The sequence below is a fragment of the Ptychodera flava genome, assembly GCF_041260155.1.
Source record: "Ptychodera flava strain L36383 chromosome 23 unlocalized genomic scaffold, AS_Pfla_20210202 Scaffold_24__1_contigs__length_23054250_pilon, whole genome shotgun sequence".
Taxonomy (NCBI): Eukaryota; Metazoa; Hemichordata; class Enteropneusta; family Ptychoderidae; genus Ptychodera; species Ptychodera flava.
The window spans coordinates 13,229,302-13,350,987 of NW_027248278.1; the positions used below are offsets into that span (position 1 = coordinate 13,229,302).

Genomic DNA, 121,686 nt, shown 5'->3' on the forward strand with positions numbered 1-121,686 from the left:
CTCAGTCTCTCACATTTAGCAACGCACCTATGTCACTTCGATAATGCATTTCTGTGATTGAAGATGTACACGTATCTGGTCTAGCTGCAATGCAGATGTTAACAAGCCATGCCGTTGATTTTTTTTCGGGTGCAGATATATATTCTCTAAACTTTGTGATGGGTATATCTTGGAGCTGGAGTGCATGTTCGGGAACGATTCACCAAGCTATGCGGAAAACAGGCAGAGTCAAGAGCTGTGAAGTAGTGTTACATCTTGTCATTCAATGATGCTAGTGAGAGTTGGCCTTCTCAAAGACTCCTAAATGACCTTACATATTAAGCTACAATGAGCCTTGGGGACAGATATTCGGACTCTCAAACTTTTACAAATCTTTTCTGATCTACAACTTACCGGGGCTTGATTCAAAGCACTTGGTGTTATAAATATTTTACGTAGTTCTCCGAAAATTGATTTTTCTCTAAAGAGATTACATATTGTGAATTTCAAATATCGGTTAATCTTGCATAAATTGTTTCTCTAGTACCAAAATTTACACTGTATCGCCAAAGTTTATCAATGTTTAATCTTTATGTCAAAAGAGAATTTCGGAGACATAAAACAAAAAATATAATGACTTCTGCCTAACTGAATACTTTGATAGTGTGAAATATTATAGTTCCTGTGGATTGAGTTGACTGTCACAGTCTAAGTTAAAACATAGATCATATAAACGGATTAGGAAATATTAAGGTCTATTATCGAAATTAGACGATATAATCTACTTTATCCGATGTTGTCCGATATGTAAACAACTCAGACGTTAGAAGAGATTATCATTGTTATCAGATAGTATCCAATAAAACTGCATGTCGGGCAAAAGCCGCTTCCATAGCTTCTAATATTAGACTCCAACTTAGAAGTTCGACGATGTTAGCGATTTTTGCCAATGATATCCGATAAAACAGTGTGTTGGGCATCGGGCACTACCCTGCCCTTCTAATATTAGACTCCAAATTCGAAGATAGACGATATCATCGATTTTATCCTGTAAAACCCGATAAAACAATGTGTCGGGCATCGGTGATTTTCCATCCTTCTAATGTTACAGCCTTACTTAGAAGTTAAGACAATTAAGCTAAGACATACTATTCATTGTTATTCGACAATATCCATTGAAACAGCATGTCAGGCATTGGCCAATCCCCAAACTTCTTAATAATAGAATCTAACTTGGAGAAGTTAGAGAATATTATCCGATAATGCTTCAAGTGCAAATGTCGCGGTAAAATCCAAGTTTCTCCAAGGCTTCGCAGCAACTAAGCGGCTCTGCTTTTGCGGTAGTGTTGTTTCCTGTATGATCGGATGGCCAACGACGCACTTCATCTGCCAATCGTTTCGTCTATGCATGCGTTATTTTACAGCAGAGTTTTTTCCCGTGTTGTCTGTGAGGGCGCAGCGACTTATAACAGTCCGTCCTGTTTCGGCACTTTCGGTACATTTCGTGCTGCGCATGCGACCCCTCCCTACCCCCGTATGTGCCAGATACCATAAAAATAGAAAAAGGCTATAAAGGACTGTCGACAGTCTCATATAAGGCGAGAGTGCATATTTCAGATTTGTTTTTCAAAAATAATTATTTCGGCAATTCAATGATTTTGCAAAATAGAAACTTTGTCGATCCGGAACCCATATTTCAAACTCAAAAGGATGAGGGTTTTTTAACCAATATCGAATAATCACCATCACATCGTAATGTTTACTGGCACTTGTTACAGGCACTGTGGCTTCCTTATCAACTTTGTTACAAAGGAACAATTCATTGGTTTGAGCAGTAAAGTGTGACGTTATAATTGGGTCTATTTCCGAGGCGCGTTTTTACACAAACGCTCGCCTTCTTGAAAAATAATTCTTTCGGCTATTCAATGACTTGGAGAGATATATACTCTCTTCGTCTGGAAACCCTATGCTAAAATTAAATGGTGAGAGTTCCTTTATCCTTCATGGAACTATTGACTTCACCTCTGTAATGTTTTAATACTGACACTTGTTACAGGTGCCTGTTTTTTGGCGTTTTTTGTTTTTTTTTTTGCAGAGGAACAAACAGTTCATTGGTTTTAGCGGAAAGGCATGACGTGGGTATTTTAGTCAATTTTAAAGGCGCGTTTTTACACAAAGGCTCGCCTTACTTTTTGCATCCAGTCAAATACTGTACCGTCTTTATCCAATGTTAAAATATAAGCGACAGGTAACATACCAAACAGACAGTCACCACAAGCCGTAATCACCCTTGAGCTAAAAATTTTAGTTTTCTGTTTATTCCTCACCACTTGCACTGGCATCTCCTGTAAAAATGTCTATGATAGGGATGTTGACTGGTTAGAAAGGTCATAAAATAGTTTTTGTCCTCTAGCTGTGACTCTGTATATCGCCATAGGCAGAATACGTTTATTTGCCAGCTAATGCCTACTAGCCTCAGTAGTGCCTCGAAACGCAATTTCAGTTGACATGAGCGACGCTTGCTGACCTATTTCTTACACTTTAATGTTGATGTGATAGTAAGGTCGAGTGCATTTGATAGCTGTTATATATGTACTTCAGCCCACTAATCATATGTTAATGATCATGTCAAAAAGTGCAGAGTAAGCTGTACAATATTCAAACTCACACTGACATGGAGATCATAGATATGTGTCGGATACTTCATGATAGGGCTGAAATTAGTACGATTTCTCATCGACACAGCATTACGGATGGCTCCGACTCAATTTGTCTCCGCCAAGGGCATACAACATGGTCGATTTGATGGCTTAGCCTTTGTAATCATCGATTTTGGAATAGAGATCAAGCTAATTAGATAGTAAGAATGAGTAAAACCAAAGGTTTACACAGATCAGACATGTGGAGAGATTGGGCTATAGAAGTTCACTCTCTACCTGAAATGTACGAATATACAACGTATGACAATTCACAAGAAAACGGTTGTGTCAAGTGTAATATGATTCGCACGGATTCAGTGAATTTCCAAGTATTGCAGAGGGGAATTTCGAAACTCAATCATTGATGAATTTGACTGGTTTTCTTGCTTATATTCATATTCCATATTTATAAGGGGAAAAAAAAAGATATTATCAGTAGTGATTCACAAAATATACTTAATATATTTTTCTGGACTAATATGCCTTATATCCCTATGATCGGAACGCTGGCTAAGCCCTGCTAGGTTGCCAGTGAAAATTGTCTCTGTCTGCTAATTTACTAGTTGACCTGAATAACTTAGAGCAATGTCTTCATTACTGAGCTATTTCTCACGTCAGGATGGGTCGCCCACGCTTAAAGGGGAAGTTCACCAAGGATGATTTTTACATATGTGCTAGCTTTGTGGTCACTTACCCGGAAAAGCTATTTTCGCCATTATAACTTGCACGATTTTTACAAAAACCGATAGAAATAGTACAAGAAGTTGCCCATGTAATTTGAATCATGGAAAAAGCGCCAAGCTTGGAGCTTGCATAATGTGATATGGAAGGCACCATTTTCCCATGGGTATGGCATTGTCCACTCACCCACGCTCAAACCAGGCTGTGCATATTTACATAACTTTTGTTTATACTTAGTATCCTTGCATAAACGATGAATCACTTATAATAAATTGTCCAATGTCAGATTTTGTGTTGCTGTTTACTACTGTGTTACTGTGAGTGGACAATGTGGGGGTCATAGCCGCCCGAAGATGGCACCTTCCATATCACATGATGCAAGCTACGAGTTTTTTTCCCATGATTCAAATTACATGGGCAACTTCCTGTACTATTTTTATCGGTTTCTGTAAAAAATCACGCGAGTTATTAATGATGAAAATAGCTTTTCTTGGGTAAATGACCACAAAGCTAGCAAATATGTGAAATTCATCCTTGGTGAACTTCACCTTTAATATGTGACAGTAATTCTCCTGCCTGACTTTCACGTCAATTGTTTTGGCCCGTACCTAGGGCCCTTGCATGAAGACATCTTCTCTATGAATATAACAGTCAATAACGTTAGTTGTCTCTGAATTTTTTTTTTGCAGCGCAATACTCCTAGTTCCTCCAAGACTTCGTAGCAATCAAGCTGCTTGGATTTTGCCATGTTGCGCATTGGTGTTGTTTCCAGCACGACTGGCTGACCTACCTAACCCGTCAATCATTTCTCTGCGTTAATTACCACTGAGTTTCCTCTTATGTTGTATATGAGGACGCAGCATCCTTCGTACCTTAGCACTCCTGGTCGTACCTTCGGCATTCCAAACTCGCACCTTCAGCACTAGTGCTTGCAACCCCCAACTCCAATGTTTAAGAGACGTCATAGCAATCATAGAAAAGAAAAGGCACAAGGGACTGTCGACAATGAGTATGAGGCGAAAGTGCTTATTTCTGATTTCTTTGAAAAATAAATCTCTTTTTGCAATTCAATGATTTTGTAAGATAGAATCTTTGTCGGTCAGGAACACTCATGTCAAACTTGGAGGATGAGGTATTTCAATTCAATTCAATTCAATTCAATTCAATTACTTTATTATCAACAATAAATGTAGAAATTTGCCTTCAGGCTCATCATATACAAATTAAAATAGTACAACTAGCAAGAGCATTCTGTAAAAAGGGGCGCTATCCACATTGAAATGCTAAAAAAAAACACACAAGGTAGCGACATAGATACAAAAATTGAAACACAGACGGAAACAACAAAGGACCAACCGGAGGTTTAAAATAACTACATCGAGTTGGAGTTTAAAATTGAACTGCTGATGGAAGAAATTACCTTTTGAAGAGGTTTTACTTTGCACGAGGAACCCGAAAACGTCTCCCCGATGGGAGCTTCTGGAAGTAACCATGAAGAGAGTGATCAGAATCATTGACAATGTTGTATGCTTTCCTTTTCACTGCCTGCTGGTTAGGTTTACAAGGGAATTTTGACGACAGCCAATATTTTCTAACTTATACACCAAAAGAATACAACAAAAACCGGAGACGACTTGATGAGCCGGAGTCAGCCACTGCATAGCGCCCCCAATACTTAATATATATTTTTCTGGACTAATATGCCTTATATCCCTATGATCGGAATGCTGGCTACGTCCTGCTAGGTTGCCAGTGAAATTGTCTCTGTTTGCTAATTTACGAGTTGCCCTGAGTAACTTAGAGCAATGTCTTCATTACTGAGCTATTTCTCACGTCAGGATGGGTCACCCAGGCTTACTATGTGACAGTAATTCTCCTGCCTGACTTTGATATCAACTGTATCGGCCCGTACCTAGGGCACTTGTATGAAGACATCTTTTCCATCAATATAATTGTCAATAACGTTAGTTGTCTCTGAAAATGTTTTTGCGGCGCGAAACTCCTAGTTCCTCCAAGACCTTGTAGCAATCAAGCTGCTTGGAGTTTGCCATGTTGCATTGGTGTTGTTTCCAGCGCGACTGGCTGACCTACCTAACCTGTAAATCATTTCTCTGCGTTAGATTACAACAGAGTTTCCTCTTATGTTGTATGTGAGGACGCAGTATCCTTCGTATCTTAGCACTCCTGGTCGTACCTTCGGCATTCCAAACTCGCACCTTCAGCACTATGCTTGCAACCCCCAACTCCAATGTTTAAGAGACGTCATAGCAATCATAGAAAAGAAAAGGCACAAGGGACTGTCGACAATGAACTATGAGGCGAAAGTGCTTATTTCTGATTTCTTTGGAAAAATAAATCTCTTTTTGCAATTCAATGATTTTGTAAGATAGAATCTTTGTCGGTCAGGAACACTCATGTCAAACTTGGAGGATGAGGTATTTCAATTCAATTCAGTTCAATTCAATTACTTTATTATCAACAATAAATGTAGAAATTTGCCTTCAGGCTCATCATATACAAATCAAAATAGTACAACTAGCAAGAGCATTCTGTAAAAAGGGGCGCTATTCAACATTGAAATGCTAAAAAACACACACAAGGTAGCGACATAGATACAAAAATTGAAACACAGACGGAAACAACAAAGGACCAACTGGAGGTTTAAAATAACTACATCGAGTTGGAGTTTAAAATTGAACTGCTGATGGAAGAAATTACCTTTTGAAGAGGTTTTACTTTGCACGAGGAACCCGAAAACGTCTCCCCGATGGGAGCTTCTGGAAGTAACCATGAATAGAGTGATCAGAATCATTGACAATGTTGTATGCTTTCCTTTTCACTGCCTGCTGGTTAAGGTTTACAAGGGAATTTTGACGACAGCCAATAATTTTCTAACTTATACACCAAAAGAATACAACAAAAACCGGAGACGAATTGATGAGCCGGAGTCAGCCAATGCATAGCGCCCCCAATACTTAATATATATTTTTCTGGACTAATATGCCTATATATCCCTATGATCGGAACGCTGGCTACGTCCTGCTAGGTTGCCAGTGAAAATTGTCTCTGTTTGCTAATTTACGAGTTGACCTGAATAACTTAGAGCAATTTCTTCATTACTGAGCTATTTCTCACGTCAGGATGGGTCGCCCACGCTTACTATGTGACAGTAATTCTCCTGCCTGACTTTGATGTCAATTGTTTTGGCCCGTACCTAGGGCCTTTTGTATGAAGACATCTTTTCCATCAATATAACCGTCAATAACGTTACTTGTCTCTGAAAATGTTTTTGCGGTGCGAAACTCCTAGTTCCTGCAAGACTTCGCAGCAATCACGCTGCTTGGAGTTTGCCATGTTGCATTGGTGTTGTTTCCAGCGCGACTGGCTGACCTACCTAACCCGTCAATCATTTCTCTGCGTTAAATTACCACTGAGTTTCCTCTTATGTTGTATGTGAGGACGCAGCATCCTTCGTATCTTAGCACTCCTGGTCGTACCTTCCGCATTCCAAACTCGCACCTTCAGCACTATGCTTGCAACCCCCAACTCCGATGTTTAAGAGACGTCATAGCAATTCTAGAAAAGAAAAGGCACAAGGGACTGTCGACAATGAAGTATGAGGCGAAAGTGCTTATTTCTGATTTCTTTGGAAAAATAAATCTCTTTTTGCAATTCAATGATTTTGTAAGATAGAATCTTTGTCGGTCAGGAACCCTCATGTCAAACATGGAGGATGAGGTATTTCAATTCAATTCAATTCAATTCAATTTCTTTATTATCCACAATAAATGAAGAAATTTGTCTTCAGGCTCATCATATACAAATTAAAATAGTACAACTAGCAAGAGCATTCTATAAAAAGGGACGCTATTCCACATTGAAATGCTTAAAAACACGCACAAGGTAGCGACATAGATACAAAAATTGAAACACAGACGGAAACAAAAAAGGACCAACTGGAGGTTTAAAATAACTACATCGAGTTGGAGTTTAAAATTGAACTGCTGATGGAAGAAATTACCTTTTGAAGAGGTTTTACTTTGCACGAGGAACCCGAAAACGTCTCCCCGATGGGAGCTTCTGGAAGTAACCATGAATAGAGTGATCAGAATCATTGACAATGTTGTATGCTTTCCTTTTCACTGCCTGCTGGTTAAGGTTTACAAGGGAATTTGGACGACAGCCAATAATTTTCTAACTTATACACCAAAAGAATACAACAAAAACCGGAGACGAATTGATGAGCCGGATTCAGCCACTGCATAGCGCCCCCAATAACCAATATCGATAAATCAACATCGTCCTGTAGCGTTTACCGACACTTGTCACAGGCGATGTGGCTGCGTTATCTACTTTGCCACAAAGAAATAATTCATTGGTTCTAGCAGTAAGGCGTGGCGTAGTATTTGGGTCGATTTCCAAGGCGCGCCTTTACACAAACGCTCACCGCGCCTTCTTAAAAAAAAATTCTGGGCAATTCAATGACTTTCAGACATACAAACATTTTGGTCTTGAACCCAAATATCAAACATAAAGTAATTAAGGGTTTCTTTATCCTTCATACAACTATTGACTTCACCTCTGTAATGTTTTTATACTGACTCTTGTTGCAGGCGCTGTGCCTGTTTTTTTGTATTTTTTTGCCGAGAAACAGTTCATTGATTTTGAGCAGTCATGCATGACGTTGGTATTTTAGTTGATTTTATAGCCACGTTTTACACAAAGGCCCGTCTTGTTTTTGCATTTTGTCAAATACTGTACCGTCATGCTTGAACGCTAATATAAAAGCGACAAATAAAACACCAAACGGATAGTGAACACCAGCAGGATTAATGCTGAATCTTAAAATTTTAGTTTTCTGTTTATTCCTCAGTACGTTCATTGACATCTCCTGTAAAGATAACGGTGGAATGCGTGTAGACTAGTAAGAAAGGTCCTAGAGTGACATCATTTTCTTTTCTTCTGGTTTTTATCATCCCACCTTTTACTCTGCTTTTGAGTTGCATATCGCCTTAGGCTGTTTGTGTTTATTTGCCTGCTAATGCCAAGCCTTCTGTAAATTCTACTTAGTAGTGCCTCCAAACGAATTTCAGATGGCATGAGCGACGCTCACTAACACATGTTCACCTTTCTTATTTATGTAATAGTAGGGACAAGTACATTTGATAGCTGCCACACATGAACGTCAACATAATTTGTATATGTTAATGATCATGTCAAAAGGTGCACGAGTTAGTTGTACAATATTTGGACCTCTCACCGACATTGAGATCTTACATGAGTGTTGGGCACTTGATGTTCTGTCTGAAATTGGTATGATTTCTTATCGACACAGCATTATTGATGGCTCCAAATCAACGTGTCGCTGTCAAGGACATAAAACATGGTCGATTTAATGGTCGTCTAATCATCGGTCTTTGAATTGAGAAAGCTAATTAGATCGTTAGAACGAGTAAAACCCAAAGGTTTACACAGGCATGAAGGCAGTTCTTGCTCGAGTTCACTTTCTTCCTGAAATATGCAAATATACAATGTAGGGCACCTCATACGGAAACGGTTGCGTCAAGTGTAATATGATTCGCACGGGTTCAGTGCATTTCCAAGTATTGCAGAGGGGAATTTTGAATCTGAAACCTGATGAATTCGACTGATTTTCTTTATTATGTTCGTATTTCATATTTATGAGAAACAATACACATATTATCAGTAGTGAATCACAAATTTTACTCAATACATTTCTCTGGACTAATATGCCTTATATCCCTATGATCGGAACGCTGGCTAAGCCCTTCTAGGTCGCTAGTGAAAATTGTCTCTTTTTGCTAATTTAAGAGTTGGCCTGAATAGTTTAGAGCAATGTCTTCATTTATGAGCTCATTTTCGCGTCAGGGGATTGGTCGCCCATGCTTACTAAGTCACAGTAATTCCGCTGTTTGACTTCGATGTCATTTGTTTTGGCCCGTGCCTAGGGCCCTTGTATGAAAACATCTTTTCAAGCAACATAAACGTCGAACTTGTTAACTTGTCTATGAAACTTTTCTTCCAAGTTCCTCCAAGGATTCGCAGCAATCAAGCTGCTTGGATTTTGCTAAATTGCATCGGTGTTGTTTCCAGCAAGACTGGCTGACCTACCTAACCCGTCAATCATTTCCTCTCCGTTAGATTACAACAGAGTTTCCTCTATGGGGATGCAGCATCTGTCGTGCCTTAGCACTCGTGGTCGTACCTTCGGCGTTCCAAACTCACACCTTCAGCGCTATGCTAGCAACCCCCAACCTCATGTTTACAAAACACCATAGCAATAACAGAAAAAAATGGCACAAGGGACTGTCGACAATGAAGTATGAGATGAAAGTGCTTGTTTCTGATTTTTTTGGAAAAATAAGTCTCTTGGCAATTCAATGATTTTGTAAGATAGAATCTTTGTCGGTCAGGAACCTTCATGTCAAACTTGGATGAAGAGGTATTTTTAACCAATATCGATAAATCAACATCGTCCTGTAGTGTTTACTGACACTTGTTACAGGCGATGTGACTACGTTGTCTACTTAGATACAAAGGGACAATGCATTGCTTTGAGCAGTAAGGCGTGGCGTAGTATTTGGGTTGATTCCCTAGGCGCGCCTTTACACAAACGCTCGCCTTCTTGAAAAACAATTCTTCGGCAATTCAATGACTTGGAGACATAGAAACATTTTGGTCTTGAACCCAAATATCTTTATAGTTTCTTTATCATTCATACAACTATTGACTTCACCTCTGTATTGTTTTTATACTGACACTTGTTACAGGCGATGTGACAACGTTGTCTACTTAGATACAAAGAGACAATGTATTGCTTTGAGCAGTAAGGCGTGGCGTAGTATTTTGGTTGATTCCCTAGGCGCGCCTTTACACAAACGCTCGCCTTCTTGAAAAACAATTCTTGGGCAATTCAATGACTTGGAGACATAGAAACATTTTGGTCTTGAACCCAAATATCTTTATAGTTTCTATATCCTTCATACAACTATTGACTTCACCTCTGTATTGTTTTTATACTGAATCTTGTTACAGGCGCTGTGCCTGTTTTTTTGTGTTTTATTTTTTGTCAAGGAACAGTGCATTGGTTTTGAGCAGTAATGCATGACGATGGTATTTTGAACGATTTTATAGTCATGTTTTTACACAAAGGCTCGCCTTGTTTTTGCATTCGGTCAAATACTGTACCGTCATGCTCGAACGTTAATATAAAAGCGACAAATAAAACACCACACAGATAGTGAAGACCAGCTGGATTAATGCTGAATCTTAAAATTTTAGTTTTCTGTTTATTGCTCAGTACTTCCATAGGCATCTCCTGTAAAGATGACGATTGAATGCATGTAGACTAGTAAGAAAGTTCCTAGAGTGACTTCATTTTCTCTTCATTTTATCCTCCCACCTTTTACTCTGCTTTTGAGTTGCATATCGCCTTAGGCTGTTTGTGTTTATTTGCCTGCTAATGCCAAGCCTTTCTATAAATTCTACTTGGTAGTGCCTAAAATCGAATTTCAGATGGCGTGAGCGACGCTCACTAACACATGTTCACCTTTCTCATTGATGTAATAGTAGGGACAATTACATTTGATAGCTGCCGCACATGAACGTCAACATAATTTGTATACGTTAATGGCCATGTCAAAAGGTTCACGAGTTAGCTGTACAACATTTGCACCTCTCATCGACATGGAGATCATACATAAGTGTTGGACACTTGATGATTGGTCTGAAATTGGTATAATTTATGATCGGCACAGCATTACGGATGGCTACAAATCAATGTATCTCTGTCAAGGACATAGAACATGCTCAATTTAATGGTCGTCTAATCGTCGGTCTTTGAATTGAGAAAGCTAATTAAATAGTGAGATTGAGTAAAACCAAGTTAACACCGGAATGTAGAGAGTTTTGGATCGAGTTCACTTTCTTCAATAAATGTGCGAATATACGATGAAGGGCACTTCATAAGCAAACGGTTGCGTCAAGGCTAATATGATCTTCACTGGTTCGAGGGACTTTCCAAGTATTGCAGAGGGGAGTTCTGAATCGCAATCCTCGATAAATTCGCCTGATTTCTTTTTTATGTTCATATTTATAAGAAGCAATCCTAATATTATCAGTAGTGATTCACAAAATATACTAAATATGTTTTTTGGACTAATTTGCCTTTTCCCCCTATAATTGGAATGTTAGCTACGCCCCACTATGTAAACAGTGAACATTGTCCCTGTTTACTAATTTACGAGTTGACCCGAATAGCTTCGAGTAACGTCTTCAATACTGTGCTTTTTCTCACGTCAGCATGGGTCACCCACGCTTACTAAGTGAGAGTAATTCCGTTGTCTGACTTCGATTGAAATTTTTTCGGCCCGTACCTAGGGCCCTTGTATGAAGACATCTTTTCCATCAATATAACCCTCAATAACGTTCACCTGTCTCTGAATATCTTCTTACAGCGAGAAACTCCAAGTTCCTCCAATACTTCGTAGCAATGAAGCTGCTTGGATTTTGCTATGTTGCATCGGTGTTGTTTCCAGCACGACTGGCTGACCTACCTAACCCGTCAATCATTTCTCTCCGTTAGATTACAACAGAGTTTCCTCTTATGTTGTCTGTGAGGACGCAGCATCAGTCGTTCCTTCAGCACTCGTGGTCGTATCTTCAGCATTCCAAACTCACGCCTTCAGCGCTATGCTTGCAACCCCAACCCCTTTGTGTACGAAACACCATACCAATACTAGAAAACAAAGGGCACAAGTGACTGTCGACGATTTAATATGAGGCGAAAGTGCATTTTTCTGATATCTTTTTGAAATAAATCTCTTGGCAATTCAATGATTTTGTAAGATAGAATCTTTGTCGATCTGGAACCCTCATGTCAAACTTAGAGGATGAGGTATTTTTAACCAACAACGATAAATCAACATCTCACTGTATTGTTAACTGGCACTTGTTACAGGCGATGTGGCATGCGTTATCTACTTTGCCACAAAGGAACAATTCATTGCTTTGAGTAGTAAAGCGTGGTGTAGTATTCGGGTCGATTCTCTGGGCGCGCCTATGCATAAACGTTCACCTTCTTGAAAAATAATTCTAAGGCAATTCAGTGACTTTGAGAGATAGAAACGTCTTTGGTCTTGAACCCAAACATCAAACTGAAAGGATGAGGGTTTCTTTATCCTTCATACAACTATGGACTTTACTTTTGCTATGTTTTGATACTGACTCTTGTTCCAGGCGCTATGCCTGTTTTTTTGCCAAGAAACAGTTCATTGGTTTGGGCAGTTAGGCATGACGTTGGTATTTTAGTCGATATTTAGGCGCGTTTTTACACAAAGGCTCGCCTCGTTTTTGCATTCGGTCAAATACTACACCATATTGCTCGAACGTTAGAGATAACCGACAGATAAAACCAAACAGACAGAACGGTACACCTGCCGGAATCATGCTTGAGTTTAAAGTTTTAGTTTTATGTTTACTTCTCATAACGTGCACTGGCATCTCCTGTGAAGATGACCATGGCTCGGATGTAGGTCCAAACCTGACTTCATTTTCACTTTTTCTAGTTTTCATACTCCCGCCCTTTACTCTGTTTTCGAGTTGCATATCGCCTTAGGCTGTTTGCGTTTATTTCCTGCTAATGCCAAGCCTTTCTGTAAATTCAACTTGGCAGTGCCTCCAAATGCAATTACAGATGACATTAGCGACTCTCATTGACACATATGTTCACCTTTAATATTTATGTAATGGTAGTGACAAGTAGATTTCAAGCTGCCACACATGAACGTCAATATACTTTGAATATGTTAATGATCATGTCAAAAGGTGCACGAGTTAGCTGTACAATATTCGAACCTATCACCGACATGCAAATCATACATATGTGTTTGGCACTTGATGATTGGTCTGAAATTGGTATGATTTCGGAGCGACACAGCATTACGCTTGGCTCCATCAAGAACATAAAGCATGGTCGATTTAATGACCGTCTAATCAGCAACCATGGAATGGAGATCTGGCTAATTAGATCGTGAGAATGAGAAAAGTCTAAAGATTTACACAGGCATGAATGGGGTTTTGGCTCGACTTCACTTTCTTCCTTAAGTATGCGAATATACAATGTAGGGCACTTCATATGGAAACGGTTGCATCAAGGCTAAAAAGATCTACATCAGTTCAAGTGACGTTCCTAGTATTGCAGAGAGGAATTTAGAATCGCAACCCTCGATGAATTCGCCGGATTATCTTTATTATGTTGATATTTATGAGAAACAATACTAATATTATCAGAAGTGATTTACAAACTGTACTAAATATATTTTTCTGGACAAATATTTAGCTTTTTTCCCTATGATCGAAACGTTGGCAACGCCCTACTAGGTCAACAGGAAAAATGTCTCTGTTTGCTAATTTACGAGTTGACCCGAAGAGCTTTGAGTAATGTTTTCAATACTGAGCTTTTTCTCACATCAGGATTGGTCACCAACGCTTACTACGTTACAGTCATTATGTTGTTTGACTTCTACGTCAATTGTTTTGGCCCGTACCTAGGGCCCTTGTAAAATTAAGGCATCTTTTCCATCATAACCGTCAATAATTTAACTTTTCTCTGAAAATCTTCTTGCAGCGCAACAATCAAAGTTCCTTCAAGGATTCGCAGCAATCAAGCTGCTTGGATTTTGCCATATTGCATCAATGTTGTTTCCAGCACGACTGGCTGACCTACCTAACCCGTCAATCATTTCTCTGCGTTAGATTACAACTGAGTTTCCTCTTATGTTGTCTGTGAGGACGCAGCATCAGTCGTTCCTTCAGCACTCGTGGTCGTACCTTCGGCATTCCCAACTCACGCCTTCAGCGCTATGCTTGCAACCCCAACGTGTACGAGACACCATACCAATAATAGAGAACAAATGGCTCAAGGGACTGTCAACAATCTAATACGAAGCGCAAGTAAATATTTCTGATTTATTTTGAAAACTAAGTCTCTTGGCAATTCAATGATTTTGTCAGATAGAATCTTTGTCGATCTGGAACCCCTTGTCGAACTTGGAGGATGACGGTATTTTTAACCAACATAGATCAATCAATATCGCCCTGTTGTGTATTCTTACACTTGTTACAGGCGATGTGGCTGCGTTATCTAATTTGTCATAAAGGATCAATTCATTGGTTTTAGCAGTAAGGCATGGCGTAGTATTTGGGTCGACTCTCTCGCGCGCCTTTACACAAACGCCCGCCTTCTTGAAATAGTTCTCCGGAAATTCAGTTACTTGGCAGTGATAAAAACTTTTGCTCTTCACATGCTTGAAACCCAATATCAAACTTAAAAGATGAGGGTCTCTTTATCCTTCATACAATTATTGACTTCACCTCTGTAATATCTTAATACTGACTCTTGTTACAGGCGCTGTGCCTGTTTGTTTGTTTGTTTGTTTGTTTTTTGCCAAGAAACATTTCATTGGTTTGGGCAGTGAGGCATGACGTTTGGTATTTTAGTCGATTTTTTGTGCGCGTTTTTACACAAAGGCTCGCCTCGTTTTGCATTCGGTCAAATACTACACCATCTTGCTCGAACGTTAGAGATAACCGACAGATAACATACTGAACGGACAGTGAACACCTGCTGGAATCATGCTGGAGCTTAAAGTTTTAGTTTTATGTTTACTTCTCAAATCGTGCACCGGCATCTCCTGTAAAGATGACAATGGGATGGATGTAGACTGGTAAGAAAGATCCTAAAGTGATTTTATTTTTTACTTTTTCTAGTTTTTTATCCTCCCATCCTTTACATTGCGTTTGAGTTGCATATCGCCTAAGGCTGTTTGTTTTTTTTTGCCTGCTAATGCCCAGCCTTTCTGTAAATTCAACTCGGTAGTGCCTCAAAACTCAATTTCATACGACCTTAGCGACGCTCATTGACACATATGTTCGCCTTTAATATTAATGTAATAGTAGGGACAAGTACATTTGATAGATGCCACACAAGAAACATCAAAATAATTTGTATATGTTAATGATCATGTCAAAAGGTACGGGAGTTAGCTGTACAATATTTGGACCTCCCACTGACATGGAGATCGTACATAAGTGTCGGGCACTTGATGTTCGGCCTGAAATTGACATGATTTCTGATCGACACAGCATTATGGATGGCTCCAACTCAATGTGTCTCTGTCAAGGACAAAAAATATGGTCGATTTAATCGTCATCTCATAATCGGTCTTGTAATGGACATCTGGCTGATTAGATCATTAGAATGAGTAAAACCATAGGTTTACACATGCATGGAGAGAGTTCTGGCTCCAGTTTACTTTCTTCCTAAAATGTGCGAATATAGTGTAGGGCACTTCATATGGAAACGGTAGCGTCAAAGCTCATATGATCTACACCGGTTCAAGTGACATTCCAAATATTGTAGAGGGGAGGTATTAATCTCAACCGTCGATGAATTCGCCTGATTTTCTTGATTAAGTTCATATTAATAAGAAACAATAATTATATTAGTAGAAGTGATTCACAAAATGTACCAAATACATTCTTCTGGACAAATTTTTAGCCTTTTTCCCCCTATGATCGGAACGTTGGCTACGCCCTACTAGGCAACAGCGATGTCTCTGTTTACTAATTTACGAGTTGACCCGGATAGCTTTATGTAACGTCTTCAATACTGAGCTTTTTCTCACGTCAGGATGGGTCACCCACGCTTACTAGGTGACAGTAATATTGCTGTCTGACTTCTACGTCAGTTATTTAGGCCCATACGTAGGGCCATTGTAAAATTAAAACATATTTTCCATCAACATAACCCTCAACAATTTCACTCGTCTCTGAAAATCATCTTGCAGCGTGAAAATCCAAGTTCCTTCAAGGATTCGCAGCAATTAAGCTGCTTGAATTTTGCCATATTGCATCAACGTTCGTTTCAGCACGACTGGCTGATCTACCTAACCCGTCAATCATTTCTCTGCGTTAGATTACAACTGAGTTTCCTCTTATGTTGTCTGAGGGGACGCAGCATCAGTCATGCCTTCAGCACTCGTGGTCGTACCTTTGGCATTCCAAACTCACGCCTTCAGTGCTGTGCTTGCAAACCCAACCCCCACATTTCAAATACCAATAACAGAAAAGCAATGGCACAAGGGACTGTCGACAATCAAATATAAGGTGAAAGTGCTTATTTCTAATTTCTTTTGAAAAATAAGTCTCTCGGCAATTCAAGGATTTTGTAAGATAGAATCTTTGTCGGTCTGGAACCCTCATATAAAACTTGGAGGATGAGTGATTTTTAAGAAACATGGATAAATCAACATCGCCCTTTAGTGTTTACTGACACTTGTTACAGGCGATGTGACTGCGTTATCTACTTCGCCACAAAGGAACAATTCATAGGTTTGAGCAGCAAGGTGTGGCGTAGTATTTTGGTCGATTTTCCAGGCGCACCTTTGCATTAACGCTTGCCTTCTTGAAAAATAATTCTCTGGCAATTTAATGACTTGAAGAAATAAAAAGTTGGGTCTTGAATCCAAATATCAAACTTAAAGGATGAGGTTTTTTATCCTTCACACAACTATTGACTTCACCTCTGTAATGTATTTACACTGACTCTTGTTATAGGCGCTGTGCCTTGGTTTTTTTGTATTTTTGCCAAGCAACAGTTCTTTTTTTTGAGTTGTAACGCATGATGTTGGTATTTTAGTTGATTTTATAGTCACACTTTTACACAAAGGCTAGCCTATTTTTGCATTCGGTCAAATACTGTACCGTCATGCTCCAACGTTAATTTAAAGCGACAAATAAAACACCAAACGGATAGTGAAGACCAGTAGGATTAATGCTGAATCTTAAAATTTTAGTTTTCTGTTTATTCCTCAGTACTTCCATTGGCATCTCCAGTAAAGTTGACGGTGGAATGCATGTAGACTAGTAGGAAAGGTCCTAGAGTGACTTCATTTTCACTTTTTCTGGTTTTTATCCTCCCACCTTTTACTCTGCTTTTGAGTTGCATATCGCCTTAGGCTGTTTGTGTTTATTTGCCTGCTAATGCCAAGCCTTTCTGTAAATTCAACTAAGAAGTGCTTCAACGAATTTCAGATGGCATGAGCGACGCTCACTAAGACATGTTCGCCTTTTTTATAAGTAATAGTAGGGACAAGTCCATTTAAGAGCTGCCAAATATGTACCTTAACATACTTTGTATATGTTAATGATTATGTCAAAAGTATTTAAGTCGATTTTTAGGCGCGTTTTTACACAAAGGCTCGCCTCGTTTTTGCATCCGGTCAAATGCCACACCATGTTATTCGAACGTTAAATAAACCGACATATAACATACTAAACGGACAATGAACAGCTGCTGGAATCATGCTGGAGCTTTAAGTTTTAGTTTTATGTTTACTTCTCAAAATGTGCACTGTCATCTCCTGTAAAGATGACAATGGGATGGATGTAGACTGGTAAGAAAGATCCTAAAGTGACTTTATTTTTTTACTTTTTGTAGTTTTTATCCTCCCCATCCTTTACTCTCCTTTAGAGTTGCATATCGCCTTAGGCTATTTGTGTTTATTTACCTGCTTATGTGAAGCCTTTCTGTAAATTCAATTTAGTTGTGCCTCAAACGCGATGTCATACGACATTAGCGACGCTCATTGACACATATGTTTGGCTTTAATAATATAGCAATATAGTAATAGTTGCGACAAGAACATTGGTATGTGCCACATATGAACATCAACATACTTTGTATATGTAATGATTATGTCAAAAGGTGCGCGAGTTAGCTATACAATATTTAAAAAATATCATTTTCCTATGGAGACAGTAATGACAGTGTGGACATATATTAAGAAATACTGCACAAAATTTCATGAAACTTTTCACACATGACAGTTTCAGAACATTATGATGGTACTGTGAGTGTCACGTCAATTATCTGGCCATTTACATATTCAATGAACTTTTGTATTTAATGACGTAACTCCGGCATGCCTGCTCCAAATTTCATGATACATGCAACAAATATTGATCTGATATCTCATTGGCATTTTTTATGAAGTTTTATAATATATCATACAACTCCGAAATATCTGCACCAAATTTGATGAAATCTGCTGCAGACACTGATCTGACAGATATCTAACTGAGGTGTAAAGCATTTAGTAGTTAATTAAGGGTTCATTTGCACATGTAATGAACTTTATAATTAGGTATATAACTCTGAAATTACGGCACCAAATTTGGTGAAACCCGCTACAGATTGTGATTTGATAAATATCTAATTGTACTGAGAAGCATTTTGCAGTGTCAAATTAATAAATTACTCATTTGCATGTTTTATGAGGTTTTGTTATTAGTCATAGAACTTCTAAAATAAATGCACCAAATTTGATGAAAGCAGCTGCAGACACTGATCCGACAGATATCTGACTGTGTTGTAAGGCATTTAGTGGTGTGAAGTTAATTAAGGGTCCATTTACACATTTAATAAAATTTGTAATTAGGTAATATATAACTCTAAAATTACGGCACCAAATTTGGTTAAACCTGCTACAGACATTGATAAATATTTAATTGTGCTATGAAGCATTGAGGAGTGTCATTTGCATATTTAATTAACTTTGTAATTAGTGATATTACTCCAAAATTACAGCATTAATTTGATGAAACGTGCTACAAATGTTGATCTGATAGCTATCTAATTGTCCCATGAAGCATTGTGTCAAGTTAATTACGGGTGCATTTGAATATTTAATGGACTTTGTAATTAGTGATATTACTCCAAAATTACAGCATTAATTTGATGAAATGTACTGCGTATGTTTATGCGATAGATATCATTTTGTCCCATGAAGCATTGAACAGTGTCAAGTTAATAAACAGCTCATTTGCATATCAAATAAAGTTTTGTAATTAGTTATCTAACTCTGAGAGTACTGTGCGCAAGTAGATGAAACCTGCTACATATAATGATTTTACAGATATCTGATTGTTCTGTGAAGCGTACTACTAGTAATGAACCTGTTGTAAAACACGTGAGCACGTTCAGTTCAAATCTGATTTGTCTTATTTTGCTTAGTGTTATATCCCAAGTTTAGTGTTATTACATATTGGGTTAGTATTACATATTGCGGTAATTATTACATTTTGGGGTGATACATGCGGAACATGAGATTAAAAACTACAAGTTCAAATGCATTTTATGTTATTCTGTACGTTTTCAGGTTCATAATGTATAAACTACCGAAGATTACTGACAGTAATAATGAGTTGGTGAAAGCTGGTGTTGCGTACTACTACTTTGATCCATCTGTCCAGACAGGCAGACTATCAACCGTTGGGATAGACTCACCAAAACAGGCAGTGGCGAAGACATTGAACCAAATTTACAGCAATCACAAATCTAAGGTAGGTGTACGTTTCGGTTAATTGATTGGTGTCCCATAGAGGTGATTGAGGTAAGCAGCAGTTCGAAGGCGTGTTATCTGCGCTAAAATAACCACTGTTTATCATGACATTCAAAACCCTCTTTGCTGTGAACAGCCATTTTTTTCGAAATACTTTTCGATATAGCACATCAAAGATTATTTGTTTATGTCAAAGCAAAACTTTCACACACAGTTAACCGAAACGTTTTAGGTCAAAGGTCTCTGTCCTCATTCGTGCCCACCTATTGTGCATGTTCTTGTGTAACGTCGTGCTAATTTCATTACAGCAAGCTTTTTTCGATGGCAAGTGTATTATATGGATGAGTAACGCATTTAATGTGAGAATCGTTATTTTTTCATGGTTAGCTATTTGTGACGAATGTTTAATATGCTGACTGGGGCCCTTTCTAAAAACCTCCTAGCTGTCTCAAAGGGATTTTAATAGCAGTATTCCAACATCACAAGGTATCATGTCCGAGTCACACGACGACACCAAAGGAACTTTATTTATTTCAACATTCTAGAGGGATTACTAACAATAAGTTTAGCATATGACTGGTACAATCATAATTTGCCAGATATTAGTATATATTTAATTTTACGCCGAATGATTACTTTAAACCTCTGATAAGTTAAAGGTCAGCATATGAACCACAAGGTAGTGTATGACTGATTATAGTGTCTGTGGTCAGATAATTAATGATTGTACTAACTAAATTGTTCCGTAAATAGTCCATGATAGGTTCGTGTTGATTACGTTGTTAAGTGAAAAATCATAAATTGAAGATGGAAAATTTATTCTTCAGGGTCGTTCTTACAATCACCTGTGGTGTTTACTGCGTTTACTACGTTCACAGACCTAGGGCAAACTTGGTCCGACATAGCGCTAACCTAAGGCCTAAATTCAGTTTCGTTCAGACATAGCGTTTTTGGTAACATGTGCGTCTCACAGTTGTACCATGGATGTATATAAGGGACTGGTCAGTTTCTTCAGCCTGGGGGGGCCGTGGATTCATGGGGGGGGTCACCCTGTTTTTGACTTTGGTGATAGGGGGGGTCACCATGTTTTTGAAATGCCCAATAGGGGGGTCAGTGTGTTTTTGAATTTTGACACCGGCTCATCATTGCCTAAAATGCTAGTGTCAGCCACAAATTTCATCATTCAGTTGTATTTTTCGTCGCGCCCTTCGGGCGCGTAACTTTTATTAATCAGTCATATTTTTCAGCACGCCTAACTTTAACATATCAAGCAAACATACATCAGAGATATCTGTATGTTCAATATTTTTCAGCGTGCTCTTCAAGCTCAATACTTTAATATATCAGACATTTTTCAGCATGCCCTTCAGGTGCATGACTTTAATATACAAGGCATATATATCAGAGATATCAGGATGTTTCGTATTTTTCGGCGCACCTTTGGGGCGCCATACTTTAATAAATCAGAGATATCTTTATGTTTGCTAAGTGAAAGTACCATTATGAAATCTGCATTTCATATGAAAAGGATGACAAATTCCTGATACTTTTCTGTTCTCTCTATGAGAATTCAGTATGAGAAAGCAACATGCACAAATATTTCATAATATATATTTGATACAGTGACTTATTTTAGAGATAGAAAAATGACAAGATATCTTTCCTTCTCATTGATGCAATTATTTTCCTTTGTTTCACAGGTTTTCTGTAGAAAGATGCTTTTTATGAACAAATAACAGTCAAAAAAAGCAGTTTTTGTCATTATTAGCTGTGCTTTTATGGTTTCAATGTTACAAGAAAAGGTCCTCTCAGACACTGTACACATCAAATTTGGCTAAAAAAGCTCTCTATGGCTCCTCAGGAGATTTAATTGGATGGTTGGCAAGTTTTAACACCCATCAAAGTTTTTGATTCACTGCTTTTTCCTCTTTGATATTAATGATTGACATCCATTTCTGTACAACAGTTCAGGACATCTGGTTAAGCATAGAAAGTGTGATATATTCACAGCTCATTCAAAATACAGCTCATTCAAAATGTACTGTATTCAGACTTTAAGATTGACACTTTGAAATTCCTATCTTACAACTGACATGTCAACAATGTCATTAAAACATAGAATGACTATATAAAATATAAATATATGTAAAATGTAAAATATAATATATATATATATATATATATATATTATATATATATATATATATATATATATATATATATATATATATATATATATATATATGTAGATGAAAGTCCGGAGCTGGACCTATAGCTCTAGTTCAACTATTGAGCACTCTGCCAGTCCGATGAAGACATCAATCTACGTCCTGCTCGTATATATATATATATATATATATATATATATATATATATATATATATATATATATATATATATATATATATATATATGTCCACCTTTTGTTTTACCTATGTCGCGCGCCGGGGGGGGGGGTCACCCTGTTTTCGAAATTTGGAATAGGGGGGTCACCCTGTTTTCAAATTTGGAATAGGGGGGGTCAGCCACTTTTTGACGTCAGCAAAAAATAATCCACCGGCCCCCCCCCAGGCCGAAGAAACTGACCAGTCCCTAAGCACTGTGTGAACTGGAAAAGATGGTCTCGTTTGTTGGGTTAAACTTGGACTACGAGTTTTAAATCCAATTATTTGTAAACGTGTTTTTAAGTAAAGTACCATTGATGCATTCACGTATCAAGTGAAAGCGGGTAAACGTCCACATTGTCGCCTAAATTTAAATAATCATGGTTACAAGTGCCAAATGGACATGTGATTTTCACCTTCTATAGATTGATTGCAAAGTCAACTTTGAGTATTCATAAGATTCAATCCGCAACTTTTCCTAGGATTTCACATTTATTACGGATTAAAAGGTAGAGCGTTCATCGTTTGTTCTTTTTCCCATACAGTTACAGCTTGCTGCAAACTATTTATTGGATAACCCATGCTTTCATTTCCCAACTCATTCGTCGTACATGCCCTTTATGGTTCTTGACATCGTCAAACAACTATTCCCTCAATTATTCCAAAAAATATTCTCACATATTCATAATATCTGACACCCGAAATATCGTTACTGTCAACAGAATGTAGCCTACTTGATGTACAGCGACCAGTGGCCTAATACAAAAGACTCAAAGGGAAATCGTGGCCATACTAAAGGTAAGGTGACGTAATTATGCTGATTATGCTGGGAAAGTAAGACATGGAACTAGTAAAAATGCAGGGTTTGTCGTACCAACAAGATAGTGGAAGTGTCCAAAACTGTCCGACTTAAAGAAGTGTATAAATTAAAGTGAAAGACTTAGAGTTTTGCTCAAACTTTGCTCAATGAAGCTTTAAGCAAATTTACCATTATTTGACATTCAAAATGGCCGCCATCCCTCTGTAAACTCTACAGGAGAAAAACAAATTTTTCGAATTAAAAAATTAAGACTATTAAAATGTTTTTCAATCGAAGAACTTTTAAATGAGCCAAAGAAGTGGTACACCAGACTTGTAAAAGTTTGAGAGTCCGAATATCTGTCCCCGAAGCGCATTGCAGTGAAGCCGACCGTCGCGCTGAGTTCTGAGAATACTTGTGTTTAAACTCATATTGGTGTTCCTATCAGACCATCAATAATGTTCAGAATAATCTCCTTTTTTGAATTCCTGCAATTAATGTACTTCTTTTTTCGTTTGCTAGGTGACGTCTGCCTAGACACTTCTGGCGGGTTTGGCTGGTACATAGTGCTCCTCGTTTTCCGGGGTCCTCAAATGGAAGTTATTCTTGGCCTAATAATGCCAAAAGTACGGACAGTCGTTGCTGTGTATCTCTGCGCAGGTTGAAGACGGCAGCTTTCAAAAAATAGGTATTTGAGAATAAATTGATAAATATGAAGAATGGATGGCCAAATTTATAGAGGACATGAAAGTATTGAGCACATGAAATCATTGACAGTCTGAGAATGCTTTAGAAGACGATTGTGAAGCTCGACGACGGCTTTCTGTAATGTTTGATTACTTTTATAATTTTTAACGCAAAAACGTGCAATTTATGTATTGTATTTGTTTGCAATACACATATCTCACACATGTACTTCAAAAGTCTATACTACTTAACTTGATATTTTCATGATTATTTTCAGTGACAGCGTTGAAGTACAACTGTCCTGCCATATACGATTCTAACGTACCTAGTGTTATCAACAAAGTTGTCAAAGGGTTAGGTGATGTTGCGAATGGCAAATGTCACGTGAAGATACACATTACCACGCAGACATTAAACAGTGGATGGGGTAACTCTTGACATATTTGCCAAAAGTGCGAAATTTAACGAAGGTATGAGATTTATTTTTTTTAATTTTATCAATAACACCAGACTATAAATCTGTATAACAAAGGAAACAACGCTATGAAAGATGTGTGACGCAACTTCAATGAGGATAGCCAATGCAACTGAAAAGGTGGCTATGTCATTTAGCCTAATTATGCGAAATATTTAAGCAATAAACCATACCCAGCGACGGTACACCTCGAGATTTTGATCAGTTCACGCCATATCTGCATTGGTCAAAATCGACTGGTATATGCTGAGGTTTATTGCTACAGGTCTTTTAGCTTGACTGTGAACAATTACATGTTCATCTCACGTTTTGATAAGTCAAACATAAATATTGCCGACCTATTCCATCGTTGGTTCTACACGAAATTTTGGGACGAAAGCCTCTCTAGTCTAATGAAGACAGCAGTCAATTGCTTTTCTGTTTACTTGGAAGAGGGCATTAAATATCACCCTGTGTTTTGGCAATAGTGATCGGTCTCTACCAGGACCATAACCCCTCGGTATGGTTTTCTTACAAATTGGGAATATGTCTTTCCCAAGACCCAAGAGACTTGCGTGTTTTCTAATCAGTGATTAAATGAGTCGTTGATGTATTGCTTATCAACGCATTCTGTGTGTACTCTAGAAGAAAACGTGTGTGATGAACATGCAATGGTTCAAAGTAAACTGAAAGACCTGTATTGTATCATAACAGCATGTTTAAATTTTGGCATGTAACATCAAACAAGGATTTTGTCTCACGATTATTGTCACCTCCTGACCAATCAGATCGCTGTAATTACGCGATCAATATAGTGGTGCAATATTTTATAATTATTGTGTAAGCTTCCTATTTTTTCTTCCCCTGTATACTGTAGAAACCTAAAGACTATCCAAGAATACCATATCCACAAAATATTGATGATGTTATACAAGTCTTCTAGAATACTGTTTTGACTTCTGTCCATGTGTGCATACCATATGTATACTATATAATGCCGTAGAGATCTATCGACAGCAATGTTTAGAAATAACTTTACATAAACCTATTTTGAAGTCTTTCTTAAAATTATGCACACTACATGCATTTAATATTATCAAAATAACATATACATGTATTTTGCAGAGAGGGCTGTACATTCAAATTTTCACCCCTTTTCAAATTTCTCGACACTTGTTGAATAGGTCCTCAATAAAAACTGCAACTGTTTTCTTTATAACAGCACCGCAAGATACATTCTTCACTCAATGTTGTAAACAGGTCTGAAAAAATCTTTTTATACAACTTATTTTACTTTCAAACTAAATTTGCGAAAATATTTTATAAGTTGCAACACACGGTCATTTTAACAATTAAACATATAAATTGCTGTCGTTTGTGACTTTTTTCTCACTTAGATCGTATGCGTTTCTTATATTTATCTACAGATATATACAGCGAATTTCTGGCTCCTTATTACAAGACTGACATTTATGTTCAGACATGGCAGCAGGGAAATAGCGCTAACAATTTCGACCCGTTCTGCGAAGATTATAGAGTTGAAACCATCACGTCACTCATCTTTCCTGATGATGTAGAATTCCTCGCCCTTAACGACCACTCAAAGTGGGCAATCCCAACAACAGATTCAGAATCTAGAATCTGTATCGGGGATATCAACAGACAGGTATGTGTGCACTACTTTGCAAGTCTTGCTTTTTTCAGTTCGTCAACAGAAAATTAAAGGCTATGCAATAGTTGTCTGCCCTATTTTGCATCATTATTTTGAGCTTATTAAAGGAGGGAGAAAGTCCAGCTATTGCCTGTCTATATAGCAGAATATGCAAACTTAGTGAAATCGAATGATGTGATAAACGGTCTGCTTGATGAGCAAATAGAAAATACTTCGATGTTTCGCTTGTGTACATTTTCTCATAGTTTCATCTTTCGGCAAACAATACTTAAAGTATTTTTATTTCATCTTTTGAGTCATGCTCAGATATTATTGTTAGCTAGAATTCTTCTAGAACTCTTCAAATGTTCGAATTTCATTTACATATAATTGGCAAGCCTTGTTCGGTTTACAAATTGTGTTTTTCTATAACATTTCTTAACCTGAACTTAAACTCTGAACTGCTAAGTCCTAAGATTCAAAGGTGAACTACGCTACTGAGTTTTGATATTACAATATTCTTTTGTTCGACAGCTAAGCCAGAAGAAGCGTGGTGGTGGCATGGTATGTGCGAAGCTCCCAAAAGTGAGGAATACTTATGATTCCTTTATCAATGAAATCGACGCTTGTGACGACGAACATGATGAACTGTGTTACGACATATATGGGGATTTAACCGAGCGGTCTTGACAGTAATGTCTTTGCTAGGTGACTTGGTGCCGTTGGTTGTGAGTTCCAATCCGATCGAGAAATTACCGAATACATAACACTGTTGCAACATAGTTCTTAAAATACAAAAAGGTGAAAATTATTGTAGGTCGAGCAAACATTTATAGGTAAATGGCAAGCCTTGTTCAGTTTAAAAGTTGTGTTTTCTTATGACATCTCTTAAGCTGAACTTAAACTTTAAGGTAGAATGCGCCTTGGGGACAGATATTCATACTCACATTTTTTACCGTTCTTTTCTGATACACCATTTTTGAGGGCTCATTGTAAAGCTCTTGGAGTAAGAAAATCTTAAGTATTATTTTTCTCTATAGAGTTAATACAGAGATGGCGGCTATTTTTAATTCCACTTATCGGTAAATGCTCTCTAGTACCAAACTTGGCCCCGTGGTTAATTCAAAAAATCTTAGATTTCAAGTTGGTAAGAGGATTGCTGGATGTTTAGTCGAGGAACGTTTGAGCAAAAGATTAAGTATTTCACCTTTGAGGCGCGTACTACTTAAAGTTTGTTCTTTTCTGTCTTGAGAATATTGAAATTGTTCTCTTAAAGACATGTGCTGCACTTCTGTGGAAAGCGATCTGCATCGTAAAAACCGAGTCAAACTTAATTTCAAAATATTGAACTCTGACCTACTATATTGGTTTATTGTGTACTTGCGACAGCTGTCTAGTACGTAGTGTTACTTATATAAACGAGCTGTTTTTACTGTTAATGTTCGATACTTTATGTTTAGGAACACTTTGATTATTGTGCATTCGTAAGAACCAGTAGCTCTCGTTTTGATGATTTTTTTCACTATTTTTTTATTTTATATCACCCGGCAACAGCTTTTTGTCTTACTCCCCAAAGTAAGCTAAGATACACAGTACTCGGCTTTTCAACTTAGCCTTTACATGTGTAAATTGTATTGTTCTTATGGACAAGTAATCCTGGTCCACACTACGCTTCAAATGTAAACTGCGCATTTTACACGCTGAGACGCTCTGTCGACAAAGCTAAATAGTTGGTGTTTCAACATTCTTTTGGGAGTAAAACAAGAGGGTAATTGACCTACAAAACAAAAAAGGTGGGAAAAATCATGAAATTTAACAGCTACTGACCGGCCCGTTACAATAGTATAAGAACTTTATCACAGAGGACGTGGTGAATATTTTTTTCGATTATGCGTTTATTTGAATTCATAAATGGTATTTTAGGCGTCAAAAACTGCAACAGTTTCTTCAACTCCTTCTTATATCTAAAACTATAAATATATAAATCACCAACGCTGTTAGTTATTTTAAATAAAACAGTTGTTTTAAGGGCAATTTTCGAAAAGTTATGAATTATCCAATTAAAATTTTCAGATCGTATTACAAATTCTGTCGAGAAAGCCTGACTCACTTTTTAACTAGAGATATTTAATCTCGTCTATTATGTCTATTACGTATGAATGTTTTGTAGATCCGAACTTTTTGCTCAATTGATGGTATCTTTTTAGTTTATTGCACAAAAAAATAGCAGACAAAATAATTCTGTTATCAGACTTTGCATTTTGTATTTTTGGCTGATTTTATTATACTGAACTACATTTAATTAATAGGGTAAGTAAAATAATGTAACATGTTAACACTGAATTTTTTGCTTTATTGCGGTAGTACAAGAAAAATTACAAGTCAGTCAGTGACTGAAAGTCAATTTTCAAATTGAGAAAATGTTAAAAACGACTAACGTTGTTAATATTTTCAAATAAATTTACTGATTTTTTTATACTGTACGGTGTTGGTGTATGTTAAGAGAAATAAAAACAACTGATACGCTTATTATGTTTTCAAACCACGTGAGTGGAGGGACTGTGATTCAGTGTGAACAAAGTAATTCTGTTTTTGATGAATTTCCCTAACTGTACTGTTTAGGTAGAGCCGTGTTGACCTTGACCACTCTATGATCAACTGTATTACTGTAGCATGAGTTTCCGAAGACAACAGTCTCTTTCATCAGATGTACTTGCAGAATGGACAAAGAAGCACAAAGCCAAATGTTTTGTGGGTAATGAACAATACCAAAGGAAGGTGTTAAAGTACGTAAAACAGTGGGTTAGAGCAAAGTTGTGAAAACATTGTTTGGTGAGGATAATGGTTGGGACAACTGGAGGAATCACAGCCAACGTTGTAATTTGTAATGTGTCAAGATCCGTAATCTCATTCAATCCCATGGAACACGACCCTGTACTAAACTCTTCCCTCTCATCAATACTTCTTAAACGTTTTGTTTGATCTTATGACTGTGACTCCACCAACATTATCAATGCTATCGCCTGTACAAAATGTCCATCTGCTGTGGACATCGGCCAAATGGTACAGCCACTACGGAACCGTATCAACAACCACAAGTTCGACATACGGAGCAGCAAACATATAAACCTGTTGTCGAACACTTTAACCTACCTGAATATTCTAAAAATGATTTCCGTGTAGCTGTACAGAGAAAGATCCATAGTAAAAGCACCATCCGAAGAGACACTGAAGAACTAAAAAACCAAAGAAGGACTGAACTGAAATTACGGATTTTTAACCTTGCAAATAACTATGTTGGCTGTGATCCCCCCCCCCCAGTTGTTCCAACCATTGTCCTCACCAAGAGTGTTTTCACATCTTTTTTAAACTCTCTGTTTTCTTTTGACACCTTCATTTGTCCATTACCAACAGTTCATTTGGCTTTGCGCTTCTTTGTCCCCTCCGTAAATGCATCTGCTGAAGGAGACTGTTCTCTTCGGAAGCTCATGCTACAGTTAAAGTTGATCAATATTAGTACCTTGCTATTCTGTCATTAGTGTAACGCACACGAACAATTTTTTCCTAATATAGTAATTTGTTTCTGTAGTACCAAAACATGCACAGATTTAGATGATATTACAAGAGGTATTAGAATCAGATTTAGATCTCTGTTTGTTGCGTTTGCGATTCCTTGTTTAATAACAGAACACCGCCATGTTGGTTTCTATTGATTCTTTCGTTTCATTCCCTATACGCATGTCAATTCATACATATTGCTTTTAATGTGTTCATTTTGATTTCGACCAATGCATCCTTTAGCTTAATGTGTCTCAAGTGTTATTGTGGTTTTTTTGTGGAAACTTGGCGGAGAGAACAGTGTTTGTCTAACAGTGAAAGACAGCCGACAATGAAAGATTGAATTGGTCTAAAGTTATCTTACTTGTGCAATTGGTTTATAAATGTGTTTCAAGTTTACTACAGGACCAGTTAAGTTGCAGCAAATAACAGACAGATGATAGTGTTGTTTCACAGTATGATTCCATTGTAATTGTTTAGATATAGTAATACAATCAGTCTGCCATTAACTGATTAGTGAGTGTGTGTTGGTTTCTGGCGGTAAACGAAACTAAATGGTTTAAAATATTTGGCCGTTGGTGAAATAATTAGGTCTATTCTCAACTTTTTTGGGAAACAACTTGAAGAAATGCCAAGGCAGAGAGAACAGCTTGATTCTGACTGAGGTGTTTTATACAATGCGATATAGGGTGGTTTGCAATGATATGCAATTGCCTGTATCTAAAGTGTACCAGAAGTATTGCTCCCCGGTGTGTGTTTTATCGTGGGTCAATATACGCAGTCTTTTGATCAGTGCCACTGCTGTGGCAAATTCAGGATCGAGTTGACAAGCAATGACACAGGTGTGTTAACATGTAGATCAATTTCATCGTTCATTTTCAGCTGGCTTTCACTGTCATTTGTATCGGACTAACGCTTTAGTGGATATTAAGACATCTTCAATCAGAGCTCTCTGTATGATTTGACAAAAACCTGGAATAAGTTGTGCAGAAAGTACTACATGCATAGACGGTACCACAATCACCTCCTGCAGCACTCAAACACGCCCACTGATCTGCTCTGTCAGCTATCCATCTACATCCATACTCCAAATCAAGCACAATCTAGGGTAAAATTTTCGCTTCATGGTGTTTTAATTGTAACAAAAATGAAAACCGAAAACTAAATTACAATATTCTCGCCGTATCCTGGTAAAAACAAGCAAATAATTAAAACTAAGGGGTAGACCATTTCATATCCGGAGGGGTCTGAAAGATTTTCGAAAAAACCAATTCTAAACAAATGTCGATAAAAAATCAACTACAAAAGGGTTGACAAAAAATGTTGGAGAATGGGAAAAAAAATCCTGTAAAATTGATCAGATATTAAAAATAATTCTACCTCAACCATTTCCAGAGGTCCCCAATATCAAATGGTCCGCCCCTAAGCCGGTTCATGACGCCAATGCAAAGCCAGTACAAGTACTTGACGGTTTTCAAATCGCAGATTTTTCAAATATAGCATGCATATTTTCATAGGGTAATTTCATTCAAGGACTCTACCACAGGTTAAGCAAATATTGAAGCTGGCTTTACACATCCTATATTGTGCACACTGCGCAGGTCAATTTGCGCCCCTCCAAGTAAGGACCACAGGGTAAAGTACCCTTATCACATCTTGATTCAACGGCATACAGCAAAGCGCCACCTCTGTTTCTTCCACTGTTGGGCCTTGACTCTGGGTGGCGATCCACGCACACGTACTCCGTACGTTTGTGGCTGTGGTGTGAAGACATGAGGTAACCGTAGTACTCGCGTGTCCATTCGTCGGCTGGGCATTGGTTGCGACCCGGGACCATCAGCACAGTGCTGCGGGACTTCACACGGCATACAGAGCACACTGGATTCGTCTCATCTACATGTGCCAGTGGCGAGAAGTGATTCGTCTTGTATTTAGCGCCGTACATGCGAGCTCGACTCTGGTTCCCGGGGACGTACGTGTCGTATATAGGATTCAAAGGCAGACACTGATAGTTCGCACCACTTCCACCACTTCTGCGAAGACTGCCACCTATAACACCTGCAATACAGAGTCGCAAAATCCTCCAGTTAAAGCATTTTTTTTTCGTTTTTTTGACAATTGAATTTGTTAAATAACCTGTAAATATTTATCATCCATTTTTATATGGGAAGAGTTTTATAAACTGAGGAACTCCATAGTTTTTGTATTTTGTATATATAGCTTTCGTGCATAGATTAACAGCCATTAGACATTCAGTTAATATGTAATTCTATAGCTCTGATGAATATTCATGTACATGCACGTATATATGACTTTGTTTCTTTTCCCTAGGTACATATAACAATGTATTTGTCACGCTTTACCTTATGTAATGCAGCTTGTACGCAATAAACTGAACTTGAACCTTAGAAATTTATCAAGGGACTATTCCACTAAGGTGGTATGCGCCTCGAAAGTGAAAGACTTTAAATTTTCCTCAAGCTTACCTCGGTGAAACTTTAACCCTTCTCTTACCAAATAAAGAAAAAATTTGCGGTCACCGTGCAAAGTTTTGGTACCAGAGGAAAAAAATTCCAATGTTTGAAATTCAAATTGGCCGCCATCGGTCAACTCTATGGAGTTCAAATTTTCGAAAAAGTAGGACGGTGAAACATTTTCTTTCCGCGAGAGCTTTTAAACGAGCACCCATAAGTGGTAGATCAGTAAAGAATTGTAAAAATTTGAGAGTCTGAATATCTGTCCCCATGGCGTATTCTACTCTTACTGTTTGTCTGTCTATACGTCTGTTAAGTCGTATGCGTGTGAGTGTTTATAGCAAGCGTTTTTGTATGACCTGTTACGCAACTTAAAGTTTATATAAAAACATGTCATGTAATTTGGTGTGGTACGTTCATGGAATAAGCGCGTGATGATTGGTTCCTCTTGGCATGGCTTTCGCCATCAGCGTTAAATCGAATATTGATGATTCAGATATGCGTCATTTTCTCACAGTTTCATCTCGGAAACAGATGGAAATAGGTCAAATAAATGTCCATTATGTAAATTGAACGGTATGTGTGCCAGATATTAGGTCATGAGACGTTATAAGATATATTTTTATAGTTTGTGAATTAAATAGAGTTCTGATATTTAGGTTTTGTGATCTCAAAAAAGCACACAGTCAACCGAAGTTCATAGAGCGAGTAAACTAATATGATTGTATGAGTCTCTCTGGTTGCCATACTGGAGTAGACTATGGATGTACCCGGCATAGCTTACCTTCATAAACCAACTCTGCAGTTGATGGACACGTTTTTTTTACCCCATCGGACATAGACTGCACCGATAGCATTTCGGATTGCCTCAGAAACCAGGCCTGCAGGAAATAAATGGATGGCCAGTGGCTGTAAGTTTTGGTGAATTTTTGACAGTGCAAGGTATCGCTCTACTCGCCAAAGAACAAGTGGAAGCGTGTTAAAACGCTTAGTAAGTAGCTCGCCAAAATGTCTAAATTGCACAGTTGTTGATAATATTTGAACTCAAGTCCGGACAAGAATTAACTTGTCATCTATGACAATAGAGTTTACACAATATACAGGCTGTTGAAACACCAACTTGCTTGTCAACACAGCGTCTATATGTGTAACATTGAACTATTATTGTCTACAAATTCTAGTCTGAACCACAATTTGCCTGTCAATAATAAAAATGTAGTCTCCACATGTAGAGACTAAGTTGGACAAGGTGATGTGTATCACAAAATATTTTGGAGAGTAGGAAAAAGCTGTTTTAACTTTAAAACAAAAACAGTAAAGGGAATCATCAAAAGTTACCTCTACTGGCCCTTTAAAGAAAACTTTGTGCATGATACAAATTCTGATCCTACAAATCTTAAGATGATTATAAGCTAATGAAAAGGAATGCGTACGTCTGGTATCTGTGCCGCGGACATCAAGCTTCGCTGAGTTGATTACGCAGTCCTTGATGCAATACGTATCATGTTTGCGCTCCTCCTAGAAATCAAGGGAAATGTATCATTTAGTACCAAAGGCATTCAATCGCTTCAAATTGCTGATCATGAACTTTTCTAACCCGGTTTGTATGACGTAATCCAAAGTGATTAAAAGCAGTGCATTTGTATACAAGTTGACCTGCAACCGATATTTAGAGTGAGGGGTGTGAAAATTTCTACAAAGAACTGCTACAAAGAATTTTACAAATGTAAATGATACAGACGAAAATGTTGTTTAAATAGTCCGGCCTACATTAACGTTAACGAGGCAGTCATTTTTATCTTATACGAAGGTCCCGTCTCGTGAAAGAGCGAAATCAAGGGAAAAACAAAATACTTTCAATTTTAATGCTCCTTTGCTCCTCCCCTGCAGCGTGTGGGGATGGGGGCTGCAGCTTCCGCTCTTCTTACTGCATTAAAATTAAAACAAAACAAACAAACCCAGCAGACTGGGAGAATGTGCAATCATTAATCGCTGGATCATTGTAACATATACTGATTGCAGACTGTTTCTCGTAACTTGAGTTCCCGGCGTGAACTTCCATCGTTTTGTACAGTCACAGTACGAAATCATTTATCTATTTCGACTTGATCCGTGGTTGAAGAGGTGTTCGATAAAAATACTAATCTAAAGGCTTGTGTGGGTGCCCGATTTTCTCATCAGAAAGTTTACCAACGAGATTACAATTACAATGGAAAACAAAATGTTATCCCATGTCCATAATCCTGTTACAGACTAGAACAAAGGCAGACCCAGGGATCGCTAAAAAGGCCTTTCAAGCCAAAATATAAACTAAAACGTGTACTTGGTGTAACAAGACTGGAGTTAACGACGGAAAGCACTTTTCACAGACAGGAATAAACTTCGCGTCTTAGTGATTCTATTTGGTCAACGTGAAAACGGACACAAATGTTAGTAGATAACTGGCATTTGAAAATGCGGGTACTTTGAGGAACGTTCATTGAAATGTCGTCTGACGGCGCTGCTTACCGTTTTCTCCATCCTATGCTTACAATGACTAACACACTCCACCAATGTATAGATTTTCATCCCGTACAGCCAGGCAAGTGTAAAGATTGCGCAAGCCAAAAGGCAGAAAGCAAATACAAGTGCAGCCCATTTCAGGTATCTTCCCATGGCATCTGTGTTCTTCTGTATCTCGCCCATGACGTTCAGGGTATAGCTTACAGATGAGCCAACGGATCAGAATGGGTAAAGACTGCAGGAACTTGTCTTATTTCTGTGCCCTATATGAGGAAGTTTGCTGTCACAAATAGATGCAGGCATTTCATACGAGAACGATTCAAAGATATGCCTGACCAGGATATCCTGGATCTTTATGATGTCTCTGCGATGCCAAAAAAGCCACATTGCCCGCAAAATGTATAGGACATGACTTCCCTTTCGAAACGTATACGAAAATGACAGACTGTCATTAGTTTTACAGTGTTCTGTCATAAACAGATAGAATTACTCCGGTATGTGTGAGATGAAGTTATTTCGTACACTTAAAGGTGGAATGCATCTCGGGCACAAATATTCGGATTCTCAAACTTTTACAATTCTTTTCTGTTCTATCTCTTGTGGTGGTTCATTTTTAAGCCGTTGGTTTAAGAAAACGTTTCACGGTCTTTGTTTTTCGAAAAATCGAAAATTCCATTTTGTCCATAGAGTTAACGTAGGGATGGTTGCTATTTGAATGTCAAATGTCAGTAAATCTTGGGTAATTTATTCCTCTAGTAACAAACTTCGCACGGTGAACCCCGATGTTTATTCTTGTTGTTGAAAAAGAATGGTTGAAATATTCCTTGAGGAAAAGTTGAGCAAAAGTTTAAGTCTTTCACTTTCGAGGTGCATACTACCTTAAGGTAGAATGCGCCTCGGTGACAGATATTCGGATTCGTACTTTTATATTGTCTTTTTAGTCAACCACTTGCAGAGGCCTTTTTAAACGCTCATGGAGTAACTAAAAATTTCTCCTGCTGACTTTTGAGAAAACCGAAAAATTGATTTTTATTTTCCCCCAGAGGTTTCATATGGCGGCCATTTTGAATTAGAAGTAGCGGTAAATATTTACGTTCTTATCTATACTATTATTGTCAAGGTGGATCCCTTTGTTTCTGTAATATATTAACAAACCAAAGAAAATCTCACATTTGCGACTCAAAAGAATGCAAGGGACAGCATTAAGTACCAGTTTAAAGCCAACGCTACAACGCCACGACAAAAACATACTGCCATACTCTGAATTCCATTTTGGTATGAATACGACATTAGTTAGTGAGTATGCAGGCTCGTTTTACACAGTGTACATCAACTACAGCAAAAGTCGGTCACAAATATAGGGAGCTGTACAACTCTGTATTTAATACACATTTACTGTCATTGACAAAATTTGGATCTGAACAGATTTGTATTAGAACTATTTATCCTGAGAAAGATAAACTACATCTGCCTATTACATCATTGCTCTATGGCCATTCACTATTTCGGGTGTCGATAACATACAGGGGCAATTAACCTTTGGTATAATCTAAATCGAATGGGGACATTCTCGTTTTAGGGTAGCCCATTCGATATCCTAGGGTGGGGGTCTGGAATATTTCTGACAAAAAGATTTCCAGCAAATGTCAATAAACATATCAGCAAGAGAAGGCTTGTCGAAAAGCTTTGGGAGAGCGGAAAAAGTACAATGGACCAGGTAAGAAAAATTATGTTCCTCATCAATCTTCAAAACCCCTCCCCAGGATATCAATTGGTCCATCCCTTACTAGGCTTGTTTACTCGTTTGCTAACGGAGAAGAGCTCAATCTTGATTGAAGACGCTGAAGTTCGTTTCAAAGAAGAGGTATTTATTCTCGAGTAGACAAGCTTACAGACGCCGTTGCTCAAAGTACAACTTCCCCCATATCTATAAGTGTCTTGGTACAAAGAGACGAAACGCTAGCTACAATCGGGGATATTATTGGCTTTATACAATACCTAAAACGCATGGCTTCAACCACGCAATAGATATGAATTAAAGATAAAAACATTCATCCTATCTTCAAAATCAATACAACTGTTTAGGTGCAATTTTAAGTCATGATTAATATTTATAATTGACCTCGTTACATGACCATCACGTAGAATTCTCATGTTCGTTCATTGAGTGAAGACAAACAGAGTCGTAAAACAAAGTTAGCCACTAAACAAAGTCACTCAATATCCGACGCATACATGCTACTAAGACGCCAGCTGTCTTTCTGGGTAAAGTCAGCTTTGTATGTAAATTAACTTACAATTCAGATCCTGGTGTTTTATTTAACAGTATCGGTGTGTCAACAAGCGCTATATGTATGAAACTTTGGGTGAGTATTGAGAAAAGACTGCAGAAACGAGTTACCCACGTAACATCTTAAATTAGTATGCCCATTGAAACAGAAATACTTAATTAATACACGTTTTCTCCAATTTTCCTCTAGTTTTAACAGATTTCACAGAAAGCTTATAACATTTGCAAATTATAATAATTGGAACACAAATTTCAATGTATTTCCCATCATAAAGTAAGTAGCCTATGTAGGAAAATTTCAACCATTATATAATTCAGAATAATAATCGCGGGTCCTCGTGCAAATTTTGGTGCAAGCGAAACAAACTACCTGACATTTACCGACACTTAAAATTTAAAATGGCCGCCATCAGTTCGGTAACTTTACGGCGAAAATATAAATTTTCAAATTTCACACAAAAAATACAATGAATTGTTCATTGACTTCAAGAACTTCAAAATTAGCCCAAACAATCGCTAGATCAGAAAAATATCGTAAACTTGAGAGTCCAAATTATCTCTTCTAGAAGAAAATTCAACCGTAAATGGTCATTTTATAAATCCATGCTCTTGACAAGGAAGCATGGGAAAACACGAACTGGGTGGATGAAATTAAGAAAGGTCAGTCCAGGATGTCCGGCATCTCTATGATACTCAATGATGTAGCCAAAGCATCATTTTCAACGAGATGTATAGAATATGACTTCCCCTACAAAACATAGATGAAATTAAATACAGTTTAAAAGTACACTAATCGTATGGAACTTTTTCACAATGCTAAATCCGCGAAAACTTTGCTTACTCCAAGAGATTCAAATGAGCCTAAAAAGCAGTGGAAGGTTTAGTGTAGATCTGGAATTTCGAATAAACGACCCGAGGAGCATCCTATCTTAAGGTAGAGCTGCATGTTGACAACACAGATTTTTTCAAAGCAATATGGCGAAACAAAATATTCGTTTTGTTATATAGTATTTAAAGAACATCATGTGAAAATTTCAGAAAATTTGACCCGGCCAGAATGGAGTTACATTCTTTTGAAGTTTTGAGCCTGGGAGTAAAAGAAATTAAAAATGGAGAGATGTGCATTCATTTGCATAAATTGACATTTCTTTATCACGCAACTTACGACTGTTTGACAAGCTAAAAGGAAAACTCAACCAATATGTTTTTCTTTTGTTAACAAATTAATTAAAATTGCATAAATATTTGCAAAAAAGTGATTTTTGAGTAAAATACGCTGTGTTAGGTGGAGCGACCCATTAAGCCCATGGGGGTATTAAGGGGCTTATAGATTGTTTTATTCCAAAGGTTCAGACGGCGATTATTTATTGAGCGCATAAATATCAAGGCATGTAGTTTATCCGCTCTCGTAGCTATAGTGTTGGTGATTTTTACACTTAGTTGTTGGTGATTTGTATGTCATTTGCAAGTTATAATTCAATTTCTCAAGGCCCTTTGAAACACTACATATTTCGCTTGCCAACAGCGTGTATACATGTAAAACACAGTTTACTTTTGAATTTATTTAGGACTAGGATTCAATAGTCAACAACAACAATGCAGTCTACAGACAAAATCTATGGGTTTTCATATCCCTCCACTGAATTTGAAGCGCATTTGACATTTTGAAGAGAAGGAAAAGAGCAAAATAAAGCACAAAAGATGCTAAAAATCTCGCTTCATGGTGTTTTAATTAGAAGTTGACTCAACAAAAATGAAATGAAAACTAAATTAACAATATTTTCGTAGTATGCTGGTAAAAAAGAGCAATTAATGAAACTAAGGGGCAAACCATTTGAAATCGGGGGTCCTGTGAGATTTTCGGAGGAAAACGTTCCCAACAAATGTCAATGAAAACAATCCGCCAGAGAACGGTTGACAAAAGGTAGGAGAGTGGAAAATAATGTTAATTGGATCAGTAAAAAATAAATGCTACCTCATCCACCTTCCAGAGGCCCCCAATATCAAATGGCCACCCCTAACCTCCTTTCATAATACTAACGCAAAGCCAATACAAGTACTTGACGGTTTTCAAATTGCAGATTTTACAAATACAACATGTATATTTTCATAGGATTATTTCATTCCAGGACCCTACCAGAGGTTAAGCAAAATATTGTAACGGGCTTTACAGATCTTACATTGTGCACACAGCGCAAGTCAACTCGCGCCCATCCAAGTAAGGACCACAGGGTAAAGTACCCTTATCACATCTTGATTCAACGGCATACAGCAAAGTGCCACCTCTGTTTCTTTCACTGTTTGGCCTTGACTCTGGGTGGCGATCCACGCACACGTACTCCGTACGTTTGTGGCTGTGGTGTGAAGACATGAGGTAACCATAGTACTCGCGTGTCCATTCGTCGGCAGGGCATTGGTTGCGACCCGGAACCATCAGCACAGTGCTGCGGGACTTCACACGGCATACAGAGCACACTGGATTCGTCTCATCTACATGTGCCAGTGGCGAGAAGTGATTCGTCTGGTATTTAGCGCCGTACATGCGAGCTCGACTCTGGTTCCCGGGGACGTACGTGTCGTATATAGGATTCAAAGGCAGGCACTGATAGTTCGCACCACTTCCACCGCTGCTGCGAAGACTGCCACCTATAACACCTGCAATACAGAGTCGCAAAATCCTCCAGTTAAAGCATTTTTTTTTCGTTTTTTTGACAATTGAATTTGTTAAATAACCTGTAAATATTTATCATCCATTTTTATATGGGAAGAGTTTTATAAACTGAGGAACTCCATAGTTTTTGTATTTTGTATATATAGCTTTCGTGCATAGATTAACAGCCATTAGACATTCAGTTAATATGTAATTCTATAGCTCTGATGAATATTCATGTACATGCACGTATATACGACTTTGTTTCTTTTCCCTAGGTATATATGTTTGTTTTCTAAAACAATGTATTTGTCACGCTTTACCTTATGTAATGCAGCTTGTACGCAATAAACTGAACTTGAACCTTAGAAATTTATCAAGGGACTATTCCACTAAGGTGGTATGCGCCTCGAAAGTGAAAGACTTAAAATTTCCTCAAGCTTACCTCGGTGAAACTTTAAACCCTTCTCTTACCATATAAAGAAGAAAAATTTGCGGTCACCGTGCAAAGTTTTGGTACCAGAGAAAAAAAATACCATGTTTGAAATTCAAATTGGCCGCCATTTGTCAACTCTATGGAGTTCAATTTTCGAAAAACTACGGCGGTGAAACATTTTCTTTCCGCAAGAGCTTTTAAACGAGCACCCATAAGTGGTATATCAGTAAAGAATTGTAAAAATTTGAGAGTCTGAATATCTGTCCCCATGGTGTATTCTACAATTATTATAACTGTTTGTCTGTCTATACGTCTGTTAAGTCGTATGCGTGTGAGTGTTTATAGCAAGAGTTTTTGTATGACCTGTTACGCAACTTAAAGTTTATATAAAAACATGTCATGTAATTTGGTGTGGTACGTTCATGGAATAAGCGCGTGATGATTGGTTTCTCTTGGCATGGCTTTCGCCATCAGCGTTAAATCGAATATTGATGATTCAAATATACGTCATTTTCTCACAGTTTCATCTCGGAAACAGTTGGAAATAGGTCAAATAATGTTCATTATGTAAATTGAACGGTATATGTGCCAGACATTAGGTCATGAGACTTTACAAGACAATGTTTAATAGTTCGAGAATTAAATAGAGGTCTGATATTTAGGCTTTGTGACCTCAAAAAAGCACATAGTCAACCGAATGGCGTAGAGCGAGTAAACTAATATGATTGTATGAGTCTCTCTGGTTGCCATACTGGAGTAGACTATGGATCTACCCGGCATAGCTTACCTTCATAAACCAACTCTGCAGTTGATGGACACGTTTTTTTACCCCATCGGACGTAGACTGCACCGATAGCATTTAGGATTGCCTCAGAAACCAGGCCTGCATGAAATAAATATGGACGGCCAGTGGTTGTAAATTTTGGTGACTTTTTGACAGTGCAAGGTATCGCTCTACTCGCCGAAGAACAAGTGGAAGCATGTTAAAACGCTTAGTAAAAATGTCTAAATTGCGCAGTTGTTGATAATATTTGAACTCAAGTCCGGACAAGAATTAACTTGTCATCTATGACAATAGAGTTTACACAATATACAGGCTGTTGAAACACCAAGTTGCTTGTCAACACAGCGTCTATATGTGTAAAATTGAACTATTACTGTTTACAAATTCTACTCTGGACCAGAATTCGCTTGTCAATAATAAAAATGTAGTCTATGCATGTAGAGGCTGAGTTGACATGCTAATGTGTATCTTTAAAATTTTTGGGGAGTAGAAAAAAGCTGTAGGCCTATTTAACTTTTAAAAACAAAATCAATAAAAAGAATCATTAAAAGTTATATCTACTCGCCCTTTGAAGAAAACTTTGTGCGTGATTCCTGCAGACACACAACTGACAAATTTTGATCATAATATTTCTTGAAATGATTATAAGCAAATGAAAAGGAATGCGTACCTCCGGTATCTGTGCCGCGGACATCACGCTTCGCCACGTGGACAACTCAGTCTTTGATGTAACTTGCATCATGTTTAAACCCATTGCGCTTCTCCTAGAAATCAAGGGCAATGTATCATTTAGTACCAAAGGCTTTCAAAGGTTTCAAATTGCTGATCATGAACTTTTCCAACCCGGTTTATATGACGTAATCCAAAGTGATTAAAAGCGATGCATTTGTATACAGGTTGACCCAAAACCAATATTTAGAGAGGGGGGTGTGAAAATTTCTACAAAGAACTGCTTCAAAGAATTTTACAAATGTGAACGTAAATAGTCCGGCATATATTAATGTTAACGAGGCTGTCATTTTCATCTTATACGAAGATCCCGTCTCGTGAAAGAGCGAAATCAAGGGAAAAATAAAATACTTTCAATTTTAATGAGCCTTTGTCCCTCCCCCCCTGCAAAGTGGGGGTGGGGACTGCAGCTTCCGCTATTCTTTCTGCATTAAAATGAAAACAAAAACAAAAACAAAACAACCCTGCAGACTTGGAGAATGTGTAATCATTAATCGCAGGATCATTGAAACAGATACTGATTGCAGAATGTTTCTCGTGACTTGAGTTCCCGGTGTAAACGTCCACCGTTTTGTACAGTCACTGTACGAAATCATATGTCTATTTCGGCTTGATCTGTGGTTGAAGAGGTGTTCAATAAAAATAATAATCTAAACGCCTGTGTTGGTGCCCGATTGTCTCATCAGAAATTTTACCCACAAGATTACAATTACAATGGAAAACAAAAGGTTATCCCATGTCCATAATCCTGTTACAGACTAAAAGAAAGGCAGACCCAGGGATCGCTATAAAGGCCTGTAAAGCCAAAATATAAAATAAAACGTGTAGTTGGTGTGAAAAGACCGGAGTTAACGACGGAAAGCACTTTTCAAAGACAGGAATAAATTTTCCGACTTAGTGATTCTATTTGGTCAATGTGAAAACGGACACAAATGTTAGTAGATAACTGGCATTTGAAAATGCGGGTACTGTGAGGAACGTTCATTGAAATGTCGTCTGACAGCGCTGCTTACCGTTTTCTCCATCCTATGCTTACAATGACTAACACAATCCACCAATGTATAGATTTTCACCCCGTACAGCCAGACAAGTGTAAAGATAGTGCAAGCCAACAGGCAGATAGCAAATACAAGTGTAGCCCCTTTCAGGCAACTTGGACTTCCCATGGCATCTGTGTTCTTCTGTATCTCGCCCATGACGTTCAGGGTATAGCTTACAGATGAGCCACCAGATCAGAATGGGTAAAGAATGCAGAGAATTGTCTTATTTCTGTGCCCTTGATGAGGAAGCTTGCTGTCACAAATAGATACACCCAGTTAATACGAGAACGATTCAAAGACATGCCTGACCAGGATATCCTGGACCTTTATGATGTCTCTGCGATGCCAAAAAAAAGCGAAATTGCCCGCGAAATGTACAGGACCTGACTTCCCTTTCGAAACGTAGAAGAAAATGACAGACTGTCGTTAAGTCCAAGTTTCACAGTGTTCTGTCATAAACAGATGGAATTACTCCGGTATGACTGAGATGAAAAAAAAATAATCGCAATCATACCAATCCATAATCCAATAACACTAGGTCAAAATTTGTAAGACAATAGTTGTAAACATAGACACAAAACAGCACATAACAGACAGTAAAGAGACGGTACACAAACAAAGTCAAATTCATGAAAGAAAGATATATGGACCTCTGGCCAAAAGACCAAGAAGTGATGTCAGTGTGAAGTTATTTCGTACACTTAAAGGTAGAATGCGCCTCGGGGACAGATATTCGGACTCTCAAACTTTTACAATTCTTTCCTGTTCTATCACTTGTGGTGGTTCATTTTTAAGCTGTTGGTGTAAGAAAACGTTTCACGGTCTTTATTTTTCGAAAAATCGAAAATTCCATTATCTCTATAGAGTTAACATAGGGCTGGTTGCCACTTGAGTGTCAAATGTCAGTAAATCTTGGGTAATTTTTTCTTCTAGTACCGAAATTTGCACGGTGAGCCCCGATGTTTATTCTTGTTGTTGAAAAAAGAATGGTTGAAATATTCCTTGAGGAAAAGTTGAGCAAAAGTTTAAGTCTTTCAATTTCGAGGTGCATACTACCGTAAGGTAAAATGCGCCTCGGGGACAGATAGACGGACTCTTAAACTTTTAAATCTTTTTAGTCTACCACTTGCAGGGGCCTTTTTAAAAGCTCAAGGAGTAACTAAAAAATTCTCCGGCTGACTTTTGAGAAAATCGAAAAATTGATTTGTATTAGATAATAACTATACTGTTATTATCTAGGTGGATCCCTTTGTTTTTGTAATATATTAACAAACCAAAGAAAATCTCACAATTACTTGCGACTCAAAAGAATGCAAGGGACAGCATTAAGTACCTGTTTAAAGCCAGCGCTACAACGCCAGGACAAAAACATACTGGCATACTCTGAATTCCAGTTTGGTATGAATACGACATTAGTTAGCGAGTGTGCAGGCTGTCTTTACACAGTGTATATCAACTACAGCAAAAGTTGGTCACAAATAGAGGGAGCTGTTCAACTCTGTATTTAATACATATATATTGTCATTGACAAAATTTGGAGCTGAACAGATTTGTATGAGAACTATTTATCCCGAGAAAGAAAAACTACATCTGCCTATTACATTATTGCTCTATGGCCATTCACCATTTCGGGTGTCGATAACGTACAGGGGCAATTAACCCTTGATATAATCTAAATCGAATGGGGACATTCTGGTTTTAGAGTAGACCATTCGATATCCTAGGGTGGGGGGTCTGGAAGATTTTCTGACAAAAAGATTTCCAGCAAATGTCAATAAAAATATCAGCAAGAGAAGGCTTATCGAAAAGGATTGGGAGAGCAGAAAAAGTACAATAGACCAGGTAAGAAAAATTATGTTTTTCATCAAACTTCCAAACCCCTCCCCAGGATATCAAATGGTCCACCCCTTACTAGGCTTGTTTACTTGTTTGCTTACGGACAGGAGCTCAACCTTGATTGAAGACGCTGAAGTTCGTTTCAAAGAAGAGGTATTTATTCTCGAGTAGATAAGCTTACAGACGCCGTTGCTCAAAGTACAGCTTTCCCCATATCTATAAGTGTCTTGGAACAAAGAGACGAAACGCTAGCTACAATCGGCGATATTATTGGCTTTATACAATACCTAAAAGGCGCGGCTTCAACCACGCAATAGATATGAATTAAAGATAAAAACATTCATCCTATCTTCAAAATCAATACAACTGTTTAGGTGCAATTTTAAGTCATGATTAATATTTATAATTGACCTCGTTACATGGTCATCACGTGGAATTCTCATGTTCGTTCATTGAGTGAAGACAAACAGAGTCGTAAAACAAAGTTAGCCACTAAACAAAGTCACTCAATATCTGACGCATACATGCTGGTAAACGCCAGCTGTCTTTCTGGGTAAAGTCAGCTTTGTATGTAAATTAACTTACAATTCAGATCCTGGTGTTTTATTTAACAGTATCGGTGTGTCAACAACCGCAATATGTATGAAACTTTGGGTGAGTATTGAGAAAAGCCTGCAGAAAAGAGTTACCCACGTAACATCTTAAATTAGTATGCCCATTGAAACTAAAATACTTCTCCAATTTTCCTCTAGTTTTAACATATTTTACAGAAAGCTTATAACATTTGCAAATTATAATAATTGGAACACAAATTTCAATGTATTTCCCATCATAAAGTAAGTAGCCTAAGTAGGAAAATTTCAACCATAATGTAATTCAGAATAACAATCGCGGGTCCCCGTGCAAATTTTGGTGCAAGCGAAACAAACTACTTAACATTTAGCGACACTTGAAATTCAAAATGGCCGCCATCGGTTCGGTAACTGTACGGCGAAAATATAAATTTTCAAATTTCACCAAAAAAATACGATGAATTGTTCATTGCAAGAACTTCAAAATAAGCCCAAACAATCGCTAGATCAGAAAAATATCATAAAACTTATCTTCTAGAAGAAAATTCTACCGTAAAATGGTCATTTCATATATCCATGCTCTTGACAAGGAAGCATGGGAAAACACGAACTGGGTGGATGAAATTAAGAAAGGTCAGTCCAGAATATCCGGCATCTCTATTATACTCAATGATGTAGCCATAGCATCATTTTCAACGAGATGTATAGAATATGACTTCCCCTACAAAACATAGATGAAATTACATACAGTTTAAAAGTATTCTAATCGTATGGAACTTTTTCACACAGCTAAATCCGCGAAAACTTTGCTTACTCCAAGAGATTCAAATAAGCCTAAAAAGCGGTGGAAGGTTTAGTATAGATCTGGAATTTCGAATAACCGACCCCGAGGAGCATTGTATCTTCAGTTGGAGCTGCATGTTGACAACACAGATTTTTTCAAAGGAAGATTTTCTTCCAAGATGACAAGGAAACCCCTCATACTATATATTTTCAAAACTCAGAGATTCTAAAGTTTAGTATTGTAGCAGTAGTTTGCTCGAAGGATGAAGTGATTGCATATTTGGGGCAAAAAATCTCAATTTTGGTATTAATATTCAAAATTAATTTAAGTTATCTCTTAAATGTAATATTTCATTTGAAAGAAGTGTACCTGTAGAAAAAAACGACTATTTTGTTTTGCATTATCTATCCTCATTCTAAAATGGCAGGGGTTGAAAGACTGACACTCCTAAAAGTGGTTAAAAGCATAATTAGCAAAATTAAAATACCTCTTATTCAAAATTTAAGAGTTTTATGGCGAACAAAATAGTCGTTTTGTTATATAGTATTTGGAGAACATCATGTGAAATTTCAGAAAATTTGACCAGGCCAGAGTGGAGTTACATTCTTTTGAAGTTTTGAACCTGGGAGGAAAAGAAATCAAGAAATGGAGAGACTTGCATACATTTGCATAAATTGACACTTCTTCATCACGCAACTTACGACTGCTTGACAAGCTAAAAGGTAATTTCAACCAATATTTTTTTCTGTGGTTAACAAATTAATTAAAATTGAATAAATATTTGCAAAAAGTGATTTTTGAGTAAAATACGCTGTGTAAGGTGGAGCGCCCCATTAAGCCAATTTGGTTCTTAAGGGGAATTGACAAACAGGTGACACTTTTAGCGCACCTGTTCACACATTTGAGCTGTTGTCGTACAGATAACTGTCTGTTTGTCTGTATGCCTGTCGGTGTCTGTTTATATGTGCGTAATATCGAAAATTGACTGACCGGATCGGAACCAAAACTGACACGCTACATATAGATTCTGCTTGGAAAAGACAAAAAATCGCTTAGATATGGTTGGTGGCTTGCATGCTATTATAGTAATTTTTAGAATCATGTATTTTGAAATCTGATATTCTCAGGACGACGGCATAACATCTTATGAATCTTATAGTACTTATACCAATCAAGGAAATATATGGCAGATTTCAGGATCGTGTAGAAGTTTTATGAAAATTGTACTCTCACAATGTACATTTAACGTAATGAATTGCCTGTATTAAGGAAGTACATTTAGCTTACGTAACCAAAGTTAAGATGCAAACTTGCAGTGCACTTCAACATATAACATTATTGAATGTCATTTAGCATTTTACATCAGCTTATTACTAATTTGTATATTTATTTACCTTTTCAAATTAGCATAGCATTGTTACCTCCGTGCAATCAGGGACAGAAAAGGGGAAGACATGACCATAATAGTCGGTGAACTTTGCTAAGTATATTACATTGACTGTATAATAGTACAATAGTTGTGCAAGCGTTAAGCATATTTATGTCAATTAATTAGTTTTTGCATATTTAATGTACATTTTTGGAAGGCCAAGCCATATTTAATATTTGATAAATATATATAAAATAGCAATCAAAGACATAATGCTTTTTCATGACAGCTAATTGGTAAATTGCATATTGATTGGAATGATTGACCCGCCCAAAGTTAACAAGACTTGCTATGCACATTAGAAATACTGTGATATAACAACACATGAAGGTCATTTAATATTGGCACGCCTTGTCCCCTCATTGCTATCTTAAGATTTATGTCCCATTGCTAATTTACATTTTTATTTAATAATTCAAGGATTTCTATACGATTTTGACCGAAAGCTACTCTATAAAGCCGATACAACTGACAAACTATACATTGCACACCCCGGAGGTACTCCGATAGAAAAGGCTACAAAGTATGTGGCACCAAAATGGATCACGTTTTTCCGAAAATAACTAACAAACAAACAACCAAACAAACAAAAAAAACCCAAAAACTCACCTATAAACCTGAACATCGTTCGGGTGGCACTTTCATCTAAAAATGTTAAACATGGGTGGATGACATAGGAATGTATCAATGCTTCAGGAAAACTTTCACATTGAGTAACGATATTAAATATATTACCTTACTTTGTTTAGACCCCGGCAAACATTGATATGCATGACGACAGTCAAATCTTCACAACTTGCGAGGTAGATGACCCCGGCTGAATACCCGGTCATCACCCTTCTTTCAGTTTTGGTTGCACATGGCCCGGGCACATGGCATATGGTTGAAGTCTTTAACTGTTTAAGTATGATTTATGGCGACAAAGCCTTTACAATGTGCACTTTTTTGAAGATTGTATGGAAAAATGTTTAAACCTTGGCGACACAGCCAAGTACTAATGAAAATATTTGTGTACCCTATTAGCGTGTACGAACCCCGTGTAAGGGACCGTCTCAGATTGTTGCATAAGTTCAAAAGGCGAAATTCATTCGTTTACAGGGCGAGGGGCTTTGATCTCCATTCAATTAGTGAACCTTACTTTCGCACTTTGATTTTGTCATTTCAAGTTGTCTTACATTGGGTGTAAAAGTAAACAAACACAGCACTCTCTTGCAAACAAATTTTGTTGTAACTATTTCCAACTCGTATGTGTCATGCTATGGTTTGTACTCAAATTTGATCGATACCGTTTTTTGACCATATAACGTGGTCAGGGGATACAATTTTTTCATAAGTGATATCAAAATGCTACATTATACTCTAAGGCAGACATCAACATTTCGCACCTTTGAACTTTCGTTTAGGGGGAGGGGGTTTGACGTAAACGAAGGAATTTCGTTTCTTGAACTTATTCGACAATCTGAGACGGTCCCCAACTCGCCTCACTGCAAGGGAAAGTCACGCGCGTGCGCAGTTTGCAGTACCTGAAATGTGTCACATTATCATTTCCGGGTTCAACACAGGTCAAAAGTCAGTGTTTCACTTTCAACGCAACTCTGGGGAAGACGAAAGACAGTCGCCACATGCGTGTTTTACATCAACAAACCTTTAGTCAGTTGATAGACAGCGATATTACACCTTTCTGATTTATTTTTGAAAGTAATTCTTCCTCCAATTCAATGATTTTGTCGGATGAAAACTTTGTTGGTCTGAACCCCATGTCACCCTTGGGATTGGTTTTTTATTCGACATCGACCTATTGACATCACCTCTGTAATGTTGACTGATAAATTTAAACACATGTTACAGGTGCCGTGGCTGCGATTGTTGTCAAAGAACCCTTCATTGGTTTGAACCGCCGAGGAGTGAGGTGTGGCTATTCGGGTCGTTTTCATCGGCGTGCTCTTACACATGTACAAACGCTCGCCTTGTGTCGGCCTTCAGTCAAATGCCATACCCGTCTTGCGAACAGTAGCCTACAAGAAAAGCGGAAGTTAACAAAGCAAACGGATAGTGATCACCAGCCGGAATCATGCTGGCGCTAGAAGTTTTAGTTTTCTGTTTATTATTCTCTACGTGCACTGGCATCTCGTGTCAAGATGACCAAGGAATGAATGTAGACTGGTAAGAAAGGTCAAAGAATGACCTCACTTTACTCAACTAGTTTACTCCTGCCATTTTCTCTGCTTTCAGTTTGCATATCACCTGATACTGTTTTCGTTTGATTTGCTTGCTTATCTCAGACTTCTGGTAATTGCAACTAAAGTGCCTCAACCCGTCATTTCAGATGACATAAGTGACGATCACCGACAAACATATTCGCCTTATTTTTATTTGATGGTAGTAGGGTCGAGTACATTTGCTGGCCGTTCTGGACGTGCGTACGTATGTAGATCAGCGTACTTTAATATGTTAATGACCACTGTACCCCTTCAGCACGTCAAAAAAGGTGCACGAGTTAATCGTACAAGATTCAAATCTTCGAGACGACATGCAGATCATATAAATGACTCGGACACTTTACCATAGCTCTCAAATTGGTACGATATCTGATCGAAGCAGCATTTCGCGCTTGCTCCGGCCAAATATCTCTCGGTAATGAAACAAGGTCGATTGTTGGTCATCTGATCATCGTTCTTGCAGTGAAGATCTGGCTAATGAGATCATGAGAGTGAATAAAAGCAAAGGTTTTCACAGACATGTGGCTAGGTCCGATTGTAGGAGTTCACGTACACTCCTTAAATGTGCAAATATACTATGTAGGACACTTTATAACTGGAACGGCTGCACCAAGTAGGCCTATATGATCTTCTTACTTAGTTCAGTGACTTTCCTAGTATTGTGGAGAGGAATGCACGATACTTTGTGGAATCACGTCGCCATACCTGTAACCTTTAAATTGTACGATGTACATCATGACAAACATGCTTTAAGGCAGAACGCACCTCGGGGACAGACATTCGGACTCTCAAACTTTTACTGTTCTCTTCTGATATACCACATGTGGAGGTTCATTTTAAAGCTCTCGATGAAGAAAACTTTTCACCGACTTAGTTTTCGAAATTCGAAAATTTGTATTTTTCTCCATAGAGTTAACACAGGGATGGCGGCCATTTTGAATTTCTAATATCGGTAAATCTTGGGAAATTTGTTTCTCTAGTTCCAAATTTGCACGGTGACCCCCTATTTTTATTCTTGATTTTGAAAGAGAATGATTGAAAGATTCCTTGAGGAAAGTTAGAGCAAAAGTTAAGTCTTTCACTTTCGAGGTGCATATATACTATCTTAACTTCTATCGAGCGCCAACGGTACATTAGATAAAGAGTTTACACTTGTCGTACAGGTCTTATATGACCTTTGAGTGCTCTTCCAATAGCATCTCCCTCTACGGAGGAACTAGCGCACATATTATTCAATGAGTGCTGCTAATAGTCTCCCTATGTGCTTATGGAGTGAACGTCATTTGTGTGGAACTTTGATGTTTAAGTAAATGTACTTCTGGTCTGCAGGAGATGACATCAAAAACCGAGAGTCCCAATGCAGTTCATTTTATTCTGTATTTTTTCAGGTTCATAATTTATAACATACCTGAGATTCCTGACAGTGATAATGAGTTGGTGAAAGCTGGTGTTGCGTACTACTACTTTGACCCATCTGTCCAGACAGGCAGACTATCAACCGTTGGGATAGACTCACCAAACCAGGCACTGGCGAAGACGTTGGACCAAATTTACAGCAATCACAAATCTGAGGTAGTGTGTGCGTTTCGGTTCATTGATAGATGTCCCACAGAGGTGGTTTAGGTCAATAGTAGTAGATGGCGTGTTATCTGCGACAAAGTCAACACTTTTCCTGATGCCCTGCCAAAACCACACATTTTATTTTTCTTGGATACACGTCAAATACTTTTCGACATGAAACATCAAAAGATTGTGTTTGTGTTACAGCAAAACTCTTAAACAAAATTAACCAAAATTCATTACGTCACAGGTATCTGTTCTGAATTCTTTTGCGCCGATTGTTTATGTGTATGTAAAGTCGTATTCATTTATCACAGCAGATTTTCTTCATGACAAGTGTATTATTAGGGGAATAACACATTTTGTGTAAAAAGGATCGTCATGTTTTCATGTATACCTTTTTTAGTGTGACGAATGTCCTACACTCTGACCAGGCCACTTCTTATTGCAACTGATTTTGATCGAAGTATTCCAAGGTCACAAGGCATCATGTCCCAGTCAAAAGACGTCACCGATTAGGAACTTTTATTTATTTCAATATTCTAGGGGGTCAACAGACAATAACGTACGCCTACGAGTGGTACCATGATGATTTGTCAGATATTATTATATAATTTTATTCCGCAGAGCATGAATAAGAAAACATTTTGGTGAATAATGTAGAAGATGTTTTGACAAGGCACCAAAACAGGTGTTAGTTTTGGACTGGATTACGAGCTGTAATCCTAACCATGCTTTCAAGTCACTCTCACCATTAATGCATTCAGGTATTAAGTAAAAGCGGGTCGACAACGTCCAAATTATCATCAAATTTAAATAATAATGGCTACATGTGTAAAATGGGCAGGCGATCTTGACCTGCCACAAATTGATTGTCATAAGTAAACTTTTACAATTGATAAGATTCGGTTCCGCCATTTTTTTCCCTTGGATTTAAGTTTCGAAATGATACGCCATTCATCATGTATTTTTTCTATACCGTTACAGCGTACTTCAAACTAACTATTTGTAAGCCATGCTTTCATTAATTAACGAACACCTTCGTCGTACATGCCCTCCGTAGTTCTTGACATCATGAAGCAAACAATTCTTCAAAATTATGCTCTCAGATTCAAAATTTCTGATATCCGAAATTATCATTGTTGTCAATAGAATGTAGCCTACTTGATGTACAACGACGAGTGGCCAGATACAAAAACGGAACATTGGGATCGAGGCCATACGAAAGGTAAGGTGACGTAATTATGTTGATTGTGAAATTAAAGTAAGGGGCCGAACAAGTAACAGTGGCAGGGTTTGTTGTAGTTTCACGGAACGGTACGACACGGCTTGGTACGACAAGTTGTTTCTCAGGTGATTCCAAGTGATGTTCAACGTGACAATGTATTAAGGTGAAAATAAAAATTCGATAATGGCTGTAAGTTTGCAGAATCAACAAATCATGAAGAGTCAGCAATTTGTTTTATCACGTGATGGTATGTCATTAGAATACAATGTGTATTGCCTTTAGAGTAAAAGTAGGTTACGAAAAAAAGTAAACTTCAATTGTAATAAATGAGGTATGAAATTCATTCAGAGAGACGATTATCCGAAAGCTTAAGTTGTAACTCGGGCTGAGTTCCTGTGCTGTAAAAAAGAGCCATCAATCTCAATTCTGCAAGCGTATTACGGTCCCGTGGTACCTTCGATATCTGGTAGGACGATCAGAAAAGTATTGTAAAAGTTTGAGCGTCCGAATATCTGTCCCTGAGGCGCATTGCTGTGAAGCAGGCTGTGTCTATGCGTGAGTTTACAAATAATTCTCAGCTGAGCGCGAAGTGACATTTATGTTTGAACTAGTTTAATATTAGCGTTCCTGCCGGACCTTCACTAACTTTAAGAATTGTCTCCTTTTTTGAATTCCTGGACCGAATGTACTTCTTCTTTCGATTGCTAGGTGACGTCTGTTTAGACACAACTGGAGGATTTTGGCTGGTACAAAGCGCTCCTCGTTTTCCAGAACCCTCAAATGGAAGTTATTCCTGGCCTCACAATGCCAAAAAATACGGACAGTCGTTGCTGTGTATCTCTGCGCAGGTTGAAGATGGCAGCTTTCAAAAAATAGGTATATGAGAATCAATTGATTGACATTATAAGTCGGAATAACGGATGGCCAAAGTTAAAAAGTATATGAAAGACACGGACGTTTTGAGTACAGATCATGGAAAAGGACAAGTGAAAAGCGAATGGAGTATAATAATGCCTGTCTGTAACTTCTATTGTTTTGTCAAAATTACAGGTATTCCAATTTATATTTTTTGATGCAAAGAACTTTTAATTTATGTATTGTTTTGTTTGAAGACCACGTATTTCACTAGTGTACTTTATTACTCTCTACCACTTAACCTGAAATCTTATAATTATCATTTAGTGACAGCATTGAAGTACAACTGTCCCGCCATATTCGATTCTAACATACCTCTAGTCATCAAAAATGTTGTCAAAGGGTTAGATGATGTGGTGAATGGAAACTGTAAAGACAGAGATGAAGATACACACTACCACGCTGAAATTAAAACACTGGAAGGGGTAGCCTTAGATATATTTGCCAAAAGTGCGAAATTTAACGAAGGTATGATTGTTATTATTAGTTTTATTAATAGCTGCACAAAAGTGAGTAATCTGTTTGACAAAGATAAAACTCTATGAACGATGTGTGCCGCAACTTCAATGGGGATAACCAAAGCAATTGAACATGTTGCACGGTTCTTTATGCGAAGTATTTATATTCCTTCTGCATTTCTTTCTTTCACATAGTATACTACAGTGTGAACTGTAGAAACTTAGGGACTATCTATGGATACCATATGTATAAGACATTGATAATGTTACACAAGTCTTCTAGAATGATGTTTTGACTATTATCCATGCGATAATGTATGCACAAAATATTAGTCAATGCCTGAGAGATCTATTGATGGCATAATATTGAAATGTCCTGAAATTTGTTTCGAAGTTCTTCTTTAAATTGTACACATAACATCCATATGTATTTTGCACAGAAGGCAAGTGCATCACAATTTTCACTTTTTTGAACTTTCCCGTTGACTGTTAAATGAAGTCTCCAATAAAGACTACAATTTTCCTTTACAATGCCACTGCAAGGTACTATCTCCACCTCACGATGTAAAAGAAGAAAAAATAAGAGTTTACATTCATTTTAGGACTCTAGTGCAATGTGTCCACTGTTTTGTTTTACTTGTAAAATTTGTACATGGAGTTCAATTCGTTTTGAATAAACTTGTGGCTACTATTTTTATTCAATACATTTGTATTAACTTACTTTAAAATCATAAAAACATTCAAAAACTTTGCAACACACGAACGTTGAACATCTATACATATAAATTGCTGTCATTTGTAATTTTTATTTGCCTCTTATGATTACATTTATCAACAGATATATACAGCAAATTTCTGGCTCCTTATTACAAGGCTGACATGTATGCTGAGACTTGGCAGCGGGGGAAAACCTGAAGATAATTTCAAGTCGTTCTGCGGAGATTATAAAGTGGAAAACATCAGGTCACTCATCTTATCTGATGATGTAAAATTCCCTTCCCTTGATGACCACTCAAAGTGGGCAATCACAACAACAAAGTCAGAAGCTCAAATTTGTATCGGAGATGTTAATAGACAGGTATGTGTGCGCTAGTCTGTAAGTCTTTGCTTGTTTCAGTTCGTCAAAAGAAGATCAAATGAATATCTTAGTTGTTTGCACTATTTAACACCAGTATTTTGATGCTATTACGAGAAAGAATGTCCAGCTTTTGTTTTCAATTTAGTAGAATATGTAAACTTCATAAAATTTAATGATGTGATAAACAGTTTGCTAGATGCGCAAAGAGATGAAATTTCAATGTTTTGCTTGCGTACATTTTGTCATCATTTAATCTTTCAGCAAAACGTATACAACAGCTGCTTTTATTATATCTTTGGGTTAGTCGTGTACAGATAATAGTAATGTCACCCAGAACTGCAACTTGACCAGACCTGAGTTTGAAAGTAAACCACGTCATTGAGCTTTGATATTACCAGAATTTATTCATCTGCAGGTTGACCAGAAGAAGCGTGGTGGTGGCATGGTATGTGCGGAGCTCCCAGAAGTGAGGAAAACTTTTGAATCCTTTGTCAGTGAAATCGAGGAATGTGAAGACGAACATAATGAACTGTGATATGATATATATGGGGATTTAACTGAGCGGTTTTGACTGTGATGTCTTGGCTAGGTGACTTGGTACCATTGGTTGTGAGTTCCAATTCAATCAAGAAATAGCGGAATAGATACCACTATCACAAGGGAGTTGTTAGAATACCGAAGCTGACAACCATTTTAAATCGATCAAAGATTTATAGCTAAAATGGCAAGCCTAAGTTTCGTGGGGACAGATACTCAGACTCTCACATTCCATTGGTTTTTCAGATCTACAATTTATGGGCTCATTTTAAAGCTCTTTGATAAGCAAATTGTTTACCTTCTTCATTTTTCAGAAACTGAAACTTTTACTGTTCGTTTCAGAGTTATCACAAGGATGGCGATGGTTTTGAATTTTAAAATACCAGTAAATATTTTCATTTTGTTTTTGCAGTACAAAACTATGCAAAGAGACCCATGATTTTTATTTTTGATTTGGTAAGAGGATGGTTTGAGGTTTAATTAAGGCAAGTGTAAGCAAAATTTAAGGCTTTCACTTTCCAGCAGATGGAAAGCTATCTGCAATACAAAGAAAATTCAAAAGCATAGATACTGAGGCTTTAATACACAAACAAAGACACTCACACTTTAATAATAAAGCATATTGCTTTTGATGTTACTACAAGAGAAGCCTTCTAACAGAAGAAAAATAAAAGACAATATTTTGTCTTTCAAACATCATTTACTGCAGAAGAACATCACATAAAATTTATATAAAGTCAAAAATCTTATTCAATAATTCACAGGTTACGTTTTTAGGTTACGTTTCTTCAGTTTCTTGTACAGGTTCATCAATGATGCCTGACATTTTCATTTTTTCTAAGTATTCTAAATATCGTTTTTTCCGTTTTATTACGTAGTTTTTAACAATCAACTTGACATCAACTGTCTCTATACCATTCACCTGGAAAAAAACAAAAACATGCAGGTAAATTTCATTTGGGTGTAACTTATTGAAGTTCAAATATTTTGCATCACATTTGGCAGATAAAAAGCTGCAATGGTTCAATGGCTTGGAAAATGGATGTTGTGAATGAAATTGTTACAAACCAGGTAATTTTTTTTACACTGAAACCTTTTTCATTATTAGAATACATGTAGATCAATAACGTACATTACCACACAATGTTGTTTCTGGATAATGGCATCAATGTGTAATTTGTAACAGGAAACCATTATGATGGACTAATACAAAATTGTACAATGTTGAAGTGCCCGGTACTTGTAAAACATTTGGTCACATTTTCATGGAAACAATTAAAATTGGCAAAAGTATAATCAGTGCTTTTGGTAGACTGAAAGATACATCGGTCTAGGATGCTCTCCATGCTCCCCCCTCTTACGCAAGGGGGTGAAGCAAGTGCCCTCAAACAACAGATTTTTCAGTTTATAGTTTTGGAAGGTTAAAGCTTTCACCCTTTCACTACCTTGGTTTATCCCAAAGAACTGTTATTAATGGTGACAGTGGACCTGTCTACACGTGACAGGGGTGAAAAGGTTCAAGATGTGTTGTACATTCTGTAGAGTCTTCATAGGTTGTTGAAAATCAAGTATATAGTGAAGCTTTGCTTACCAACTCCTGTCCTAATTGAGCAAATTACTGATTGCGCTTGTCGCTCATTAAATGTGTCTTTCTTACTCTTCCTAAGATACTCATGATTAGTCATATTATAATGAATATGTAGACTTGTGGTGTTAATAAAGATCGGGGTTAATTTGGTCATTCATACATATATTTTGTGTAATTAGTTTCTCTAGTGTCAGATTTTGAATTGTGAACCCTGATTTTTATTGTTGATTTTGAAGATTTACAGCTGTCTTGTGGATATTTTGAGCAAAAGTTTGAGTCTTTTTGGAGGTGGGAACTACCTGCACAAGAAAAAACCATTCACCAAATGGCATTGCTCTTGAAAATTAGCATGGCTGCCAGACCAGATACATGTACATCTTCAATCACAATAAAACATCATGAAACGGGTACAGGTTCCTTGCTAAATGTGAGAAATTGAGCTAGACTGCAGTACACTGGACCCATGCTATGAAACACAACCGTTCAACACTATTCTAGGGATGTGTTTGTATTTATTCACCAAGAAAAGCACCCTTAGCTAAGAACATTAACATAATGGAGACTGGCCCAGTCATCTTTAAGTGTCCCAGATATGTTTTTCAAATGTGCATGCATGTACAAGTTTCAATTTTCCATGAGATTTGCAGCATGTTCGCTGAGGTTAGACAGGAGTTAAACTGTTTTGGAACACTACTGACATTTCACTAGTCACCTGGTATGAGTTTTTTTCATCTCCTGACGGAAATCTTGGCAAAATGACTGTGCGGGAATCAGTATACATTTGCTAGTATAAAATATTATTGCAAAGGTAGCCGGTATGATGACAGTATTACTGATTACTCACCGTGACTTGTATCGTATATTCTCCAAATTTTGTGATGGGTGTATCTGGGAGCTGAAGCGCATGTTCCGGAACGATTACACCAAGCTACACAGACAGAAATGAAATGCAGGAAAACAGGCAGAATTAAGAGCTATGAAGTAGTGTTACATTCCTTCATTAAATTATGCCACTGTATTTCGGCCATCACTGGAACTCCTACACCACCTTACATATTATGCCAGATTGCACCTTGGGGACAGATATTCGGCCTCTCAAACTTTTACAATTCTTGTTTTTTCTCTATGAAGATAAATAAAATTTTCGATTTTCTAAAAACTAAAATGGTTAACATTTTCCCCACATCAACAGCTTTAAAATGAGCCCCCACAAGTGGTAGATCAGAAGTGGTAGATTGGAAAAGAATTGTAAAAGTGTGAGAGTCTGAATATGTGTCCCTGAGGCGTGTTCTACGTCAATGTTCAATACCGGTATTTGATCTAAAGGAACAACAGCTATAATTTTGGATACTTGATCTATTGTTGTTCCAGAAAACAAGTCCATGTCCCCTTCTACTCCTGCATAACATATTGAAATATTAGGTATTACCCTTGAATAAACAAACACAAAAATGAAACCAAAAAAACAACAAAAACAAATACAAACCAACAAAAATTGTGCGCAGAGTGCAGTGTGATAATTAACAAGTGTGGACTGAAATTTTAGTGTCAACAATCACATTGGGAAATACAAACGTAGAGGTTGCACTGACAAGTTGAACTGGGGCATCTCAACATCATATTAAGAGAAGAACAATGACTGTGCATTGGAGATAGCAAAAAAAAAAACCCTGTGGAAAAAATCATGAAAAATCACAGCTGATGGAATGGTGCATACCTTGTGCTCATAGTAGTCAATAACGTGATGTTTTTCTATTTGAAATTTTATGCTGTTTCTCATTGCTATGACAACATCATTTTTCTTCAAATATTCAATCGTCTGAAACAGAAATGAACAGGAATGATCATATCTAAATAGACATTCTTGCCATGAAAGAGAAACAAAACTAAAGGTAGGAATGAAAGTCAATTGAAATAGAGCAACATACAAGGATATTCACAAAGAGGTACAGTGCTAATTCCCAACTGCACATTACACAGTTTTAGCAACCTCTCTATTATACAAATCTTCCCCATGACAATCTTTTCGGGGGATGCTGGAAAGTGGAAAATCATATTTAAACACATAAATTTAGTTACACAAGAAAATTACCAAAAATGGCAATTATGTTCTGTCCACTCGAAAGTTTTCATGACAGCTCTAAAATATCTCCCCATTTGTTAACATGATTATCTAATTTATCTATTATACATTTTACATTCATAACTAGAGTGTGAAATAGACAGGGCACTTTTGATCATTTGCATGAAATGTAACACATGGTTTTCTTTTTTTCCATCACTAGTATGGGTGTATATTACAGGTGTTTCTTAGGGCCTGTACCACTACATATACAGAGCAGAAGACAAATTCTACACAAATTGTCTCATGGATCACTTGTAACCATCAACAGAGAACAGCTAATTCAAATAACACTTTGTAATTTGCATATTTTTTTGTTGTGAACATGTGTTCTTATGTGTAGTTATTGATATATGAAAAGATTACTCCAAAATCAGAGCGGTTGCCCAACCTCTTAAAAACCTCTTGTGGAGAACCCTGTGCGACTTTCTTAACTTGTGATGTGAAACTTGCACTGACGTCTTACGACTTGATATTATTGTTACATAAAAAAATCATGCACACTGAAAAACAAATTACGACTTTGGTGTGACAACAATATTTTGTGGTGAAATTTGAAGATGTTTTCAATTTTCAAATTTGTTATTACCGACATTCCATTCCACAGTTGTAGCTGCATTACCGGTAAACCTGTGGTACTTACAAATCCAAGTGATTATCTGCAAAGGGTATTAGTGATATTACTATTGATGGTGTGTCTAACCCTTTCACCACCATGGTTTGGCCCAAAACTAACTGTTATCAATGGTAAGTATGGACCAGTTTACCATGGATAGGGGTGAACAGGTCAATTTTTCCCACAATATTGATGAAGAGACTCACTTTTAGTGCCATCCTTGACAATCTGGGTTCTTCCTCTGCTACTTTTGGCTGCATGAAAAAAGTGAAACATTACAACTTAAGGGTGGGGCTGTTTTGCAGACTACAAATTTAACCCTTTTCCTGCCAGACAGTATTAAGACTATTACTTCCCCATCAGCCAAGTCAGTAAAAAGTGGTATTGAGCCCAAACATGACGTATTTTCACCTGCTTGGCTTGGTACGTTATAGCATCTTTTGTCCAAAAAAAATCAACTTTACAGTATTATGTTTTCAACAGCCTTCATATGTACAGTATTATGTTAAAATACACCATATGGAATATGTTGTGTTTCATTACTATGAATTGCTTTGGAGCATTGGCATTAGACGAACTAGACACATAGTCTAAATCGAGGTGTTGCCAACACTGTCAGGTGTAATTATCAGCTGAGCAGTAATTCCAGTCGACCACAGAGAAATCAACTCTGCCAAAGTTGAAACATTGTCTTGCAGCAGGTCAGATGTAGTCAAAACAACTACACCTGAAAGCAAGTGATAAGACTCGGACAGTGCTTAGACATATGTGGTGGTTTTGTTTAGACTACGTCTGACCTCCTGCTAGACAATGTTTCAACTTTTGCAGAGTTGATTTTTTTATGATCGATTCATGTTACCGCTTAGCTGTTAATTGCACCTGACAGTGTTGGCAACACCTCGATTAAGACAATATGTCTAGTTCGTCTAATGCCAATGCTTCAAAGCAATTCACTGTAATTTTAACCATCTTGACCTGGTGGTGAAATATGGACTTGGCAGGAAAATGGTTGAAGGTTAAATATTCAAATTCAGCATAAAAACTAAATAAAAGTACCCAAAAGATCACTGTGATGGGCAACGTTGATAAATCTTTACCAGGCAATGTGCAGTATGCCTTACAACTTTGGACAAGTCCATGAAAACCATTTCATGTAGTTATGGGTGGGAAGGGACAGTTCTTTGAGTCTTAACTACACGGGAGATGTATGGCACAAAGCATGTTATGTTTTTCTGGTCCATGGCAGAACATACCTTTGGGACAGGTATTCAGAATCTCAAATTTTTACCATTACTGATTTGTTCTACAATTCGTGTCGTTTAATTTTGAAGATCAGGTGGTAATTTAAACTTTCACTGGCTTATTTTTGTGAATAAATGTGAAAATTTCACTTTTTCTCATGGAATTAGCATGTGGGATGGCAGCCATTTTGCATTTCAAGTGTCAAGAAATATTTTGAACTGGTATCTCACATATCACAGTTTACACGGTGACCACAGATTTTTATTCATGATTTCAAAATGGAATTGTTAAGTTTCCTTGAGGAAAGTTTTCATCAAAAGCCAAGTCTTGATGTGCGTTCTACCTTAACCGCACCACAGTCCCTGTGGCAACAGAAACCTGAACTAAAAGTGACAGATGTCTCTTATGTTAAAAGAATACATACAAAAATCTTACTTTCTCTAGCATACAATATTCCTTGATGTTTTCAGGTGAGGCGTAGACTGCTAGTCCAGGACCAAGTAGCTTATTGCGACCAACTTGCTTGGTGACGGTGACAAGTTCCCCCTGTCTACCGTATTCTGTCAAGAAAGTCACAGTTCAGATATAGTTGACATTTACCAATGGAAGATATAAGAGAGTGGAATTCAGAAGAAATATTTTATTGATAAACACTACACCTGCTGTCATTTGGTACAATTCTATTCAGCTTGTCAACACAACATATTGTGTAAAATGCACTGTTATTGTTTACATCTGAATTCTAGTCTGTAAGTAGACCACACTTGGCATCAATAACAATGCAGTTGATGTCATGCCTGCCATCTGACAGGTCATAGTTGTCAAGTGATACGTGTCGGCCAATTATCGCCAGGATTGGTGGGTCTGCTCCTTGGGTCAAAGGTGAATTGTCCACAACCGTATTTTGGGCAATTTTACATTTGTTTATCACACATATTTTGGCGTAATCAGAGTTGTACAGTGCTAGTAAAGAAGAATTACCTGTAAGTCTCATAAAATAAATTTATTGATTGATAGAAAAAGTATGATTTCTGAGTTAAATTTTGTAGTTTTAACAGAGAAATTAACCTTGGGAAAAAAAATTTGCAGACGATAGTGAGGTCGATTTTTATCGATGTAAACACATCCTTGGTGGCACATTGCTCTATGGAACTGGGGTAGTCACATAGACAGACAGGAGACACTACATAAGTTTTTGTGCTCAGTTTATTGATTGCCCTTTTCACAGATCATGGTTTTAATGTCTGTATATGTATACATACACATGCTGCTGACATGCTCTCTTTCGTATATGCAAATCTGAGCTAAAACCTAGTAAAAATGTAGTGAAAAATATTAAAAAGTACTTACTTTCAAGATCCTGGATTAGAATCAGTTTCATTTTTTCTTGCGGCTCATGTTTGAGATCCTTGACAACTTTGTACACTTTGTTTGCTGTCTTCAGTTTTGGTATTTGTCCCTTTCTCGCAAGTTTTGGTGGCACCATTCTCTCTAAAACTACTGTTGTCTGATACGAAAAAATCAACATATTACAAGACGTCTGAACCAAAACCTTGGGTTAGAAATCTTGTCATACATGCAGGTGAACTGTGCTTTGATTCATGCAGCGTTGTTAGCACATTTTGATGGAAAGATTATGGTTGAAATATATATCTATTATATGGTTAAAAGGGGCAAGACTGATGATTAGGGGACACATGAAATTTTGTTTGAGTTGTTAGTAACCTATGGAGTCAACTCATACACCGTCACTTTTGTTTAGAGCCCTAAAGAAATCCCATTCACTTCAGCTGTCCCTTAAGGTAGTATGCGCCTTGATAGTGAAAGACTTAAACTTTTGCTCAAAGTTTCCAAAACAATTCTCTCAACTATTCTCTTTCAAAATCAAGAATGAAAATTGGGGGTCACTGTGCAAATTTTGGAACTAGAGAAACAAACAACCCCAGATTTACCGATATTCAAAATTCAAAATGGCCACCACCCCTGTGTTGACCCTATGGAGAAAAATAAAATTTTCAAATTTCAAAAAAAATAAGCCGGTAAAAAGTTTTCTTACATCAAGAGCTTTAAAATGAACCCCCACAAGTGGTATATTAGAAAAGAATTGTAAAAGTTAGAGAGTCTGAATATCTGTCCCTGAGGCACATTCTACCTTTAATAAAGGAACAGAAGTTGTAACTTGTGGCAATTTTTCAGTATTCTGCTTCTGTATATCAACTACCGTGTCTGACCCTAATCCGTTTGTCATGCTGAAATTTTGAGTGTCTTTTTGTCAACACAGCTTGTATGTGTGTAGTGATCACCGTTTATTGTTTCTGAATGAATTCCAGTATGGACTTGAATAGTTCTCAACAATAACAATGTAGATTACACTCATCCAGTTTGTGTTGATACATGTATGCTACATACTTGGCATTAAATTACAGTTAAGGGATTCAACGCAGAAAGCGTAGGGAAACCACAAAACAAATGTTCTGAAAATAGAGCCAAAAGATACAGCCTATGGAGCTTTAAGGCAAATAGCTGACAAATTTCTGGTTGGCTACACATACTTTACTAATCAGGGTTGTTTCATTTGACACCAAACCTGTAATGGCGAATATGTTATCACAAATTTTGACACTGATGTAATAGCGCGCGCAGCGAGAGCGGCCAAAGGCCGCTCGCGAAGCAAGCATTAAGACTAACGTGTGTACAAGAAATTTAGAATGGAATCTATAAATACCTACGAGTTTGAAAAGACAGCACTTCCATGGAGGCGGCCATTACTTTTACACGGATTGCGTGAAATTAAAGATATCTCCTACCAAAAATCCTACTCAACAATGTGTATTTCCGACAAAAGAATCTCTCTGTTTCAAAGAAAGTGTGAAATTTGGTTCAAAATGACTATTTTCGATCACTTTTGAAGGCCCGGTTCCGTCAGCACTAGGCGCCGCTATTTTGAAACAAGCCTACTCTCGCGAGAACAAACGGTCAACACACGCGAGAATTAAAAATCGTGTGCTGAGAGCTACCGACGGGAATATCAAGTACGTGTTTACATTAGACTACCTCTGTTCCCGCCCCTGTTTAATATAATAAACTGATCGGAATCATATAATTTACCAGTTTTAAATAATTTTCGTTAGTGAACTTGGCATTTCCGAGTTAAATTGCTATAATAATCTATAAATGTTATTCTAGAAAACAATTGACAGCAATTCAACCTCAATGGCAAAATTTGCATCATGCATCAAACACACTGAGAAATTAGCATGCTATTATTGCCTGAAAACATCAATGACGATATACCCTACGCTGCGCTTGCTCTCAGGTCATACCTGTTACATATTATCTAAATTCCAGTCTGGAGTAAAAGTTGAGCTAAGTTGTAACAACTCAGAAGCTGGTTGCTTCCACAGGTACCAGGTGAGCCAATGCGACTTTCTGAATGAGAAGAACCAAAGTTAAGGGCTTCTAGTATAGCACAGCTAGTAGCATGGCAGGGCTGGGTGTAGCTGCAAAATTGTAGCGCTACGGTGAGGCGGTCGGTGATTTTTGGTTTTTGCGACTTCGCTCACCAGTAGCGCTACAAGGCCGATGGCCCTGGGGAGTATCATATAAGCGCACCCCACTCGACCAGGCGTGTTGATGTGGAATGCAACATATTTACTGCATTTGGTCGTACCGATTTATCACTACTGAAGACTAAACAGTATACTGCACTAACTTTGTCGTTTATGGGGTTTGGAATTTGTTCAAACACGACGATCGCGTTCCGGAACATTTCTGGGAGCCGTCATTATCAACTTCTGTAATGGCGGCTCCCACAAACACCGACGCCCCACGCTCAATGTTTTCAGAACGCGATCGTCGTGTTTGAACAAATTCCAAACCGCCTCACCGTAGCGCTACAATTTTGCAGCTAGGCTGGGTGTTACTGGCGGTTATGGGAGGCCGTATAATGCCGGTAACATACAGCCCTGCCATGCAGAGCTTGTACTATGAGCCAAACGCCTGTGGTTGTCGAATACAGCCAAAGTAGCAAGCTGCCTGTATATCATGATGGATCATCAAAATTATTGCCGTTCGTAATGTAATCATGTGGTGAAAATAAGGATTACTTCATAAGCAATACTGCATAATCCACAGCCTCAGGTAAGGTTAACTCACTCTGCATGGTTGCTTCGTCAACGCTGTGGACAGTTGCAGTATTTGACGAGTTTGGAGTCGCGCTGCAGTGATAATTCCGTTCATTTCTGATACTTTACCACAATGACGAGTACTAAGATAGTGTTCTGAGCACGGCTTTCCTCTCAAAATCCAGAGAGAGCGCAAAGTTGTTGCTATACTGCACTCCCAACGAACCACATGTACGCTGCCATTTGCTTGACCCTAACCAAGGGGGTCATCCTCGTTCTTAGAATACTTATTACTCGTGAAATACCGAACGGTTGTAATGAAACTTGGCTAAAATTCCTATCTGAAATACCTTTTGCTCACATTGTAATCCGTATCGTAATTATTTTTCTGTTTAAATATCAAATTGTCAAAACTTAACAAATGAGGTTTACTGTTTGCGGACGTGGACAGATTAGGGTCAATACAGGTCACGATTCAAGATGGTGAGTATCGCGAGCGAAGGTTTCGCTTCTCTTGTTGATTTTTTGCCGTAATTTGCCCGATCAAAACAACGCAAACGTAACACAGTTCTTCGTAGAATTTCTCGACGTGATCTACGGAGATACTGTGTTGTGGGAATCTATAAAAACGGTCAGAGGAATTGTTCAAACTATGGGGGCGTGCCTGTACCGCTGAGTTCAAAGCCAGCTGACAAATTGAAACGCGTTTGTGTTTTGAAATCAATGAAGAATATATTTCGGAAAGCTGCGTGCATGGTTGTGCGGTTTCATACGGAATTCGGACAAAAAGTCAGAGTTTATCCCGATCGTTTATTCTGGGAGGGTTAATGGAAGTGATTTAAAAGCTAGTGCTCTCAGGGAGGTCTCTGTATTGCTTGCGTGGAGCATGGATGTATAAAAAAGGCGTTGTAGCGAATTTATACTGTTCATTTAGCTGGCTTCCGGGTTCTCGAGTATTAATTTGATCATAGACCTTTAAGGTCTATGATTTGATATATATATATATATATATATATATATATATATATATATATATATATATATATATATATATATATATATCTCACAGAGCTCTATATTTTGTTGAGTTCCAAGGCAATATTGGAAAATCAAAACATTAGCAGGAGACAACATACATTGTGAGAGGAGATAGGATTTAGCAAAAGGACTGCGATCCGCTTTCTAAACTCAAATTATATTGTTCTGTTGCTCAAATGTTTTTTTCACCTAACATGGTTGTTTGTGACAGCTGGTTTCACTTGACAGTGGTGTTGATGTGTCACTATGAACAAACAACGGCCAGTAACAGTTGTATAACATCAGTGCACGGTCCCTCCACAAAAGGACTGTGATCAGTGGAAGGCCTTACGTTACAGAACAGTGGATTCGAAGCATGATTGTCTGGAAATATTGAGTAAATTCACTGTGTTTAAAACTCAGTGCATCTTTGGTTTTGTCAACATAATGTAATTTTCAAGTTCCCAACATAATGTTTTGTCTGTAATCATGGATGACAAAATGTGTACGTTCCATTATGGAGCATCATCACTATTCATGCGTGATTGAATTCCTCAAATAACAACTCTTCCATTTTTTTCCAGAGGTTCAGATTTTGTGGTGATTTGGATTGCCCTGATTGGGTTCTGGCAGAAATTGCCACTCTTTCAAAAATTGTAAGTTTCATTTTTTTTAACATCTTCCCATAGTTTGAATTGCTTGTTTGTCTGCTTTCCATTTCAGAAAGCTCAGTATTCTTGCATAATGCGGGTACCCTACATGACAGAGTGTTGAAAGGGATAGTAGCTGTAACTTTTGATGGTTTTTTCACTTTTTATTTTGACTTTCAACTACAGTTTCTTGTTGTACTCCCCGAGACATGTTGAGATACACAGTATTCAGCTTGTCAACTCAGCCTGTGCTATGTACATGTGTAGATTGCATTGTTATTGTTGAAAAGTGAGTTCTGGTCAAGACTAGAATTCAAATATAAACAATTACAGTGTATTTTCCATGCATACCTGCTGTATGAGCAAGCTGCACATGTATGATGTGGGTGTTGCAGTGAGTTAATAACTCCCAGTTGATTGACAAATACACAACAAAAAGAGTTTAAAAATCATCAAAAGTTACTGTACAATGCAAGATTTAAGGTATATGAACATTCCACATTGATAAAGAATCATTAACATAAAATTTGAATATTAAAGCAATGCTCATTAATATAATTTGCATAAATGAATACTAATATATCTCACATCTTGCACTAATAGAAAGTTACAGAACTTTTATCAAAGGACTCTCATCACCACAAGAAAGTCTTGTTCACAGAAGCTTTCTTGTATGCTCCATACCTAACATATGCATTTAGTTGTTTTGTCAATGTTTCCGTCTGTAGCTCTTGATGTCAAAAAGTTACCACTGATTTTATTGGTATATTTTCTGTTTTCTGACAGACTTCAATCAAGATGAAGTTGCTCTGTGCACAAGTCATCAAAGAACTGCTGGGAGATTCCATTGATGTAAGTATTTTGAGAAAAATACTTGGAGAGAGATAGTTAACCTCGGTGTTCACCCCCGATTTCCCATAAACAGGGCCACCATCACAATTTGGCAACAATAAGTTTGGGTGAAACCATTGTGGGGACAGGGGTTATGGCTAACAAAACAGTAAACATCTTATATTTTCTCTAAAAATATCATCCCTTTTCCATCGACTTTGTGCTCTTCGAGGTTGTTTCTTTTAAATTGATTACTTTTCTGTTTTAGAAATGTATTAAAAAAAGATACATCGTGGAACCTCATCTTCAGTGTGCAGATGCATGTACAAGATCACGTCTTTCACCAGTTTTGACCGGAAATGAGTGTTTGAATCACTGAAAGCGTCTAAAGTTTGATAGAAAAATAGTTGCCAGATTTATGAATACCTGTAAATGTGTACAGTCTCAGGTTTACAAAGTTCATACTGAATTATGTGTAAGTACATTTGTTAGTGGCCACATCAGTTGCTGTAGGACTGTTACCCCTGGGACATTAAACCGAACACTTTTCCTGATCCATGAGCCTATAACCTTAGCTTAGGGGAAGAGTATCCTCTTCATAGTGTACTGACATACAGTGGTATAACAGTTGAATTTCCCTCTTTATTTTTCAGTATGATAAAGTTTATAAACTGACTTCTGATGCGAAATATGGTAAGTTCTGGAGGTTATTTGAAACTCTCCTGTACAAAATTCACATGGTGTAGGCAACATCTGAATGAAATATATTTGACTTAAATGTCATTGTCAAATGTCACGTAGTACCATCACCCACTGGTAACACTTTTCCTGCCAAGCTCATGTCTCACCATCAGGTCAAGGTGGTTAAAACTAGTAAAGCAAAACATGTGCATTTGAACAAAGACTTGAAGATTTGAAGGTCCCTGAAGACAGAGATATTGTAAACATGATTTTTTACAGACTATATCTGCTAAAACATATGGTAGATATGGTTTTTACTCAATACTGCTTTTTTACTGACTTGGCAGATGGGGAAGTTATATTGTCTGGCAGGTAAAGGGTTAATGACTTTTGGGGAATAATCAATGCACAGTCCATATTTTATAAACCCTAATCTTGTCAGGCAGTATCAACCCCCCCATGTTCCAAGTGTGTAAAAAGCAGTATCAAGCCAAATCTATACAGACTTTCACTGACTTGATATGGAATTTTATAGCATGTTTATTCAATAACAGACATCTTTACTGTAGCAATGTTTGTAGGGCGTATGTCTAGCTTTATGCAACATGAGACATGTTATGCATCTCTGTCACCCATTAACCACCTCGACCTGATGGTGACATATGAACTTGGCAGGGTAAGAATTTCAGGGGAATTTTACAGATCACCTGCTGTTTTCTGCAGAGAAAGTGATATTTGGATAATTTCTTGCTCATTATCGCAGAGATTGGTGATGTGAAAGGAGCAATAGCAGCACTCTCGTTCATCCTGACCAGTGCGGCGAAAAACAATGTAGATGGCGACTCATTGTCTAATGAACTGCAGCAGTTAGGTCTGCCAAAAGGTTTGTTGGTGTTTCTCAAGATCAGGCTGTCTGACTAATTAGGGACGCAAGTACCACAGCTTTTGTATGTCCTTGAAATAAATATCAGGTTGTCAATTTAGCTTAACGTTTCTGCCTGTGTCATTCCAGTACGGGAGTATGCATCTTGAAACTGAAAGACTTAAAAGTGTTCTCATACTTTCCTCAATGAAACTTTCAACCACTCTTTTACCAATTCAAGAACAAAAATCAGAGATCATTGTGCAAATTTTGGCACCAGAGAAGCAAATTACCAAAATTTACCGATATTTAAAATTTAAAATGGCCTGTATCCCTATGGGAAAAAAGTAATGTAAAAATTTGAGAGCTCATACATCTGTCAACCAGGCACATCCTACATTAACTGGTTCACCCCATTCCCTGTGTAGAGGTCCAACTTTTCCACTGAAAACAATAGGAATGTCCCATAATTTTATGTTATAAGGGTTAGCTAAGAACAGTCTCAAATCAGTATGTGTGATATTTCTGATATTAGTTCCATTCTGAACTATTTCTTTTTCCAATTCAGAGCATTCTGTGGCTTTATGCAAATCTTATGAAGACAAGCGCAGTGTTGTGCAAGAAAATTTTAGAAAACACAGCCTCAGACGTAAGTATATGTACACAGGGTTTATTTTTGAAATAAACATTTATTTTTTTATATGTGTTTTTGAACTACCAAACCTTACACAACTTTTTAAATTTTCTTCAACTTGCTATCAAAATATTTTTGGGTTTCGTTCAGAAAACAAGCAACAAAGAAGATTTAAAGTGCCAGAAGCCATAACGTTTGATGATTTGTTTACGATTTTGGTTTGTACTGTCAACTCACATTGGTGCAATTTCTTGTTCTTCTCCCCAAAGCATGTTGATATACACAGTATTCAGCTTGTCAACTCAGCCTGTACATGTGTAAACTGCATTGTTATTGTTGACAAGTGAATGTAGTCCGGACTAGAATTCTGATGTAAACAATAACAGCACATTTTACACCAAGACGCTGAACTAGAATTCTGAAATAAACAAGGACAGTGCAATTTATATGTATAGACACTTTGTTTACAATCTATATAGTTGGTATTATATCATGCTTCTGTGAGTACCAGTTCCGGTAGAACAAGAAATTGCAATTGACATTCAAAACAAAAAATAATGACAAATTCATCAAAAAGTTACAGCTACTAGCTATTTAAGGTAGAACGCACCTCGGGGACAGACATGCGGACTCTCAAACTTTTACAATTCTCTTCTGATATACCACATGTTGGGGTTCATTTTAAAGCTCTTGGTGAAAGAAAACTTTTCACCGGCTTAGTTTTTCGAAATTCGAAATTTTATTTTTTTCTCCATAGAGTTAACACAGGGATGGCGGCCATTTTGAATTTCTAATATGGGTAAATCTTAGGTAATTTGTTTCTCTCGTACCAAAATTTGCTCGGTGCCCCCCTATTTTTATTTTTAATTTTGACAGAGAATGATTGATAGATTCCTTACGGAAATTTTGAGCAAAAGTTTAAGTCTTTCACTTTCGAGGTGCATACTACCTTAATGCAAGTATGAATTCCTGAGCATTTTGAATACATGCATTTATTTATAGAATCAGATCTCATAGATTTCTAAATGTTTCTCTTTCTGTGTCCAGTGTCACACCTGGAGTCGGTAGAATGGAGGGTGGATTACGTTCTCAGCTCCAGCAAGTTACAGGAAGTTAATGAACCTTTTGTCCAGATAAGAATGAAAGTACGGAACCCAGACACCGATCAGAGTGAAATATCATCGTTTACGATGACCTCTGACAAATTTCGAGTATTTCTTAATGGTGAGTGAAAGGATAGCAACATATTGAAGTAAATTTCACGTGGCTTCCCTTGCACTTCTTCGAAAAAATATTTGGTCGAAGCAAGTTAAAATGGCTTCACAATGTCAATATTATATTGCATAACATTTTATCATAACTTTCAATTCTCTCCAATGGTATTTGTATGATGTTTTTATGGTAATCATTTGACCTTTGAACTCTTTACAACAGTTACCAGCAAACAAGCAATAGCCACTGAAAGACTGATGCGTTTACCCTTGAAAATCTTTTGTTGTTTAATATGCATGATGTTTCTTTGTTTATAGAAAAAATTATTAATCACACCCATTCTGGCCCAGGCAGTGACTTGCAACTGTCTATACAGGAAAAGTAACCATACTCAGAAACAATGACAAAGTTTGTTTGATATTTTTGGTTTACAGAATTGAAGCAAGCACACAAACTGATGGAAGGTCTGCAGACGTGAAATCACTCAGGATGTCATTTGTTTTTCCATCAAACCAGATATATTTTGTACTCAAGTTTTGGCAAGAATGTACTTTTTTCACTAAACCAGCACACAGGTCTACATTCACCATTGATCAACAATGCGTTTGGGTCAAACCATTGTGAGTGAGGGGTTAAAGCATCCCTTCTGATGTGTCAAGGTACCATGGTCTAATCTAGTTGGAGTTTGTTATTATGCAGCAAAGTTTCCAGAATTATTGAATAGCATAAAGTCACAAGTCACCTCAATATAAGCTTTTGGTTTTTCAAAATTCATTTGTTTACCAGCATATGTTTTGTGGTAGTATGCACCTCCAAACTGCAAGACTTAAATTTTTGCTCAAACTTTCCTCAAGGAATATTTCAAACCATTATCTTTCGAAAATAAGAATCAATACAAATCAGGGGTCACCAAGCAAATTTTGATACCAATAAAGTAAATTAATTGAAATTTACCAATATCTGAAATTCAAAATGCCACCATCCCGGTGTGAATTGTATTTGGAAAATATTCATTTCCAATTTCACAAAAATAAAACTGGAATTTTTTTTTACTTCACTTCAACACACTGTATACTACAGAAGTATTATGACAATTTTAATGCCTACCTTATGGTATCTATTCAACAAACAGAGTTTAATTTCAGAAGTTCAAGGCTTTTAATACTGAAATCCTGGTCAATGCAGGGCTGAGAGAAAGTGAATTTTAGGCAGTACCTGTATTGGAGGAATCCTGTATTTTATCTCATGTTTTTTTCAAGTATTGTCAATATTTTGTTCAGGAGAAGTAATTTGATAATGTCACGTACAATAGTTAGTGCTGACTAATTCAGTTTGTCCAACCTCCAAGACTACCAGGGTAAATGAATTGATTCCGCAATTTCATTGGACTACTAAACATTGCAATGGAATATTTACAAAAGATGGACCACCAATGGTCACAAGGCTGGTGATCCTTTGCCTTTCCCTGCGGTTGTAAATTTGCAATGCTACTTCTCTGTGCTATGTTGCCAGTGAACTCTACTGTGGAATCTACGCTCTGTACTCACAGAGGACCACCAAGTCAGTTGTAGGACCACCAACCAAGTTGTAGGACCACTTGATTTATGTGTAGTAAGGAGTAATTGTATAGACTACCAGGTCTTCTCAGTGGTGAATTTTCCTGTATATGTATTCATGTTCAAAGGAAGGCGGTCGTTGAAACTCTTCTCAAAGGTTGCCAGGGACCCCGACGACAAATGTAAACACTGTATCTGGGGTACGTTGGCGATTGATGAAAGTTAAAACATGTTTGTTAACAACGAATATCGTAAAAATTCAAAATAATGCAACTATGTTGATTTGATGCATCTAGATATCATGCATGAAATACATTGTTTGTAAACAAGAAAGTCACACACGCGCACTTCCGACGACTGCCTTCCTTTAATATTCATACATTATAACACTGTGCTTACTTTGAAATAAAGACCTTAAATATGTTAAAAGCTGTCATCTAATGTGGTTACCTACTTTAAAGGTATACAGTCACCTGTAATATGAATATGCCCATATATGGTCAAAGGGTTGTTCCTTGGTGTTCGAAATGCCCATGTGAGGGCGCTGTTTTTAAAAAGCGGCCACCCGCTTAAAATCTGTGATTGGTTAGATTTCTCTTGACATGGTAAATGTGGCAAAATTGGAACAGGTGACAGTACTGCTTTAAAATTGAATGAGTGACAAGTGTATTTAATTTTAGAATAAGAAGAGAAACACTTGACATCCGATAATATATAATTTGAAATATACAGTATACATCAAATTACTGTTTGTAATTACTTTTGTAAAATTGATTTTGTCATTACTTTTTTGAAACAGTATGTAGTATGCAACAAAGTACTGCTTGTAGCTATTACCGACTTGACTTCATGTCATAAAAATTGTGACTTGATAATCATAATTAACCTGTTATGCCTTCCCCTAAACCTGTGCCTTTCCCTTAAAGCCGTATGGTAGTTAAAGAAAATGTCCTGCAGTGAATAAGGGTAACAATAATTGATACAGTAATCTGACTGGCATCAAATTGGTTTAGAAGAAAAAAGAAAGCAAATGACATTAGCTTTTGCTTTGCCAAATGTCACAGATCAGATAAAATTCTGTAAATGGTGACTTTCAAATAAACTATAATTACTTTTGTGAAATTAATTAAAGTGACATAAAAATGGGCAAAAGGGCTGATTACCAACAGTATAGCATGTGAACGTTTTTGTTTGAAAGTTTAATTCATTTCACTATTAACATGGAATATCAAATGTTTGTGAAACATCCAAAAGTACAAAGAACTAGTCTAAACAGACAAAAAAGTGAAAAAGTGAATTAGAAAATAACATTATTTCATTGCAAGAATGCATTCAACGCCCATCTAAACCTTCAAGTCGCTAAAGTCTTGAAAATTCGCCTCCTTTTCATCACATATAGTGCAATGTGTTCATCCATGAGGACAAACATTAACGCAACATTCATGCGTGGACAAACAGAAATTCGTTCTATGATTGTGCAAATATATAGGGCGCCGCCAACGAAGATTTTCGGTAAGCAATATGGCGGCGTCCTTGGATGATAAGTATAAAATCTGCAATTGCTGTGTCTTTCACATACTATTGGCATAGAATATCACTCTGACGAGAAAATATGTTCGTCTGATATGTCCGACATCATGGAGAAGACTCTGGCATCGTTGCCAGGTTTCCTAACGGGCAATTATGGAACTAGGGGTGCAAACATATCGGCCGGCTTCCAGAATCTCATTCGATGTGTTGGAGAGGCCAAGTCAAAACACGTAAGTATACCATCAAATATTCAGTTTTTCAGAGGTAAATACGTGAAGAGTAATCGGAACGTTGAGTAGTCCGTCGGATTTCATCATCAAATAAATTAAGGCTTGAAAAGCTGAACCAAAACTACCTCCTTGAACAAAACTGATAGTGATATCGTATCTAAAATATATCCTTGACTTTGAGTTGGTAGCTGCTCGTCGATCTTAAGGGCATCGTTACCCCGAATCAAAGATTTCCTTATTAGCCATAGTCATGTTTAAAGACTTGAAAATCAACCTGTTGACGCACACTTTTCTATCTCTCCTCTCGGCCGACAAAGACTTGTAAGTACTTCCCCCAAGGTCACTGTCCATCGCTTACATTGCGTGCATGGTGCCCCGCCCCTTCGCTGTACTGAATCGAAAGTAGTACGGGGCTACTGCTGCACGGTGAGAAAGTAAACGAAGAAAGCTATTGGTTGCTGCTCATGGAATGGAGAGTGATTAAAACGAAACTCATATCTGATCTATACAGTTTGGAAATTACTCCAAAAATATTCAAGCTATTGAAAATTTGTATAAATATTTTTATAAACGATAACCAGTATTTGTTTTACCGAATGTCCGAGCTCTATCAGCCGTTGTAAAGATGTTAGTGGTCAATAAATGTGATATACAGACTTTGGGTACACGTCAAATTGTACATTATTGACAAATATCTTATTCATTCTGGCAGCGCTGTGAATTCTGAAAGTTACAAATTTTACAATGAATTGAAAGTGCTAAGTCGCCTTGCACCGTGTTCAATGTCAATCACCTCATGCATCTGTCAAGAAACCATCACTACTGGAAACTGAAGTAATTCATACTCTTTAATCCTTTCTCAATCATAGTTTGGCCAGAACCCATTGTTATCAAGGATGAGTGTGGAGTTGTTCTGGATGAACAAGTCTGGTGATTACACATGCACCTCCATCTGGGTGTTTTTCCGAAATTTTCAAAGTGGTGTCCATAATTTCAATATAATAAGACACAATATATAATTGTGTATTGTTGACGTTATGAAAAATAAAATGTTATCCAAAGCAAATATCATGTAATGCTTAATTGCACTGTTTCACTCCACAGGAGGAAGAAAGAATTATCAAAAAGGAATTAGAACTTTTGAAGCAACGTCTTGCACATCCTGACATTAGTAAGGTATGTTCTAAAACATGTACCTCACTGCTCACCTTTGGACTTTGTCAAAGGATGATCCGAGTACTATAAGAATACATTATGTAATTGACTGACAAATTTTGTGCAGCTGTTATAGTAATGGGGCTGTTCGCAGTGGAAGTTCTTTTACTAAATGTAATGCTTTCGACAACGGCCACTTCTGCAGAACTTGGACAAATGTTGCCAGTTTTGCATGTGTTGCATTTTACCATTAGCGATTGTAGTCTGAGCCATGAACAGTCTTTTACAGTGCTCATAGTAACATGAGCTGTCACAAAAAAAGTTTTTTTTTATTGTTAAATTACGGTACATGCATAATTTCCAAAACTTTGAATTTCCAAAATTTTGAATTTCAAATTTCGGTTACTGTAAATGTTAGGTCATTTGTTCCTCTTGTTTAAACTATCCATGGTGACCTCTGATTTTTTCTTGATTTTGTAAGAGAATGCTTGAAAGTTTGAGGAAAGTTTGAGCAAAAGCGTAAGTCTTTGCTCAGTTTTGAGGAACACGCTACAGGTCCCTGTAAGATTTTTCCCTGCATGCTCAGTCGATTTCCCCTTCAGTAGCAGGGTTCTGCCCAGAGTTCCAAGAGTGCTGGACGGCTCATTAATATTCATGAGCATTAATATTCATGAAACACTGTAACATTTATATGCTTGTATTTTTACATTCTTAGGGCTTGATATACAAATAGTAGCCAATTCCACTGTACCTTCAAAGTATTTTTTCAGTTTTAACTGAACAAAACAGAAAGAAAACAATCTTTAGTAGTTGTAAAGGAATCTTTTGAAGCTTCTGAAAAATAATGTACCACTTTTTTGTCATCATTTTCCTGTGCTTATATCATCCCTCACCACTATGAAAGTTTGGATTACCATTGCACTGTACCAGCATCCAGTGTTTTTTCAAATGACCTACGGTAGGTGGTCTTGTTACTGCTCATGCGCAGACTCTATAGAGTTTAAACCAAGAACTTAGGGGTTGGCTATTATCGGCCATAGTTTTGAAAGTGGAATTTCTCGATGTCAAATTCACTTCAATTGCTTCTTGATAGTCATTGTAGAATGGGAAAATTCACAAACAGAGAGGCTTGTTGCCACGGACAAGTAACTTTTGGCTTATTGACCTGAAAAATAAGTGAGTGTTCATTGATAATTCAAAGACTGGATTCGTTGACACCAAAGTTTGCTCGTGACTTTCATTGCATGCAGTCTTTCCACAATGCCACTCATTGAGTTTGAACTGAACATTGAAGAGTACGTTTTAGTTAGAAGTCCTGTTTTTTGTGCTCTTTTTCGCCTCCGTACTTCATTTTTATGGTGTTATAAACCTTGATACAAAGCAAAAAAACTTCAGTTTTTCTCCTTCTTTCGATCGTACAGAGATACTGTGTGACAGGAAAACCGTGTCTAGTTCATTAGGGCGATGATCTTGTGAACATACGTTCAACAGCTGAACAGCTTTTCATATGCAAAATCAGCGTACGGTAATCAACCAGTGGTATTGTTTAAATAGCATTTTATTGAAAGGCATTCTATAGTACCATTGTTTTCATCAACTCTTCATGCAATTTTATGAACTGCTTCACGCCTTGACCTCAAAAGTGTCACTCATAGACATTCATGTTGATTGTTCAAAGCATTGAACTGCAAGTGCCGGTCGGTCACTTGTCAATGCTGGTCGGAAATTCTGAGTGCCGGACGGGGCCCGTCAGCGCCGTCCGGCGTGGGCAGAACCCTGAGTAGTGTCTCTGTTTTCTAGCTGTTTCTCTTTTTTTTTCTCCCAACAGAAGCAGATGCGTGAGTACTTAGTCAGGCTGATCTACTGTGAAATGCTTGGTCAGGACGCCTCCTTTGGTTACATCCATGCACTCAAATTTGCACAGCAAGGAACTCTATTGGATAAAAGAGTTGGTATGTTTCCACCCACTGTATCTTTAAATTTTGGCACAATGGAGTGTTGCTTTCTTGTGTATAATGGTATGTCATGTTTTTCCCCCCATGCTCTGGTAGACTTTGCTGGTGTTCTGCACAACTTGAAAAAAACAGGAGTTGCCAAATTTACATGACCCTGCATAATTTACATACTCGTTTGTTGCAAAAATGTGACGTACTAGTACTCTTTTGCGTACTTTATGAACTTATGAATAGATAACTTGAAGAACAGAAGGGTGGCCCACCTCTTTTAAATCCCCTTGCAGAGAACCCTGCATACATTTTACAAAGATTAACCCAAATCACACTGACTGATTTGGAAATGTAAGAACTGGTTTCAGTATCAGGATGCGCTCTTACATGTAGGTAAACTGATGTCCAATTAGTCAAGAAAGTATCTTGATGCAGGGAAATGGGAATTTGGGATAGAGCTTATCATGCAGTCCTAGATTTGAGGTTACACTGTGCAGTGCACTAGCTTTCCAGTACCATACATTGCGTTTTGCCAACTGTCCTGTTCATGAAGATCACAGGGCAGTAGATGGGAAACCTGGTCAGAGACTTACATGTATGGATGCATATCTTCCATCCAAATTTCAACACTCTGGAGGCCTCCACTTAAGTGTCTGTATCATCCCTGTATTATTTTAATATCACTTATGTGCGGTAAGTTAATTATCAATGAATGAACTATTCTATGCAGTGAAATGTACCAGTTTTACTTTTACAGAGTGTCCTTTTTTGACTCGTCACAGAAGTCCTGAACAATCAAATAACATTCAAACCAGTTTTTCTGTGCAGTTTGGCAACCTGTCTGTACTATGGAGTGTCCAGATTACAGAGGTATCAAAAAAAAAAGAAAGGTTTTAGGGTACATCCATTTTTTTTTTCACTTGGCTCGCAGGATATCTGGCAGTGAGTTTGTTTCTTCATGAAAATCATGAACTGGTTGTGTTGCTGATCAACACGTTACAGAGGGATCTGAGAAGTACCAACATCGTTGAAGTCTGTATAGCGTTGACAGCAGTGTCTAGGCTCATCAACACTGAGATGATCGCGGCCATCTTACCACTTGTGGAAGACAAACTCCAGCACACCAAGTAAGTCACCTCGGATGTAATGTATACTAGGAACACATCTGTGAATAAAACTATTTCAGTGAATGTAATGTAGCAGAGTTATCTCAGGGTAGTTAAGTTATCGCAATTGATCAAAGTTATCGTGATGTACAGAAGTGAAGTTATGGTGATGTAATGGGATATTGCAATGCATCGTTATGCCCACGTTATGTAGTGGGATTATTGCAATGTATTGTGATGTAATGTAGTTATAACGAGTACAACTTAAACTAACCTGTCGGGTTCACCCCACACATATGCAGATGCCGTGTATTCAATGGAAACGACATGCAATTCACCAGTCAAAAACAGGTGGCCATATCTAGTATCTAACTTGTCAATTAACACAGCCAATGGTACATGCGTTTCCTGCATGACAATTGACAGCTTAATATCCACAAAGACAAATTCAATGATATGCATGCCATAGTGCTTGTTACCAGGTATTCTATCATAGTTTAATTTTAGTAGAACTTTTATCCATAGAACTATTGTTCATCTAAGAAAAGAGTTTACAAAATGTAACACAAAGTTGTGAAGGCTATACTGCAGCTTTCCTTTTCAGTTCTTACCGGCAGTTTTCACTTTTTATTTCACAGGGCCATTGTTCGTATCAAAGCTGTCATGACGCTGCAGCAGTTCCACAAGAAAGCACCCAATGTAGTCCAGCACATCCATGGCAAATTCCAGAAAGCGCTGTGTGACAAGGATCCCGGAGTCATGTCAGCGGCTCTGTACATTTTCCATGATCTCATCAAGGTAGGCAAAGTCAATCATAATAGCGCTGTTTGCAGTTACATTCAACATTGGATGTTGCTGCTTGAAATGCGGACTATAGCCCAGTGTAGTCTGAGCCAGCAATTGCACAATAATGTACCCCCTCCTGGTCCATAATGGATAAAAGGAAACTTTGCATGTAACAAAATGTAGGAGGCAAAACTGAGTACATTATGGAGTGCAAGTTTGCTTGAGTCCATTATGGGCCAGGAGGGGGTACATTATTGCTATTATTTTATAGTTTTGGCAATGCAAGAGATAATTTTCTGGTGTAGAAAACATCTGGGGCCACAATACTGGATAATCAGATACATTATCAGTAATAATCTGGGGATGACATCACAAAATTCTCTGGTATTGATAAAACTGTTTTGTGTTCCCCTATTAAATAGCATCTTTTATGCACTTGAACGGGCAACTTCCAAACCTGTACCCTAAATTTGCAGACAAATATCTACCGGGTATAATGAGAGAACAATGATGTCATTTTCAAACAGCCCTGTTTCAGTTTTCATGTTTCCTTTAAGAAAGAAACTGCCTTAAGTGCTTGGTATTACTTTGATTTCAAGGTATACTGTCACCTGTTCCAATTTTGCCACAGTTACCATGAAAGAGAAAATCTAACCAATCTCAGATTTTAAGCGGGTGGCCACTTTTTAAAACAGCGCCCTCAAATGGACATTTTGAATACCAAGGAACGCCCCTTTGACCATATATGGGCATATTTAGATTACAGGTGACTGTATACCTTTAAGGTAGAATTTGCCTCGGAGACACAAATTCAGACTCTCAAACTTTTACCATTATTTTCTGATCTAACATTTGTTAGGGCTCATTTAAAGCTCTTAGAGTAAGGACATTATCTGCCGTCTAAACTTTTTCAAATATCAAAAAATTTATTTTTCTCCATAGGGTTAACAAACGGATGGCGGCCATTTTTCATTCAAAATTTCAGTAAATGTTGGGTAATTTGTTTCTCTAGTTCAAAACTTTGCATGGTGACCCCTGAATTTTATTCTTGATTTGGTAAGAGAATGGTTGAAAGTTTCATTCAGGAAAGTTTGAGCAAAAACAAATTTTTTCTTACTTGCATATCCCGTTTCTTCTGCAGAAAGATACGGCCAAGTACAAAGATTTGGTTCCGCCATTCATTACTGTACTGCAGCAGATCATAGACAAGAAACTACCAACCGACTATGAGTACCATCAAATTCCAGCACCGTGGTTACAAATCAGAATTATCAAAATGTTGGCGAAACTCGGACAAGATGATGCTGTGTAAGTATTTTGAGTGAAATAGTTGGCAGCTGAAAAAAAAAACACATTTCCCCACGTCACCTAACATCTGAATTCATTGGCAGTAATGTAATCTTTATTTAGTCCAGCAAACATCTTTAAAGGGACAAAGTCAGTCATTTTTCATGAATTTTGTTTGATACGAGATACTACTCATATTGTTTGACATGCTGAAAGATACTGAATGAATGGGTGACCATGCATATACCTGTATTTGATACCGATTTAGATAAATGAAATGAAAACTAGCGTGAAAATGAATTAATGGTCATGACCATTAATTCATTTTTGCCATGGTTTCATGTATCGTGTCTAAAACCACGGTCGAATACCGGTATATGAATAGTCACCCATTCATTCAGTATCTTTCAACATGTCAAACAGTATTAGTATCTTGTATCAAACAAATTCATGAAAAATGTCCGACTTTGTTCCTTTAATATTCACACCTTGAATAACATTTTACCTTATAAGGGTATGACCTTAACGGATAAGCTTCTAGTCCTTTACCTAATATGGCAAAAATGTTTTACATAATGCATTTACAATACCTCATATGGGCATTCAAGAGTTTACCAAATGTCTTAAATATTCGCAACTTTGAATACAACTTTACCGGAGACGGATACACCAATAAAGGACGAGTGAATAGCCATATACCTAATATGGTTATTGTGCACAACAATGTTTACATCATATGCGTACAGTACCTTATATGGTCAACGGTCTTGTGTAAATTACAGCAACAGCTCTCTGATGTACAAGACACTGGAAAACACTTTGATCCGGGCTGACCAGCATCATTGCATGTCATACGGTGAGTTTTCGGTGTGGAGATTTAATCTTGGTGACAAGCGCTGGAATGCTGAACATCAGCTGATTTGCTGTTTAAATATAAACTCTTCCTTGGAGACATATATTCAGGCATTCCAATTCTTACAGTACTTTGCATACATGCCTCGTCTTTGTAGTTGCCTGGATAGGTTTAACCTACAATGCAAATGGAACACGTTACAAGCAAAACCATGTGATCAAATGCAAATAGAAATATGTGTATTTCCATACACGTTTGTGTGCGTGAGTATGTTTGTACCACCATCACATGACCTTTTGGGCGTTTGAAGTCTGTAGAACACATTGCATCCTTTTTGTTCAGGAGTAGAACCACCACTTGAGTAGGCTGACTTCTCAAAGCCAATGACACAGCTGTTCTTGTAAAGTTTCACTCCTACATAGTTACAATGTTCTGTCACTAAAGGTAAAATGTTCTCTGTTTCCATGTTACAGCAATTCTCTATGAGTGTATAATGACTATATGTCAGATATCTCCCAACGCTGCCCTCGTCGCCAAAGCGGCTGCATGTGTTGGCAGACTACTCAAGGCAAGAAGTAACAACCTTCGATACTTTGGTAAGCTTGAAATGTTCTAATCCATAATACTCAAGTTTTAACATTGTCTAGGGCAGACTAATGTGCCTAGGGGACAGCTATTTGGACTCTCAAATCATTATAACACTGGTATGTTGCTGTTATATGCTGCTTGTCAGGACTTATATTGAAGTTTGTCGAGTAAATTATGAATTTTTTACTGTCAAGTTTTTGGGAGAACCAAAAACTTATGATTTCCATGGAGTTATCATTTTGATAACAGCAATTTTGAATTTCAGACTGTCTGTACCGGTACACTTTGGATACTTTTTTTAACAATATCAACTATCAAGATATATGCGTCAATATTAGATTCCTGATTGTTTCCCTGTAACTACCTGTGCTACGGCCCCTTGCTCTCACTTTCTGTGCCAGTCAACGACTGACACTCGATGCTGTCTCTATACTAGGTCTGAATGCCCTCAGTGCCGTGATCAAAGTCAATGCCACCTATGCAGCTGAACATCAACTCATTGTCATCGAGTGTCTGGACGACCCTGACGACACTATCAAGTTCAAGGTAGGTCATAGGCTGTGTGCTTAGCTGACCTTTTTGATATGACACAAAAATGAGGATACCTTTGCTGCCTTCATTGATGGTGCTGCATCAGGCTTATACCACTGCTGCTTTGACAAAGGCACCTCAGTTTTTCTCTCTCATGTTGCAGTACCGGTATGCCATACAAGATGCAAGAGTTCAAAATATCGTCAAGCATTACTGGCCCTTTAAAGGTATACGCCTATATATACGCCCATATATAGTCAAAGGGGAGTTCCTTGGTGTTCAAAATGCCCATGTGAGGGCGCTGTTTTTAAAAAGCGGCCACCCGCTTAAAATCTGTGATTGGTTAGATTTTCTCTTTCCATGGTAACTGTGGCAAAATTGGAACAGGTGACAGTATACCTTTAACATGGTAGGAATATCTTCTAAACCAAATCGTTATTTGTCTTTTTCCTTGAATTAGACATTAGATCTTCTGTACAGAATGACAAATCAGAAGAACGTGGAGGTTATCTGTGAAAAGCTGACAGAGCATCTCAAGTCTGCCAAAGACATCTACATCAAGAAAGATCTAGTTTCCAAAATCACCACACTGGCTGAAAGATATCCTTTTGTTGCAGTCATGTACTTGTGCAATACATCCTGCCCTTTGAAGCCACCTCCTCAGCCAATTTAAAATCTAGTTGTAATTTTATTGACCTGAATTTTAGCACAACATTTTACCAATTTTTGTGAATTTTTTTGTAATATTTTCATAACTTTGGATGACATGAAAATCATATTTCATTTGCTACAAATTTTTATCAAAATTTAGGTGAAAATCTAAAAAAAAACTTGAGTTGACTATATTTTTGAAGGTAACTACATTTCTCTTTTGCTCTCAGAGGGTGAATTTCAAAAGGGAAGTTGGCCCACTCAATATGAAATCTGGGGTGACAGGGTTCATTAATGACCAAAATTTTAACACCTACTTTAACCTATTCTCTCCATTACCAGTAAACTGGTCCACACTCATGAATGGTAACAATCATTTTGGGTCAAATCATTGTGGTGATAGGTTTAATAGCCACCAGTCGATGCCATCCTGTATTGTCACGTTCTTGTGTTGTTTGATGGAGATGGTAAAGTTTTCACCATCTTATTTTCCTAAAAACCAAAAGCGTAATTTTTCCCAGCAGAGTCTATACAGGGATGGCAGCCATTTTGAATTTCAAGTGTTAGCAAACCTACCCGGCAATTTGTTTCTGCAGTACCAAAGTTAACGTGGTGACCCCTAGTTGAATTTCATTCTTGATGTGGAAAGACAACTGTTTGATGTTCCCATGAGAACAGTTTCAGCAAAAGTTGAAGTCTTTTCAGCTTCAAGGTGAATACTACCTCAGGGGCGTTATTGTGAAATATTGCCCTTAACTCACTTCAGTACATTTTCTCCAAGAGCGGAGTGGTACCTGAACACAATAAACCAAGTGTTCCTATTGGCTGGTGCCATTGTACCTAAAGAAGTGGCAAATAATCTGATGAAACTCATTGCAGAAGGTAAATGTTGTGCAAGGACTTCTAAACAATGTCTCTTTGTCTGAAACCAATCATACAATTTGCTGCTGATTGTCAACCGGAAGACATGCGACCTTAATGGTGAATGTTTTCTCAACTAGTAGAAGGCAAATATTGTGTACAGTTACTGTATCTTGTCTGAACCAGCCACCTGATTGGCTGATGCCAGATTTATATTGTCAACTAGCAGACTCAGGCCATTAATGATAAATAAAAACAACACTACTGAAATGGAGCGTTTGATTTCTGTGACATGATGTAAGGTGTCATTTGATTGGCTGTGACATGATGGAAACTATCGTCTGCACAGTTTCTTTAACATTTTGGTATTTTTGAAATTTTTTTGATCTCTTTATACTTGACTAGCTAAAATGACATGAAAACTGGATTTGCATCTGCTTCCATTACAGGTAAAATATTACCAGCTCTGTGAAACATGATTGTGATAGTGAATCGCTGATAGTGAGGTGGTTGTACCAGAGTCTGTTGTTTATATTATTGTGTTGTCACTCTGATATGCTTTGTGTGGTATGTCTTGTTCATGGCAGACACAGCAGCCGAGGAATACGACAGAGAGTTACGTATCAATGCTGTGATGTGTTACAATTCACTGATGGACAGACCGTTGCTACCGGACTCCTTGATACACGTCATTTGCTGGGTGAGTTCATAGATATTGTCAAATTGTATGTTACAAAACAGACTTACCAATATTGTATCCTTTCATTAATGTTGATATATCAGTTTTAGCTACTATAGACTATAGTCTATAGAAGCTATTGGGATGGGTATCCGTCCGGCGTCCGGCGTCAGTCTGTATGTATGTATGTATGTATGTCCGTTTGTGAGGCGTCCGTCCACTCAAATATCTTGAGAACCGCAGTACTTACTGATTTGATATTTGTTGTGTAGATGAAAAATATGATTTTGAGAAACCATTTTTTTTAATTTTTTGATATTGTTGAAAATAGGCAAATTAATGCTAAAAAAGGTGTTTTTGGTAAAAAATCTTCTTCTTCATAACCGCTGGTCAGACAGCTTTGTTATTTGGTATACAGGTCCCTAGGGATAACCCAACTTAGATTGTTCAAATTGTGATGAAATATGCAAATGTGTATTTTAAGGAATTTTTTTGTCATTTTTGGTCAAAGTTTGACTTACATTGTATGTAATTCTTGTACTGTATAAACCCTATCAATTCACCCAGAAAAAAATAATTAATATGATTTTAAATAACTGAATTAATTAGGAAATCATCAAAGCCAAAATAATTATAGTGTGGAATTATCAGAAAGTTCAACTTTTTTTGACAGTTCATAGTGAATTGAGGATTAAAACATGTGAAGGCAACTTTCGTGAATCCCAACTTTGATATATTCTGAACCACCATTTATGTTATCCTAAAGAAATTTCTCATAATAGTTTGTCATGATAGGGTGGTCAAATAAATAGAGATAGAGAAAGTTCTAATTTCCATTTATGGTTGACTTGGTAAGGATAAAATAAGATTACTTTTTGAGGAAAAAAATAGAGTGGTCAATTAAAAGAGTGGTCAAAGTGATATGGTTTTTATGGTAAAGCTGGGCTGTAAGATTCCTCATGTGCTATTTATAGCAGTTATGCAATCTGTGTAAACAGTGCAATGAAAGTGTAACATGATTCCTTATTATGCTTTTGATGACCTTGAACTTCTTAAGATTCAAACATTGTCTTTCAGTGTGCTTTCTCTGAGTACGTACAGTCTCAACTTATTTGACAGAACTTACTTACAATGTTAATTTGAAAGTTAAAATGTGCTTGGTTAATAGGATGAAAATACCGATATTAAAAGATAATCAGCTGAAGATTCTTTATAACCTGACAGATATGCTGTTTTTTTATGACGTAAATCTTGATTTAAGCAAGTCTTGTTTACTTTAATTAGAATGTAATTAACTCTTGTTTATTGCTATTATAGACTAATATAGTCTGATGAAATATGCAAATCTGTATTTTTACGGAATTTTTCCATTTTTGGTCAGGCCATCCTGAAATGAGCTATCAAAGATATCCACTTCTTCATCAATACATGTGTCACAAAAGGTTATTCTCTACAAAACACAGCAGAGCTCTGTCAACTGTTGAGCCGCTTGTTAGCTATTATAGACTACAGTCTATAGAAGCTATTGGGATGGGTATCCGTCCGGCGTCAGTCTGTATGTATGTATATATGTATGTATGTCCGTTTGTGAGGCGTCCGTCCACTCAAATATCTTGAGAACCGCAGTACTTACTGATTTGATATTTGTTGTGTAGATGAAAAAACGATTTTGAGAAACTATTTTTTTTTATTTTTTGATATTGTTGAAAATAGGCAAATTAATGCCAAAAAAGGTGTTTTTGGTAAAAAATCTTCTTCTTCTTTATAACCACTGGTCAGACAGCTTTGTTATTTGGTATACAGGTCCTAGGGATAACCCAACTTAGATTTGTTCAAATTGTGATGAAACATGCAAATGTGTATTTTTAAGGAATTCTTTTGTCATTTTGTGTCAAAATTTGACTTACATCGTATGTAGTTCTTGTTCTGTATAAACCCTATCAATTCACCCAGAAAAAAATAATTAATATGATTTTAAATAATTGAATTAATTAGGAAATCATCAAAGCCAAAATAATTTTAGTGTGGAATTATCAGAAAGTTCAACTTTTTTTGACAGTTCATTGTGAAATGCTTACCATCTTGGAGGATTAAAACATGTAAAGGCAACTTTCCTGAATCCCAACTTTAATATATTCTGAACCACCATTTATGTTATCCAAAAGAAATTGCTCATAAGCAGTTTGTCATGATAGGGTGGTCAAATAAATAGAGATAGAGAAAGTTCTAATTTCCATTTATGGTTGACTTGGTAAGGATAAAATAAGATAAAATAAGATTACTTTTGAGGAAAAAAATAGAGTGGTCAATTAAAAGAGTAGTCAAAGTGATAGGGTTTTTATGGTAAAGCTGGGCTGTAAGATTCCTATGTGCTATTTATAGCAATTATGCAATCTGTGTAAACAGTGCAATGAAAGTGTAACATGATTCCTTATAATGCTTTTGATGACCTTGAACTTCTTAAGTTTCAAACATTTGTCTCTTCAGTGTGCTTTCTCTGAGTACGTACAGTCTCAACTTATTCAACAGAACTTACTTACAATGTTAATTTGAAAGTTAAAATGTGCTTGGTTTATAGGATGAAAAATACTGACATTAAAAGATAACCAGCTGAAGATTCTTTATAACCTGACAAATATGCTGTTTTTTATGACGTAAATCTTGATTTAAGCAAGTTTTGTTTACTTTAATTTGAATGTAATTAACTCTCATTTATTTGCTATTATTGACTAATATAGTCTGATGAAATATGCAAATCTGTATTTTTACGGAATTTTTTCCATTTTTGGTCAGGCCATCCTGAAATGAGCTATCAAAGATATCCACCTTCTTCATCAATACATGTGTCACAAAAGGTTATTCTCTACATAACACAGCAGAGCTCTGTCAACTGTTGAGTCGCTTGTTTTTTCAAAACCGCTGGTCAGACAGCTTTAATATTTGGTTTACATGTCCCTAGGATGACCTTAGTGAGATAATTTCATACAGTCAGGAAATACTTAATTTTGTATCATGTCTATAGTAGCTTCAGGGACTTTGGCCCTATGTTTCAAGTTTACCAGAGTGAGAGAAATTTGGTTCTGTCACTGACCACTAAACTTTGATAGCTTTACTGTTTCTACTTTTGCATTGATTTTATCAACAATTTTAAATTTTCAGTATATTTTCTTTGGCAGTCCATGTTAATGTCACATGTTTTAGTGACGGAGGGAGGGAGGGGAGAGAGAGAGAGAGAGAGAGAGAGAGGGAGAGAGAGAGAGGAGAGAGAGAGAGAGATTGAACAAAATAGGATGTAAATGGAATATTTTTTTATTGAATCTTGTATGATATCAATTTACTCTCTCATGTGATATTTTGCAGGTGCTTGGGGAGTTTTCTCATCTTGCTGAGTCCCTATCTCCCAATGAAATAGTCAATAAACTAGGCCAGTTACTCAGCAGAAGCTTTGAGGATGAGAGCACTGCATCTTGGATACTGACTGCGATGGCCAAGATTCAGTCCAGCTGTGAAGATGTCAACGATACTTTCAGGGATAGTTTGAGAAGATATAAAATTTCAAGTCATAATATGGACATAAGACAGGTGAATATTGATCCAGTGTTGCATGTGAAGATAAGTGAAATGGACAATGTTTTGCAAATAATTATGAATAAACTAGGGAGTCATTAGGGTAATGTATGATGGGTAGTGATATGGTGCATAGCTGGAGGGCCTTGTTAAAATGCTATTGTTCATATCTATTATATGTAAGCTAATCATTATACATTCAGCCTATATATGGTTTTGGTGTTTTAATGAACTACGGTATGCTCATGGGCTTACAAGTTCAAAGGTGCATATTCCTGACATGTGACACTTAATGTTCTTTGTTCTTAAAGTAATATGCGCCCTCAAAGTGAATGACTCAAAAGTTTGCTCAAACTTTCCTCAAGGAAACTTTCAGCCATACTCTTGCCAAATCAATAATAAAAATCTGGGGTCACCGTTCAAAGTTTTCTTTGACAGAAACAGATAACCTGACATTTACTGATATTTGAAATGCAAAATAGCCGCCATCCTTCTGTTAGCTCTATGAAAAAATTAAATTTTTTATTTTTGAAAAACTAAGATGGTGAAAGGTTTTCTCTTTATGAGAGCTTTAAAATGAGACCCCACAAGTGGTAGATCAGAAAAGAATTGTAGAAATTTGAGTCTGAATGTCCGTCCCTGAGGTGCGTTCTACCTTAATTCTACACTTCTGCCTAACACTGTTAATGTCTTTGGCTTCCATTGAAATTTAAACCTCATGAAATGATTTAATTTCTGTTGATTTCATCTTGATTATTCCTAATGTAATTATTTCTCTGAAATCTCTATTCATCGGTAGAGAGCTTGTGAGTTTGATCAACTTCTACAGGACAAGATGCTGATGAAGGAGGTACTACCGGCTCCTACCAGTCAGACTCTGGAGGTAAGAATATTCAAGCATTGCACATAAGCTCTATGAAACTCACAAACATTGTGCAATATTACAACATATTTTTAATATATATATATATTATTGGGAAAATAACACTTGTTTAGATCGTTTGGCTTTAAGTCTGGTTAGATTTATATATACATGGATTTTCTCAGTATTTTGAACATTGAGGGCCATTTTGGATAACAAATATTGTGAAGTAAAATTTAAACTGTTATGTGTTTTTGTGAACATGTTTTCCATGGTGAAAATGTGTGATAATTAAAATAGAGCCAGAATGGCAAGTTCTTGTTCAAGTTCACCAAGTATTTTGGATAGCCTTCTGTTCAGCTTGTCAACATAGCATCTGTATTTGGCAAATGCACTGCCATTGTTTAGATGAAGGTTCTTGTCCAGATCATAATTCACTTGTCAGCAATAACAATGCAGTCTACGCATGTACAGATTGAGTTGACAAGCTGATTACTGTGTATATCAACATGCTTTGGGAGTAGAAAAAAGAATTTGTCATTGAGGTAAAAACAGAAATAGTGGAAAAAATTGTCATAGTTGCAACTAGTGTACCTTTTATGTTCTTTTTTTCTACCACTTATAGAATTAATTCTATTTTATAACATTTATTTTAAATATCTTTACAGATTGATTCAACTCTGTCGTTTCTTGATGAGTATGTGTCTGAAGCATTGTCACAGGGTGTACCAGTCTACAAACCCAAACAACAGAGACAAACACATCAAATAACAATGGGTAAGAGATTTTAATATGACTTTATCAGACTTCCATTGAAACCCTTTAAGTGCCAAAGGCGATTTTGTCATCTTTGTAAACTATAACCCAGACAATGATTTTTCAGATCCAGACAAATTTTCAGATTTTTACCCCAAAATTTTCATTAAAAATTGATGGAGCTGATGAAAAGTGATGTCTATTAAGTCAAAAATTATAAAAAAATTACAGAAAAGTTAATAAAAATTGTAAAATATTGCACCAAAATTCTTGTTGGAAAAACTACAGCACTCAAAGAATTAACATTTTGGTGATGGGATTCTGCAAATAATCTAATCAATGTACTGTTTATGTTAACCTTTCTGCCAAATCACAATATAAGAGGACAGCCTATGTGACAGCCTGACTATGTATCCCATTTGAGTGGAACCAAGGGGACAGACTCCTAAATCTAAACTGTTCATCCCCATTGCTCTGTATACAGGTCCACACTCACTATAAAAACAATGGGTTTGGGTTAAACCATTGTGGTGAAAGGATGAAATACTAAATTTTAATGATTTTGTATTATTTAAGAGTTCCATTGGTGCAGTTTCTTTTTTCAGTTCCACCAGCAAACCATATATTTAATCAAGCCTACAGATATGTCGTCACTTTCTGGTGGTCCAATCACCCTTTCAGAGCCTGTACAGAACTGTACCTCTCTTATGTGATCAGTGGCTATCTGTAATACACTTAGTTGTCAGATATACCTGTGTGTAGTAGTCAGAATTTCTGACGGTTGTTTCTCATGTACAATGCTTGTAACCCTGTAGCCCCATCAATCTATGTCATGTAGGTTAAACAGGAACTTCCTGTATGAAAGCCGGATTATCGTAAATCTATGCAAATGTAAAAAAGCCACGCTACCGATCGGACGTGCCGTGTTTTGTCCCAGAATCCCATGATTTTGCCATGTTTCAGTCGTTCACTGCCATTGAATCTTGCATATGATGTCTGTGAATATGTAGTTACTAAATTTGAGTAAAAAAAAAATGTTCTGTTTGTTGTCAGAGAACGCATATGTTTCAAAATGTGCTCCCGGTACGATCATTTGCATATGTTGCAAAAGTTCCCAGCATGATTATTCAAAATTCTCATACGGTCAAAGCGATGCTATGAGAATTCAAAAACTCCCGCCCAGTGTATGCAAATGGCTGCGTCATCAGTAATCCGCCTATTGTGCGTCCACGGTCCTGTAAGTTCCAGTTTAAGCTCAACAGTAGAACTTTACCAAAAATTAGTGGTGCAATGATTAACTTAATCATTTAATAATCATTTACACATGTGACATTTGTTTTGCCTTCCACTGGAAATAGTCAAGAAGGGTAAGTACATCTCTCACAATGTGAGTCCGTTTGCACGGCATGTTACTGGGTTATATTGCAACCAAACAACAGCACACTGTTTGAATATACAGTTGCCTGCTGTCCTTGTTTAAAATGTTAATCCCACTCCAATACTACCGTCTGTGGGCTGAATATCACAACAGAAATTATTGCAGCTCACCTTTTATGGTAGATAGCTTGGCTGTTTTCAACTTTACTTGAAATTTGCTGAATGTTTACTTTTTAAGTTAGTTTGTGCCTCAAAAGTGAAGGACTTTGATCAGACTTTTCCTCAACGAAACTTTCAACCAATCTCTTTCCAAATCAAGAATGAAAATCAGGGATCACTGTGTAAAGTTTGGTACGTCAGGAAAAATTATCGAACATTTACTGACATATGAAATTCAAAATGGCTGCTATCCCTGAGCTAACTTCAAAGGAGAAAAATATTTTTGATTTTCAAAAAACAAAGATAGTGAAACATTTTATATCTCGAGAGCCTTAAAATCAACCCCACAAGTGGTAGACCAGAAAAGAATTTTAAAGATTTGCGAGTTTGGATATCTGTCCGCGAGGTGCATTTCTGCCTTAAAACCATGAAATGATGAATAATTGTTTATCTTGGTTTTATTTACTTTGTCATTTTTGCTGTTGTTGTTATACCTTCCCATGTCTTCGCTAAAATTTCTGTTTTTGAAGTTTGCTCCAGGCACATTTTAAAGCAGCTGAAATACAGCCTCTCTCCTAACAAGATACATTTCTTTTGCATTTCAGCGATAAAGCAGTCCCTGTGGTCAGGATTGAACTTTGACCCCTACGAGAGCCCAACAGCCTCTCTTGCCAGCACTGCATCAAAGTCCACACCGCCACACAAGTCTCCAATGATTACCGTTGCACTTGATCCATCAGTGAGCTCCAGTGCTTCAGGGCACAGCTCTGAACCATGGGAAACAGAAGATTTAGGGTAAGTCAACAGCTGGTTTAGTTACAAGACCAGACAAAAAGGTATTTTTCCCCTTTATTTTGGAGAAAACCAGAAATAGTGAGGAAAATGTTGAAAATTTTCTGGATGATTAAAATTTCTCCACAGATTTAAGAAATTTGATGGCTGTCGCTTTCAAGTATACAGTTTATTATGTTATAGCAGTGGACATCAAATAGTGTTCCAAACAGATTTATTCACTATGCATGAAAAATTTGTTTGAGTGCAAAAGGTTGCATTGCACTCAAGTCATGCTGATATTCTTGAATTATAGGTATTTACATAATATTTGGATTTTTAAATTTACAAGATGAGCAGAAATTTAAAGTAGCTTAGCTTACTACTCCTATCTCAGTGTTTAAGGCAACACTGTTTTCACTGAAGTGATAAAGGAATTCCTTCAGTGTACTCTATGTTATTTTCTGTGATGGATAGACAGGAATTTACCATAAAATTTAAATGTTAGCTATTACAATTACTATTCCACTATCAAAGTTTGTGGCAGAGATTTAAAGGTGGATACCCTTTCCGTTGCCAGGTCATCCAGGCTGAATTTGAAAGGGCTGAAACCAGTTTGGAGCAGAGAGGGTTACCATGGAACCAAGCAAAACAAAGACAAAACCAGGGACAAAGAAGTCACTGAATTCATGGATGACAAGCCTGCCAAATCTAAACCGACTGTACAGGTCTGTACCCATGACTTGCCCAGATTTGCACTTGTAGAGTATAGTTCATCTGCTTTGGACAGAGCATTTTTTTTCAGCTGATTTCCAGAACTGCCGGTAACCTTGGCTACTGTTCCTGTGAGCAGAATTACATAATGAGTTGTTTGAATTTAGATTGCATAGTCAGTGAACCTTTTTTTTAATACATTTCTATTGATTCATTGATTTTGAGGAGATCTATATGTAAAAGTGTTCATCTGATTATGGTTGTGTTGAATTGTAATTTTAATGAGATGTTTGTTGTGTTTGTGCGCTATATGTTATAGGGACATAAGCTGTAACTTTTGGCAAGTTTTTCAGTATTCTGCTTCTGTATATCAGCTACTGTGTCTGACCCTAATCCGTTTCTCATGCTGAAATTTTGAGTATTCTTTTTGTCAACACAGCTTGTATGTGTGTAGTGATCATTGTTTATTATTTACAAATGAATTCTAGTCCGTACTTGAATACAACTTTCATCAATAACAATGGAGATTATACTCATATAGGTTGTGTTGATATGCTAAATATTGGCAATAAATTACAGTTTAGGGATTCAACGGCAGAAAGTGTAGGGAAACAACAAAACATAAAAGTTCTGAAAAATAGCCCAAAGATACAGCTTATGGAGCTTAATATGTGTATCTGTATGAGAGAGAGAGAGAGAGAGAGAGAGAGAGAGACTTCTGTTAAATATTAAGGTGGCTGATAATGGTTATTTATCATATACCCATGCCCTATTGCTACATCTAGTGACGTTCAACGTAAAATATCAGCCGTGATATTTCACGGTAAACGTCGAGATATGCACGATGAACGTCATCAGTTTTAGAGTTTCCCGAACTACATTAGCAGTTTGTTGGTAAACAACGTAAACAACAAAATGGCGGCCGCTCCCCGCCTGCGAAGCGATGTCGCCGACGTAAAAACTGAAGGGCTTCGAGGAACACGGGTATTTCTGGTTGCAAAATACGGAAATATCACGTTGAGTCTTGAAATGTTTTCCCATGGTATTTTTTTGGTCAAGTTCTAGCAAACATTCTGCCGTTCGCACGGCGCCGGCACTGTGCACGGTCTCCACCGAACAGGACGTAGTGAGCGCGTGGCGTGACAACGATGTCGCGCGTGCGACGACTGTTGACATGGCAACTCTAAAGGTAAACTAACAAAATGGCGTCCCCTCTCCGTGCGAGCTCTGTGCCGTACGACGATCGAAATCAGGATAGATTTAAAGCTGAACAGTTTTTGATCGGTTACAGTTGTAATAGCATATTGCACCTTAAAATGTTCCTTCTGTATGACGATTTTTGTATCCCGGTGTCTTTCTTCTTGGGTTTCATTGAGATATGGACGACTTGCAGCGATGTCGCGCATGATGTTGACATCTTCGTCGTATACTTTATGAATGAAGCCTGTTCACATAAACATTCTGATATTTATGCGCAGGGCGTAATAAAGTAAAGCCTCAAAATTAAAGGTTTTTCGTTCTATTAGTAAAAATTCCCTAAAATTATGGGCATGGGTATATGATAAATCGGTTATTACCCAATATCGCCTGTTCCTTGTGTCGTATCAGCATTTGTGTCATTTGTGCTGCGTCAGACACTCGACTTCGTCTCGTGACTGACACAGCACAAATGACACTCATGCTGATACGACACAGGAGGAACAGGCGATATTGGGTAATAACCTCTAAATGTCTCTTCCTCATTCATCAAATGCTGTTTGCTAATATTAAGTCATATCATGCTTCATACATGTGCATTCAGGTTAGTTCAGTCACTGCTACAGCAACTCCATCAAAGCACACTGCAACAATAGTGGAGACTGAGGAGGAGAGAAGAAAAAGAGAGTTAGCAAGTGCTGTATTCTCTGGCATTGTGACATCAGAAGAAGAGGTGAAAATCTCAAATATGGCATTTATTTCTGGCACAACTATAGCTTTGTGCAGTAATAGCTAACAATGGTAATACAGACTAGAGCTAAAGCCAGAAAAATCATCTCATTTGAAAGTCAAAATATCATTTTGTCATGATACTTAATTTTATGAACACAAAAAAGTGGCTTAATGCCAAACACACAGTGTCATGCGCTGTCATGTTACCATAGAAAAAGAACTGGTGATCATAAAATTTAGAGAAGTAGCTAATAATTTCATCTTTTTGTGAATGCTTTGCCATCTTTTACCATTCATAGTCTGATATGCAATAGAACATCAAATACACTGCTGATTGGAATACATAATGTAACTTTCATCATGCAATTATAATGATTGATACATTATTAAATTATGATAATTACTCATTCATGTACCAGTATATTGGTCACTACTACAGGAGTCAGTTTATTATTTATTGTTGTTGTTTGTGCAAGAAGTTCCAACAATAGAACCCCACTCCAACAATACTCCCACTTTGTGCCGTTGATTATTGGACAGAACCCCTTTTTCATTTGTGCAACACAGGGTATACCAGATGAAGTTGAAAACAACCATGGAGGAAGGACGCCCAAACAAACAATCTTCACTGACTCTCTGTTAGAAGGTTTTGGACACAGGGAAGTTGACAAAAATCAACAAGGCAAAGAAGCATCGATAGTAGACTTGCTGTCAGAGATTAATTTTTCACAGGATGTTGCTGATACTAGCAATGTAGACATGCTTCCAGGAATAATCCAGACTGGAGTCTCTGCGACATCAGTTGGTGTGACGCCACCTGATCTGACCCCATCTGGGCAGGATATAGACATTCTAAGTAAACTTGACAATAGTGTAAATGGAAAACGCAGCGACCTTTTACAAGATATTTCTGCAGATGCTGCAGAAGTAGGTAAAACTATGAACATGAATCAGAGTAGTTCTCATGTTACTGAGAAAACAGAAGGTGGAAGCACATTGCAGAGGATGGGTGGCACTGACCACTTCATCAGTATTGCTGATGAAAGCAGCACCGATAGGGAAAGTGTCCATATAGAAAGTCTGCAAGGAGAAGCTATGGATGATACTAAGTTAACTGACAGTGATATAAAGTCAAAATCTGGTGCATCAGCTGATCTGTTACTTACTGATTCAGGTGTAAAACCCAGTCCTGTCTGTCTGCTTGACAGTGACATTGATGATAACGCTCTCTCAGATGGTGTGACTGTCACACAAACACTTCCTGATGGACTTGACCAGTACCCTCATGCCAAGGAGCACCAGGAATTGGTATCAGATTCCGTAGTTAGAGTTTCTTCATGCAAAGTTTGGAAGCCAGATGTTCTTGCCATAGTTGTTTTTATCACTAATCAAAATAAATTTGCAATTCAGAGTATGCAGTTTAATGTAGATGTACCATCTAATCTGAAGGTAAGCAAACATATGTGTAGTAGAGCTGTTGCATGTATCCTTCTAACTCATGTGACCATCCCTTTGATGGTGAATTGCATTGATTGAAGATATGGTATGAACCAACCATGAAGATGCATACTTCATGGAGGTACTTAATTTACATAATATTTCTTCAACTAGCAATTAAAAGGAAACAAAAATTCAATAACCTTAGATTCTTGTACACAGACTATTTATCAGCGATTTTATGGCCCAGACTTCGGTGTGGTATTATGTAATTATCATAACCAGTGCTATGATATACTGGTTTGGAATGTTGTTGTTCTCCTGTATAAAATATTAGAGGCTGATTGTGTCTATGCATATATTTTCTGGTAGACTTTTCTCAATTGTTATCTCACTTTTATTCTCATCACTTTTTTGCTAAGCAAGTGATCTTCTTTGACTTGCAGGTAGCAATCAACGAGTCTGAGTGCAATACGTTTAGCGTAGATAAACTTGAATTTCGTCAATGTCACGTTGAAGTGCTGCAAGTAGGATATATCGGCCCGTCTCTTCACATGGTGCTGGGAGGGCAGCTTTTGTACAAGGACCACACAAATACTACAAAGAGGCTTTTCTTCAGTACACCTCTACACATGAGCGACTTTTTGAGGTGAGTTAATTTTGTTGTTTTTTCTTTGCGCAGGATTGGCAGAGGTTTGATAGTAGTACAAATAATTGTATATCTGGGATCTATTAGCACCATAATGCCAATGTGCAGTTGCTTGGAGGGTTATACCAGATGATGTATGGATTGTAATTATTTCTGGCAACTTGGAGGGTCTGATACTTAAGCTATTGTGTATCTTAGTGGCTGTTTAAAAATGATTTGTTATTGTCAATGATATTCAGTACACCAGTAAGCTTCAAGCTTCCTAGATGGTGCACACTGCCAGATAGCAAACACAGTCACTGAGCTGCAGGTGGCAATGTACAATGTTTGCTTTGTAGGAATTGTTTTTAGTGTGTAGCTTTGTTTTTATTGATCTATTGTAGACTTTTTTCCCACAAGGAAGAACCTCTAGGCTGCCAGACTGTGACCATGTTACTTTTAAGTGTAAACACAGTGTTCACAAATATGGATCCAATGCCTGTGGGCTGATATGGCAAGCTGTAAAATCTACCAATAGTAATATGTGCAGTTTATCCTCAATTTCACATTTTTATCAAACATTATTCTGTCTGTCATACAAAGTACAAAGTCATAATTTTGTCCAATTCAAATTCACAATCTGCTTTACTATCTTATCTACCAGAGAAATTAGTGCCAAATACTCTATCTGTGAAAAAGATAGAATCAGTAACCTGACAGGCCTTGTTTCTATTATTATATACAGTCAAGCTTAATACCATCAAGTATTATGCTAAATGTATTCCTTTATCAGGCCACTAAAGCTTGTAACAGAAGAATTTGGCAAAAAATGGACAAGCTGTTCAAAAGACAAGAAAATTATTGTGCAGAGAGGAAGTATACAGACAATGGAAGATTACATGAAATTTGTTGAAAAAAAACTTCACTTACACTCAGTCCAAATTATAGGTGAGTACAAAAGTAGCTACCCAAACAAAGGAATTAGTTGCCTGACCGATAGTTTTTTTCAATGTTGTGTATGCCTTCAAGGTCCTTGATTGTTTTCAATGTCAATGCTTTTATTGCCGAGCATTGACCCACTCTTCAAATTCTTTAACAGACTGTATCAACCAAACCAGGACAGATAAAAATGAGTTAATTATTTGTCGATTATTGGTGCTAATTACAACTGGAAACACCGTAGTGCTGGTAGTAGGGCAGGCAAAAATTGATTTTCAGAGATCATTAAAATTGACTGTCACATGATTTTTATGTAAAAAATTATTGCAAAATACTAATCAAGGCATTTACTATCATCATAGGCTTTCAGAAAATATGCTTTGTTCTTTTCAGAGAATTTTTTTTTTGGAAGGGTCCAATATTTGTCCTTTACTCAAAAATGATTTCCAGTACTGATTTACATTTGTAATGGACAACTAATTTTCACCATTTCCTATTTTACTTATTTGAAAAGAGACAATTTGAAATAACTGTAAGCTTTAAAGGGGCAATCGTCAATCCCTGGGTCTTGCATTAGGGGCTGGTGACATTAACTGTTTATGTGATTTTAGTCCTGTGTTCATCTGTGAAAGTTGTGTACAATTAGTCAATTTGCTGATAAAAAAACTACCCCATTAACTATCATTGACAATGTTATCACATAAGTATTACAAACACATCATTAGCATGTACAATATATTGCCAAAATTTTCTGGCACTCGGGGTACATAACCAAATTATTTTTTCTGGCATGCATGATAGTCAGGAGGTTGAGATTTAAACCATATCTGTGTTATAAACTCCCTTTTATTTTCACTCCCCTAGGTTACGAAGGCATTTCTTGTGGAATTCTGCTACAGAAGAGCAATGATATATGTCTGCTCCATGGAAAGTTTGTGCAATCCAACTCCCTTGAACTTTGGTTCAGGTCCAACAGTCAGCTTCTGTCAGATGCCGTAGCAAGGCAGTGTTCTACTATGTTCAAGTAGAGCGTCCAGCAAAACAGGGCTTGATATGCATATGTAGTGATTAACTTTACAGCAAGACGGAAGACAGTGGGGCCCATGCTTAATTATGGTACAAATCAACATGATCCTGTGGGGTCTAGTTGTTTCATAAAACTATGGCAGACCCCCTAACTATTGTACAAATCTACATGATCCTGTTGGGTCCAGTTACTTCATTAAACTATAGCATACCCCTTAAGAGACATAATATTTTCTTGATGAAGATTTGACCCCATGTTCTTTAGGCTTGCAAGTTTTACTTAATATGCTGCAGGGCTTGTCCCTATACTGCCCTTCTCTCCTAGACTTGTTACAATGTGTATTTTGAAAGCTGTGGCCATATATCATCGGTATGTTTATTTGAAGGTGAAGAAAATCTGGCACATTCAAAATGTTTGACAGATAACAACTGTATACTATGTTGCAATGTAGCAACAACAAAGAGCTTCTCAGGGTGTCCGGATGCCTCATACCATGAACATTTAAATCCAAACGTCCAAATTTTTTCCGTTATTTCACTATTTAGTTGCTGATGGTCCCGCAGACTAATCACAAAGTACTGCAGAAATCATTGTAGCTTGCTGTTTAGATGGCCTGGATGTTAGAAAATCAACTTGAACCATAGGAATTACCAGCAACTTCCATCTTGCTTGGGGCTAAACAAAAAAAAGTGTGATGCAATCTGGTACTTGCTCATGGACCAGTACCTCTGAATTTACTTTCTGCCCAGACAATTGGCGACACTTTTCTTATTTTGTTCCATTACAATTTCTCTTGTCTCCAGTTTCATTATTTCTTCTGTTTGCTATGTCTCTGTGTGGTATATCCGGCAGATTTACATTTGATTTGGGACAGACAACTACTGAATTACCTCAATTTTTTTCTACACTTCCATTATCATCAATTTACTTTATAGTGACTCTTATTTGCCTTTATGTAGGTCCAACTCTGCTATGCAAATGATAGACAGCACTTGATGAATATTCCATGATGAAAGAGTTCTGCCCGTCATTTTAAGTAATGACATTTTAAATTCACATGTGTGTGTGCAAACTAGGGACAATAATGCTCATATGGAATGCACATCCATAGACACTTTTCTGATACCGGCTTATTGTTGTTACCATTATTCAAAACCGTGTTTCATCATCTACCAAATTTGTTATCTCTCTACCGAATTATTTCAAGACAAATGTTTAAGTAAACTTCTTTCAGCCTCAGCACTGTGATACCCGGTATACTATGAATTACCCTCATGATACCATAATGCCTATTTAAAGAGTGTATGTTGTCCCAAAATTGAGTGAGTCTCCTATAGGAGGAGGGTTTCCTGAGGACCATACTCATACATACCTTCATTACAGCAGTTTGGTTCAACCCTAGGTGTTTTCAGTGGTGAGGCTTGTCCCTAAATGTTATGATACAGTGATGACATGATATCTAGGAACGGATTTGTGCTAAAGTTGCTGTGAAGTCTTCCCTAGATGGACTGTGTGGCAGAATTGTTCGTATGGAGCATGTGAATGCCAAACATGAACCTGGATTCATATGTCAATGATAAGATGTTTTATGGTTGTTATAGTAAATTATATTGATGATATTATTACATATTAACAACTCTCAGATGAGCCTGTTCAGATTTGATGTAATTAATGACATATGTCTTAACTTTTTTTACACAATGATTTGAAATTTTACAGAGTGAATTTGACAACATGTGAATGTGCCAGTGTACACATTTTCACAATATTTCAGGAGAGTAAATTTATGTGTTTCAGATGTAAATGTTATATTTAAAAGTCTTAAGAAGTCTTATTGTGCAGTTTTCATGTTAATGTATTGATGCATTCATGAGATTGTTAAGTCAAGTATTAAAATGACAATGAAGAAACATGCTACAGTAGTCAGGTGGCTTAGCAACAAAAAACAGCAAGATCGTTACACGGATGACAAAAGTGCCAAATTTGCTACAGAGGTTCACATATATGTGTAGATCAAATTTAGCTATTGCTCCAAAAATTTGGGTCACCGGAAAGGCTCGATGACGTCATAAATTCAAAATGGCCGCCATTATATTGCTTAAAATGGTAAAATACTGCTAATTCAGGCAGTATTCAATATTTTTTTGCATAAACTGACACAGACATTCTCATTTATAAGTAAAACATAAAATTGACGCAAAGCAATTACTATGATGACGTCATAAAGCCAAAATGGCCGACCAAATTCAAAATGTCTGCCGTAACATTGTCTAAAATGTCAAAGCACTGTTAATTAAGCCTGTTTCAGCCTTTTATTGCCTGAACTGAAATTAACATCCTAAATTATAGATAAAACATATAATTGATGCAAATTATTTATTGTGATGACGTCATAAAACCAAAATGGCAACCGAAAATTACAAAATGGCCTGTTATGAAGTTCACTTTGCTTGGTACAATAGCCCATTTACGTGACAAAATTATAGTTTCAAGGTAATGTACAATTTATATTAATATTCCATAAACTCAAAATAAAAAATAAATGTACCAAACCTTTGCCAATAAGTTCAACACAAATAACAAACCCTTATGAGATTATTTATTACTAAACAATAATCTGTGTTTGAAAAATCGAATCGATATAAAAGGAAATGAAGACAACTTCACACACTGGTTAACCTTGTTTATGATACGGTATAGTGAGTAGATCAATGTGGTTTCGTGCTAGGGAAACATGGTGAGAAACCAATGAATCGATAGTGTTTTGACCCTCATAATGTGACCTTAGTCCCAGAAAAAAGCTTTTATGTTGGTGATTCCTCCTAGCGGCATTTCCGGCCAAAGTGAGGTCCCTTCTTTAGTCACTTGAATGGTCTTGTATTCCAACATGCTTAGTTTGATGGTAGCCATCAAAGAGAGATGCTAAGATCATTATGTTGTAGTCTGATTGTTGCGTGAATTGTTGCTCAGACCGTTCATTTGTACTCTCCTTGTGTTTGAATTTTGCTTGAAGGAGGATATCTTGTATGTTTTTCTTTCTTTTATACGTTATTATAGGTTTTCTGGAAAACCATGGCCAGCGTATAATCGTCCTTCATTATTTTCCAGTTTCTTATCAAATAGTTTGATTAGGCTGGTTATGATGAGGTTGTGCTGACAAGGTTTTTGTTACATCATTACTTAGTTTTGTTGATGGAGGATGGCTGACGTTTTGTTACATTAACTTCTTTTTGATACAAGCTATGTCTTTCTTTTTGTTATCTCGTTGTTGAAGTTTTTGCGTTGAGAAATTGACCTTTTTTATGAAGTCCGTATTGTTGTTGCATGTGCGAACATAGCTGAGTAATTCACCTTCAATGAAGCATTTGAAGGTTGGTGGCAGATAAATATTGTCAGATGGTTTTGTATGGGTTTTACAATCGAGCCATCTCTCTCGATTGCGTGTCTGACATTTGAAGACCACAAGGTCTAGGTGTTAGATTTTGTCGATGAAAAGTTCAATTATGAATTCCCAAGTTGAACGTAGGGTACAGGGTGTTGCACTCTCCGACAAATGTTCTGAATGTTATGAGTTTATGTTCTGTTCCTGAGTAAATCATGAAAATGTTACCTTTTAAACGTTGAGGGGATTTTTGTATCGTATCAGTTGGCTGGTAATGTTTTAGAGTCCAACGCTACGATCGCTGCATATATGGCTTCAGTTTTGGCATGTTTTTCTACATTGATAACACTTCTAATGTTACAAGAATAGAGTTTGCTTGTATTTTTATTGATTCTAACCAGTTAATGAAGTTTTTGGGTCCCTAACATATGTAAGTCGCCTTTGCATGATTTGTTTTATGACAAAGTCTAGAAATTCCGAGATTTGGTTTATTGGGCTCGAGCAGCCATATCTATTGAGACGTTGGATGATGATTGTTCCTTCTGCTTGGGTTTTGTGTATTTTTGGCAGGAGATACCATCGTGTTGTACAAATTATTCTACTTATGGGAATGGGGAAACTGTAAATCACCTCGTCAATGATCTTCTTGTCGCAGATAAACGATATCATATACAATTTCCACCGTATAGTTAATGTCGCCAACTTGAAGTGTTGCCTTAATGTACAGTAATAGTGTACATTTCGCAGCTGTCTATAACTTTCTTTAATGTCAATTGTCGTATTAACAATTGCTATGTCTCTTACTTTATTGATGGGTTTTATTGTGATTTATTTGTTTTTAGACAGATTGTTCAGATCAGTCTTTTCTGTTAGAGTTGTGTTCTTTCTGATGTGGGTTGCAAATGGAATTTTCTCTATCGAACTAAGTTGCTTCGAGACAGTTTTACAATTTTGGGTTTTCCGCTGTTAGTAGTGTCGACATTGGATTTATCTTATAACAGTTGTCTGATTGATGAATTGATCGTTTGTTTCTCATGATATTGCAAAATCTTATGATGCGAATAGATTTGTTGATATCTGATAGGACAATTTTTCTGTATAGGCAATTCGGAATGGAAATAAATTTCAAGCTTTTGCTTGATGCTTTGATTTGCAAGATTTTTTATGAATCTGAGAATCTTTCTGAGTTCTTGCTTTTGTTTAATCTTCGATTTTCTGTTTATAATATGTTCTTCCTGGCGTTTTTTACGTTTTATGTTTCCAAACAGCAAAACGATACCAAAAACGAAAGGCAAAGATGCTTTCATAAAAATCACGAAAGCTGCGAAAAAGCAAGGTAACCTAGCTTCAAAAGTCAAAATAGTCTTCTCTTTGTTCATAAAACCCTGAGGAAACGGTCTTTTTTAAGCCAGCACATCCTCCAAAAAGAGAACTACTGTAGCACAAAACTATGTGTCTGTCATCACACATCGAGACATGAAAAAAACAGAAAATTCAACAAACGAAAAAGGCTTCTCAAACAAAGGAAGCAAAAGACCAAAATCACAAACATAAAACCTCTTTCGGGGGCCAAGGTCACATGACCAGGGTCAAGGCATGATTTATTCACCGGTTTCTCGCCATGTTTTTCGTTATCATGAAATCACACTACTATTGATCTACTCACTATATCGTAACACTTTCAAACGTAGAACCGATATGTAAAGTTGCCCTCATTTCCTTTACAATGATTCACTTTTGTTAAATACTCAATAATTTCATAATAGTTTGCAACTTGTGTTGAGCTTATTGGCTAAGTTTTTGTACATTTATCATTTATTTTGAGTTTACGGATCATCAACACAAATTGTACATTACCTTGAAACTTATTATTTCGTCACATAAATGGGCTATTGTACTAAGCATAGTAAACTTCATAATAGGCTATTTTGTAATTTGGAGTTGACATTTTGTTTTATGACGTCATCACAATAATTAATTTGCATCAATTATATGTTTTGTCTGTAATTTTGGGTGTTAATTTCAGTTCAGGCACTAAAATGCTGGACACAGGCTTCATCAACAGTAATTGAACATTATCACACGGTATTATGGGGATATTTTGAATTTGGTCGGCCATTTTGGCTTTATGACGTCATCACAATAATTTATTTGCATCAATTTTATGTTGTATTTGTAATTTGGGATGTTTGTGTCAGTTTATTCAAAATAATATTGAAAACTGCCCGAATTAGCAGTATTTTACCATTTTAAGCAATATAACGGCGGCCATTTTGAATTTATGACGTCATCGAGCCTTTCCGGTGACCCAAATTTTTGGAGCAATAGCTAATTTTGATCTACACATATATGCAAACCTCTGTAGCAAATTTGGCACTTTTGTCATCCGTGTAACGATATTTTTGTTAAGCCACCTGACTACAGAGTGTTTTCTTCCTAGGAACAATGTTCTCTCCATTGTCATCCCGGTAACTTCCCCTCCCCAGGAAACACTGCCATAGGAAAAGTTGCTCATAATTATTTTTTGTCTTTTTCACCCCACCCGCCTAATGTAGACTTTCAAAAAGCAAAGAATGTTGATGAAATTAACACAGTGACTGTAGACTTCCTTTTATGATTTAAGCAAAACGTTTGATGCTAAATGTACAAGTGCGAGATATTGTCTTGTTGGCGGTATGCAATATTGGGCTGAGTAATGTATATATTTGACCGTCAGTTTAGTGGAAAACTACCGTTAATTAGTTCCAGAGACCAGCTCTGGAACTGTTAGTTTTTGCTCACTTTCCTTCTTTCTTTCTTTCTTTCTTTCTTTCTTTCTTTCTTTCTTTCTTTCTCTATTTCCGGTTTTACTACCATAGAACATGCCATACACAAATTTTACCGTAATGACCCAGAATGCAATGCGACACGCTTATGACGTCATCGCTCAGCTCGGACGGGTTTTACGGGCATTTCTTGTTTGTTTATTTATTTATTTTTTATTTGGCATTGCTCAACTATCATATTGCGTTCAGTTATTAATAATTCTAGCTTTCTTTCGCTTTGTTTTTTGTTGCTTTTTGATTTTATTTTTCTCGAAATACTCGCCGTACGTGGCGCTATACTGTTTCGCCCGAATGCTCATGAGACAACATGGCGGCGTATCAATCGCCTCGCTCGCACAGAGAGAGAAAATTAGCCTTTCCCTAAGTTTACAAGCGCGGCTGGGCACATCGTGTACCTAGGCGAAGTGGCTGTGCTCGAAAACGATGATCAATGCAAAATTTGGACTCAAAATCGGCTGTTTTGGCGGAGAAACTGCCCGCCGTATTTCTGAGGAGCCACCAGCGGTTTTTCCTACATCAATCTGCGGGGCTGTGGTGGGAGGCCGTTTAACGCCGGTAACACACAGCCCTGCCATGCAGAGCTAGGCATATTAGTGAACGTACTGTCTGTCATGCACCGGCATGCGTTGGCTGCACGTAAAAGCAACTCAACTTTCCAAGATCAAATGGTCAGTATCTTGTGAAAACAGCGACATAGCAATGAAAATTGTTTTAGTCTGTGCTTTTAATCAAATGAAAATGCATGTGGCTCAATTTCAACGGCCTAGGTCCGATGTTTCCTTCTCATCGTTGTAAATGACACCCCTTTTACGGCAACAACTCAGCGCTACCCGTCAAGCGATTGATTTTTACGTAGGTCAGCGGAGCGAAAATTATTGCTCTGGCTCGCGAGAATGTCGTCTGATAAACATTTCCGTGCGTTGTCGCCCCGTATGTATCTGTTGCGTTTTACCATACATGTAGGCATTTGTAATCTGACTGCCTTGCTTTTAGTTGTATTATGGTGTTTACTGCTATCAGCCCTGAATCCAAAGCACTCTTTCATTCTGCACCTATCTTTGTCACACATTCTCTTGTTTCTTCCGCTGCTCTGGTCTCTGGAACTTCGCTTTTGCTTGCAAATGCTTTCTAGTTTTTACTTAATCTTTGTAATTTAAACCGTAGATGGTAAACTACTACCCAACTGGAGCTTAATGTCACCAGGGACATTCCCTACAGTGTGTGTCGTCACCCATCTGTCAAAATTGTACGTTTCACTAAAGTATGGGTCACTCTGTAGTCTAGACTAACGTTTGGCGACAGACAAGTAATTGGTAATGTGTACAGAGTATTCAATAGTAGACTACACGTAAGCAAAACCGGGCCCTAACCTGGTCTGTTAGACCCGGCCTGGTGAGCTTTACAACTTCCCTTTGCTAAGGTGCCAATGTGAAACCAATACGGCTACTTGTACCACATGATGGGTGTAAAATTATGGCACCAGCGACTTCGTTTCCCGGTGTAATAAGATGTCGTATTCCTACAAATTCCCGTAGTAATTGGAGGCACGCCTGTCTTTTGAAGTGCTAAAAATGTTTTCACTGTTTCTGACTTTCCGAGGACGACAAAATATATCGATTCTTCGCGTCACGCCAGCTACGTGAGGTTGCAAACATTCACGTCCCCGCAGAAAGTGTGCGATCGATCACTCTCCGGTTTACGAGCTGTTTTGTCATCAGGTCACATCTACCGACATCATTGGCGGCCATGAAGAAGACACCACAGAAAGCTCAGACTTGCTTCCTACATACAGCAATTACATATTTTCCGAACAATAAAGTTTTATGGCCATTGTACCCTTTTCAAATATCGTAGATGATGAACTCTGTAGACATTTATCGTTCCTAAAACGTTATTGCGAACGGAAATGGTAATTTTCGCAATTTGTTTTATAACTAAAAAGTTAAAAGTAATAGGACGCTGTTAATATACCCATGAACTTTGATCAATTTAAATTTTTTTAAGAACGGCAACTTCTTGACATAATAATAAAGACGGGCACGTAATTTATACTGACTTTTTAATGTGTTGGCGTTTACACCCTTTCCAGGTCACTAGGACAATGCTTTATTCCGACTTGGCGTAATACGTCAACGCGTCGTGAAGTCCAAGGCAACACATTTGCTATTCTCGTAGTTACTTATCTAGACGCCACCATAAATTTGAAGTAATCTTGAATGTTACCTATACCCATGTAAGTTCCACAAACTGCATATGCACTCTGTTTGAAAAAATGGTTTTCGTTCTGCGTGTAGGCCTAAAGGATAGAATCACATAACATTCAACTATTATACGCATGCACACGGCAGTCTCATAAAAAATCAGATGTACAGTGGAGTGGCGACTCTTCCACCTTCGATTGTCACTTTTAGTTGCTGCTGCGTTAGCTAATAGTCGCCTTTGTTCTGTAGGAAGTCGAATGCCTTTTCCACATCTTGTTTTACATTGCTTGATAGGAGAAAATCGCTGGCAAGTTCTTGAAGTCCTAGTTTGTAGTCTTCGTATGTCCTTTTTGGCAAACTGTTGTTCGTGGGATGATTAATTCAAATCTGGGTTGGGCAACTGCCAGTCTCCTCATAGCAAACACCGTAAAGAACGCCATTGTACAATCAAAGATCACACGACTCATTAGACACCAGTCATTCAAACCCATTCCATATATCCTTCGACTCGTAAGTAGCCGTCTGATGACAATTAAAACACTCACGATCCGTGATATTTTTGTGGGCTTTTACAAATCGAGTGGTGGGAAGGGTCAAAAGATTTCACAGCTGAACGAATCGTAGAAACCTCTTAGTATATCACAATACGGCACATCGGGACACTTAACAAGTAGATCCTTCGAATACAGTCTAACGACTGGGATAATACCTACTACAAGCTTCATATATTGCCTGTCCTTATAAATCACGCTAATTTATTCTTGTTAGGCACATTCTACAGTATATCTTTTTTCTTATTTATGTTAGATAACTTGTTTCCCAAGAAATGACTGGTTTATAGATTCCTTGCTCTGCCCCGATAATGTTACTGTACAACTAAGAACAGTAAGCAAATTTTCTGCGTTAATATATAAAAGTCTTCGGAGTATTTGGCATTCAAAAGAGGAACTAGACTTGCTGTACGTCTGTGGGCATATGATTGCCAAAACAGAGTAAATTGCTGAAGGAATTATCTTCGGCAGGCTGAGGCTTCGCGTTAGTGGTAGGCTTTTGCGAAGAAGGTAGGGTGAAGAAAAGCCAAGCGACCGCAGGGAGGGGGGGTAGTTTTCAGGGGAACTATTTAAATCAAGTGAAACTTAGGTGAGGTACCCTAGGCTGCACGTGCATCGAAAATTTAGACAGCGTCAACGTATGGCAATCGTAAACTGCGATTGTCAACGAGGAAAGAGTCTCGGTTTCACCCGTAATAGACCCTAAAGTCACACCATTCACTGTAACTGTAATCACAAAACAGTTGTTTTTCGTGTCACTGTTGTGCGCAAATTTTGTTCAAATAGTGACTACAGCAGTCGAATACACTTGTTGTGGGTAAAACTACACAACACTCGTAAAACAGGAAAACACGTAAACAACGCAATTCCGGAGAATGTATTATGCAACTACGATATTTGACCGTGACAACGAAAGTATGTCCTACGGTATAATGTTGTTATATTATTAGCTCAGATGACGTGGTTGATAAAGCAATGGATTACTCGTAAAAAGGTCGTAAACTGCACCATTCAAGACATTACATGACCTGCTCTTGACATTGTCAAAACTCGACCATGAACGTGTTGACGTAATTTTTACCTCTGAATGGCAAGGACAGGATATTGATAGTGACGTATTATCAAATGTTTACAACGTCACTCAAGTTCACCTCCACCAATATCGATTAATGTGTCTCAAAGTGAGGCGTTTATGACAGCACGAATTCTTCATAAAGTGCTGTCCAACGCATTACTGTCAGAATACGGATTGGCACCACAACAACTACAAGTTCGCAGAGAAACTCTACCCAGCCTTTAGAAGAGGGACATAACCCATTTTTCGTTTAATTCAGTCGTCCATATTCATCTGGCCCGCGAGCAGTTGATTACCTTGGTTTATAAAGGTGAGTATTTTTAACATAGTAAGCTTCATATCTTCAAACAGAGTTGAAGTAAGTGCTGTAAGCCAATTAAACACTTCGCTACCCATACACGTTCGTTTATAATGATTTTCTGGTTTTTGAGACAGTTGAACAATTGGTTGGGCGAAGAGTTTGTATTTATTATAGAATAAAAGTTTTAAGTGTTTTAAAAAATATAAAAAGGAACTGAACTATAATTACACAGTTTAAATTTGAAAAGTTTACCCTCAACATTTAAAGATACGGATTTATGTAATTGTTACGAAAAATATCAATTTCCTATGCAACTGAATATGTTGACATCGATAAGTTGATGAACGAGGGCAACAAATGCAGTGAGAAGTGCGATGCTCAGACTGAGGCAATGAAAGACAATATCGATTTTGCAATTAAATGCGTCAAAAACCAGTTGTTATGAGGAGATACACAGAACAAATTCATCGCTTATCGCCTTAAACTCTTGACTTCTGTGTAGCATCAAATTTCTAGTAAACTGTATATGGAATGTGTGATCATCGGTCAGAAATAACGCTCTGATTAGCAAGAACATACCCTTTAATCGGTAGACTAGTGAGGGCGAACATGAGCCAGTAAATATTAGCGTCACCAGTGTCGTTCATTGCATGAAATATGCCATTAATCTCTGTACGCTAGTAACAATATTCTAGATCTTTTCCCTTGTGTTTGCAATGGGCTGTTCAGGACAAAATTGCCATATGTATGGAATGGTACTGACATATTTTGTCATTCCTATTATCCCCAGATGTCTTCCCCAAGTCTACGTTGTCAGTTACTAGTACTAATCGGCTGTGTTATAGTATCGTCTGCAACTGATGCAGGTAAGATTTGTTTGTTACTATAACGTACTAATATTTGTATGTTAACTTTTCAAAAGCTTTGAATAATTTAGCTTTTCAGTACGATGCTTCTACTTTTCCTCACAGAAAGAATGTTAGGAAGATTATTCAATAAGTTCTGTAGTCGACACGGAGATCTGATATCAGAAGAAAACACGACTGTTCATCAAATGATAAATGACAACATTCCTGGTTTAATATCACATCAGTAATCTAGTAATTTTGTTGACATAATCTTCATTTGTGACTTTTGATAATCTTGACGCGCAGCTTACCTATTCAGACACCTATTCAATCCACTTTGCAACGGTGGTACCAGGTGGCCCAAGATGATACTATTTTTATTGTCATTTTCTGTTAGTTATTTGGAGCACATGAATTTCTTATTTACCTTGAACGATACCGATTATTTGACCTGTGTGACATCATTTTCTCTTATCAATGTATTTTTTTTCAGATTTGTCACTAGAAATCTATACCATCTTCAACCCAATGCCCTTTATGGTGACCTTTGAAACGGGAACGAATGTGTCAATCAACGTCATGTCAATTACAGTCAGAAACAATGGCCAAGATGATCTCCCCTCTCTCAGTGATGGTCAATTCCATTATGACATGGGTATGTACATCACCGCATTGGAGGGGGACAAGATGCTGGATCCAGTTCAAGTCGATTCTTTCTCTCTGAACGATGACGTAGTTTTGCGCCGAGCCAATGGTATTGTTGCTGGTGGTGACCAAGCCTACCAAGTGCCTGATTGGCCAACTGCTGTGATCAACTACCCAGCCGAGAAATGCAAAACACATAGCCACCTTTGTGTTGTCATAGAACACATCGGTAATTACACAGACTACAATAGTGACAATGACTTCTTCTGCCTGCCATTTGTCGATGGTTTATTCAGCGAATCAGTGGGACCAACAAACTGTCCGTCAGGTAAGTTTGCCTTGACTGGTCGGCAATCAATTAAAGAGATATTAGGTTCTCTGTGTCGAGACACAGGAATTCAAAGATGAGCTTAAATTTTGATGACAGAAAAGGATACAAAAATTCGTAGAAAGACCATTTGAGATAGATAGATAGATAGATAGATAGATAGATAGATAGATAGATAGATAGATAGATAGATAGATAGATAGATAGATAGATATATTACACAGACAGACAGACAGATAGATAGATAGATAGATAAATAGATAAATAGATATATTAGACAGACAGATAGATAGATAGATAGATAGATAGATAGATAGATAGATAGATAGATAGATAGATAGATAGATAGATAGATAGATAGATAGATAGATAGATAGATAGATAGATAGATAGATAGATAGATAGATGATAATCATAATCGTAATAATAATTTTAACGTACGACATACGCAGATGGAATACAACTGAAAGTATTTCAAACATTTAATAGGACAGTGTTAAAGCTATTGAATACCTTGGAGCAATTCCTTAACATGGCAATTGTTTCATCCCTACAGACGTTGTACCAGTAACGTTGAAAATCGCCAACGATGAGCTTCCAGCATTTGTATATGACACACCAAGCGAAATCACGCTCGATATTGAACTTCACAATGCGGGAGGCACTGCTGTTCCTGGTGGTGTCGAGAATCTTGGATTCAGCGCTTTCATTGCCAGCAACAACAGCATGGACGCTGACTTTAAGGTCGACTGTGGTGACGTCAATGTCAACTCAACCAATTTGTTGAATTCTATCGGACCTTGGAGCGATACTGTATACAGTGACGTCAGAGTTACTGTCACTATACCCCAGCTACACTGTAGCGATTTCAACTACCTCTGCATCGTCTTCAAGAAAGGTTAGCATCTTTACTGTTTTTTTCTAATTGAAGATGTAATTAAATTTTATGACATCCAACAAATGGTTTCTAATACGAATTTCATACATTTATTTCAAAATCTGAGATGTTCGCATATGCTTACATCAGCATTTGCTCGTTTAATCTCAATGTGAGAATAAATAAGGGTACAAATTGAAAACAAAAACTGTAGAGGCCTAGCTGCGCTAGTTGTATATATGTTTTATTTGTTCTGTAAATTTGTGCTATTCAAATTTCATATTTTCATTGCTGAAGAATAGCAGTCGTACAAAGTTTTATCAAATACCATGTATCATTTTTTTCGCAGCCTCTGACAACGCAACATTCGAAGACGACGACAGCAACAACCTTATATGTCTACCATTTGACGAAGTTGCCGATGGTGGCGCTGGTGCTGTCGTCTGCCCAAGCGAAGATCCCGACCAGGAAACCCCGGCAAAGTTTTCAATGGGAAACGTGGCATTGTGGGCTCTCCTCGGAGTTGCCTGCTTTCTATTGGTATCGGGCATCTTACTCTTCTTGTGTTTCCTGTGTCTTACATTCATCAGTGTCCAAAGAAAGAAGAACAAAGTTGATGCTGAACAACAAAACCACATGATCGTTATCGACGTCAACAAAGTGGAGAATACAATACCGACACCAATTACTGCGTGGGAAATACAGTATATGTGATTTAATACAGCCATCTAAATCAGCATAAAAATACTAAATTACATGGCCTTTGGTGGTGCTATTACCGTTAAGCACGATTGCAAGATATGTATATTGAAGGAAGTCAGAGAGACGATACACTTGGTAGTTTTACTAAATTGTCGGAAAGATGAAACGGAAATTTACAGAATCAAAGCGCTTCTTTTAACTCGCGTCTGGAAGCCATCAAGAAAGTAATCGACATGTATCGCTTGGTGATGACTTTTTGAGACAAACATTTCTGTCGTTTACATATCCTGTCCATAACGTCAAAAAACATGGGCCCTGGTAAAGTAATTCCGACAAAATGCGATTAATTAGACTAATAGAAATAACATGTACAACGGACGTCATGGTCAGAGAGAGAGAGAGAGAGAGGAGAGAGAGAGAGAGAGAGAGAGAGAGAGAGAGAGAGGAGAGAGAGAGAGAGAGAGAGAGAGAGAGAGAGAGACAGACAGACAGACAGACAGACAGACAGACAGACAGATAGTTTGACTGACGGACGGACAGACAGACAGACAGACAGACAGACAGACAGACAGACAGTTAGTAGGGAGGAAAGGAGAAAGCGGGGATGATTTGCTAGAATATATGTCGACTATCATTTGTGGGATATTACATTTTTTTAAAAGTTGAATGTAGACATGTGCAATAATTTGACAACCTGAACTTAGTAGTCTGAAGTTTTGAAGTTGTTGTTGTTTATTTAGTATTTAATGAGCATTGCATCTTAATCGTTGTAGTCTTTTTTTTCCGAAGTAAAACTTTTACTTGCCCTTCCGATTGTTTTATAGGTTAAAGGCTAGGAATAAAGTAATGTCCGAGTAATTAGCCCAAACTTACATATCATATTATATATATATATATATATATATTATATATATATATATATATATATATATATATATATATATATATATATATATATATAATATATATATATATATATTATATATATATATATATATAAATACTATTATCAAGATTCTAATATTTCGCTTTCCAATTTTCCACTTTGTTTTTTATTATGTTCATTGTTAGCTCTGATATTCAGTAGTAGACCTGAACTACTCATTATATTTATTAAATTATTAAATAATGAAGATTAAAATTGAGATACAATTGTATGCACTTAAAAATGAAAAATAAATAATATTTTATAAATTGATATTATGATTTTAGTGTTTTGCTCATTCAATCTACAAGGAAAACACGTAAAAACAACAGCAATTACTAAAATACTTTTGATATTATCAGCTATATGATAGGAAGATTTTTATACTGATATAAAATATCTTCTGACCCAATTTTTAAAGATACAAACAGAATTAGATGAAAATGCAGAGAAGACTATAAATGAAATTACGAACACGATTATAATGAGAAAATAAGAAAATAAACTAAGAGCGTAATCAAATTGAAAATTATATCAAAACGAAATAATGTTAAGACAAGTGTTTTGGCACTAATCTCATCTAATATTTTGGTGACATACATCCATGCGTGACAAGGATTATTGTCTGCTTCGCCGGAGTGGTTTTTAACTTTCTCGTCGGAAGAATGCTTAACATATCGTTATCCAATGTCATGCCTTTCGACAAAGAACGATGATTTTGTAAAACCTTTGAGGCGTCTTCCCCAAATTGTAGCGTTGGGTCAAATCAGACATTCTGTTGTAAGCCAACGTTGTGTGCAGTTGAGAGCGCAGGCAACATCGTTAGTTGTTTAAGTCACCACAGCTGATATGTGATTTGTATGATTGCATATATTTGCCATATCTTTCATGGTCTGGACCACATCACGAAATACATAGTTTGCCATTTGAAATTCTCCGTCTTTTTAAACGCCCACTCCTTTTAACAGACAAAAACCTTAATAGTTGTGCTTACTCTGGGGCTACAATCCTGGATAATTAGATACATTATCAATAGTGCTGTTGTGAATAACGTTACAAAATTCGCTTGGATTGACAATGCTATTATAACAATGCAATAAATACCTCTCTCTCGAATAATGTAGTTGGGTTTGATTGACATAATTTGTGACGTAGAAAAGCTCAGAGTACAATCTGCAACAACAACCACTGATTGAACACTGAAAACAAAGTGCGCATATCAAGCAGCAGTGTCCAATTTTGCGCACGTACAACTAATTTAGTAACAAACATGAAACTGTACACAGGACAATTTTATGTAAACTTTAAACAACTTCAAGCAAACTCTCCAGTTTCCAGAACAGTGAGCTGCAATAATCATGAGCAGTAATTTCTTGTTCCTGTATTCACTGTTGGTATACCAGGGCATGTCTACTATGCGGACCCAAACAAAAAAGCGATACGATCTACCACTTACCCATGGACCACTTAATTTGCATTCTACCAAGACAATGGAGAACCACTGTTCTAACTTCGTTCCTGTACAAATTCTCACTGCATGAAAACCCTATAATATTTACTGTATTAACATGGATTATTGCCTGTATTTTAGCTGAAGAGTGCATATACAGATGAATACAGTCAAGAATCCATTTTTGTATTCAGCAAGCCTGTATTCATGTGGATTCATGTGAATTCACGTGTATTACACCATAATACAGGCAACGCATTAATGTGAATTTATCTGAATTATTGGGTTTTCATGCAGTGTCTCTCGTGCCAGTTTCATTGTTTCATCTGTTTGGCATGTACGTCCAACATATTTACGTAAGTTTTGGGACAGAAAACTACTTAATTACGGTAACCTTAATTTCTACTCTTCAATCATACCATCAATTGATTTGACACTGTCACTCTTCTTTCCCTTTACGAATATTCAAAAATGCTAGGTAGCACGTGATGAATCTTACATGAGGAAAGAATCTTGCCAGTCATTTCAAGAAATGAAATTGAATGTGTCAGTGTGAAGTAGGGGCATTGGTATTGGTATTGAATGCACATCTAGGGACACATTTCTGATATCTGGTTATTATTGTTACTAAGATTCCAAAAAAGTGTTTCATCATCTATCTTTTGAAAAGAGAGTAAGTTCAAATTTATAATCTGTTTACCAAAACATTTCACCACAAAGGCTAAATCTTCCAGCCTTAGCATTACTAAACCAACGGGTATACTATCAACTACTTACAAGATAATGCCTTTTGTGTAATCCCCAAAATTTGACACGGGTTCCCTTTAGGAGGGTGAATTTTTAGACATCCCCGCGGTCCACCCTCACACAATCCTTCACTTCAGCAGTTTTGTTCAACCCTAGGGAGGCGTAATTATGTACGGCCTTAGGGGAGGAGGAATGTGAGGGGTCAGTAAAAATATTGAAAGCTACAAGGGGGTTGTTGCTCAAAATGTGGAGACAAAGAAGGGGGTGTTCAATTTTTTGTGCAAAACGAATTGATTTCACACATCAATTTCTCAAAGTTTTCGATGCGAGAGTGGGGACACCCTCCCTCTCGCACTCCCCCCTTATGGTGTTTTAACAGTTTTACTCAGTAAAATTACAATCGAATTGAAAACCTCTCATACTAAACCAGACTGCACCATTGCATACATTAATTCTCAATTTTTTTTTTCCGCACAAGAGAGGGTACAATCTCCTTTGACACTTTGCCCCTCACTCAGCCTTATGCTTGTTCTTCCCCGTGTACTTTCCAATTCCGCCCTCTCAGATATCTTGGTGAAAACCTTGTCATGTACCCTTCCGAAGTAAACAGTACTATTTGGTTAGATACTGGTTATAGCGTGAGCTTTTACATCTACATATTATTGTGACTTTAAATTTTATGTTGCATTTCATTTTGCTGGTTTCACCTTTCTCAATCGTTATGAGATAACCGGTGATAATCTAGCAGGATATAAAAGGTCAGTACTATTGCTGTATTTTTTGTAAATTTTACAAATACATGTCTTGATATTTATCGTTTCTAAGTGTGGGTTAGCAAAATTTCTGTGTTAGAGAAGAGGTTGCTAAAATTCATCAGGGTTGGCGTGGGGGGATACTGGATATGGTTCCTGTATCATGTTTTCTTCGTTCTATTCATTGTCATTCCCGGTAATTTCCTCTCGCCAGGAGGCACTGCCATAGGAAAAAGTTACACATAATTATTTGTGGTGCTTTTTACTCTCTTTCCGCCCCATGGAAAATTGTTGATAAAACTAGCACTGCACTGTTGACCATTGTTAATGATTAAAGCAAAACTGTAGACATGTTAAATAAGCAATATCGAAATACTGTTTTGTGGGCAGTGTGCAAGATTGGGCTGCGTAATGTATAATTTTGAACGTCAATTTAATCGAAAATTACTGTTAATTTGAACCTTTTATTTTGAACTGTCGATAGTACACATGTACCGAATTGGAACTTAGTTTTCCCAGGGAGAATTTCCGATAGTGTGTCGTGACCCATCTGTCGAAAAATGTACGTTTCATTCTGTAGCCCTAGATTACCGATCTGGTGACAGAAGAGTAACTCATAATATTTACAGCTTATTCGATTGTAAGTTTACCTAGCAAGCAATTGCTGGGGTCCTAACCTGGCCTTTTAGACCGTGCCTGGTGATCTTTTCAACGTCCTTTGGCTAAATTGCCAATGCGAAAGCCATGCAGCCAAGTTATATGAACCATGGGTGTAAAGTAATGACATGTCAGGCTTTCAGCGACCAGCGAATTCGTTTTCCGGTGTAATGAGAAGTTGCACCCTCAAAAAATGCCGTAGTACCTTTCATAGGCAGAACTATAACAAAATTGAAGGCACACTTGTCTTGTGAGCTGCTAAATAGTCTTCACTGTTTCTGTCTCGTGGAGAGTTTCCAAGGACGATAAAATATATCCATCCTTCGCGTTACGCCAACTACGTGCTGTTGCCAACATTTAAGTCCCCTCAAAAAGTGTGCGATCGATCCCTCTCAGGCTTACGAGCTGTTTTGTCATCAGACCACGTATACCACCCTCAGTGGCGACCGTAAAGACGATACCACAGAAAGCTCTGACTTACTTCCTATAGACATTACATATTTTCCGATCATTAAAGTTTTATGTCTATTGTAACCTTTTAAAATATCGCAGACGATGAACTCTGTAGACAATGTATCGTTCCAAAAACGTTATGGCAAACGGAAATCGGAACTTCCGCATTTTGTTTCATAACTATAAATGTAAAAATAACAGCTTTCTGTTAAACATGCTCATATTTCCCTGAACTTTTATCAAATTAATATATTTTAAACAACAACTTCTTGAAATAACAATAAACAATACTTGCATGTAATTTATACCGACTTTGTAATGTGTTTGGTTTACACCCTTCTCAGGTCACCTGGACAATGCTGTACTCCGACTTGGACCTTTACGTATTACGTCGACGCGCAGTAAAGCCCAAGGCAACACATTCGCGAGTCTTATAGTTACTTGTCTAGACTCTACCATAATTGTAAAGTAATCTTGAATGTTAACTTCACCCGTTTAAGTGCAACAAACTACATATACACTCTATTTAAATGGTTATCGTTCTGCGTGTAAACGCTGGAATCACATACTACCATTCAACTATTATACGCAAACACACCGGCATTCTGATTAAAAATCTGATGTATCGTGGAAGTGGCGACGCCTCCTAATTCGATTGTCTCTTAGCTGCTGCTGCGTTACCTAATAGTCGACTCTTATTAACATTTATTATTTTTATCTGTTCTGAAAGAAGTCGAACATCATCTCTACATCTTACTTTACTTTGATTGACAGGAGAAAATCGCTTCGCGAGTTCTTAAAATTCCAGTGTACCACTCTCCGTGCGTCCTTATAGCCAAACTGTTGTTCGATGGAGGATAAGTTCAAACAGTCCCTCCACACTCGAACTTTGGTTCAAATCTAGGTTGGGCTACAGTAAGTTCTCTCACAACACAGTCCCCAATGGAGGGACTGTGCTCACAACAAACACTAGTATTGTTAATAACGCCATTGCATAAGTAACGATTACGCTCATTGGACATCAATCATTCCATAAATTCATACAGCCTTCAACCCTTGAGTTGTATTCTGACAACAATCAGACGATCAACGTGACGTAAAACACTCGTACGCAATACCTTTGTCACCTTTCACAACTTGAATGGAGGGAGGTGTCAAGAGATTTAACAGCTGAACGGACCATAGAAGCCTCTTAGTATATCATGATGTGGCACATAGGGAGACTTGAAAGCCTAGAGCCTTCGAATACAGTCTAGCGACTTGGGTTCGGCCCACTACAAGCTTCATATAACTCTTCTTATAACTCACGCTATGTTATTCTTGTTAGGGCACATTCTACAACATAACATTTTTTCTTGTTTATGTTAGAGAACTTGTTTCCCCAAGAAATGACATGTTTGTTTGACGCACTTAGATTCCATGCTGTGCCCGGATAATGTTAATTAACGGAGAACTAACAACAGTAAGCAAAGTCTCTCTTTCATACAACAGACATTAGTGTTTTGAAAGTCATTGGATATTGGGCATTTAACAGACGAACTAGATTTTGCTCTACGTCTCTTGGCATACGAATGTCAAAACAGAGTAAGCTGAAGAAATTAACTTCAGAAGACTGTCGCATTAGTGGTAGGTTGTTGCGTAGATCGTAGGGTGAACACGATGGCGCACATTGCTGCCGAGAAAAGCCAAGTGGCGGTGTAAGTTTTTAGGGGAACTATTAAAAACAAATCAAGTGCGATTTGATGAGATACCGTGGGCCACACGTGAATCGACAATTTAGACACAGTGTCATCGTAGATCAACATGGCAATCGTAAACTGCGACAATCAACGAGGAAAGAGTCTCGGTTTCACCCGTAATAGAATCTTAAGTTAGACCATTCATGTAACAATAATAACAAAGTTATTTTTAGTGTCCAACTGTTGTGAGCACATTTTGTTCAAATAGTGACTACAGGAGTCGAACACACTTGTTGTGAGTAAAACCACACAACACTTATAAAACAGGAAACACATAAGCAACTCAATTCCGGAGAATACATTATGCAACAACGATATTTGACCGTGACAACGAAAGTATGCCCTACAGTATAATGTTGTTATATTATTAGCTCATATGACGTGGTTGATAAAGCGATGAATTATTTAAAAAAGGTCGTAAACTGAATCAGTCAAGACATCACATGACCTGCTCTTGACATTGTCAAAACTCGACCATGAACGTATTGACGTAATTTTTACCTTTCAATGGCAAGGACAGGATATTGATAGTGATGTATTATCAAATGTTTACAACGTCACTCAAGTTCACTTCCACCTGTATCGATTATTGTGTCTCAAAGAGAGGCGTTTATGAGGGAACGAATTCTTCATATAGAGTTGTCCAACGCTTAGCTGTCACAATACGGATCAGTAACACTACCACTACAAGTTCGTAGAGAAACTCTACCCAGCCTTTATATTAGAAGAGGGATATAACACATTTTTCATTTAACTCAGTCGTTCACATTTATCTAACACTCGAGCCTTTGATTACTTTGGTTTAAAAAGGTGAGTATTTCAAAATGATGAGCTTCATATCTTGTTCTAACCGAGTTGAAGTCAGTGCTGTAAGCCAATTAAACACTTCACTACCCTTACACGTTCGCTTATAATGATTTCTGGTTTTTGAGACGGTTGAACCATTGGTTGAGCGAATAGTGTGTATTTATTATTGAAAAAAAGTTTTAAGTGTCTTTAAAGTGATATAAAAAGGTACTGAACTATAATTACACAGTTTAAATTTGAAAACCCTCAACATTTAAAGATACGGATGTCTGTAATTGATAATTTAAATTTCTTTTTACGAAAAATATCAATTTCCGATGCAACTGATAAGTTGACATCGATAAGTTGTTGATCGAGGGCAACAAATGCAGTGAGAAGTGCGATGCTCAGACTGAGGCAATAAAAGACAATATCGATTTTACAATTAAATGCGTCAAAAACCATTTGTTATGAGGAGATACACAGAACAAATTCATCGCTTATCGCCTTAAACTCTTGACTTCTGTGTAGCATCAAATTTCACAATCTATGAAATGTGCGATCATCGGTCAGAAATATCGCTCTGATTAGCAAGAACATACCCTCTCAACTAGCATACCAGTGAGGGTGAAAATGAGCCAGTAAATATCAGCGCCATCAGTGTCGTTCATGGCATCATATAGGCCATTAATCTGTGCATACGCTTGTAGCAACTTTCTAGGTCTTTTCTCTTGTGTTTGCAATTTGCAGTTCAAGACACAATGGCCACATGTGTGTATTTCATAATGTGAGAAGGTACTGACATATTTTTTCCATTTCTATTTTCCTCAGATGCCTTCCAAAAGTCTACTTGGTCAGTTACTAGTACTTATCAGCTGTGTTACAGTGTCGTTTGCAACTAATGCAGGTAAGATTTCATTGTTACTATAGCATACAAGTATTCTATTATTAAGTTTGGAAAGATTTGAATAATTTTTAGCTTTTCAGTACGATGCTCACTTTTCCTTCTCAGAACGTATGTTAGGAAGATCATTTAAGAAGTTCTATGATCGACACGTAGATCTGATATCAAACGACAACACTATTTCTCAAATGATGAATGACAACATTCCTAGTTTAATCTCACATCAGTAATTTAGTTATTGTGATGACTTACTCTTCATTTATCACTTTGGGTCAATCTTGTCGCGCAGCGTACCTATTCATACACCTGGTAACACCACTTAACAATGGTGGTACCAGGTGGTTAGTGGTGGTACCAGGTGGTCCAAGATGATACTATTGTTAATGACATTTACTATTTGGTGTTTGGAACACATGAATTACTTATTTACCTTTACTGATATGATTATTTGACCTGTGTGACATCATTTTTCCTTATCGATGTATTTTTTTTTCAGATTTGTCACTAGAAATCTATACTATCTTCAATCCCATGCCCTTTATGGTGACCTTTGAAACTGGAACAAATGTTTCAATCAACGTTATGTCAATTACTGTCAGAAACAATGGTCCGGATGATCTCCCCTCTCTAAGTAGCGGTCAAATCCATTATGATATGGGTATGTACATCACCGCATTGGAGGGGACAAGATGCATGATCCAGTTCAAGTCGGTTCTTTCTCTCTGAACGATGACGTAGTTCTGCGACGCGCCAATGCCATTGTTGCTGGTGGTGACCAAGCCTACCAAGTCCCTGATTGGCCAACTGCTGTGATCAACTACCCAGCCGAGAAATGCAAAACACACAGCCACCTTTGTGTTGTCATAGAACACATCGGTAATTACACAGACAACAACAGTGACAATGACTTCTTCTGCCTGCCTTTTGTCAATGGTTTATTCAGCGAATCAGTGGGACCAACAAACTGTCCGTCAGGTAAGTTTACCTTGATTGGTCGGCAATCTATTAAAGAGATATTAGGTTCTTTATGTCGAGACACAGGAATTCAAGTATGAGCTTAACTTTCGATGACAGAAGAAGAGACACAAATTCGTAGAAAATTCAGTTAAGATAGATAGATAGATAGATAGATAGATAGATAGATAGATAGATAGATAGATAGATAGATAGATTGATCATAATCTTAATCATAATATC

The 121,686-nt window shown here is 37.3% G+C and overlaps 6 protein-coding genes and 1 pseudogene across 6 annotated transcripts; 4 read left to right on the forward strand and 3 right to left on the reverse strand.

Moving 5' to 3' along the window:
• Window positions 1-30,761: 30,761 nt before the first annotated feature.
• LOC139124604 (uncharacterized) lies at window positions 30,762-34,565 on the reverse strand (annotated as a pseudogene).
• Window positions 34,566-36,147: 1,582 nt separating this feature from the next.
• LOC139124663 (uncharacterized) lies at window positions 36,148-47,467 on the reverse strand. The gene is made up of 3 exons (XM_070690786.1): window positions 47,452-47,467; window positions 40,456-40,551; window positions 36,148-39,237 (listed from the first exon to the last, which is right to left on the reverse strand). The coding sequence occupies exons 1-3, from the start codon at window positions 47,465-47,467 to the stop codon at window positions 38,759-38,761; spliced, it is 591 nt and encodes a 196-aa protein (XP_070546887.1). The 3' UTR covers window positions 36,148-38,758.
• A 937-nt stretch (window positions 47,468-48,404) lies between these two features.
• Window positions 48,405-56,582, forward strand: LOC139124903 (plancitoxin-1-like). The gene is made up of 8 exons (XM_070691009.1): window positions 48,405-48,492; window positions 48,691-49,005; window positions 50,450-50,633; window positions 51,774-51,849; window positions 52,558-52,725; window positions 53,032-53,232; window positions 54,061-54,300; window positions 54,716-56,582. Exons 2-7 carry the CDS (start codon window positions 48,914-48,916, stop codon window positions 54,135-54,137), a joined length of 798 nt encoding a protein of 265 aa, XP_070547110.1. The 5' UTR covers window positions 48,405-48,492; window positions 48,691-48,913; the 3' UTR covers window positions 54,138-54,300; window positions 54,716-56,582.
• Window positions 55,518-64,789, reverse strand: LOC139124904 (large ribosomal subunit protein bL9m-like). Its single transcript, XM_070691010.1, has 7 exons — window positions 64,561-64,789; window positions 61,756-61,912; window positions 60,841-60,965; window positions 59,370-59,417; window positions 58,143-58,244; window positions 57,270-57,353; window positions 55,518-55,759 (listed from the first exon to the last, which is right to left on the reverse strand). Exons 1-7 carry the CDS (start codon window positions 64,642-64,644, stop codon window positions 55,616-55,618), a joined length of 744 nt encoding a protein of 247 aa, XP_070547111.1. The 5' UTR covers window positions 64,645-64,789; the 3' UTR covers window positions 55,518-55,615.
• Window positions 64,790-64,987: 198 nt separating this feature from the next.
• LOC139124966 (COMM domain-containing protein 4-like) lies at window positions 64,988-72,401 on the forward strand. The gene is made up of 8 exons (XM_070691087.1): window positions 64,988-65,012; window positions 66,131-66,202; window positions 66,983-67,048; window positions 67,681-67,720; window positions 68,472-68,591; window positions 69,139-69,219; window positions 70,252-70,428; window positions 70,851-72,401. Exons 1-8 carry the CDS (start codon window positions 65,010-65,012, stop codon window positions 70,892-70,894), a joined length of 603 nt encoding a protein of 200 aa, XP_070547188.1. The 5' UTR covers window positions 64,988-65,009; the 3' UTR covers window positions 70,895-72,401.
• A 1,097-nt stretch (window positions 72,402-73,498) lies between these two features.
• LOC139124664 (AP-4 complex subunit epsilon-1-like) lies at window positions 73,499-100,251 on the forward strand. The gene is made up of 22 exons (XM_070690787.1): window positions 73,499-73,732; window positions 74,837-74,908; window positions 76,716-76,839; window positions 77,765-77,960; window positions 78,578-78,737; window positions 79,867-80,033; window positions 80,795-80,868; window positions 81,339-81,461; window positions 81,890-81,999; window positions 82,445-82,584; window positions 83,405-83,517; window positions 84,084-84,196; window positions 87,536-87,757; window positions 88,542-88,625; window positions 89,273-89,381; window positions 91,502-91,691; window positions 92,248-92,395; window positions 94,183-94,311; window positions 94,878-95,759; window positions 96,194-96,396; window positions 97,169-97,323; window positions 98,179-100,251. The coding sequence occupies exons 1-22, from the start codon at window positions 73,598-73,600 to the stop codon at window positions 98,340-98,342; spliced, it is 3,813 nt and encodes a 1,270-aa protein (XP_070546888.1). The 5' UTR covers window positions 73,499-73,597; the 3' UTR covers window positions 98,343-100,251.
• Window positions 100,252-108,550: 8,299 nt separating this feature from the next.
• On the forward strand, window positions 108,551-112,479 carry LOC139124828 (uncharacterized). The gene is made up of 5 exons (XM_070690941.1): window positions 108,551-108,685; window positions 109,467-109,542; window positions 110,018-110,497; window positions 111,054-111,395; window positions 111,724-112,479. The coding sequence occupies exons 2-5, from the start codon at window positions 109,467-109,469 to the stop codon at window positions 112,086-112,088; spliced, it is 1,263 nt and encodes a 420-aa protein (XP_070547042.1). The 5' UTR covers window positions 108,551-108,685; the 3' UTR covers window positions 112,089-112,479.
• Window positions 112,480-121,686: the final 9,207 nt, after the last annotated feature.

Bases quoted from the DNA above. Each gene is read 5' to 3' on its own strand.
- LOC139124904 (XM_070691010.1), bottom strand. From the start codon at position 64,644: ATGAACGGAATTATCACTGCAGCGCGACTCCAAACTCGTCAAATACTG. The intron at 60,966-61,755 runs GTAAGTACTTTT...CTTTCTTGACAG, and splicing joins TCTAATCCAGGATCTTGAAA to AATACGGTAGACAGGGGGAA. The intron at 57,354-58,142 runs GTATGCACCATT...CTGTCTGTGTAG, and splicing joins TTGACTACTATGAGCACAAG to CTTGGTGTAATCGTTCCGGA.
- LOC139124966 (XM_070691087.1), top strand. The intron at 67,721-68,471 runs GTAAGTTCTGGA...TCATTATCGCAG, and splicing joins GACTTCTGATGCGAAATATG to AGATTGGTGATGTGAAAGGA. The intron at 68,592-69,138 runs GTTTGTTGGTGT...TTTCCAATTCAG, and splicing joins GCAGTTAGGTCTGCCAAAAG to AGCATTCTGTGGCTTTATGC.
- LOC139124828 (XM_070690941.1), top strand. From the start codon at position 109,467: ATGTCTTCCCCAAGTCTACGTTGTCAGTTACTAGTACTAATCGGCTGT. The intron at 110,498-111,053 runs GTAAGTTTGCCT...TCATCCCTACAG, and splicing joins ACCAACAAACTGTCCGTCAG to ACGTTGTACCAGTAACGTTG. The intron at 111,396-111,723 runs GTTAGCATCTTT...TTTTTTTCGCAG, and splicing joins CTGCATCGTCTTCAAGAAAG to CCTCTGACAACGCAACATTC.
- LOC139124903 (XM_070691009.1), top strand. From the start codon at position 48,914: ATGCTGGCGCTAGAAGTTTTAGTTTTCTGTTTATTATTCTCTACGTGC. The intron at 50,634-51,773 runs GTAGTGTGTGCG...TGTTGTCAATAG, and splicing joins ACAGCAATCACAAATCTGAG to AATGTAGCCTACTTGATGTA. The intron at 53,233-54,060 runs GTATGATTGTTA...ATTTATCAACAG, and splicing joins AAGTGCGAAATTTAACGAAG to ATATATACAGCAAATTTCTG.
- LOC139124663 (XM_070690786.1), bottom strand. The intron at 39,238-40,455 runs GTAAGCTATGCC...TCTGTATTGCAG, and splicing joins TGCAGAGTTGGTTTATGAAG to GTGTTATAGGTGGCAGTCTT.
- LOC139124664 (XM_070690787.1), top strand. From the start codon at position 73,598: ATGTCCGACATCATGGAGAAGACTCTGGCATCGTTGCCAGGTTTCCTA. The intron at 84,197-87,535 runs GTGAGTTCATAG...GATATTTTGCAG, and splicing joins TGATACACGTCATTTGCTGG to GTGCTTGGGGAGTTTTCTCA. The intron at 89,382-91,501 runs GTAAGAGATTTT...TTTGCATTTCAG, and splicing joins AACACATCAAATAACAATGG to CGATAAAGCAGTCCCTGTGG.